The sequence below is a fragment of the Strix uralensis genome, chromosome 10 (genome assembly GCF_047716275.1).
Source record: "Strix uralensis isolate ZFMK-TIS-50842 chromosome 10, bStrUra1, whole genome shotgun sequence".
Classification (NCBI taxonomy): Eukaryota; Metazoa; Chordata; class Aves; order Strigiformes; family Strigidae; genus Strix; species Strix uralensis.
In genome coordinates, this window is record NC_133981.1 from 9612363 (window position 1) to 9734258 (window position 121896).

The 121896-nt window shown below is 45.6% G+C and overlaps 1 protein-coding gene across 1 annotated transcript; it reads right to left on the reverse strand.

The window, feature by feature from the left end:
* Positions 1-59118: 59118 nt before the first annotated feature.
* Positions 59119-105898, reverse strand: RYBP (RING1 and YY1 binding protein). Its single transcript, XM_074879157.1, has 5 exons — positions 105703-105898; positions 104617-104742; positions 67640-67816; positions 67431-67529; positions 59119-63208 (listed from the first exon to the last, which is right to left on the reverse strand). The coding sequence occupies exons 1-5, from the start codon at positions 105732-105734 to the stop codon at positions 62956-62958; spliced, it is 687 nt and encodes a 228-aa protein (XP_074735258.1). The 5' UTR covers positions 105735-105898; the 3' UTR covers positions 59119-62955.
* Between the last annotated feature and the right edge of the window lie 15998 nt (positions 105899-121896).

Genomic DNA, 121896 nt, shown 5'->3' on the forward strand with positions numbered 1-121896 from the left:
TCTAAGAAAACAGTATTTACCCACATGTCTTGATATTAGCAGTTGCCCAAAACTGTTGGGACACTCTGATATTTATGGTTAGCATAGGAAATAAATGCCCTGAATTGTAAACCATATCATCCACGTAAAGCACTGAGCTGGCAAAAGTATAACTGAGAGTACCGGCTGGTTTAACAGAGGTGAATTAAACCAGATGCACCCAGCCAAACCCCACGTTCAGCCATAAGGCAGACAGCCAGATGTGAACATGTGAAGGTGCAGGTGGTGGTCTCTCCATCCTGCATTTTCTGTTCAATGTAGCCAGATTGCCCAGTCACCCCCTCCCCAGTCAGTGCCCTCACAGCCTCCAGACAGGAGGCTCAGCAGCAGACCTGCTCTGTCTCTTCTTGGCTTTGAATACAGCTTGTTGCAGATGGACAGAACCCCTTTCAGGACAAAAGCCACTGGTGGCCAAGAGTTTCATCTGCAGGTGGTTTCCAGGAGAGACACACCACATTCAAATGCATCACAGATGTTTGTGCAAGACAAAACCCTAACCCTGACGTGGAGGCTCCACCATAATAGTCCCTTACAGTCCTGACACATCTTTTTTGCATCCAATTCTCCCCCTGAATTTGATGTATAGCAACAAGATAGTGGGAAGAGGTGTTTCTGTATAAAGCCTACTTCCTTTGCTTGCTTCATAAAAGAATCTAATCTAATCATTGCTGAGACAGCAGAGCCATTGGTACAGAGAGCTGAGCAGCATAGCGGGGAGAGAGCATACCACTCTCCTTATGGGTCTGCACAGGGCAGCGCAAAAAACCAATATATTGATTAAAAACTCAAGGCTTTTCCCTTGACTTACAGCAACTACAAGAATAAATAAAAGCCAACTCATTTTGTAAAAAGCAGCTCTCAACATCTCTCATTTGCTTCTGACCCTGGAGGGCCTGAACTCCTATCTGCATCTTTTGAAAAGCTATTCTCATGCTATTATGTTGGGTACTGTGTTGCTTCCCACCTTCCTTGAAGACTGTTCCTTGTCACTGGGTGCAGTTTTGCATATGCCTCAGAGCTGCACTGGCAAGGAAGGACCATTTCAGAAGCTGAACTTCAAGGAAGAGGTATAAAGCTAAGGACCACACAAGAAACTCTACGCTTCTTTGGGCTGGGGGGGCGTGAGAGACAGGCCAGCCAATGTGCTGTAGATCAACTCTTTTTAGATGAGAGTTAGTAAGGCAGCCAGCAAATGTTACTGCAGACATGGCTGACAAAACCCTGTCATAATACATTTCTTAGACAGGAAGGAGTCACTCAGGTTTACACTGGCATTTAGACAAAGAAATGTGGGGAGATGGATCTGTATGGCCTCCACACACACGCGAGGCTCCAGAGCACAGGAAGAAATCTCATGAGGTGGAGAACAAAGACAGAGGTTGGACTTTGGAGGTGGAAGACCTCAGCGTGTTACCACCAGCTACAGGTGGTCACCACATGAGCAAGCGAAAATGTGCCTGCAACTGGAGTGATGACAGGTCTACAGTCATGAGCAATTTTCCCTAAGATGCACTTAGGCATCTGCTCTAGATTAACATTGTTTTATTTAAAATGAGCATTTTGGAGATATTTAAGCAGGTAAGCGACTGCACCAAAGTATAGGGAAGATACACTGGTGAGACATGGGGACACTTGACAAGTTGGATGAAGTCAGTCCCATCACTGAGATAGACACCAGAGCACATCGCGGACAATGCCAGAGGACATAGAGAGCATCAGTGGCTCAGATCAGCAGTACAGGATACAATCACTAGTGAGGACTTGCAAGAGTTTTGAATAACTGGGATAAAGAGGATGAAAATTGTTGGTCTGCTTCAGCTGAAATCTGTGACACCCAGGCTTTATAGCTTGGAGGCAAGAGACCAGTGCAGATGACTTGTTCTCTGTAATTAAAATACTTTCACCCACTCAGCCTGCCTGGGAAGGGGTCGTGAGCTGGCATACTCAGCCCTTGCTTACCTCAGTGTTCTGCAATATTAGAGTTTATTTTTAAAGCCCTATAAAAAGAGCCCAAAACCTAAATCAATAACTACACCATTCAGACTCACATAATACTCAAATACAACCAATAACCATGCAGATGAATGAACTAGACTCAGGTACAGAAGAGAACAGCTTCAAAGGCTGAGTGGTAAGATATACGCAAACACCTAATAAATATGACAAAAACCCCATTAGACCAAGAAGAGCCGACCTGACCTTGAGGCCGAGGAAGCAGGAGGAAGCCACTCACATGGCTGAGGCAAAGGGGATGTAAAAGCAGACAAGGAGTTTCCCGAGGGCCAGAGCTGAACAACAGTGGAGGCAGTCAGGGCAGGGCAGTGGCACAGCTCATACTCAAAGACCAGAGCAGGTTTGCTCCTCTGCAAGTGCCCAGAAGCAACTACTTTTGTCGGTCAGCAGTACTCCATACCAGTGAGCAAGACAGGTTAAGCCTAAGCCTTTTGTCCAGGAGAGAACTTCAGCCTTGTGAAATCCAACACAAGGGGATGGGTCTGGGCCCACAGAAAGTCCCTTCAGTTTTCAGCACCAATTCAACCCACAGCACCAACATGCCCTCCGAAATCCAGCTTATCCATCTGCAGCATCTGCGTGTCCCAGCACCTGGATGTGCCTGGTCATATCGCACACTGCTGTACCCTTAGCAAGGGAGGAGGAGGACTCCAGGGACCAGTCACCCACATTGTCTCTAGGGTGTGGAGACAATGGGCAGTGCACAGGGGAGGTGGCCAGACGTGGTGCATAGTGCTCGTGGAGTGACAGATCTTTGCGGCCTCTCCACTTGCCCACCCTGAGGCCATCTGAGCATGAGCAAGAGGCAAGGTACCACTTGCTAACAAATCACTGCTGCATAGCAGTGGGGGCCCATGCCAGGCTCTCCAGCCAACCACCATGGTGTGGGTACCATCAGGTGTATCAGGTTGTGCAGCTTGTGCTGTGCAGGAGTTCAGATTTTAAATTCTTAATTACACTCTTCAAAACCCAACTCTACAAGCACATGTAGAACCAGTAACTGCCAGCATTCAGGAGGCAGTTCTTCCATAGTTCTCTACTGTCAGTCTTTTAATTTCTTCAGCCTGAACCACATGGATGACAGTCCCAGCCTGCTCTTTTTCAGAGACCAGAGCACAGGGATTTCTCATACATGTTCTAGTTCAGGTTTTCATCTCATTTCTTTAAGAGACTTGATTTCTTCAGTGCTTGGATTCCAGGATTTTAATGGCTTTAGCTCTGTTTTGCCCTTTCCTGCTCTGCATCTAATACTTCAGACCATAAATCTCTGCAAGCACACAGCACAAAAACAGGTAAGGAAAGCTGTATAGTCATAAAGCGTGCTGGAAAGAACCAACATAAAACCCATCCAATACAAGGATTATAACCAATGGAAGAAGAGGCAGAGAAAGTCAGATTAAGTGTTGCTGTCAAAGTTTAAGTAAGTGTCAGAAAAGGTGTTGTACAGTAGCTTAAGCAAGCTGCAGTAGATCATAATCAGCCCAACATTGGACACTTTTAAGATTCATCTGGACAGGGTGCTGGGCCATCTTGTCTAGACCCTGCTTTTGCCAAGAAAGGCTGGACCAGACAATCCTTGAGGTCCCCTTCAACCCGGTATTCTATGATTCTGTGTATCATTCTGCTGATGAAAAAACTTCAGAAGAGCAGATGAATACAGGACAAGCTAAGTTTGGGATGGTTTTTTGCATATGGTGCTGTACTAATGGCTGACAGTTCCCCACCTCCTCATCTCCCACATACCTGCACACCTCCCCTCTACCAGGGATGCACATTTGGAAGGGGTCTGATGGAACCATCTGCTTTAAGAAGGAGGTAAATGCCCATCCCATCAGCCATCCTCTGGTGCAGTATGCATGCAAAACTTCACATGACATCACTTTCCACGTGTATGCAATGATGGCCACAATTAACATTAATAACTATTTCACTCCATAGATTCAGTCCTTTTCCTCTGGGTAATTATGATCTTTCTTCCTCTCCTCAACACTCATTTCAAATCCTCATGGGTAATGTGCAGCCAGCTGATTTTACATTTATCTCAGTTCTATTTGTTTGACACATTTCAAGCAAGCTCTGCTGAAAAACACTACAAAGCCAAAAACTCCTGCTCGTTAATAACATTCACATCACCTCCTTCTTAGCTTCTTTAACATGCTGCTTTTATTTGGTCTAATTGCAACTCTCAGCGTGATTAATCACAACATTTTTGTGGGGAGCTGGGGAATTTGATATCCCTGTCCTCATATGGATCTGATCACATTCATGCTGAGAGTCCAGGCACGCTTCCTGCAATCTTAATGTAAAAGCTTAGTGTCAAATGATCCTCCTTGTCTAGTACACACTAATTATTAGTGCTGCTATATTCACCTAGGTCCTGAACATGGACTGAAGATTGAAGGTAGATAATGTGGTTCCGCCCTGGGAGATAAAGCTTTCCTCTTACAAAGGTCTATCTTCTTGTATGAAGGCTCTCCTTTTCTCAGTTTCACCTCTGGACCTAGACCATTTACCACATAAAAGGTTGGTAAGGATGTTGGAAGTTTAAAGAATTAAAATTATACCAAGGAAGACTCTTAACCCAAGGGGCTGAGTCTCTTTGGAGAGAGACTACAGAAATGGTAACAGGCACTATAGAAAGCAAGCTCAGAATTAATCAGCATTAAGCTTTTCAAATGCAGAAAGATAAGTGTCACCAAAGAAGCCTCCTCAAAACAAAGTTCAATTCCTGCAACAGTTACAGCTTTAAACAATTTTATTTTTTTACTGCTGAAAAGTTCTTAATCAGCAATCTTGGAATATCATCTTTTTCTTATAGAAGGTAGTGGCAAAACTCCCGTGGATTTTAAAGAAACATGAAGAGCATCAGTGTACATTTCTGAAGCATCATCTAGAGGTCACACATTAATATTTGAAGATGATATAACCTTGCTTCCCACTGTACTGGTAGTAGCAGCACAACCACCGTTAGCTTCTCCAGTACAGGCTGAATCTTTCCCAGTTAAGTGATGATGTAGTCTCTTAGCCACTTTTAACCTTCCAAAGCCCACCTTCCCCCTCCCCAAACCAGCTGGAGAGGGCCTAGGGTGTTTCCCAGGAATGGACTTTCCTCCCTCATTTACTCCCACCGAGGCAGACCGTCAACCCAGATTAGAACCACATGGACACCAACAAGCATCTCCTTCCCACTGCTCTCCCAGGCTGCATATTCTCCACATCATTTGCTTTACAAAGCCCTTTAATTAAATGGTAAAGGCCCACTGATTATCACCTACTCAGAAAATACCATTTGAAATAAGGGAATTAACTGCAGTCTCCTACTCGGTAGACCCAGAGTTTCATCCTTTTCCTGATGATCTCCTACAAGTGCTATTCCCCTTTTGGTGCTTCACCAGATGTTACCACTTCTACACTGAAAGGCTGAGAAAGCAAAGAGCTAATTGCAGGATTCAGCATGGTGTGTGAAGGGGGAAGGGACCCTTTGGCAGGAGGAAGAAGATCAAATCAGGTCGGGTACCCCGTATTGCCAAGCCCGCCAGCGGCTGCACACATGGAGGGGTGGCTGGAGCATGGGCAGGGAGCCATGACGCCAGCCAGTGCCTCTCCTCACCAGAGCCCTCAGGACACCATTGTGGCACATGAGGGGCTGCAACCGGGCACGAAATCTGCATTTGATGCTGATCCCAGCGCTGCAGAGATGGGTGCTGTGCAGAAAGACAGTCCCACCCTGATGCAGGCATGCCTGAAGCTGGCTGGCAGCTGGCTGGTCACCTGCGTGCCATAAATCACGCCTGCCCCAGCCAGCAATAGCTGACAGGGCGATACCTGCACAACAGCACCAGCAGAAGGTGACAATAATGAGATGTGACACTCCTAAAACCCTCCGCCTAAAATCTCTGGTTGTTTACCGAGAATTCCTCACACAAGCACATCTGCAACTCTTTGTAGCCCTGACAACAGGCTGCACGTGAAAAGGTATTTCTGGGTTTAAGGTATTCACCCAGTGACAGGCCCCCCAAAATAAAATAGAAACACAAGCTCTGAAAAGCCCTGCAGAGCACAGGATAGGCCTGCCAAAACCAACACCTCACAATTTCTCACTTATCTCAGCTGGTCTCCACTCCAATGCCTTTTCCAGGTGCCCAGCTCCCAGACTCCCCCCACCAATGCTTGAGTAAAATTTGACTGTAACAAACAGCCCTGAGAAAAAAAAAAAAAAATCACTGGTCTGAAATCACATCATTTTGATTATGTGCTTGAGTTATTTAAGAAAAAAAGACTTTCCTCCACTGTATATTTCTAAAAAAACCCACCATCTAAGTCACTGATATTCTAAACTGATGTTAAATTGCATTTACACAGGTGCATGTTGTCACGCTCTTGCATAGAGAAAGGCAGAATCTGTACAAAGAGCTTGTGTCACTTCTACAAAAATAAGTTCAAAATAACTACAAATAAGATAATCAACATCTATCTAGCTACAAGGAATAAAAGGATCTGTAACAACTTCTCTAGTCCATAATTTATTATCTATCATTCCCTTTCTTCAGGTTGCCCATTTAGATTTGCCAGGTATAAGGGGTGGCATAAGCCTCGCATCTTCCGTTGGTACCAGGCAATCAGGAGGGGTTAATTCACATAGAGCAGTTGCAGGTCGGTGTCTGCACGGCACCATCCCTATCACTCACCGCACAAAACATGCTCAGAGAGAAGGCTGGGACTTTTTTCTCTGCTGTATGTTATGCTACACACAGTCAGAAAATCTATCAAAGTACATGCCTGAGCAGCCTGCTTCAGCTTTTAATGTTGCTTAATATAGACTTCTGAGGAGTATCTTCAGTGCAGACACGGCTAACTTGAGAGCACAGCATGAACGTTAAACACAGACAGCTTTGAAACACAGCGGTACGCACAGAGAAGTGGCAGAGCCCAGACCAGCGTAGGTCCCCATCAAGCTGGAGAGCTCTGCCAAGCAAGTCCCTTGTCAGCCGCCTTACCTTCTCTGTCCCCAAAGGGCTCCTTCCCCCTGCAAGGGGCAGGAAAACACCTGTAGGTACACATGTCCTTGGCTCTTGCTACATGCCTTACACACCTTTGTGCTGATTTTTTCCCCCTCTAATCACTCAGCCAAGTGCATTGTCAGGTGGGTTGTGTCCAGAAAGGAGCACAGAGGCAGCAGCAGGAGGTACAGCCCTTAGAGCACACCGATGGCAAATTCACTAACAGGTGAAGGCACTAGACGTGCATTGCATGCTGCTCTTCATACAACTGAAACACATCCTCCTAAAGAGACACTAGGAACCATCCTTCTCTGGATAAACACTAGGGCCAGAATAGATATACATTACTGAGAGGATATCCTTATGGATGACAGCACAGACCATACACCAAATTTAGCCTTCTTTCCCTCAGCTCAGCATAAAAAGGACCCAAACAACACAAAACACACCATACATCCTTCCTCCCCACCAGCATCCAGCCCATGGGGCTTCTGACAGATTTTGGATTAAAAAGCACATGAGCAGCACCTGTGTTTCTCACTGATAGAGCTGTGCACCTTGTCCAGACTGATGCCAGCATTGGACATGGCCGTCTATGAGCAGAGAGGATGCTGAGCAAGGGGGGAACTGTGAAGGGAGCAGAGTACACCTGACCTTCTCAGCCCAATCCGGGTGGAAACAGGCTGTTATCGTCTGTCCCGGCACACTACAAGGATTCTTGGGTTTTTGTGAAATACAGGAATGCAGGTTGCATTGGTTACAAGTAGAAAGATGAGAAGAAACTCCCAAGATAAAAAGGATGCTCAGACAAAACCTTTCCAATTTTTCTGCACAGATCAGAACCTTACCAAGCAGAAAAAACACAGGCAGTTGACACCAGTTTGGCCCAGCATTTTAATTGGAGCCCCATGGGAGCTCATATTGTTTGCTCCATCCTGGCATGCATTCAGACCATCCATTCACCACACGCGCTGCCGGGCCATGACTCACCTCCCTGGTTCTTCTTTTCCTGGTGAGTTCAAAGGAAGTTACATCTTCTCAGGCGAATAGCACATCAAGCAGTCATTTCTGTCCAAGGCTTCTACTCTTATCAGTAGCCCGTTTCCTAAAAAACGAGAAAGAAAAAAAAAAAAGGAAGAAAAACATCAGCAAACTCCGATCTGGTTGTTCTCTGTTCTCCTTAAAATATTAACTAGACATTGACATACTGTAGTACTTGCTGCATGAAACCTGCTGCGATTGGGGATAACCGGGACATTACAAAGGGCTATGAATCAACTCAACTGCAGAGGCTTCAAGTCCTTTTGCTAGGCAAAAGTGAAATATGTTCCCTTACAACCAAGTGACCATTTCAGTATTTTTTCCAGTTATCTCCAGAACATTTATTAGATTAGGAGGTTTTATTTATGGACTCTGAAACTTCGCTGTTTCCCAGCAAAAAGGGTATTATCTGTTTAATGTTCCTTTTGTTCTTCTGGACATTTGCATTTATTTATTTTGATTCATTGCTGCACAGGTACCACGCTCCAAGTATCTACAGTTTTAAATACACAACACACACATCTTCAACATTTAAAATATCTTCCTCTAACAGCCTCCCTAGAGCCAGAATATATCCATCTCCAGGTGAAACCCAAGCATCCTAGGATCAAAACTGCTTACACGCGACAGCTAACACTAAACTTTCTAAAGCACTCATGCAACCCTGTGCAAGTGTGCTTCGTATTTTGACACATTTATGCAAAGGCCAGAGCTTGTTACAACTGATTTATAAGCCTTCATAGACAGGGCCTGTTTCTCCAGTGCCTTATACTAGGATGTTACTTACCCCCCAGATAAGCTCAGCCCGTTCAAAGCTGGTCTTGCTAGGAGGAAAAATTCACCTGCTTGTCTGCCTCTGCCCATTGGAAAGGTTAAAATGTTGCCTGTGTGCCTCCAAGTGATTTGAATTTAGGACCGAAAGCAGAAAATTTTTGCCTATACCCAAGCCCTCAAGTTTTCCTGCAAGTTTTAGATTAAATGATCTGTTTAACACTGATGCAAACCAAAACCCAAGCTGCTGGCTAGGGATCAGAACCATACCGCAGGACCGGGGCCTGAGCAAACAGAGAGCCCACTGTGCTTCTGCCAGAAACAAAATGAGCGCGAAGCAAGTTTCCAGTGGAAGCCAGGCAGGAAGAGTGTCTCCACCCCAAAATACTGGATTTCAGCTTTTGCTGGACCCTGATGAACGTGTAACATAACTCTGAGTATCAGTCACCAATCCTACAGCACCCAGTTGCAGCTTTCCTTTGAGCAGGTGTGATGGGTGCACATGCATGTCTGTGTCTTATGTTCAGATTTTTCTCATTGCCATGTGTACTATCTGTTTTGTAATGTATATGTAAAATTGTATGGGTATTTTTGGTGCCTCTCACAACTGGAAAAAATCTGGAACCAAATAATACATGAGAAAGGCAACAGATATGATGTGGGATTTGCAAGTTTTGGTGGAATTTAGGTGTAAACTCTGGGGACCCTTGAAATCAAAGTTGTTTTAATTGATTAAGGCAACCAAAGGATTTGGAGCAGCCCTGTAAAACAGTTGGAAACTCAATGTCTTGGTCTGGTTTTGAGGGGTTTTTTTACCCCCAGCATGACTACCTGTGGTTGAACAGATGGTCATTTGGAGAAACAAGCAGGAAAAGAAAGACACAAAAAGAGCATTTCCTCCTTCCACCAGATCCTGACAGCAGGGGAAAGACAACACAAGGACAAGGATTTCCAGGGAAGTGGGATGTGCTGGAGGTTGCCGGTCACCACCCACACGCAGGAAGGGCATCTCGAGAAGACACTGGGGTGTGCCAGGAAAGGGGCACACTTGGAAAGCACACCTAGGGATAGCAACATCAGCTATACTCTGCCTTACGCTAACAGCTTGAAATCATATTATCTACCAAGAATGCCACCTGAAAAACCACTAATAAAGTAAGTCATGCTATTCCCCAGTGGGAGAATTGGAGCTAATCCCTGAAAGGATGCCTTCCCTGCCCGTTTCAGATTGTGAGCACAGACAGAAGCTGCTCACTGGAAGTTTGAAGTTTACCACCATGTTGGTCTCTGAACAGAAACTGCAGTTGCTCTAATTGCTGTGTTAAGGGCACTGAGCATCACCCCACTGCATGAGGAGCTGCTGCCCTGCCATCAGCCAGCAATGCCACCAGGACTGCAGTTGCAAGGATCTAACCATGAGCAATTGGGACACTAAAGGAGCAGAGTATTACAGCAGAGGCATACTAAACCTTAGCACTTGGTAACTGTCATACCACTACACAGACAAAACGCATCTCCTGCCTTTCAGGCTTTCTCTAAGAGCTCTTCCTATCTCTGCCAGCACACCGGGCACGCAGCAGGGCATCCGCTATGAACAAAATCATCCTTAGCTGTGACGATACCAGCTCTGCCTTTGTTGACTCCAAAGTCTGCTTTTGAAACCAGCAAGGAAAGAAAACATGAAAATACAATCCTGGCTGCTACTCTACAACCATTCTTTTTTCCCCAGCTTATCTCATTTCACATATGTAAAGAACTACAGCCAAGACATCTCTGAAAGCGAACAACATGAGAACATGCTGTATCCCCTCAAAATCAGTGGCCAGCGCAGGCAGTTTTTGTTCAGTCAGCCACAAGTTTTTAATGTGTGCAAAACCAAAGGCAGGGTGGGGCTTGGGACCACTTCTAGCACTAAGGATCAGGGAGATCTGCTGAGAAGCTTTAGCTCTGCCACAATCGGTGATGGCTTTGGGATGGGTGCACAGCTCAATTCCAGTGCAGGAAAGCACTGCTGGTCATTAAGCATCTCCTGAGCAGGAACTTCACCACCATCTTTCTGACAAAACCACAGAAAAGTCAAAAAATCCTTCACTTGAAAAAGAAGGGAAAAAAATCCCCCCAATACAAACAAAAAGGATCTGCTTTTGAACCCATTTAAAAGAGGAGTAGCTTTTACAATGTAAATAACACGGCTTTAGACGGAGAGCTGTGTATGGAAGGATGGGACTGAGGTTGTCAGAGATGCAGGTGGTGAAGGAGAGTGCCTGGAAATGAGCTGTTCTCCATGTTCAACGTTTCTCCAATCATTTTCATATTAGCATATCTCTAAGTGCATATAATTTTCACATCAAAGAGTAATTTTTTAGGTATTAAAAAAAACAACAAAAAACCCCTAGGATTGAAGTAGAGAATAATTTCTTTGCTGAAGTCTTTCAAGCAGCTCCTCTCTATGGCATGACAGAAAAATTACAGAGGAGACAAGCGTTTAAAAAACTCTTCCCTGGAATTCAGATTATTCTTCAAGCATACAGTAAAAAAAGGTGGGGCCAAACTGTGACAGAAAATGTAAAGAAAGCCCTGGGAGCATCAACCTCCCCACATCCTAACACAGGAGCAACGTGCATCCTCTGCCCCTTGCTCAGGGGCTGAAGTAATCAGCATTTAGGAGCCTGTGGTGGGGAGGGAAAACTGGAGACAAGTCTGAGCCCTTCTTGCCTCCCACCAGTCCTTCCTGGCCAGGGTGGTCCCCATATAATAGCCAGGAGCATCTCTCATCCTTTTCCTCTACGCTGTCCATCCTCTGCTCTGCTTTCTACGAAGCCCTTCTACTCCTCTAGGTCTGCACACGAGCAGCATGGACAAGTGCCAGGCACTTCTCTCCAGCCTAACCAGGTCCTTGCAGGGGCCCATTTGCTCCCCCTGCACCTCTTGAAGCAGCTCGCAAGGCTGGCCTTTGGTGCTCCGTTCCAGCAATCTCAGGAATCAGGCTCGGGCAGGAGCTCTCCTTTAATGAGATTTTATTAAAAGACTCTATTACAAATAGCCACTTAAGCAAGTGAACCTTTGGAGCCTTTAGTCCATGATGTCAGTACTGTGGCTGGATGTTTCCCGGGAGTATTAAACCTGATGCTAATATAGGGCTGTTCTATATGACAGCTATAAAACTGCTTAAGCATACCAGGCAGGAGGCCAGCAGGGCTTTTTGTTGCCTACCAGGGCTTGGCTAAAGGTCTCCTGCAACAAGGCAGTGGGGTGCTAAGCAGGGATTCAGCTCTCCCTCACCTCCCTCGAAAGGCTGGAAAATCCCCTGAGGCTGGAAAAATTCACATAGCAGACTGTGCAGCAAAGCCTTTGTATCTGTACCCATATCTCCTTTGCTTGGTGAAATTATCCATCTCCATGCCCAGCATGTGGGGCTCTGGCTGGAGCAAGGAAGCCCCCAAAGCAGCACCACATCACCACCCAGAAGTTATACACCACACCACCTCCCCCTCCACATCCCGACCGCAGCAGTGGCAGCGGCTATAGGAATACCCAACATTTATCCCAAGCTGAGTGAGTTTATTGACGCATCCAGTAGCATCATTTACATAAGCCTGGCTTTTAGGTCTGCCCTCCCCTGCTCTCGGGGAGGAGGTCTGCCTACCTGCCCTCTCTGCACACACATCCCCAGGGCTACACGTGTGTGCCGGCAGCTGCCTGCCCTCGCCAAACCCGCTTGTTTGCAAATCACGCCCAAGATACACAAGGAATGCAAACCATGTTTGCCAATGGTAACTGATACTAAAACTAACAGTAAAACTGGTTCGACCCACCCGTCAGCTGGGGAATGATAAGCAGAGGGCATAATAATACACATTAATCACGTTATAATCTGCAGGTTTCCACCAATAGGTGGCACCAGCAATTTTTGGATACACTACAACATGGTACTTCTGTTCCCTTGCCACAAGGCATCCAGCCCATCAGCTCCGCACGGAAGATGGATGGACCATCTATTGCAATGGCAGCACCCAGCCCCTCTCTTTTTTGAGCTAAGGAAAGGTTAAAACTCCTGCAAGCCAGTTTATCCTTCCCCAGACAAACTTATTTTCAGGAGTAAATCTAACTTAAGGGAGTCTTTCAGGGAAAATGAATCTGGAAGCTATATGCAAATAGATCAGAAAAAAAAAAATGTTTAAAATGGAAGCACAGACTGAACTTCATAGAAGGCAAACAGCAAGCACACAGTTTAACACAGCAAAAGCAAACTGTCTCTGGCCACTCATGTGAAAACATCTAAGTTACAGTCTAATACAGTTTAAATACATATGGTATAAATATGTTACCTTGACTAGAGCATCCTACAGAAGAAAACCTAAATAACACATGTGCCTGAGATGCACACACTTGATCCTCATGCACACAAAAAAGGAGAAGCAACCCCAGCCAGGTCAAACCAAGCCTGCAGCCAACAGCTCCTCAGTGAAAACCCCCTGGAGGCGAGGCAAGGCTGGAAACAGGCTGATAAGCAAACTCTGATCAGCTGTCCCACACCCACTACAGGTGCATGGCATCTAATGGCTTCAGCTTACAACTCCATGCAGCTGAATTCAGCCTGTATAAATTATTAAAGAGTCTGCAGAACATTACACAGTTCATGTAGTTAATGATTATAGTTCAGTGTCTAGGTCAGATATAATTAGATGTTACATTAAAATAGCTTCACAGAGCCATTTATTCTGATTTAATTACTTAAAATGATAGTGTAATGAGCAGTGCTTTCAAAGAAAAAAGAAATCTTTTAATGAGCTCATTTTAAGTTAATATAAGGCAAATTAATCATTTAACAAAATGCTGTAAAAAGACAAGTTCATATTTTAAATTATGTTGTGCCTATGTCAAGGAGGTTGGTTTACTGCCACATTGGGAGAGATACACAAACGAGTGGCTCTTGAAACAACACCACATCCCAAATACTGTACATCTGGAACATCTTTAAACCATGTTTTCTTCCTTCCCCAGATATACCTGCTACGTCAAAGCCCTTTGAAATACAACCTGAGCATCAGATTTATGACCATCAAACTGTGTCTTTATTCCAATGTGAAACAGAGCAACAGCCATGCAAAGCAGTCACCCAGGGTAGGTGAGCTTGTGATGAAGGGTTAATTGTGGGTTGGTTCATTAATCATTCATTTGCTGGCTCAGAAAATTAGCTTTCACTTGTTTGTTTGCTCAAGAAGTGATAAGCCCATTCCCTCGCTAGCTCATCTATTTTCTTCCCTTTGCATTGTTTTAGAGATTTTAATCCTTTCCAATTTTTGTAATCAGTCATTTTGGTCTTTTAGCAGGAGCATTTCCAAGCAAGCAGCAATTATTGGAATGAAAGCAAGGAACTCTCTGCAGGGAAGGCAGCAGGCTCTGGTTCATAGCCCTGCCAGGAACTGCATCTTTCCTCTCGCTGCCCCACACAGCAGCTTACGCAGTGGCTGAGCAGAGGTGTCCTCCTCTTCAGAGCCAGAGCCACCCCATTTCTGCTGCAAACAGGGCTCCCTGCACTTGCACAGGCATTTGAATAAACATCTATATCTGGTTAAAAAGCAAGTCAAGACATACCAAGTGGTTTGCGGGTCATCTCCCAGCCATCACCACTCATCCTCTTCTATCCTCACCTGAAACCGCAGCCTCACTAAACTAGAAATTAAAGGCCTAGAGATATTTATGGAGGAGGTAAAAGGGGTCCTATTCCCAACGCTGATTTTTTTCTGCTTAAAGGATAAAACAGCAACACAAAGCTCTCTCAATAAAATGTTTGCAAACATTTCTACAGCATTGCCTGCAAAATGCGTGGTCTTCCAGCTCAGGCATCACTTGGATACCTTGGTGAGGGAGTAGAGGCTGGCTGTCAAGCAGCAACTGCACTACTCCCACTAACAACATAAATAATTTGGGGCTACACATTTCTTTCTTAACGTATCGTCTCTGTTCCCAATTAGGTAAAGCCAATGGCTTTCAGCTGCCGCGCTTCCTCAGGAGCAGATACAGGAGCAGGGGTTTGGTGCTATGACAACACTGCGGTGCCATCCATCTCACAGGTGGTACAGGCCACCTCCGGGTGCACCCACCCGTGACCTCCCCATCCCCTCCCTCCCAATTACTTGGGCTTAGGTAGACCAGGACTGGCATATCACTCTCCCTTGTCTTTTCTTTCTTTTTTTTTTTTTCTTTTTTTTCACAGCCCTACCCACCAAGCTTTACAAAAGCAAAGCCACCCTGGCCATTTGCCCACATATGTTCAGCGGCAGCTGACCAAAGCAGGATGCATGCAGCTGAATATGGCCTCAAACACCATGCATTGCTGCTTCCCCTTTTCTAGTCCGAAACCTGGATTTTGAAGAAAAACGCAACATCTCTGAGCCGCAAGGCCCCAGCGCGAGGCTCATGTCATGCAGTCATTAATAAGGCTTTCCAGACAAATCTGACTGGAGAGATAATAGGCTTAAACAATTAGAAAAAAAAAAAACCTCCAAACATTTTCTGTGATGGAGTATTTTTCTCGTCCTATTCACTGTAATTATTTTCTAAATGTAGATCATTTTATACGATGCAGGCAGCAGTGTTCCAGAGCTAATCAGGCCATATGTTTTCACATTTCGAAAAGAAAACTAATTAAAAAGAAATGAAAAATGAAAAAGAAAGAAAAAAGGAAGGTTTGTAAGGAGGACTGGTAGGTTTGGGTCGGAGAGGAGCGGTGAAGGAATCCTTCAGGAATGTATACATTCGCTCCGCTCAGCTCTGCGTTTTGTTTTCAGAATTGTTTCTGGCAGAAACCTAAAGAAAAATATGAACCAGATGTACAAGGAAATAGTTTCTTCATCAGAAAGAGAAGAATAGCTCTCTGTCTGCCAAGAGATTTTTAGCCTTTACGTTTTACCAAGGTGATGTTAAAAATACCCTTCAATGATGGCTTCTCCTTCAGCGGTGCCAGGGGCAGCCAGGCAGCGGGGAGAGCGTCTCTGGGCACGGGGATGCCCAAGGAGAGCGATTGCTCATGGGGGAGCTCTGCAACACCCAGGTGCCTTCAGGTCTGGAGCGAGCGATGGCAGGGCCCTGCCGTGCCGGCACAGCCCGTCTGCCAGCAGAGACCCCACGGTCCCGGCGCTGCCGAGCCTGTGCTGCCGGGCGGACAGCCAGGGCGTCGGGCAGGGTACCTGGCAGGCAGCTGCAGCGGTTGCGTTAGGGTTTTTCCAACCTCTCCCCATGATTTAACATGCCGGGGACTCAATCCTGAGCCATGGCCTCCCAGTGCTGGGTGCTGCACAGAGCCAAGCTTTCCTAAAGGGTTTAGGGACCAACCCGCCAGGGACACCCCGTGGGTCTGGTGGGTGGAGGGACCCCCAGCCCAGTGCTGCCTACCTGCTGCAGCAATGGGTCTGTTGGGGAGTGAGCAAAGGACTATGGCAAGCTCTCCTCTGCCTAGGGCAGCTGGGAGGGAAGCGGGGAAGAGCGGGTTGGAAAGTCTCATCTGAGAGCAGCCCTTGGCAGAAGGGAGGTGGGAAGAGCCCAGGAGCACCTTGTCCGCTCCTCTGTAGGAAGGATGGATGTTTGATTTCTCTTTTATTGCGCCCTATCTTTCATTTGCCACATGAAGGAAATTCCCTCCAACAAGAGAACACTGCTCCTTTCTCTGCTCCAGGGCTGCTGGCACTGCCCATGCTGGCATCATTTGGGGTGATGGCTGCTCCTCAGCCCTGGGGTGAGGGAAACATGAGTGGAGTGGGGTGGAAACATGAACAGTGTCTCTGCTAACAGAGATCTTCCCCTTGCTATGCTGGAAGACATGGCAAAGGTCCCAGAAATGGATCAGCAGCTTCACCACAGCATCTTAATGGAGGAAAGGGGGTGGGAAGGAACTGGAGACCAAGTCGTGGGGAGAAAAAATAAAACTAAATTATTCCCTCTCCTTCAAAATACTGACTTGTGATGAAACTAGTCACAGGCAAGAGGGCAGGTACTTCAGTGCTGAAGTGCCTCCATGCCTCATCCCTGGGCTGTGGCCATGCCCAGAGCCCTGCTCCCCTCCCAGGCTGGGTGCTCTGTGTCCCTGGGGCACCGCAGGGTCCCTCTGGGAGAAAGGGGCCCCACCGCACCAGGTGACCTGCCTGCAGACATCCCACGGTCCCACACTGTCACCCATGGGTGCTGCAGGGGCATAGTCACCTCTCCAGCCTGGCAGGGCTCCCACAGACATCCCCAGCATCTCCAGCGAGGTCAGCAGATTGGGAGGGGAGTTCAAATGAAAGTTAATTAGAACAAGAAGAGAGCAAGAAAGAGCAACCGAGGAACTTTAATCTCATTAAATACACCGCGAGGCTTAAATAGCTGTACCTGCTTATTACTAATTTTGCCAAGAGGAGCCCTTTTCTCGCCTTTAGCCTCGCTCCAGCTTCCCTGCACCAGGAGCAGGCTTCAGGGGGGCTTGTCCTCTGCTTCAGGCAGATCAGAAACCTCTCTGATCTCTCCTACATGCTGGATTTGAAAGGGAAAAAGAAAAAAAAAGATGTCATGAGCACTGATCTATTGAAACCAGCTTACTTTTGGTGAATCGCATCAGCTCCGATGAACAGCCTTTCTGATGAGGATTTCCAGCAGCAGCAGCAGGCGGTGGGTCTTCCATAGACATTTCTTGTCCAGTGTGGATGAATTTATGTCTCTCAACAGTTTTTAATTCCACAAAAAATGTTTCCCAAGGTTTTGCAATTAAAGGTAAGGAAACCCAAGGCCTCACTACAGTAGTATTACAGGATCTTTGTTTTCTGGCCAGCTCTACTTAAAAACAAACAAATGCTGCAAGCTCTGAAGTTGGCTCAGCAAATTGGCTTAGTCCTCATAGGCACTAGCTAATACAAAAAGCAAGAAGTTCAATTTTATGCACTGAAAAAAGACAGTTTCATCTGTTTGAAAGCCAGCAGCATCAGCTTCCCAGGTCTATCACAACTCCCCATAAATTTAAAAAGCTCAGTTGTATTTCACTAAGCGTCTAAAGCAGCTGAGATTTCACATGGGACACCCAGAAGAGAAGTTTAACAGCGCATGTTTCATGGTGATTGGCAAATTATCAGGTCATTGCTCCAACTTCCACAAACATCATCAGCCAACAGCAATAAAAATACAGGTTTTGGTCTCAGGAGCCTTCAAACTATTTTCCAGAGTTCGACTTCATGACAAGATGCTCACTATGACACTACAGAAGCACTGAGCTGCTTAATTAGAATAACACAGATGCAGTTTAGTTTTTAAGTCAATCAGAACAATAAATATAGAACCACCAGATTTTTGCAAGAATTACTCAAACTTTTTGCTTACTTTGTGTTTTAAATGCAATTTTTCTATTTTGTCAGTAAGCAACCCTGAAGAATCACATTTCTTCTTAGGCAGAGTGGCATTGCTATAGATGGCGGCTCTTCAACTTACCTGGGATTTGTCTTATTCGATACTCTCAGCACTAGGAAGAAACTCCAACATACACATTTCTTTCAGCTCCCCCACCTGACAGGGGAGCCAGCATATGTACCGGGTGAGTATCTCCAACCTCAACATTTCCCTGACAACGATATCAAGAAAAAAACTCCAGGGGTTTTGTTAATAGAGAGGAACTTCAAACATCCTTTATTCCCGGATTTAAGCAGGCTGTAATCCTATAGGGTTGATTTTTCTCTCGCTGGCGAAACAGATACCAATGAGTAGTTTCCTGAAACACTCACAACTGCTACTGATGCTTCTTTTTTTTCCCCTTGCTTGAAAAATTTCAAGTTCCTCAGAATAACCACACACCAGGCACTCCCACTCATTTCTCCACCAGCTTTAGGGAGGCCACAGCCCACGCTGGAGGCAATGGGGCACAAGCCTGCCCCATGCCCCCTGATCCTGGGGGGGCCAGGGCTCACCCTGCCCTGCCCATCTGCACCCACCCACCCAGCAATGGGTGGTGTTTTGCCCTAAAAGGCACATCTCAGTGCAGCACATCTGCTAGAGGAGCCTTCAGATGCAGAGCAGCCTCCTTTCCCCTGTCTCTCTGGCTCAGGCAGTCCTGGCCTTAAGCAGGGCTCTGCCCTGCCTGCTCCTCCCATGCTGCCTTGCCCTCCTGGGGCTGTGGCACCACCAAGGGAAAAAGGGGTTGCGATTAGGCACTGCAATTCCCTGCTCGTGTGGGCTGGCAGAAAATTACCGCTCAGCCAGAGAGGAAAATAACATCTTATTTACTGTCTCTCCTGGGACTTGTCTGAGGTCTGAGCAAGTGCTGGCTCACAGGCTGTGGAAAGGTGCTGAAATGCAAAACCCATCTGCGAGCATCGTCACACGCTCCTCATCCCGGCTTTGCCAGAGCTCCACACCAGCACCTGTACTGGCACCGGAACCCACACCAGCATTGGTACCTGCTGTCCCTCCTGGCTGTCCCTAAGGGCAGGCTGGCAGAGGCTGGCGACCTCCTGCCTTTGGTCACTGCAGGCAGATGAAGGCAGTTTGCTGCGAGCAGCAGGTGACTGTCCCTCTGCAGGCAGCGGGTGCAGGGCTTAGCAAACACACTCAGGGAGCTGGGGTGCGCTAGCCAGGGGTGGCAGGGGCAGGCCAGGCACCTCTGCACGCTTCTGCCCCACAGCACTGCCAAGAGAGACAGGAGTTTTAAAAAAGGACCCTGCCTCCCCATTTTACTTTCCTGACGAAAACATCTGGTCTGCTTGGCACCTATGCTGCAGCAAATATAGCAGAGCATCTTGCTCACGGGCACAGTGCCACCACGACAGATGGGTACGAGCACATGCAGCCAAGAGACCTTGTATCAGCATCAAGTGTGTTTGCTAAGGGCAGGATTCGCAGCCAGAAATGTCAAAATGGCTGAGTTTCCATGCCTATAGAAACCAGGGAGGCGAGACTGTGCTGAACCAGCTCTGGGCAGGATTAACTCTGAAATGGGGCGGGCGGGGGGGGAAGCTAATTTCTGCGGCTACAGAGCATAAGTTTCTGGTCGCGTGGAGCCGGATTAGCTTCTGGCTCGGGGATGTTCCTGCTGCCTTGTCCCGTTTCCAGGCGAGAGAGCCCACAGATCGTCCTGGAGCTGGCAGGACACCAGCAAGGCAAGAAACCCATAATCCCACAGCTGGGAGGGACACAGGCAACAAATTTATCTTTGCAAAATGGGTTAAGAGACCTGCTCTTGATTGCCCTCAGGTCAGCTCAACAGGCATGGGGAGATGCTAGCACGTCTCCGCTGTGCACACCCTGGCAGCCCCCGGCAGAGCTACGCCTGGCTTCAGCAGGATGACCATTGCCTTTGTTTTCCATCAGGGAAAGAGCAAAGGACTAATTGCACTAATTAGCATTGCCCTCATTTCACAGCAATTTCAGGGGCTAGGCAGAGCACTGAGCCTCGTGGCGGGTCAGGAAGTAAGAAGGGAGCAGGGAGGAGAAGATGTGCAGCAGATGAGGTGTGGGATCAGATGGGCTCCCCAGCCGGGCCCACCGGTCACCCCAAGTGGCCCGTGTCCACTGGGACCCAGCCACTGCAGCGACGGGTGCGCAGCCAAGCATCCTCATCCCCACAGCCGCCGCCGCCCAGAGCTCCCCCTGCACCACAGGAGCTTGGCCGGGGGCACCCCGCCAGCACCATGACCCATCCTCCATCAGCATTAGGCGGGAGAATGGAGCAGCGCGGGGGCGAAGAAAAAGCGAGCTGCCCGTGCCACACACCCTGCTGTGTACAGTCTGCCCTCCGCCGCCCAGCTCCTTGTCTCCGCCGGCTGTAATGAGCCCTCTCTGACAAGTGATTGACTCAGCCATTATATTCCTGGGTGATCAGAGAAACAAACACACTCCATATAAAAATCTCGGCTTTCTAATCCCGAAGGTGCTTCCTGTGGGAAAACTTGGCTGGTTGCTTGGAGCAGGACAGAACGGCATGGGACGAGCTATTCAGAGAGGTTGGGGAGAAATTAGGAGCAGGGCAGTGATGTTTTTTCTCCCTCCATTGTTATAGCCTGCCTCGCTCTTTCTTCAGCTGGTACTTTAAGAAAGAAGTAATACAACACACACCCTGAATGGGAAAGGAAGGAGAGTTGGCAGGAACCAGCAAGTCTGCACTTGTTTTAAATTTTTATATTTATTAAAATACTCTGGAAGTCTCTTGCATTCCAGCAGCCTTTGGAACAGCACTGAAATAAGTTACATACTGGGAAACGCTCGATTTCCAGCAGCTCTGGACAAACGCATCTTCTGAAGGGACAAGCAAGGATGGGCACAGCAGCAAATTATCTGTGCTTAACCCCATCTGTGAAATGTCCATATTCTCTAGTCTGAGCCCTTCTTACAGAGGCAGGAGTCAGCCTCAAACTGGTCTCAAGTCTAATCATGAGAGTTCTGGGACCGGGGTGTTTAAAGATAATCGGTTTGGTTTTTTTTTTTAAGATTTAACTTTGAGTATGTATGAAATGCTCCACACACACAGATGCCCTTTCCTCCTCTTTGACAGGCTGGGCAAGTTACATCTTCCCCGGTGTGACCATCTTCTCCAGACACAAACCCCAGTGCCTCTCCAAGGGCAGGACAGCTTGGGGAGGCGCTTGGAAGAGGAAGGTTCTGCTGGGCCACATCCAGACCCTGTTGGAATCAGTCAGAGCCTTTCCATGTCAGGCCAAAGCCAAAAGCCCACTGAAGACGATGGGATTCATTCTTTTGGGTTTTATGGGGTTTTTTGGTTCCAGCCAAGCTGTTTCACTAAGCCTAAACCAGGCTTGGTACTGGTGCCTATCGCTGTTATTTGTCAGCCTTCCTAAAACATTTCAGCCTCCACTGCCTCGTCATCCTCTGCCTTTACAACGAGGGGTTGGCAGAATATGAAGAAAAAAAAAAAAAAAGATGTTACTTTAATGCAGGATATTAAACCTCCAGCTTCTGAGCTTGCAGTGGAGGATTTATGGTCTCTTGCAGTCACCTTCCTGACTCCTAAGAGGCAGCTACATCTGCAAGGGAGACAGCCCTATTTTAAATGCTGGGTGCCCAGGACTGCAGGGAGCACCCTGTTACCAGAGCTCATTTCTAGCCAGGGACAAGCAGCCAACTAACAGACATTTGGTTCAAGACCCATGAAGCATCCACTGCCACCAGTAGCTCTGATAATCTCCAGCAAGCATTTGATCTAAGCAAGATCATAAAGAAAGTAGTTAAATGCTAAAAGACCATCAAAAAGAGAAGAGCTGGAGACTGCTGGCAGTAACCCTGACCCTCTCAACTGGTGCCAAGACCACAGCAAACCCTGGTGACGAAGGCAAACACTGCCTAGACAGCCCAGTTTTGGAAAAAAAAAGTGCCACCAGCTTCCAAACCTACATATAAGGCCCTGAGCAGGACACCAAGGAGGCACAGGAGAGATCTTTAATAGATGAGGAGCAAATGCGCTGCCCAGCACCAGTCCCTAGCTACAGTCAGTCTCCAATGCTTTAGGGAAAAGCAGAACAAAACCTTTCTAAACTAAAAGCCAAGGGAGGAAAAAATACATCTATCCTTTCTTCAGGTAAGCAGCAAAGGATGCAAATCCCAAAATGCATATGCAGTGCAAACCAGCAGCCCCCATATCACCTTTCAAGTCCCTCCCAAGATGTTTCAGAGCACCTGCTGCCCAAGGACTCCTCCTGCCATCACCGGGGACAGCAGCAGGCACCACGCATCCTCAGCCTTCCCCCATGCAGGAGGTGGCCTTTGCTCACCGGTCGCAGCAACCCATGTGAGCAAACATGGGGTATTCCTTGAGGGGGAGGTCCTCATTTCATCTCCTGTCCTCCAAAAGGTCTCTGTATGCTCACACACTGTCATTGCCTTTGCACTGAACCCATTTCCAGGTAAGAGAAAGGTTTGGGCATGGTTTTAAAGCTTGGCTAACAGCATCTCCAGCCACCGGTGCTGGGGAAGCAGCAGCAGAGGCAAAAATTGTACCTCCTTCTGCCCCTCTGTGTTGGAAGTGTCTCTTGTATGTCCATTGTGTACACCAAAGGAAAGCCATGGAAGGGGCACAGCTTCCTTAGTCCTTTCCAGAAAATGCATGGACTTCTGTCAGCATCACTCTTTGGAGGCTGAACTCTGCATTGGAAAGGGGTAGGAAGAGGAAATCTCCTTGTGTTTTAGAAAAGGAGATCTAGAGTGGGGCTTTTGGATGAAAATGGACATTCAAAGAAGAAAAAGTTTCATTAAGGCCTAAATGCTTTTCTCTCTCCCCTTCCCCATCAGAAAAGGGCTTGGCTAAAAGTCACCAGCCAGCTCGTGGACAAGGACAGCTCTGGTGGCTCCCTCCCTGCAGTGATGTTCCAGGACCCCATCCTCACTGCCAGGGAAGAGGCTGCTCCCTTTGCCCCCTGAGCACTAGAGCCTCAGACTTCTAAAATATGGTGATTTTTTTGCCTCCAGCAGCTTGGAAGCCGCCTGGTGCTGCAGCTGGCAGCACAGATCGCTGTCGGCTGGAGCAGGCAGAGCCAAGGTTGGCATCAGCGCCAGAGGAGCTGGCTTTGGCCCCTGCTTACAGCAGCGCAAGGGGCAAGCGAGGCTGGCTGGGACATAGAGACGTTTCTTTTCACTTACAGTGAATGGGACTGGTGGGTGGCCAAGCACATGTGAGGAAATCAGCTTGAGATCAAAGCAATGCAATGATGTGAAATCCACTGTGAAAATAACACACACCCCCCACCCCCCAAAAAAAAATTATTTAGGAAGAAATCCAAAGTGGACCCGAGGGAAGGAGTGAAGGTACAAGTGAGAAAAAGGAAATAAAAGAGCAGGAACTCACTTAGGCAGCTGAGAAGGAGAGAAGAGGGGGAAGTCTGTGTATATACTGAATGAGGAAGGAATATTTTGCACAGGAATGGGGTAAAATTGTCCATACCTGAGTGATATGGTTGCTCAAGATCCTCTGATTTGCCATAGTCACATTTTAATAAAAAAGTCTGCTATCTGGAATACAAATCCAATGTTGATTTTAAAAGTACCTGGCAGCTTTGGAGACACAAGAGCAAACAAAAGAGCCCGGCTGCAGGTACAAGGGGAAATCCACCTTTCGCCTTTCATATCAAGGAAAAAATGCAGGCCTGTGGGTCCAGATAACCGAATTCCCTAAATACACACAGCTGGTACAGCTGGTATATATACACCCTGCAGCTCCGGATGACTACCAAAACACACTGTGAATATCATGAAGAGTCATAAAATATAGAAAGCATGTACCCAATAACCATGTCCTAGAATGAGGACACAGACATCTTTTATCCCCCTGCAATTACCTTCACACGGCTCTGTCTTATTCAGCAGCTCTGTAGTCTCCAGACTTTGGAGATTTACCTCTTACATTTACTTTTTTCTTTTTTCAGTTGTGAATATTACAGCTTCTGAGATGAAAAGAGGCTGGGAAGAAAGAGAACTCTTTACCTGGGAGGAATGAACAAGAGGAATAAGAGGGCACAAAAAATAACCAGTTTCTCCACATACGTTCTTTGCATCCTTTATTTTCCCCAAGATGCAATGAAAGTGGTAAACCAAAAAACCCTGGTCCAGGACATACTTCCACAAAGCATCCAAAAAAGTCTGTGGTGCTCAGGGAACCAGCAAATTAGGAGCATCCAGCAAAGACCTAGAATTTATTGTTGATTACCAGAATAGACCCAAACATGCTACTGTTAAAAAAATAGAGACCTGGAAGTGGCTATAATCCCTCTGGCTTGGTGGACAAGGAATCTAACTCAGCTTCCTTCTGGTGCTAATAATTAGAAGGACTTTTGAGGCCTGAGGGGGAGATTAGGTTGTTTACAGTTTTGCCTTTATCAAATAAATTAAGGTCTATCTGAAGTCAGCAGATTTCCCAGGAGGTGCTTCTCTCCCGCTGTGCAGGTTCTCTGTCCTGTCCACCACAGCAAGAGTGCCCCTTAGACTGATACAGAAAATGGTTTTAAAAGGATAAAAAATGGGAAACAGACTGAATTAGCCCAAGAAAAAAGATCAATATCTATATAACAGCACCCAAAGCCTAAATCAAAGCCGTGCCTGCAAAAAAGGAGACTGGAACATCGTTCCTGTGTTTGCAATGGGACCTCACCACAGATGGAATAATAATGGTGCCTCCGGTCTGCTAATGGCCTTCCAAGCTGGAAGGAGGGAGAGGTGGAAACTGCATTGCCTATTTTAATTCTTCCCTCACGGTTCTGGAGCTTTGTACTGTTTTTTCCTAAATGATGCAATAAGGGACTTTGATAAGACAGGCCCTAGGTGAGCTTTTCCCCACAGATGACAGTTAATGCCATTTGAAGGGCTGCCCAAAAAGGGTGCTTCTGGAAAAGCTCTTTCTCCAGCTAACCTCTCCTCCAATTTAGTACTTTACATCTGAAATTTTGAAGCCAATTTTCTTTTTACTGGAGCTTTAATGAAAGGAGAAAATTATTTATAATGGCAGTTGTTACTCTGGGAAGAGGCAAGCAAAGCTCTTAAGACTTTTGCCCTGGACTTCATGTCACTGTTTTGCACTGTAACAGACACACACACATTTTTCACTCCAGTGGTCCATTTATTTCACCCAAATTAACACAAAACCATATTACAGCAAGGCTCTTCCCGCCCACAGCATGGAGACTGGTGGGTCACCTTGGTGAGCAGAAGGCACATGGGAGGGTCTTGCACAGCTCGGGATGGTTTACAAACATCCAGCCTGTAACCGAGCCAAGGGTGGCCCTTGAGAGGTGTATGGTGAGCGTACAAGCATTTCAGCTACTGTGAAAAGTTGGACTATTTTTTTCAAGTAGCTCTGTCTGAGCACTGTCTGGGTCCTGACAGGGGTGGCCAGGACCTAAGCATCCATCTTCTCTCTCAGTTGTCACATGCAGCAGCCCAAGAGTCGCAGCAAAAAATAGACAGTAAAGGAACCTGAAACTGTAACATTTTTAACTTCTGACTTTCATAACAATCTGTTTATTTTATAAGCTGAGAACTGACAGTAGGGTGAATATTATTTGGGTCAACTTAAATATATAGGTGAAAAAAAACTCCAACGGAGTTTAGGAGAGAGGTCTGAGAACAGAGAGGCACAGAGGTGGGAAACGACTTCTTGCTTTGCAATAAAGCTTTTAAAGAAAAGAGAAAGGGGTGGGGGGAGAAGGAAAGAAAAGAGCAGCAGGAGGCCGTCTAACAAAGCAGATTCTGCCCAAATTGCCAGCGAGAGGCCCACAAGTCAGCAGGGGGCTCACGATGGGGGGGGAAAAGCTCCAGCAGCGCTGAGGATGTTGTGAGAGCTGGAAAAAGACGTTTGCAAAGTGGGAACGGCCTGCCCTACTGCTGGGGTCCTTTCTTCTTTTCCTCAGCTCTGCAAATCACTATCTAGATGGTATTTTGCACGGGCAGCCCTTGCCTGGTGGGTTGGGCTGCTGCTGTCCTCGGCAGCCAGTGTCGTATGGGGTCTGCATCCCTTTCTGCTCCAAAATAACTCTAGGGCAGCTGCACTCTCTTGCTCTCTGTGGTTTTCCCTTTGGACCAGGTGATACCGAACAAATCCTCAGGGCAGAGACAGCGTCTTGTCTGAACACCGCATCCATTTTATGAATAAGCATATGACTAAGCCAACAAGCAAACGCTTCTTGAAAAATCCCACAAGTTGCTCCTCGCTCAGTGCAAACCCACAGCTTGCTTCAGAGCTCACTCCATAACCTGCTGCATCCTCTGCACTTGCAGACAGCACGCAGCTATTGCTCTAACAGATCTATTACTTTACTCTACAAACGTGTTAAATAACTTGTCACTTTGCTGAGCAGTGCCTCAATTTACCAGCCAGTCAAAACGGACAGTAGAAGCTGACCTATAAATTCCCCGTTTCTTGCTGGCGGCTGAAAATCACTGTGACTCGATGCTGAGCACTTCGGCACTATCAGAAGCTGCATCGCCCACAAAAGAGAGCTCCCGGCCAGGACCAGCCTCCATGGGGCAATGCCGCAAGGGGAGACTTTGAAGTCGTGTCTATTCTTCTCTTTCAAGGAGCAATTTATAGCGGAGCTCTCCTCCACGAGATTGATGGACAAAAGGGCTGGATCAGCTACTGTATAGTCAGGGGGTGAAAGTCTGGATCCATCAAGGTCAGTGGCAAAACTCTCATTGACTTCAATGGGGGCAGGAATTCAGCCTTGCTCTGTGCTTCACTGGATGCGCTTTCACATGAAAACATTGTGTCACAGCATGACAGATGTTAACTTCGGCTTCTTCTTCAACACAAGTACCACAGTGACCCACTAAAGAAGGAGCTTCAAATAATCTGGGCTCGGTGTCCACACATACACATGCACATGTAAACAGACACACTGTTTTCCAAAGGATTTTAAATCTTGCAGAGTTGCAGGAAAACACAGTACATGAAAAGAAAGGAGCATAAATTATCCCAGCCTTGGGGCAGTGGTGACTTGCCTTCCTGCCAACGAGCTGTGTAGGTTTTATGTGTTAGTTTACTCTGGTGATTAATAAAACATGTGGTACTTAATGGGACTTGTCAACCTCTGCATCCAGGAGAGTGCACATCTCCTGGAAATCAGCGACAATATTCTCAATTACACACTTGGTGCCTGAGCGGGCACTTGGGACTTTGTGCAAGGTGCTGTACGCACATTGGTGAAGGTGGATCGCTCCCATGTCTTACGTCATTGATACAAGACATGGAGAGCACCAGGCGCTGATGTGAAGGTAAGCCAGGCGAGGTTTAAACGAGGTGCTGCGGTACTAGAAGCAACCTGGTTACAGAACAGAGATGGCTCAGGCCAGGCTGGCATGGCTGAATAGTGCCCATCCCCAGCCCAGGGAGCCGTCTCCATGCCAAGGGCTGAGCAGCGAGACCCCAGGTTAACAGGGACTTTGCTGGAGAAGTACCTGCTTGCAATGCTATCCGCCTGCGGTTTTTTATTGACCATATGGTTTCCAGCTATGCTTCCCCCGTGCAAGCATTCATCAGCCCCACGCTTATCTGCATCCTGGCCTGTGCTGACTTTGCATTTTTAAGATGTCAGTGGGAGAAACATCACACACACGTGCTTTAGCGTCATCATATGTCAGAAGCTCAAGGTCCACAAATACACTTCCTCTTTCCCCTGCACTTTTTTATGCATTTTACCAAGTAAGCAGTTTTGCACTTAAATTTTCCTTCACAAACACTTCTTTTTGAGCTAATCTTAATACTCAGGAGAGATGCAAGTCATACAGCATGGGAGAGTGAAATTTTCTACTTCCAAGAGAGGATAGCGCATTCCACATCATCAGGCATGCTCGCTAGATGCCCCTGTGATAATTGCCACAGAAAAGCCTCCTGGAGATAACCTGCAGAGCAACGAGCACTTTTTTCTCTCACTGTCCCACTAAGCCCATGCTGAGGGAGGAGGTAACTCTCCTTCATCATTCCCACTCTCTCTGAGCCATCCCTGCGTGGGCAGAAACCCTGAGTTCAGGTTTTACAAGACACCCAGGGCAGCAGCAAGAGCAGCTCCAGTGCATGGAAGTGGGTCCAGATCCCAGCTGGTGGGGAGGTGGGCGGGGGGAGGCAAGAAGGAAAAAACACACCAGATTTTAAAGACACACAGGGCTCCCTGGACCTCTCAAGCTGAACACCGCAGTGGTGCTTTCTGGCCATGCCGAATGAACGGTCTGATCCCTCTCTCCAACAGGGCACCTGCACCCCCTTGGCACCCCAGAAACTGACCAAGCTGTCACTGGCAGCAAAGCCCCATTTCAGATGACTTCAGAGGCTGGAGAGGCTTTGAAAATTGATTTATAGGAACTGAAGTTTCTTAGCACTTATTGTGGGGCTAAATCAAATGAGGGGGCTGGATAGCATTCACAGGCTACGGTTTTTCAGACAGGGCTTCATCAAATGCGTAGCCTGTAAAAGGGAAAGATCTGGGCAGATAGTCTTGCTAGCTCTGGAATAGAGCACATTCCATCCAGGTTTGAGTTCAAATTACATTTTCTAATGTACCACCAGAGATTTTTGCTCTGTTGTTATTGTGCAAAAGGATTTGTAATGGAATGGAGATTTAATCTATTATTGATTATTGCATTATTAAAAAAATAAAATTAAGTCAGTCTCTTTGAAGGACGAGGTAATATATTTTAAGAAAGTCTTAAGTTTCATAGTAACTCTTAAAAAAAAGTCTTTATTGCTGTTCCCTTTCCCCAATACAAATCTTATTGCCAGAGACAAAGTTTTATTCTTGTGCTGGTTTATCTCTCATTGTTTTATCGTGTAACTGTCTGCTACAGTCGCTGCAAAGTCTCCCCAATATCACCTACTTTTTCTCCCTTTGTCACCTGCTGGCGCTCCCTTCCTCTTGCATCTGTCTGGGCCCACATCTTCCTGCTCCTCAAGTATAGTCTAACTTCAGTTATCACCTGGGGTTCTCTTTATCCTACTTGCCATTCAGAAAAACCCCAAACATACACATACAGAAAAATAACTCTGTACTTTGATTATAAACTATTGGATTAAACACTCTAGTTTGGAGACGTTTAAAATTCTTTGGGGCAAGGGCTTTATGTCCCATACCGTGGTGTTATGTAACATGGTTTTAGTGCTTTAGAACTGCAAATTGGTGAAGATAAGAGGTTGGAATACTAAACCAAGCCAACTCTGATGCATTTTTGCAGGCAGGTGGAGGGATTGAAAGAAGGCAAAGGAGCAAGATAGCATCTGCCCACAGATACGTGCAGAAGCGAATCTGTGTGCTGGAAGGAGGGAGCATCTCAGTTCAGTGGGTGCCAGGGGCTTCCTAAAATGAGCTGCCGGAGCCCTGTCTCACACAGGGTGTGGAAAGGGTCAGGTCCACTGTGCATGGCTGCACAGGGCCAGGGATGCTCAGCTCAGCGCCGCAGCTGCCGGCCTGGCGCTCCCCCGCCAGCCAGGTTGAGCATTGCTCACATTTTATGGAATGCATTTTTACAAGCAACCCAATATTAAACCCAGGGTTTTTTTGGTAAAATGCATGTATTAGGGTTCACATCATAAAAAATACACAGGATATGCAACACAATCAAGCTAACAGTGTTGGAACGCAACACAATCAAACTAACAGTGTTGGAACCTTACCTTTTGGTATCCTTTATATTTTATTATTTTAACTGCAAATCTAAGTCTACTTAAAAATCTAAGTGCTACTTTAACAGAGGTTTTATTTTGCATCTTGTACAATTAGGCTTCTCAATAGTGGTTTGGGATAAGGGTGCATTGGAGATCAAAGCCTTGCAGCTACATTTTCCCTCATCACCTGGAGGACCACAAACAAAACTATGCAGATGTAGATTAGTTTACTGAAACCTCATTTAAGGTGAAAAATCCTGTTAGCTATAATCACTAGATTCTTAACAGATGTTGTGCTGGAGCCAGCAGCTCCATGCTATGGCATCTAACTGTGGAGGAACAGTATTTGGTCACCAGACATTTCTTTCATAGCACACTAAGATGCTTGAATCCCAAGGGGAAAAAAAAAAAAAAAAAAAGAAGAAAAAGAATTTAATTTATAATACATTTAAAAGCAACCTTGAACCTGGAGCTGTTAAGAACAGGCTTGTCACAAAAACATCTAACTATCAGGCTGTCAAACACCTCCCTGTCTCCCCACAGGCTGAGAAAGTCTGTCCCGGCTGGAAAAGCTGGAGTGGAAACGCTGTGAGTCAGGGCAATAAGGTCCCATCCCCTCCCTCTGACCACACAGCCAGAGGACTGTCCGGAAGAGTGAGCCGCAGAGCCGAGACAAGCAGAAATACAGGCACAGCTCTCAGCAAGCTGCGACTTGTGTCTCCCAGTATGCTGGTTGTGACCAAGCACTGGTTGCAGCTTCTGCAAATGCTGGAAGAGACCAATTGAGATGCCTGTGATTTCAGAGAAATAATTGGTCTGAAGATGCTGAGGAAAAAAACCAGCTTAATCAAACCAGTTTCCAAACAGATTTTAATCTCAACAGCCAGGTTTGAGAGGAACGTGTTTCATCCATTCTGTCAGCTGGAGAAAAATGAAAACAAACCAGAATTATGATTTTGTGTTGGAGCCATGCTTTCTGAGTCACTCCAGACAACACAGAAACTTTAGAAATGAAGAAACTCCCAAATGCTGCAGATGGAAAATACTCCTGAGGAACAAGCCCTTAGATCCACAACACAGCATGCCAGAGCTGGGGACCTCTGCAAATCCTCTGCTGATGGATGCGGGGGCAGCAGTAGCACCATGTGCCACCCACCAGCAGCTGCACCCTTGCTCGCTCCCTCTTGCTCTGTGTGGCCCAGCCCTCAGGTGCCTGGACCATCCCCACTGTCGAATTCCCGAGCCACCCTCTCTGCAGAGCCACATTCTGTCCTGCGGGCATGGCACCGGGACACGGGGCCCTTCCTACACTCGGCGGCCGATAAGCTGCACTCACTTTGTGATTTATGAGATCTTAAGTGTCAGGCAGCTTTTACAGTCTAATTGAGCCCGGAGTCCTTCAATAATAAGCCCTTGAGAAGTGGGGGCAAGAAAGCATTCATAAACCCAAGCTCAGCAGGGTTTTTACCCTTGCCAAATTCCGCTACCCCCAAGGTACTTTTTGTTGAGCACACCCAGCAAAACAGCAACCACCGGCCAGCAGTGATTAAGTGTCAGGTAACTGCATGCAAAGAAAACAATGCTCACTCATAGTGAGAAAATAAGTCACCCAAAGGCCAGAGAGATAAGGCAAATCCTGCCCTGGATGTCTTTTCAACTCTCATGTCTCCTGTTTGTGGAAACGAAACATTATAGCCTGTTAACTCCCCAGAGCCTGGAACAAGTCAGGATCTTATCCCTCAGCAGAAAAGGGACTTTACAAGAGAAAAATTACAAGACTAGAGCTACATAATCCAAGTTTGAAGTTCTGTCTTGAGGGTGGTTGGACTAAATGACCTCCAGATCTCCTTCACACTCCATTCTGGTATGATTCCATGGGAGAAAAATCACATCTTCACCTGACCATGCTTACCTACAGCCACATATCTGTTCCCAACCAGACTTGAAGCAATGAGCTCGACAGACAGACTACCCACCATGTCCCTGGGTGAATCATCCACAGGAATGATTGCTAACACCCAGGGTGAAATGACCACCTTGCCTTCTCTTTCAGCCAGGCCCAACTTCACCCCTCATCCATCAGAAGTCATCACATGTATCCAAGAGATTATCAAGCCAACAGATATGCTCATTAAGCTCTTTACTTAGATAGATAAGGAAGATTGAACTCCTTCAGTTTTCACAGACTTCAGATCAGTTCTGGTAGTTCTGCACACTTTTAAGCATAAGTAATTTCCTTTTTAAAATCACAGACACTGAAGCTCAACAGTTGATAACTGATTGACAGTTATGATAATCAACTCAGCAGCAATAACCTCTCAGCATCTTCCAAAGAGATCTCAATAGATGCTCACCTTGGCAAAGGCAGATCCTGGCACAGAGACCACAGTCCTGGATGATCCTGAATTGCTTGCACAGATCAGGATGACCAACACTGTAATTTTAAGGACCATCTCTAAGGACCTTCAAGAACTCACAGTTAGAGCAAAAAGGGTGGGAGAAGAAGACAAACTGAATGAACAGAGCAATTGTTTGCAAGTATGCAAGTGTTAAAGTAAGTAAGCAATTAAAGGTGCTAGTTTTAAAATGAACCACACCTTGAAATACTCAATCAGTTAATTGTTAACATTTGCTTCAAGCAATCTGTTAATTAGTCCATGAATGGGTTCTTTCATCATCTGTTTTAAAGGTTTTCTCAATTCCAGCATCTTAATTATTTGCCTTCCTATTGAATCATCTCAGTGTAGACAGACTGAAAGCTTTAAGTAGCAATAGTTTTTCTCCTTTTCTTCTGCAGCACGTAGGTTTTTTGTCTTTCCTTGTTCCTTGTCTAAGAGTAAATACTTACTGGAACAGTGCTGGGAGTTTTAGATACGAATTTAGGAGTAGACCCTCTCAGATTTGCTTGGGACACCAGTGTACAAGCATGGATACATGAAATAGGAAACAATTTCGTCTATCTCATGTATACATGTTTGAAGGTAAATGGCTTTAATATTTAACCATTTGCCTTTGCAAATCAGCAGCATTCCTGCAGATAGAGGAGACTGCTGCAAAGATGTACTGAAACTGGACAGTCAAGGAAGCAAGGTCAGGGGAATATCTTGGATGAATTGGAAAGTGTCACTCATACCCTGATCATTCTTTCCTTCACATCAGCTCAGCACCAGAAGGCAACACAACGAGTCAGGCTCTGCAATTAAATCACTCTCCCTCCTCTTGATGAAATGGCTCACCAGCTGTAACAGGTATGTCAGATTGCCGAGGGCTGAGCTAGCCTCCTGCCAGCACCCTAGGATGCTTTACACGGGCTTGTGCTAGACTCCCAAAACCGTGATCCTTCCACTGACTTCAGTGAAGTCGATGTGTGAGTGAGAGAAGCCTCCAGCCGAACCTCTCCAAACCCACCAAGTGTTGGCTGGGAAGGAAAGCTCAAGTCAGCAGATCTGCTCCCATTCCAAGGAGATCAACCTTATAAGTTCATGCACATCAAGGAGCGATAACATCGATGCCTCTTCTGAGACAGATTTAAGGTTGGCGTTCAGCCCAGGGATTTTGCAATTCACTTCTATTCTGTGCAAAGTACTGCCTTGAAATATGTTCCCTCAATAGATATTTACATTTTCTTTTTATTCCAATGTTAGGTACAAACACTTTGCAAGGAATACATCCCTCTCTCTGCTTCCTACCATTCCTCCTCTTTCCTGCCTTCTCCATCCCCACATTGCTCAGAGCCCTGGGTAAAGCTCTTTTCCATGCTAAATATGCATCCCACCACTGTTAATGAGCTTTGGCCAGCTCGCAAGGAGTTTTGACAGGCCTGTTGAACCAGTGCCAAGCAGAGATGAATGTTTGGCTTGGACCAGCACAATGCTCTGTTTGTCTCATTGTTGCATTGGAAGTGTTAGCAAACTAATGTGACAGGATGGAGACGCATACAACTGAAAAATGACTGAAAATATAATTCCATGTCAGCAGTGACTCCTGAAGGATTATTTGTCTCCAGTGACTTTCAGGGAACTTTTCTTTACAGGCTCAATATAAAGACAGGTCTGTGTGCTCGGGGAAAGCGATCAATTAGTTTTAAACCTAGATGTAAGGAGCTGCACTCTGCTCTTGCTTCCTAAGATTTACTTTTAAATCAACCAGGCACTCTACCACAATTATTTTTTATTTTTTTTTCCTTTAAAAAAAAAAACATGTATTTGGCTGCTTGCACAGCCCTGTAAGAGCCTGAACTCTGCTCTGCTCCCTGGTATGTGGATGGGCTCCAGCAAAGCCTGTAATGGGGACCCTCTGAGCCTGCAGGTACAGGAACTGCCAGACGAGAGCAAATTATGTTCAACCCTGACCAGTACCAGCACTTCAGGAGCAGAGTGATGGACAATTCACCATAGACCATTACAGGATTAGGCAGAGTATAAGGAGTGAAGAATGATCCTTACCACGTACCTTTTCACTTTCTGGCACTCTACTGAGTAGAGAGAACCTGTGGAGCTGGAGACTATCTAAACCATCATGTTTAATAGCCCTTTTGGAATCTAGCTCCTTATTCTTTCTTCTGGGGTCTTTTTGCTTGTTTGTTAGTTTTGGATCTGATCTTCATTCTTGTCTCTGCAGCATCATTTCTCCCTTTACATCAGATGAAGATTTTTATCTTTAAAAAAGCAGAGTTATAGTCAGCCTCATCTTGTTGTTTCCCATCAGGAAGGCAGGGACACCCTGCAATCCGCTTAAACTTACCTCCTGATGTTTGTCCTCTCCAAACAGGGAGGAACTGGCTTCCCAAACAGCTTTGGTGATGGACTTGTATGTTTATCTGCAGGCTAGTCTTTTGGTTAGAAAATAAATGTAGGAGTCTGTTGACCAAGATTCAAATACCTGCTCAGCTGCAGCTGTCCTGCTTTTGGTATACAATAAAGTGGATTTTCTTATATGTTTACATTAAAAATATTTGCAGAATTGTGACCTTAATGGCAGGGACCCAATTCCCCACTTAGAAAACATCTCTCCCATCCTTCAGGCTATCAAGTTTTGGTTTATATGATAATAAGGCAGGGAGGGTTTGTTAGATTTTCAAAAGATGTTCAGACTTCTAGAGGTGCAGGTATAAATTTACTGAGACTTACAATAGGTACCTAACTCCTATTGAAAGTCAAGAGGAGCTAAGAATCTTACTTAGGCTTTTCCATAAATCCTAAGAAATGTTTATCTATTGCTTTCAATTCTTATAAACATTTGTAAATCTGGACCATGACTGTAGATGACATTGTTTATGTGCAATAAAGGTGGATAACACCCCCAGAATTACGAACTGTATATGTACCCACTTACCTAAAGGAATACTCAGCTTCACTGTACATTTTATAGTTTGTTTCTTTCATTTTTATAGCTAGCATTGCACTGATAAATATAGCTTTTTAGCCAAAGTCAATGTACTGGAGGCAGAAAGGAGATAGACCATGAACATTTATTTGGATTCCTGGTGTGACAGCATAAATACTAAAGTTCATTATAAAAATAATGTAAAATAGTCTCTGTAGCATAAGTCTGGCTTTGCAAATCCTTTTAATTATATCTATATTTTCAACTGCTTGCATGTCAGAAAGAGATGAGCTGGTGCTAAACACGTCCAGTTTGTTGGGGTTTCATTCAGCTCTTCATATCACTGAAAGATTTTTCAAAAATTTGAGTCTTCTTATCTTGTCAGGGGCTATTATTTTTTTATTCACATGACAGTTTACTAGCAACAGAAAGTATAAATATATATTTCACTCTCGGGAAAATTACTAGGATCCTTGTCTAAAGCTCTCAAAGGGACTGACAGGGTCGGCAGGTTGTCATTTGGAGAATTCCGTGTGCAGATCTTTGGGGATGATGACTTTGTTGCTGCATGTTCTGCTCATGAAGGGACCAGCACAAAGGGAATCCACTATAACCCCACCAGAAAGGACTACAGACTTGGAAAAAGATTTCATAAATAGTCTTGTTTTCGTTTTGTAAACCTCTGGTCCACTTCTGTGCAACTTTTCCATGCTCTCTAATGTAACCTGGTTCCCAGGAGCCACGTATCACTGCCGAAAGCTGGGGCTTTGGTAAGCACAGGAAAAAATTAATATTGCATAAAGAAGATAGTGATGGAAAATTTTAACAATGCTGATTGTTTAGGCTTTCTTCCCCTTTTCAAAATGAAACACTTCTTAATTCGGACTTTTTTTTCACCGAGAGCTTTGTGAGCACGTTTTTTCACCTGGTTCCAATATAGACACTGCTGCAATGCAAACAAAGAGTGAGAGCTTCCAGCGATGGAGCAGGCAAGGGTGCACTTCCAGCACAGCAAGGCTTGCTTTTCCCAAATTCCTCACCAAATCCTGTGGCTTATCGCAAAGGAGCACAGAATAAATATGACTCGGTACATGACAAACCCTTCTTAGGCATGAAGCAGCTTGGAGGGGTGGTAGCAAAGGGCCTTTCCTCCAGACTGGTGGCTTGGTGACTGGAAGGCACTGAAACCTCTTTCTCCCCACTGATGGCTTAAAGAAATTTATGCCAAACAAGATGGCAGTTGGGGTCCAGTCCTGCTGAAAAAATTACTCCTTCAGAAGAAGCCCAGCAATATATCATTGAAGCATAGGGCTGGGAGGGCTCAGGAGAGGTGAAGAGCATCACCAGTGCCTCTGAACCCTGAAGCATCAGGGGATTTGTTGAAATGTGCAGGTGAGCCAGCCAGAAGGACTGTAGGGCAAGTTGTGGAGAAGAGCAAACCAACAAACCATCCATGGAGCAATGCCACCCACGGGGACAGGGCTGTCCCTGCCCATCCCTCTGCACCTGCGGGCTCTGTGCCCTGGCTGCTGACACCTGCCCTCACTTGCATCCCTTCTGCAGCTCCTCAAAGGGAGGGGACATGAAAACCAACCCCAAAAGTCAAATATCCACCACGGTACAAACCCCAGACCCCTCCTGGCACAGTTCATGACCAGGGGAAGCCTGAATCCATGGAGAGAAGGAGCAAAGTTTAGATAAACCAGGTCCCTCCTAGCCACTCTGAATTGCAGCACTTGGAACCCGAGACACCGTTCCTGCACAGCTCTGCAGTCCTCTCCACCAGCTTATCAAACTCCATCTTGAAATAATTTCGGCCTTGAACAGATTTTTTAAACAGTGTAATATGAAGATCAAGGAATAAATATGAGGAAAGGCAAAATTAGATTAACGGTGTAGATAGCATTTGAGTATAACTAATGCCAAATAGCCAGAGGGCAACATGTCAACAATTTAATAGGGCACAACGTAAAATAATGTTTTCAAAACAAGCACTTCATTGGATGCTTCCCCTTTGAATCAGATAAAGTGTATCACTACAGAGAGATTTGCTTTGATCTGTTCTGCAGCAGAAGGTCAAGGGTGTCTAAAGCAGCTATTCAGAGCTTGTGAGTAATAGAATTAAATGGCTCAGATCACTTGATACATCTCTGAGCTCTCAGTATCCCCCAGATGTGGGGCCAGCCTCCGGGGTGGGGAGTCGAGCCCCGTGCCCCCAGCTGGCAGCTGAATTGGGTGCTGGCTCTGAGCCCAGGATGCGTGTTCTACCCCCAGAGCTCCCGCAGGAGCAGCCTTTGCTGCCCACTGAGACTGGCAGAGGTTGGCATCCCAGTCATGTGTGAGGGGCAGCTCAGGGACAGTGCTGTCTGGCAGAGAGACCAACCCCGGCTCACCTATATATACCCATCAGTTTAAACTAGATAGCAGGAAGGTGTACAAACTTGTCATGAGGTCACTTGGGGCTGGGGAGGGATCTGAAATCAGGATTTCTGCACCCATGTTTGTGCAGAAAGCATCTCTAGTTCTAGGAAGTCAAGGCAGCACCTACCTCCATAAAGGATTTATCCTGCACAAATTAATTCACATTAATCCTAGGCATAACTAGATATTTATGAAACCTGATCATTGTGGGGATGATTTAACACCAAAGCAGTTTTCCACCCATGCTGATGGTAACAAGCCCTAACTCTGCCATGCCTTTTGCCATTTCTTGGAGATGAGGCAGTCAGGGGGATGTGCACAGGATTTTGTATTCAGTGACCCATCTTTTGGTGGCCAGCAATGAGGAAAACACTGCAGTCAGTGCCGGACAGTACAAAGGAGAGCTTGCTGCAGCCGGGAGCTCGACCCTCGTGCACAGCACAGACTGTCAGGCCTCCGGCAGGCAGCACTCCTGTGGGCTCACCTGAGAAGACCCAGGCCACAGATCTGTTCATGCACCCCTTGCAGAGAGCACAGTGCCAGGAGCCAATTTTACCTGTTCTCTTATTCCAGTGGGCGAGAAAGATGCTGGTGGGGCACAGCTCTCCCCTGCCCTGCAGAAGGAAAGATGAGGTGGGCAGTGGAGGCAAATAATAGGGGAAAGATTAAAACAGAGCATCAGATGTTTCTCATGGCCTCAGACCGCAGCACTGTAGCATGCCATGCTATTTTGCTGCCTATCTTTGCTCTCTCAGCTGTAAAATTTAAGGAGAGGATTCACCCATCCAATGCACAACTGGCAAAGGAGGTGCCACACAAAACACCTCTAGAAGGTCCAGCCACAGAAGATATCATCTCCCAACCCAGGAGACAATGGCATCAGGCTTGCTTTTGGTAGGGACACTCTGCAGTCATCTCAGCACTGTCCCAAAGCATGGGTACAGATTTTAAGAGCAAGATCAGGTTAAAAGCCCTTGCAGGCTCCACTGCATGAACAGGCAGAGCCACACAGCAGTGCTGTGAGAAGCCCTGTGCACCTCGGTCACTGCGCTGCCGGGGCTGCAGCAGCTGCCGGAGCTGCGCGGGGCCTCGGGGGACTGCCCGGGAATGAAGGCAATAATAGGACTCGTTTATCTTCGGGATGTCACCCTGATAGCACGCTGCTGGCATGGCACCGGCACGCGCTGGTAGCTGCTGTGCTCACTGACTGCTGGTACCAAATGGGAAAAGGGCAGCTGGCACAGGGTCCCTCTGCACAGTTCCCTGTGGATTGGATGGCTTCTGAAGAATTATAATCTTACCTCATTTCAAACTGTTGGGAGCTTTTTGTTAGCTTAATTTTTTATGCTTCTGAAGGGAGAAACAGGCTCTATGCAGCCCTGTTAAGGGGTACACACTTCCTCCAGCTCAGCCAGGCATATTTCTCATTCAGTTTTAATTTACCTCAGACATGAGGAGTTCTCGTGGCATTCAGGATTTCTCTCCTATCACCCACTCATCTTTCCCTCCCAAATTGCCTGACAGTTGTCCCAAATCGTCTGCCCACTTCAACCAATGCCTCTGCAGCCCTTTGGTGCCCAACAGAGGCTTCTCACAGGAACTAGTCATCCCACACCTCCCCAGCACTCAGCCACCAAGAAGTCCAGGGCTTTGTCAGGCATTTGTCCAAATTCCCTCTTCGCACACAGGAGCGCCCAGCCCAGTGAAGCCACAGCTGGGATGAACCTTCGCTTGCTCGTGATGCTCCTCCAGGAGCTTCTCAAAGCGACAGGTTTTTCATCTGCTAATCAGTTTTGCTTTCTCCAACAGCTGCTGAGGAACAGTTTGCTTTCACATGCTGTCATGTCTCAATTAGCTCTGTACCTTTGGCAGGGGAGAGTGTGACAAGGGGCCACAGGGTCTCCACAGCTTTGCAGCTTTAGCATGGAAAGGCAAATACATCTGCAGCACCCAGCAGAGCTTAGAGCTGCCCCTTTCCTGCAAGGGACTAGCCCTAGACCAGGGACACAGAGCAGTGGGTGCCACAAGGACCCCTAAGATGAAGGCAAAGGCCTCTCCTTATCCTGACTAGCTGAGCAAAAAGGCAATTCGACAGAAACAACACTCATCAGAGACCTGCCTAGGCCACGTCTAACAACAGCCCTTAACTGCAGCCTGTTAATGAGATGCTGAAGACAGGCGGGTCTAAACCTTGTTCCACCACAGATTTTAATGTTTTCTGCAGAGCTGCCTGACAAAAGAGCCTCTGCTCTGGAGACCAGCATTTAAAAGAAAAGCAAATATGAAGAAGACCTATAAATTCTCCACATCCCGCTGCTGGAGCAGCCCCAATTGCTCATCCAGCAGCAGCTTGTTCCAGCTCTCAGCTCATCCCTCCTGCAGCCCAGCACCCCCAACCTACCTGTCTCTCCTAACGGTGAACCCCTCCGTGCCTTCCTCTCCATCACCGGGAACGAGCTCCTACCATTACCCCAAGAGTTCAGATGGCCCCACATCTCTGATCCTAAAGCCAGGGGCAGGCAGAGCTAGAAGAAAGACATGGGCTCCACGTTGCAAGGCAAGCTCAGGAAAAGAGAACAAATTTATCCCTAACTCATCTAGGATAAATTTGCCATCTTCAGAGTGGGGCTTGCTAGGGTGTGTCAGCTGTGTGTAGTTCTGGGTTAAATGGGAGGGTTCAATTGCTGTGCCAATCTGCGTCCAGTGACCCATCATCTCCAGGAGGGAACACCTGAGCTGGGGCTTCACCCATCGCCTGCTTCCAACATGGTACCCACGGGGCTTGTCAGCTGTGGCTGTGAGGGTGAGATGAGGCTGATCACTAATTACGGTAGCTTGTAATCAGTGAGAGGCATCGCTGAGGTTTCTGTACCCAGAAAGCTCTAACTGATAGAAAGCTGTCCTGACATTTTGATGCTAGTTACTGAAATGCCCACGCTAGAAATAGCTATAATTGATAAGGCAGGTCAGCAAGTGTTAATGAAGTTAGACAAAAATGGAAATGAAAGTTTGAAATGCAAACAATTTTTCCTCTCACTCTGATAGTTGGATACAACTATGTGTTATTTATGGCTGTGTTTTCAAATGCAGATGCTGAGGAAGAAATGAATTTCCACTCAGAAATATGTGTTCTGCAGAGAGAGGAACAAACAGGAGCACTCCAGCTTGGTTTTCCCCTCTGCCACGGCAGCAGGGCTGCAGAGAAACACGCTGCTGGGTCTCCTCACCAGGGCCTCAATGGTTGTCCTTCTGTGTGCTCCTTACATGCTTGCTCCTTGCTATGGTAATGCCTCAAAATACTGGAAGGAGGTAAAAAGAGACATTTAGAGAAATTTCATCTGAGCTGTATAGCAAAATTCCTGAAGTACAAACATAACCTTTTACTGTTTTACCTCTCTGCCTCGATTTCCCCTCTTATGCAAGAAGAGGACAGTTTTTATCTAGCCCCAAATTGGATGCCACCTTCAACCATTGGATACCACCAAACCATTGGATACCACCACTCCACCATTAATTTCAGGAGATTTTAGTTCTCTGGGTGACAGCCTGTTGCTTTTACAGAAGGACAAACCAACAGGCACACAGGCATGAAATACTTGTGCTTTGTGATAGCTGTTAATGAGTAAAAGCTATTTTCTGCCTTCATGGCCTTTCCCTCCTGGCAGTTTTGGCTCAGCCATCCCTTGGCAGCACGGCTGGCAGAGGGAGAAGGATGCTCGCTCCGCACACACCCTGAGTCCTCAGACATTGAGGTGGGAAGCACCCTGGGTTAGGATCAAGCTCTGTTGGCACCATTGCAGATCTGCTACTTGTCTTATTTAAATTATTTAATACAAGAGAATTGTCAGAAGGTGCCTGAGCTTGAAACACTGAAAATAAATAAAGACCCAAACAGAGGCGTACTCACCTGGCCCCACTGGCCCCCGATTAGGGGGACCCTGCACAAACTTTGCCAGACCTGCAACCCCAGTGCAGGACTCCCATGGGGTGAGCCCCAGTGGGGCACGTCCCTGCCCACCACCACCTCCTGCGGGGCTTTTGGCAGCAGTGTCTCCCCGTTCCCCCAGCAAGGGCCGGCTCTGGAGCTGCCAGCACAGCCATGGGGCACATTCCAGAGCTGAGCCTTGTCTCATCCACCTCTGATCAGCTTCGCTCAACACGGCAGTGCAGTCAGTCCTGAGAGGGCAGGTCTGGCTTTTCCCAGCTGCACTGGGGCTCTCGCAGCTTCCCAGGCTCCCAGCTGACTTTGTACCTTTTATCTCACATCTGAGTGTTCCCTCCCCATCTCCCCTTGCCTGCTGTGGGCAGCATTTGATTTGTGATGGTTTAATACGAGATCTCTGAGCATGGCCATTCCCCCCCCAGCAGCACTTTCCTCTAATGATTCACAACGGGAGCCACACAAACCCTACAAGTTACTCCAGCATTGGTAAGCTGTTGGGTCAGTCCCATCTCACGGCCATTGTGGTTCACCCTAAAAGCAAAATGCAGAGGACGAGTGAAGGCAAAGAGAGGGCAATGTGCTGTCCTTCCCCGCCTCTCATCCTGCCTCCCTGCCCAGCGAAAAGGGGATGCATCCTACCCACTCCGCAGCATTGATCGTGGAAGTGCACATGTGGCGTAGGCATTGCTTTTAGGGTTTTCGGAAGTTGTCTAACAGTTAAGCTTTTGGTGCACACTGTTTGGCACAGGTGGTTTGGAAAGGTGGAAGTTGGGCAGCTTGACATGCCAAGAGGGCCCACCAGCGTCCACAGGCTTGGCTTGGCAGCACTGGGGACAAACTGTCTCCATTTTGGCAGGAGCCCATGGCTAGGCAGGTTGTGGGGAGTGTGAAACACTGGGCTGAGCCCACTTTCTGTGAGGCATCTGGCAGAGGTGCCACGTTTTGCACCCCGTGTGCTGGTATGGACCAGGCAGGGCAGGACCAAACCAGTGCCCACAGTCACTCTGAGCCTGGGACAGGTCCCATCCACACCCATCTCACCCCAAAGTTCACAGTGCAAGGGAAAACAGCCAGGGTGGCTTTTTTCCTCCCACAAACCAGCCAAGAAGCAGATGGAGGGGAAAATCCCTCCTCTCAATTCCTGCTAGACTAACATTTTACCTGCAAAATTGAGGTAGGAGGCTTTTAAATGACTTGTAGGTGGATCTGGTTCTAGAAACAGTTCTGTTTTACAACAAGTCTTTGCTGTTTGAAGGAGGCGGGTGTAACAGCAAACAAAGAAACAGTTAAATGCAGCCTTGGGTTTGTGCTTGCTTTCCCCAGGCTGCTGAATTGTAGGAATTTGGGGGTCACAGTCACAAATTTACCATTAAAGCAAATGCCCATTTCATCCTTTTCAAGGGTGGGTTTTCTTTAAAGCTTTCATCCTGGCAGAGATGTTTGAGGAGCTAAAAATAGGCAGCAAAGTCACGTGAAAACCTCCGGATGTGAGAAATCACATAAAAGATACGAGCATGAGTCCCTGTTTCCTTGGAAATAATAGTAGTAGTAATTCTTGAATGTGAGGTTGTAATGGCGAGATCTGAAACCGGCCCGTTGTTCTCTGAAACCCTCTGTGAGCAGCCAGGGTAGGGTAAAACCCCAGTACCAAGAGAATAAACTGCCCCAGTGCATGGCACTGTGTGAGAAAAATCCTCCCTTGTAGAACTCCAGAGAACAAGCCAGTGCCAGAGGTTTCCATGTGTGCAGGATCGGACCTGGAGCCGCTGCACGGAGGGGATGGGGGAGCTCAGCAGAGGGGATGGCACAAAGCTCTCCAGACCTCTGGTGCTGGCTGGTGAAATTTTGGTTGAAGGTTTCAGCCTGGGATGAGCCCAAAGGAGGGGGTTACTCAGTCACTGCACCCCAAAACTTTGGGTCTGGATTCAAATTCAGATCCTCAGCTGGTGCTGGATGGCTGGCTCCAAGACTGAGACTTGGACACCTCTGGGGAGATTTCAGATTGGAAGCAAACTCTGTGGCACGAGCCATCCGTGGTGGGAGTCAGTGAGCTCAAGGACTGCAGTAAAAAGCTCTCACCCATCCACACAGAAATTGCTTATATTTAAATTTTAACATCCCCCAGACTGAGCACTTGAAGTCACTGAACACACTTAACTCCAGCCAATCCCTGGGGACCTGGGCAATACTGAGCATCATTAAGAGAAACACAGCAACCTGCAGGACTGCAGGATGGGACAACAGTTTCCTGCAGCCACCCCCAGCCACCCTCCAGCCGCAGGAGCCATCACATGCAGGGCATGGCAGTGGTACTACAGCAGACTATGGCCCTGGGTCCTGCACCCAGCTATGCCTCATGCTCCGTTCTCCGTTCCTGCATTGCCAGCTTCAGCTACACCCTACCTCCTATAAATCCTTCCTAAATGAGCACCAGCATTTAATTTCAGAAAGACTTACTGCTCTGTCCATATAGATTCTGCATGGGAAGCACGGGTGAAGACCATTATTCAGATCCCAAAGCCAAATGCTCACCAGTTAGTAAATGCCAGAATTAAGGTTTCATAACCTATCCTGCCCAGTCAAAGCTAAGGCAGCGGTACTCAAACTTTCCACTAAATCAGTTCCCAATGCCAAGCATGTTATTGGGCATCACTGTCAGTTACCTACAGATGTAGGAGTAGATATGGCTAAAATCCTTTCACTGCTGCAATTGCAGAAGAGTCTACCGGCAGTAAAAAAACTGCCAAATTTTTCAAGTTTTTGAGTTGGAAATTTTGCTCCCCTGGGCTAGTGAAATGTCCCTGTTTTCCTTGCCCCTCATTTCTTTTCCTACTGCTGTTACCACAGCCATCATCACATTCTCCCATTCCTTCTACCAGAAAACAAGGATGAAAGCAAGAGGAGCAGAGGGGGGGGCCGGCCGTGCGCATGCTATGGGCTGCATGCAAGGCCACATACCCACATGACTGTGAATCCATCGTTTCTGAGTTTCAGCTGGCCAGACACCCACCCTCACTGACACCCGGGGTTACTCCTTTGAGGCAGACAGGATGCTGCAGATCCCTCTCCCCTGAATTTTATACTTAGGCTCATCATAAAGACCTCAAAAATCAGCCACAAGCATGGATTTTGCTGAAATAATCATCATGCCTGATGCTCCAGCAGTCCATCACGGCCTGTCCGTCGCTGTTTGCCAGATGCCTACCTGAGGTTTTGTTCTGGATGACCAGAAACCGAATTAGGCTGCATCCAAAGAGACAGAGCAACGTTGCTAGGCAATTACGTCTGGCTGAAAGAAGCTGACAGTCATAGCGAGTTACTGATCTGTGCAGGATGCGGCGATAAGGTTATCTAATTCTGCATATGTGACTTGTGCATGTTTGTGCTAAATATGACTCCAGCCTCTCAGGTCAAGAGGACTTCAGCTCAACTTTGAAACTGATGGAGCTTGGGAGCAGGGTGGAATGGGGATGCTGGCAGGGACATTGAGCAGCACCCTCAAGGAGAAACAAAATATGGGACAACAGAGGCTTCAAAATCAGATCCCACTTCCAAGTCAAAAAAAGAGATGAACCTCCACCTTTGATGTAAGGCAAATTGCTTTTCTGGCAGAGTAAAGGTCTTTTCCTCCCCCTCCAAGGCAGTGTTATTTGAACAAAACCTTTGTTCTGCCTAACAACAGATACCACCCACGACTGGAGATGGGCCGTTGTGATGCCTTTCCCCAAACAGCCCGTGGTCCTCACCCAGCTGCACCAGTGCTGCATCTCACAGCAGCGTGGCAGGACAGGACCGTCACCGTCCCTGTCACCCGCACTGGAGGCAGAGCTGGGAGATGCTACAGGTTCATTAGCGCTTACTCATTAGGGCTGGTGCCAGAGGCCTTTACAGGGAACAGGAGGGAAATGAAAGCAGCTGCAGGAGCAGTCACGGCTGGAAGGGGAGAATGCAGGAGGAGAACAAGCCGGGGAGATTTCAGCTGGGATTTGGGGAGCATTCCTTTGAACTCTACCTTTTGCTAATAAAATGATACTATCCAAAAAATTGAACTTTGAGGCTTTGACAAACATGCTTGCTTTAGATCAGGCTGGCCGGGGACTACACAAAATTTCACCCTTGAACCCAGCTGGTACCAGACACAGAAGGAAGAAGGCTGTTAAGGCAGAGAAGTGGGTAAAGGACATTAAAATGAACTGTGACACACCGAAGCCTTGAGCACATGCTTACCTGCAGGCATGCAAGCTGTCCCGGTTTCAGTGGCAGTGCTGGCGTTTTCGATCTCCCCAGGGACTGCAGAGATGTTGATTCAACAGGTTTCTCCTGGGCTAGGCTGGGACAGGCAAGCGGCCAGCGGTGGCCGTGGCACTGCAGCAAGCAGCCTCAGCTCTGAACTCATGCACCCATAGTTGTGGCAAAGGCAAATTAATTCCTAATTCATTGCGTCTCACCGTACAGGGCACATCCAGCTTCCTCAGAGACCCCAGCTGAGAGGGCAGGAGAATATATATGTACACATATATTTTTAAACACTTTTCATGCACTTTTTGGGTGGAGAATTTGACAGCAATGCCTAGGAGGAGGGGATGCAAAGCACTGCCTTAACACCATCTGAAAAGCTAAAATGTGTTCCTTTGCCAAGACAGCGTAAGAGAAGCTCTCAAGCATCCCACCAGCAGAGCAAGCGTGCCCACGCGGCACTCAGGCGTTCGGGGGAGCTGCACAGCACCTCGCTTTCTGCTCCAAACCTCAGGCTGAATGACAGAGGCCTCCAACTGCTGAGGAAGCAGGAATGTGCTGCTCGCTGCCTTGCAGGATCTTGGCTTATAATAGCAATTGGCGCAGAGTCATCCTTATCAGCTAGCACATTAATCTTAATTAACAGATCGACAGCAACAGTTCCTCCCTGGAGCTCCCCTGAGCATTCGCAGCCTTTGCTGTGCCGCTGCTCCAACATCAGCGCCGTTCCCGCCACGGGGAAGGAGGCCAAATTCTGCACAGGACTGGAGCAGCTCCGCTGGCTCCAGCCCTCCAGCCGCTCTCCCAGGAGGCCCCACCATACCCAGGCAAGAGCCCAGAAGCGTGTCCCCCCGTAGCTGGGACCAGTACCATCCTCTCCATCCCAGAGTCCCAGGTCCTGAGTTTATGATGTAGCACTCACAATCCCCGAGCTGCCCCACCTCCTCTGGGGACAGGCCCCGGAGAGGAAGGGTTTCCTTCCTGCGTGTTTGCATATTTCTCAAAAGGGGGATTATTTATTTATTTGTAATTAAAAAAAAAAAAAAAAAAAAGCAAAACCAAACTAGATTATCCATGCAAACATGGTAAGATCACTTTAAATCAAACCCGAACAGCAGGGCCCCTCTCGCCTTCTGCTCCCTGCTGCTGTCAGGACTGGAAAATCGGTGCTGACTGTCCCAGAATCGATTCACACCCCTGTGCCTAGAGCTGATCTGCTCATCAGGCACAAACAGTGCTAACAGCTGTGAGCTCCAATGAGCAGGGACCCAGGCTTGCATGGGACCATGGACCCCACGTCCCTGCCACCGGCTGGGGTCATGTGTGGACCCCTGGACAAGGGCCACTGGGCAGCACAGCTCCAAGCAAGCCAAAGTCCAAATGGGCAAAGGCTCTAACTGGGTGCATACAAGTAAAGAGAAGCGATGAAATGGCTGAGGCTCTATTACAGGCGAGAAAAGTAACAACGCCTTGCTGCTGTGGTGTGAATTCAGGTCACAGTCGTTCCTGCCAGGTAATTAAAGGGCATGGGGGGAGCATCCGTCGCACCTTGTCTGAGGACTGCCCAGGTCAGATGCAAAGCCAGGACAGCTCAAACCTGGCAGAACTCAAGAGAAAAATGTCATTTGCCTAGGGGGGAAAAAAAAAAACACAACAACAAAAAATTTCCTTTGTCCGTGTCAGCAAATCCATTGGCTCTGCCTGAACTGGACCCACACACACCACAGCTGAAGGAAGTGGTAAAGCAGCACGTTTCCCAGAGCAGAAGGAAAAATTACCCCCGTTTTGCAAAGGCTGGGCCCCAGCTGCCTGGGTTCAGGCAGCAGCAGACACTGGCATGCATGGCCACAGCAGCGACCTTAGAGGACCAGAATAATGACTGTAGCCATCAGCGTCCTGAATAAACACTGTTAATTCACCACAAAAGGTGTCCCCAGGATGGCGTGTGGTCCCTCTGCACCCCTACCCCCCCTCCCTTCGGCTGTCACTGCATTAAACCCTAGCATTTGGCAGCGGCTAGGATTAGGGATGCATTGCTTACCGAGCGTGCCCAGGGGGCTGGTTTTGCCTCCTTGCTTTTTGCAGAGGGGCTGGTGCCAAGCCTGGGGTGTCAGAAGGATGCCCCACATAACTGGCCGGGTTTGCTGGCAGGGTTAGGTAGGGCTATGAGGACGGGCAGAGGAGGCAGTTTCATTGGAGGGTAACTCAGACCTTGCCATATTGCTTTCAACTCCTCATTATTCCCCTTTTCCTCTTGGCAACCCAAGGCAGGGCTGAGAAACTGGAGCCAGAAGCGTGCTGGAAGAGTCACTTTATGGCACGTTACTTCGGCTCAACACTCAAAATGCAGCCAGAATGTCCAACCCAGAGGCAGAGGCTCCAGACTTGCAATGGGGTCCCTGCAGGTTAGGCAAGGATGAGCCAGGGGGTTAGACCCAAAATTAACTTACAGCACCTTAATGAGTTGACACAAATGAGTGAATGTGCGAAGCCCCCTCTGCCCAGTGCAAAACAGCGGTGACGGGCGGTGATGTGCTCCTGCATCCCAGCACCAGGCTGGGAGCACAGCCCTAACTCCATTCTGCACCCAAGCCCTTGAAAAAAGAAGGTTTTTTAGTTCACCTTATACTGACTGTTTTACTAAATAAACATGCATTAACCCCTAAGACAATCTTGCAGCTGAACAAGAATTTAATTTTCTTAATGCCATAATGTCACAGCACAGCTTAAAGTCCAAATATTTTAAAAATATGAACCTGAAGTTCAACTTCTCCATTTGCACAGATGCTGCCAGAAAAGCAGCCTGGTTTTCTGAAGTTCCTTTCAAGGGGTGCTCAGTATTTGCAGAAGTTAGACCACCGTGTCAGGGCAAAGAGGTTAACTCCAGGCATTGACTTCTGAAATCACTGACCTAAGTGTTTTTCCAACATGGAGGGGAGGGGGGAAAAACCCATCTCAGCTGAAATACCAAGGCTTTAAAAATTAGTTGCTGTTCATGTGCAGTAGCTCTTGTTATTAAAAACACCATAAAAGTTTTACTGTGCTGACTTAGGGTGCACGTAAAGAACCTAGCTTGTCTTGACAGACCATAAAGGAACTTTTATGACCTATTGGGTCAATGATTTGTGAAGAAGGATTTACGTCGCCATCCAGGTCTGGGATGCACTGCTGGAGGAGGAACATGCCAAAATGGTGTGCAGGCCTGAGAGGTGGACCTGCTATGGTCTGGCTGGGTAAACAATGTGTATATCCAGCATATCAGTGTAACTGTTTGTTATATAGATTGTGTTAACTCAGAAGGGCATGGGATTATGTGCTGAGTGGATTTAACTGATCAACCTTTATTATTTTGGGGTCACAAGCAGAGCTTTAGGAGAAAAAAAAACTTACCAGTGCATCAGTTCAGTTCTCCCCCAGGGCTAAAGCTCTGGAAACCCAGGCTGAATCCCCAGTGTTGCAATTGGTTTATCTTCTATTGCAAGATGTTGGGAAAACATCAGCTTCACTCATCCAAGGTTCAGTCTCAACACACTCCTGGAGTAACTCAAGGAAGAGGAGGACCTGACTCAATGAAATATCATCATCTTGGAATGATGCTGCCAGATCTGTTCAGGACAGATGAAATGGTGCAAAGGAAAGCCCTGCCATGCCAGAAGCCTCATATCAGCATCAGGGCTCCTTTAACTTTATAAAGCACCAGCATCCAGGGACAAGCACAAGGGCAGAGCATTGCAGCTGCAAACAAAGTGCTAGTGAAATCCAAATATGCGGCACACCTCCAGCCTTAGAGGCTGGTGAGAGGGGCCCAGGCCCATCTGCGAGTGATGGAAGCTGCCCTGGAAAAGGGACTAAACCCCCAATGCCACCCTCTTGGGGCAGCACAGCTGGCCACACAGCCGCTGCTCTCCACAGCTAGCACAGCTCGTGTCACCCCGGTCCCCTCCGGAAGGCTGACACCCAGCCCAGGCTCAGCTGCCCAAATTCATTGCCGGTGTTGGAGCCATCCCCAGGGCTGGGCAGCAACTGGGACAGCAATACAGAGCACCAGACCCCCTCCCTGCCCTGGGGGTGTGTTCAGCCAGTGCCAACGACCCCCGGCCCAGCCAGGGAGGAAGCAGGAAGATGCCCCACAGATGCAGACCCTTAGGAGCTGCGCTCCAGAACCCGGCACCTGCAAGTGGGAGATGGCAGCCCAGAAAGATCAAACACTTCAAACGTTTCTCTCCTGAGCACCAGTGTGAGCTGAAAGGAAAACTAGTAAAGTCTTTTAAGTGTCAGAGGCTAGAGGGCTCTTCCAGCCAGGCTCTCACAGCCGGCCGTGCTGTTCCCCAGGGTGATGTCTGGAGGGTCTCTGAGGGATGATGAGCTCCTTCAGCCTCAACTCACCCACCATGCTTCTGTGGGGAAGCTCTTTCAGGTCAAACATGTGAAGCTGACAGGGACCCTTCAAGCCTCCCCAAGGGACAGCACCACTCTTCCTCCTCCAACTCTCGGCCCCATCCACAGGGTCAGCATCACAGGCACCGAGGCGGCTGCACTCTGCAGACTTCCTTCCCCAAAGCCTTTTTGCTTTGGCCCTCAACATTCAGATGGATTGAACCAGATGCGCTGCACACGTGGCAACCAAATGAAATGGTTTCTTTGGCAACAATAATGAAAGCTTGGAAAAAATTTTGCTTTCTGTCTCATGTGACTTCAGCATCCCAGGTAATGCAGACTAGGAAGCAGAGAAACTGCAAGCATCTGACTTGAATTACTGCCTCTGATAGGAATCAGACATGCACTCCAGCATGTCTGCTGCACGTTTATTTATTTATTTGGGAGCTGATTGATTTAAAGACTCCCTATTGCCCGAGCAGCAGCATGGCACAATAATTCACTTGATCTCTGATTTATATTTCATGTTCAAGTGAAGCAGAATGCTTCTGCCCAACACAAGACTAAGCTCTATATGCCAATACCATGCTCAGCAGTTTCGGAGAACCTGGGCTTGTATAGAAGTAAAAGCCGAGGCTGCAGAAGGGAGTAAGTGTAAGACAATAGTCCTGTTAAGCACCCAAACCTGCATGGCCAGGTTCACAAACCAAAACAGGGACTCACAGATCCCGGTCTCTCTCTCTTTGCCCACCTCACACGATGCTCAGTCCCCGGCTGCATTTTCCAGCCAGGGTCTGTCCCCTCTCACCCTCTGCCCAAACCATTCCCCCCACCCTATGGCTCCAACAGCGATCCAGGGGTCAGTGATGTTCAGCCCTGAGCTCTCCAGCCTTTTTGGTGCATTATGCTGGAAGGTTTCAAGACTTTTGAAGCTCAGCAGGAGAGAGCACAAGGGCTAAGGCATCCCCCACACCACCTACACTTTTGGCCCTGGTGGGCCATAGGTTTCCTATTTGACCTTATGCCAACTACCCCAGCAGCTCTGGCTGCGGCGGGTGAGGTAATTGCTCCTAATTAAGTCCCTCTGCGCTTCTGTCTCCCATATGGGGAAAGGATCAAAGCACTCCCCACCGTACTGTAAAGGCGAGCGGGGCCCCACAAAGGGTGAGGCAAGAGGGATCTGCTGGTCTGGGAGGGGGGGCTGTCAACCAGAGACCGCCCACTTTCCCCCTGCCAGCATCGCCCTTCCCCTGCAGCCCCTCAGAGATGTCCCCAGGTACTTGTGGCTTCAAGCACAGAGGCAAGAACCTGTGAACCCGATGGGAGAAAGGGCCAGCAGTGACTCCCCCCATGTCCCATCACCCACAGGGTGCCAGGGACTGCAGGCACCTCCAGGGGCTTTGCTACCACACTGGTGGTATCAAAAATAGATACAAGTTATTTCAAACGTTTCTCCCTCCTTTTTACAGAAATTGTTACACGGAGGAGAGTTAAGATCTGCTATTCTCTGCTCTGCTTCCCACTTGGAAATACCCTCTAGAATTTAAGGAGGATAAAAATAGTAGCATTCAATGGGAATAGGAGTGAGCTCTTCGGAAGGTACCGTAATCACACAGAGCTGGAGCCCAAGCCCTTAGCTGCTGTGAATAGCGCTGCCAGTTGATCTCCTTCAAAGTATTGTTGAATGAGGTCTTGGCCTCATAATTTAAGGGGATGAAGTCCTTCCTAAGGTTGTGAAGATCTGGGCTTTCCAGATCTATTATTTCATATTAACTTCTCCTGGGCAGCCTAATTAGATGAGGGGGCAAGGGCTGTTCCCTCCTTCCCCCATTATCCGGGGCCCTTTCTCCTCCCATAAGAGATTTTATTTGTGCTGCACGAAAGATTTATCAACTGCCTTGATAGCCCTCCCTGCACTAAATCACATTCCTAATGGATAGCCTGAGGTAAGAGCACCACTGTTTATTATTTTTTTTTAATCCATTGAATAGCATGGTTACATGCACACAGAGCTGGCAGGCTGAGCTCTGCCTCCCCCTCCTCCCTGGACAGCAGTTTTAAGACTCACAAGGGGCATTACCTGCACTGGCCAAAATCACAAGACACAGGCTTGTGAAAGCCTCTGCAGGAGCATCTCAAGGTCCAAACACTCATGACAACCCCGGGATGGCTGGAGCGGAGAGGCAGCCTCCCTTGCTCGCCCTCCACTTTGGGGGGGGATTCACAGCGGTGTCACCAGCTCCAGGCTCCCAAATCTCTGTTCCCACAGGAACATATGACATCCATCTTTGCCAGTGACTTGGAAATCATCCAAATGCAGAGGTTAAGTTAAAAAATCCTCACCATTTACCCTAGTCCACATGTTAAGAGTATTGTTGTTAATGTTGGATAAAGGGGAAGAAAAAAACCCCAAACCTCACTTAAATCCAGCAATATTTGAGATCTGCTCCACTGTCCCAGCTTTCAGGAATGACAACGCCCTTTTGGCAAACCCAACTTGCAGGAGAACCCCTTAAGCACCAAAAGAGTCATTAATTCACTACAAATAAGATGTTAATCTGCTGCTGGGAAAACATCTGCCATGGTCTAGCAGGGCAAGGCACAGACCCCCTTCTTACACAGGGACGTAACTCCTAACAATGTGTAAAATATAACAGCCAACACATCAGCAAGAGCAACCCAAGTGGCTCATTACAGGCTCCTCCCCAAGACCAGGGGTGATGGTGGTCTAGCAGCTTCTCATTTCAGCCAGGAGACCAGGGTCTAAGGGCTGCATGCGCTGCTCCTTCCAGCTCCTGCTCCTCAACCAGTGTACAGATTTGGGGTAGAAAGGGGCCACTCACCTGCAGTCCTTCAGATAAAAAGCTTTTCTCCACTGGTTACAGCTGTCTGGCTGACAGGCAGAGCACGGTGAGCCTACTACACGCAGCTCAGGGGAATCACTATCTCTACAAGAGTGTGTACCCGCTCATCACTGCTCTCCCTTGCATCCGTGCACACTGCCCAGCCAGTCCTGACCCCTCTGCTTTGCGCAGGGCACATCAGGTACCGCAGCCTGCTCATTCCCCAGCTGCTCCATGGGCAGGAGAAGTGCAGAGTTGCCTCCCAATTGTTCTAATTCATCGCCTTTAACTCAGTCTTCTGATTGATGCAGCTTTTTGGCATATAAATCTGTGGGATTTATAACTTTGCACAGAAGGAAAATGATAATTGGCATCTCTAACAGGACTTGCAAGAGGATAGATGGGCCCAGAAGGGCCCAAAAGCATAGCTGGTCCAGCTGTATGACAAACTGATGCGGAAAACAAGTGTAAAAGTTGGCAAATCTGTTGGTGAGAGATGGCTGGCGGGTCATGTCTGCGGTTGCTGGAGCAGCACTGCAGCACAGAGCCACTGAATTCAGGCTCCTCTCCTGCTGCTTCAGAAGGCGCTCTGCTCGCTGCAGAGGCCAAGGGGATGGCAAGCCCTCCGGGAGCGGGCAAAGGTGGAGGCAGCCAACACAGGCAGCAGCGGGGGCTGAGTCAGAGCCACCAGCCTGCACACAATTCCCAAAACCCAGCAACCTAGCTGCGCATCCGCCTCTCCCGTCTGTGCCCCCGCTCCAGGATTTCTCCCCCTATGAGTGTCATCACAATTTGGGAGCGTTTGCAATCCGGGAAGTTTCCCATCACTCATTTTTCCCCGCGCCATTGTACTGCAGTGACTCCCAATTAGATCACTGTCAGAGGCTGTCACACACCCATCACACCCTGTGCTGCCGCAACAATTCAACCCCTCAGGAGTCACCATATTCCTTTTCCAGGGAGGGTTTCCGCAACTCCAGTCCACATTTTCCTTTCTTAACTTCACACCAACAAAACTTGAATAAGGAGAACAATAGGCGCAGCTAAATACATTTCCATCCCCTCTGTCTCCTGGTAGCAAGCACAAATCCTGGGCTTGCAGGGATGTTGCCAGGCTTTTCACAGGCTCTCTGCTATCAGGTTTGTTAATATCTGGATGCAGTCCTGGTCCTTGGCCAAAGCCTCAACCTCTCACAAAGGACGTGCAGAGAGATTTGGAGATTGCAGAGGATTCTCCTTCCTGGGAATTAAGAACAGAAATACATGCATGTGAGAAATGTTGAAAGATGCAAGTCATTTGCTGCTGAGCAGAGGCACGCCCTGGGCTGCCCCTGGCTGCGGGGCAACTTCTCCATCTGTTGTGAGGTTCAAGGCTGATGGACATCTCTTCAAGCCTGAGAAAAAAAAAAATCTAAAGGTATAAATAAATTGGCTGTCCCAGAGAGTAGCATCAGCCTCGAGCCCTAATCAGGTTTCTCTTGCCACTCCATAATTTTGTCTTTCTTGGATCAGGGAGAAATTAGTTTAATGGAAAGCTACGTTTTTCTTGCCCTTTCTTCATCTTATTTTTATAAATCCCATTGGGAAGTAAAGTATATGAAGAGAGAGAGACAGCCTACTTGCTGCTGAAATCAATTTGCAGAGTAAGACAGTAATAACCACCTAAAAGGGGTGGGAGGGATTGTTGGCCCTATTTATATTTGGCTTATGCTGGCAATTCCTCGACAGAGTCAACAAGAGAGTAAACCCCTATTAGAGACAACTTTTGACAAGTCATGCTTTTGAACTTCACCACATCTTTAGCCTGTCACATAGAATATCTGTACAAACTATGTAAACTCTATCATATTTATATATTTAAGATTACATATTATAGATAGGTATTAATTTCTGGGTGAAGGCAGAATTAAAACCTCAACAGCCCTCCTGCTTCTCTACACTAGTCTGAGCTTTAATCCCTCCTAAAATACATATACAAACATGGAAAACTCCTGCCAACTCCACACCAAACCTCCCGGGCAACATGAATCATATAGCCCCGACAGCACAGCTTGAGAAGGAACAAAAATCAGCTTTATTCAATCCCATTCTTCCTACCTGGGCAACCATGTGCTGTTTCTGCAGCATGCCAGCCTCCTCCTGCTCACAGGGATATTTCATACCCAAATTCAGCTCCCAAACTTGTTTTTTTTCCAACACTTGAGAGCAACTTAGAGCATCAACACTTCAGACCTCCTTCCAACTTCGGCCAGCTCCAGTAGCTGTGGCCAATTAATACTTCCTAAAAGCTTTTGATGTGCTGTTATCAAGTGTGTATTACACTGGGAATTTCACGGTATTTAAGTGAATGCTATCAGCGTTACAGGCTTTGAAGCCTCTGCCTCACCTGCTGGCAGCAGGAAGGGAGGATTGCCAAAGCAGGGGAGGCAGAGCAACAGGGATTCTCACGCTGTAACCCCCTAGTCGTTACTGTGCAGTTTTAAGTCCTTCTCAGAATGGTTTTGGAGAAGAGGTGATGTGGGTGCTGGAATGGTCTCTCAAGTATGTCAGAATAGTTTTGACAATTCCTAATGCTGAAAAAAAAAAAAAAAAAGCTGGAGAAAATTAGAAATGTTAGAAAGTCATGCAATCTTCAGGATCCTGGAAATAATAAGCAGTCATGGTGGAGAGTAATTTCTTTTTTTTTGGTTGGTATGGATACATAGAGAAGAACAAAGAAGTATTTGTTTCTTGATTCCTCATCTAGGAAGCGTAACTGGCTCGTGCCTTCCATGTTTCCTGTGCAGCCAGGGCTGCCAGATCATTTACTGCTCTGCAAAGAGTGATCCCCATTTGAGGAGCAACAGGGGACTTGAGGCAAATACTGTGAGATTTGCAGTACAGTAAGACCTGGCTGCAGGAAGACACTATTTTCTAGCTTAATATTAGGTGAAGACCAGAGCTAGGTATAGAGCGTTCTTCATGGTTACAGGCTTCCATGCTGTGCCATAGGAAGGTTTTGCAAGTGGGATAATTGTGCTGGTGTGCTTGAAACACTGAAAGCCTTTTGATGTTATTGGTGATTTCTGTATACAGCTTTTTCTTTGCAGAGACAAAACAAACAATGAGAAAACACTGCAGAGGTTTTAAATGTCTTCCTATTAAATGGGTTCAGCTGGGATCAGCATTAGCCTCAACCCTGTCTGGAAAAGGGCTCCATACAAATATCAATCAGCCATCATAAGGTGGGAAACAGCAAACAAGCCTCGCTGCACCTACTGACAGCAAGAGCAAAATGGCAAGCAAGACTTACGCATGTAAATATTCCAGAAAGAAACAGCTGAGAAAAGGAAAGGCAGAAAGACCTGACACTTCCCTGTCCTTAGTATGACTACAAAAGTCACAAAGGAATCCAGGTGTGGCAAACTGCAGCAGTTCTCCCTCTTCCTTTCAGATCCTGCTGGTTTTCCACAAGCAATGAGGACACGTTGGCTCCGTTGTGGCTCCCAGGCCAACCTTTGAAAGGCTCCAAACCGCACTTGGGCTCGTGCTCAGCCATGGTGTCTGCCCCATGAAACCCAGACTGCCGAGGAGCGCTGGGTGGGGATTTAAGAAAACAGCAAAGAGCAAATGCATGAAATGCAATCTCTACCATGCTTGCATACTTAATTTCTTTTTTGGGAGGCGAAGGGAAAGGAGGACACAGAAAAAGAAATAAAAGAGGTATACAAAACAAGAATTCATGTGGGGAGACATATACTACATTTTTTTAGGGGTTTTGGTGGGGTTTTGTTTGTTTGTTTGTTTTCTCAGCTTTTCAGTTTGTGAATCACAAGTGAAGTTTCACAGCTTTGCTCCCTTTGAAGCACTGTAGCCTCAGGTTTACATTTAAACAACTGCCTAAACAGGGCTGCAGCAGTCCATCCAACCTGATGCAAGGCAAGACGCTTGCCTGCAGTTGAACATTTACACCCTAGAGGAATCCACACTCCAAACCACAAGCGCAGCAGTGCATCATCTTCAATCCCCTCTCCTGCAGTATGTGACACCCAGTTTTCCAACCAGGTTTTTGGGGCTTGATTTTTTTGATCATGCAAAGAAGGAAAGACGGGCAGTAGCTCTGCAATCGCAAATGCAGTTTTTTCTTGAAGTAGCTGCCTCCATGAGATAGAGTTGGGATCCAAACACAAGCCTGTCTCCGGGCACTTTGCTGACTCAGCACAGTAGTCCCATTCCTGTGGGATATGGCTGGACCAGCATGGCCGTTAGTCACATCTGTCGTGTCTTTTGCAGACAACTTTTTGCTTCGGACCCTGGAAACTCCCACTGTGACTTAATCGCTGTAAAATGTTGCCGGACACATACAGCTAATATCCGTGAGGGCGGCGGATCCGGTGGGTCAGGAACAGGCACAGCCCTGCCGTGGGTTCCTAAAGCTCCTTCCAGACTGCAGGGTGTTAGCATCTTCTCGCTTTAATTGCCCCAAAACTGCTGTGTGAAGGAGGTATGCTCAGATTTAAATAAAAATAGTTTAAAAAATTAGGCTGACACATGACCCTTACAGAGGGGAGGACTTTTTCTTCTCTCTCCCAGTTACGTGACGGGGTGCTGATTTTTATAACACCTCCCAGTCTTAAAACAATTGACTGTTTGGCCCAGAAATAAGTTTACAAAACCCCAAAGAGCCAAGAAGTAGATTTCCCCATCCCCATCTGTACTCCTTATAGGTAACACACACAAACCTAAGTCCAGTACATACCTTGAGGCAGCCTTGGGTGCCGTTATCCCTGTAGCCTTCAGCCTCCTTCCCCACAGCGGGATTGACTCCACAGCTCCAGCACCAAATGTGGCTCTCAGCTCATGCGGCTCCAAGGCAGGGGATTTCCAGGAGACCAGTCAACTGAAACCCCAGTGAAGCGGTGAGTGGGCAGGCTCGGCAGGTACCAGTGCTGCCATGGAAATGGTTTGCTGGCTCCATCCAAGCCTCCACCTGGTGATGGAGGAGGTGGATGCTGATGAAGATGAAGCCCATCTCCTTCGCTCCCCGCAGCTCTTGCTGCTTTGCCCAGGCAGCTGCTGCTCTGGCACCCGCAGCTGGTCGTAGGTCGAGGATGGGGACCGTACACCCTTCAAGGCAAGGACCGTTTCTCCACTCACTGGTGCAGCATGCCAAGCAAGTGCTTTTCAGTTCGGCAGAACAACCACTACCTTTCCTGTTTCTTCTTATTCTTGGCACACAGGATTTTGAATCACTTCCAACTGAGGTTAAAAGCATTTAAGAGTCTGTTTGCACAGTGTTTTTTTTAAAGCAACCTCTAGTTGTAACACACACTTCCCCCAGTATACACAAAAATATCCAAACATCTTTTAGTTTAGGAACTGTCCTCATATTCCTGAGAAAAAGCTCCGGAGTCAGATTTTTTCCCTTTGCATTTTACCTATTGCTTGGTTTTCAAATTTCAACTTCATATGTGAACAGTTACGTCACACGTCTCCCATCTCAAGTGGGGGAAAAATATGAGCTAGAAAGGGCAGAGTAGTTCACATCACCTTGTTTCCCAGGCAATGGACCAAAACACTGCTTGCAAAATACCGGTATTTTTACACTACAGAATTACAATTAGGCTCTCAATTAAGTTTTATTAATTTAACTCATGGGAGTTTGTTAGCACAAGACAGCCAAAAGAACTCCCAATGGCTCTCACCAAAATCCTCTGCACTAAACCTCGCTGTTTCTGCAGCTACAGAAAGGGGAAAAAAGATTATTTCTAAGTACCAGAACCCAAATTCTGCAGACACGTCTGCCACAAACTTTCCGTATGTTGTTAGTCCCAGGGAACAAACTGGATTTACTCACTTGACTGAAGCTTTCTACGTGCACAACCCTGTGTTTGCAGAAGTGGGGTGCTTGAGCGGTGGCTCACAGACAAAACGTACGGACTGACAAACTGCTTCAACAACAGGACTCTCCACTTTTTCTGAATACTGGCATCTCCCAAAAAAGAGAGCTTTCAGATTTAATTAAATTTTACTATTTTATTTGTGAAAAAACTACAAGCAGAATTCATAAATAGACATTTCTATTTAAAGCAGGAAAATGATAAAGTGGCTTCTAATAACAGTCGTGCACATGCCAGTAACAGGAATATATTAACATCTTTTATTTGCTAGACAAAGAGCAGTGTCCAATATAAATTTCCCAAAAACATTTAAGACCTGTGAATTTCTGACCAGTTCACAAAACCACCATTGACACTTTAGCATGAAGATTAAAACAAACCTAACAGGACTGTCAGCTCTAAAGACTTTACAGAGCGGAAAAACTTTCAAAAGCGTTATACAAGCTGTCTTTCTGGGCAAATGAAAAATATAGCTCGTATAATACATTAACATAAAAATCCACAAGATAAGATTATGTTTTGACATACTTAAACAAGCATTCTATATTTGTCTCCAACAAACAAAGCTAAGGAAATAATGTAACCATCTTTACACAGTAAATTAAGGTTACAAGTCATACACAAGAACAGAACTGCTTGCGCATTAAAAACTGTTCAGCTCCATTGTCATACTCTAAATGTTGGCTCTTAAAACCATTCGGTTACATACAAGCAAAGGTTATTATATAGTCAGCAATTAATAAATTTTCAATAATTTAAGTTTATGGTAGAGCTTAAAAAAGTAGACTGAGAATGATCTTGGTAAGGCAGGTGAAAACATCTCAGTGGAAATAAACTCACGGAAGCTGCTGCCAAATTTTCGATCTGTCCAATTTGAAACAAGCAAAGTGTTCCAATTAAAATAAATAGCCTGGTGGTGTAAAACGCTGTCATTTTTCCTTTGCAGAACTACGTCAAACTGAGCAAGTCAGGCAAGCTGTGTTGGGGGGTGTGTGTGTGTGTCTGTGTAAGAGTTGAAACTTTGCAAACGTAACACTGTGCTTTACTTACCTGCTTTCTGTGCCACTGAACATCACAAATCTGGTCCTTCCCCTACACTAGTGTTTTGGTTGGTTTGGTTCTTAAACATGCTCCCCACCAACAGCGGGATAACCCATGGACACAGCACGGAGGGAATCCCACCCGTGGACGCGTGCCGTGGGGACGTCAACTTCAGAAATTAAGTGTAAAAGCAAATGCTATCCTTCAAATGCACAACACAACAGCTACGGATGAGGCCGGGGAGGTTCAAAGCTTAGCTAGCAATTTCTACTGAATGCAGAATTACAGGTCGATTGTTCCAAAGAAATTTTCCCACTTATTTATAGCAAGCTACTTTATCGAGGAGGCACGCCCAAAAAGACAGATGTTACCAACTTTACCAGTAGCCATGAGTAGCTGGTTACGGCGTTAAAGCTTTTTCAACTGACCTACAGGTCCATTTTCACTTGAAAAAGAAGCAATTTCCTGGTACACACAATGCTTTTTTTTTTTTTTTTTTTGCACAAATTCCCAGATTCAACAAAGAAGGCGAGCGTGCGGTTTGACTTGAAGCACCAGAATTAGCCCCGCTGAAGCCAGAGGGACTCACCACTCGCTCACACTCTTCGCTGGATCACGGCCAAGATGCACGCAAGCCTAATTGATAATGAATCATTTATAAAGCAGTGCAAAATATACAAGTTCAGGGGCATCTTCAAAAAATCTCTCTTAAAAAATTATTCCAATACATTTCAGTAAAATAAATAAATATGGCTGACCAGTTTACCCTCCCTGAGACCCTTAAAGGAATAGTAAAAACTGGAAAAGGAATGTCTTTGCAATATCCCACTAATGTTAAAATGTGGATTGAGAAATTCATAGTATTTAAAACTATGTATAATAAATTGTCTTGATGCTTATAGAAAGCATCTGGTTTCCTTTGGTTCTTTAATAAATACTTTAAAAATGCTTAAAAAGGTAAAGACAGCCTATACTGTGAATATAAGCAGAATTAAGTCAGGGTGCCCATGTTAACATATTCAGAATAAAACCACTGCTGCAAAGGCACAGCCACTGCACGTACCTTTGAGCAGGGGTTGTAACGGATCCCTTACTCACACATTTCTGTCGCCAGTGTGAAAGGAACCTATGTCTGCTACTCAAAACCACACAGATTTTAAAAGAAATCTTAAATCAGTTGCCTCCACAAAGAGAAATCACTCTTGCTAAGCAAATAATTCACAATATAACAAGCTGGCACAAAGTTGTCAAAATGTGGCCCCTCTTTCATCATGCCCAAAAGTTATGCATTTGATGTCAAATGAAGCCACAGCCTCTGCATCTGAAATTACTGCAAAGCACCCTGGGGCCACTAAATAAAGACGAAAAGCCAAAGAGGTTCGGGGTTTTTTCTGGTTTGTTTTTTTTTTTTTTTTTTAAAAAAAAGCTTGTTTCACCTCTTCAGCCTAGTGTTTTAGCAGGATAATGCATGGAAGGTAAACTGTAAAGCAACACTAACAGGCCAGGAAAAGAAATTACAGTCTGAATAGCTTTAGAGCAAGAACGAAGGAGATGCTGGTTATGAGTATGAGCCACACGTGTCGCTCACTTGCCAGCATGAAAGCTTTTCCCTACTTTTGCTCCCACAGCAGAGACCCAGAAGCGTCCAAATGCTGACAAGCCCAACGTCATCACTGGACGAGATGCTGTTCAGAAACCACTCTCAGAATACGGATGGACTTCAAGGAGAAGAGCCACCCCAACAGCACGGACGGGACAGACGGAAGGGGGCTGATGACGACCGACCCACATGCCGCTGGCTGGAACGAACACCAGCTTTGCCCCTCAGCCCACGATCACTCCCAGCCCTGTGGCTCCCTGCTGCCTTCCAACCCAAAGCAAACCACTCCAGTTCTAACGTTACCTCGGTCACTGATGCAGGTGGACAAAAGTCATTAAATCTAAGGACACCAAACGTCCGTGGGATTGGCTATGCACAACACAGCAATGCTCACGTTACCAAAATACATGAATCCGTGGCATGCCAGCACTAGTCTGGTTGTGAACGCTTACGCTCCAGCCAGGCACAAACTCGCACCCAGTCAGAGTTACCATAGTGGAAATACAAGCTATCTGGAGCAAGCTTTTCTCATCTCAGATCCCAAGCTATAAAAATCAAAACCGTGTGTCCAGTACATTTTAGCCATTGCTTAGGGAAGAAACGGGGAAGGAACAATAGAGAGAACAGGTCCCATCCAGGTTCAAACTTTCAGGAACACTTTTCACCTAAGACCAGTTCCATTTCAGTTTCAGTACTTTCACAGAAGGGGACTGTCCCAGATCTTGAACTGTTCAATTGTTTTGTTTTTTTTTTCACTTCACAGTGTTTCAAGCACCAGCGTTTCCATGTATTGGTTTCAAATAACCCTTTATATATATTTATTTATATATATATTTATATATAATTTATATCAAAACTGATAGTACACAGTATAACTGGAAGAAGAACTGAACTTAAAAAGGATATGTTGAAAGAGGATGGAGTTTGTGAATGCAATAAATAAAGCCCCCTTCCCTCCCCACCCACTCCCTACCCCAAAACAAAAAGTTGTAATGTTCATGGAAAATTGTGCACAGCAGATATTATAAAAAAGTAGATTCAGGAGCACATCCAATTATAAATGATTGTTAGGAAAATCATATAAAACAATGGAATACATAAAAGTGTCAAGAGTAATCGTTAGGGTGAGAAATTCCTTGGTGGCCAGATGCCCACGGCAAGCAGAAATTATCCTGGTTGCATCAGTAAGAGGTCGATGTCCGAGAAAGTGTGTGTTCAAGCACAGAAGAGGCTCTCCAGGATTTGAACAACATGGGCAGGTGGAGTGTTTGAATTTCATACCCTGATTCATAGTTTCCACAACTCCATGTGCAATTTTCAGAAAGATTCGTCGTTGACTGCCGACATGTCCCCCTTTGGCGTGGAGGAACGGGACGAGCCCTTGTCTGTGCTCTCAGAGCCCGAGCTGCTCTGATTCTGTTGTTCTGATCCTGCACTGGAGGTCACTGTAGAAGACGACGTGGAAGAGGAGCGAGTCTTTTCTTTAAAGTCTGTGATAATTACTGTGACGTTTCCCACTGTGACTGCCAGCTGCTGTGCGGTACTTCTGTCCACATTTTTCAGTCTGGGTCTAAAATAAATGAGAAAACATTAATAAAAAGGATAAAAATAAACAAGAAAGGAAAAATTTATTAGAAAAAGCATTTGACAACAAACTCAGTGTGACTTGTCCTCTGCTTGCCCATGCAGATGGCAATAACTGGGAGGAAAACCTAGGCAGCAGTAAGTACTGCACAGCGGAGGACAAAGGTTTGACCTCCTGCTCCCTGCCACAGCCCGGGCTGCGAGGGCTGCTCAGCCCCAGAGTAAAAACCTGTCTTGCAGAGCTGTGCAAAGGGTACTCTGCTGTAGACTTATCCCTAATCCAGCTCTGCCAGAAAGGAGGACACTACAGCAGAGCCAAGCGGACAGGAGCCAGGCAGACCGAAGGATCTCCTCCCCAAGGGGCAGATGAAAGAGTTCTCTTATCTAAATTCACCATCTCATCATGTGCCCTGATGTTATGAGACAAGGCTGTGACTCTGCAATACAAAACCACATGAAAGCATTTGACCACGGCTCTTTCATTCCCATATTGGAACTCTGCAGCTGCAAACACAGGCACTGGGACAACTTGGCTTCTCTTTCAACTGCTTTGAGCTTATACAAATCAGATGCCCAATCAGCCTATGTATAAAATCGCTCAAAATGTTCCCTCTGGAACTGAGGCTATTGTAAATAAAATCCAGAATGTACAACAGTATTTCTTGCAGCTAGCACTTTTGGTTAGGGTAAGGAAAAAAAAAAAGAAGAAAAGAAAAAGAAAAAAAATCAAAACCACCAGAAAAGAACACACTGGTATTTATAGCTCAGGATTATCTCAGTAATTTGCATGCTGTGCTATCATTCAATTAGTAATGTAGCTAATAAGGGTCTAGTCTCTAGGAAGCTGACATTCATGCACATTTGAGGGGCTGATCCAAAGCTCTGATACAACAAACCTTGGACACTCCTCCAGCTACCAGCAAATTCCAAGTCAGCTGCACCGACTGCTGCAATTTACAGCTTTTGCTCCTAATTAAGGGTCAGGCTTAAGCAGCGGAATATTCCCAATAGGGAAATTAAAAAGGAGAGTCTTTATACATCAGTGAAAAGTAGCTTGCTGAGAACTGCCTTCTTCTAAGTGATGGAAGGAAGGTTAGTTTACTTTGGGATCAAGCTCCAGATTCTAAACCAATCTGCCTTTCCTCCTCCCCCTTGTCTGCAGCACACTAGGCTAGTACGGTCAAAACAAAACAAAAAAAAAAAAAGGAAATTAAGCCGACTTTGTGTTTGCCATGCATACTCAATGGCTTGCGGTGGTGAGTTAACAAGGGAAAAGTCCTTAAGTAGTAGTTATCCAAGTGGTATTCTAGAACTAGACCGAATCGAAAAGAGTATTAAGGATGGATGTACAGCTTCAAAAATAGAACAATTGTATTTCGGCAAGCTTCCTTACCAAAAGTGAAGTTACTGCAACAAAAATAGTATTTTCATATCTAACCTAGGAGGCTGTTTCAATTTTGAACAAGTACCAGAGGAAAAGCATTTCTAATAGACAGAAAATACAATTAAAATTGGGATAACCATCAGTAAAACCTCCTACTTGAAGCAGCCCCTTGGTTCAGTGACCAGCCTTTTCAAACCCACAGCTGTGCTTCGTGAATTCCCGCAGCAGTGAGACACACACACACCCACGCGTATGCGTCGTACATACGCGCTTACAGGAGTTGGCAAATTCAACACGTAACCACAGGCTAGATTAAATGATGTCACCTTGTTTGTGGGTAACAAGAAAGGCCAGCTAGCTCAGCAAGTTTTGGGGTTTCCGTCAGCTTTCAGATAGCGTCTCAGCAGATGCAGGCTGCCCTCAAAGCATCGGCAGCAAACACAGCAGCAAGTGCTCCCGGAAGCATAGTACGTGTACGTATTTTCCTCCCTAAGCCCCCAGTTCCTCTAGGAAACCCAGTTCTTCCTGTAATTTGCCTGGGTCATTTGTTTTCTCTTGTACTCAGAAACAGCCAAAAAATGCTGGCCCAGATACCAGAACAGACCTCATTGCCTCCACCTTTCTACAGGGTTGACCGTGCACTCCTGCTATTGCTCGTCAAAAGTCAGCATCAATAGCCACATTTAGGAAAAAGAAAAGTAAGAAAAAGGAGTTCACATGGCCTAAGCTGCGTTAAGTTCTGCCCAAAAAGCTCCCGCTACTGGCAGCCTTTGAGATAAGCCATGCACCAAGCACCCAAATAAAACTGCCCATGTATCTTTAAATGCCATGATGAAGTAAAATGGAAGGACGGGGGGGAAGCAGGGCTGAGGTACAGGATTTCTCAACAGTCCCGCTCACAAACTCAATGTCAGTTTTAGAACTGAGCCCTCCAACCATTTCGGCAGGAGGTTTTAGGGGTCTCCCCTGTGCAAACAGCTGATGAAGTACAGATGGAAACCTCCAGAAAATATCTTTAGCACACACACATAATTTTTGTTTCCTATAGAAGGCAAAGAGATTGGCCCATCCACATTATTTTGCAGAATTAAATACCTTGATGCTTCATGTTTATAGCTAAAAAGGTTTATGGCCAAATAAGAAATGTGTTTCAAAACAAATAAATCTGGTAATACACAGGAAGGCATGGAATAAACCAAGATACTTTGTCAGAAACAGGCACATTATCCAAGAAGTTTAAACAGAATTTCTTAAAAATCCAGAGATCCTTAGAAGACAATTTACAAAAAAACAGTTAAGAAATCTGGACACAGAAAAAAAAATCCGAGATAATTTGTGACTGTAAAAATAAGATCCTTTAAAAAGACTCTTGACAGTACTCCTGAGGGCAGTGAATTGCAAGATAAGTTCCACTAAACTAAATACTTAAAAAAAGACAGATTAAGAACTGAAGATGATGTATCCCTTAAAAATATCCAGCTAGACCTGATGCTATTAAGGATTAATTAGGAATGACAAAAGCTTGCCACAAAATGTGGACTAAAAGACTCCACAGTAGACAGAGTGACTCCTTCAAGAAGTAAAAACAATTATTTGATGTAATCTATCAATTTAATATTATGTCATTAGTCAAATGCATCAAGTCTCCTGCATTCCAAGTCTCAAAAGAAGTACCATTTCAAAATGAACAGGACAAAAACAAACCCCAAAAACTTATTGCAATAAAGCTGTATTTCTCTAATTAAATCAGGAATGGACACTTTGATCTTTGGGGGCCAAGGAAGAGTTAATAGCAGTCCCTGCAACAGCTCAGTCTTCAAGCACAGCAAATCTCACATTGCCTTCACTACCTTCAAGCCAGTTACTGTGTAAAGGATATTCACTCCTATTAAACATTTTCATGCTATTATTTAAAAACCTCCAAGAGAACAGTTTTCTGCAGAGTCATGTCTTGCCAACCTTAATGCTAACAGCAGTGTGAACCATATCTCCCATGTGCTTTACAACTGTTTGCAGCTAACTAACATTGCTTCAGTTCATGTGGCTTCACTATAAAATACTTATTACAGCACATTTTATAAAGAGATGCAATTCTTATATAGCCCACATCGGCAAAGTGCCCAGTTGAATTCTGCCTCCTATAGCTAGCTCTAAGTTCAATAATATAAAAACTGTTCTTTGATGCTGAATTTTTGATTTAAGAAATAAAGTACAAGACACTGCTTAAAGAAAACAAGCATGGAGTATCAGTACAGGCAAGACTAGGAATAAGCCTCTCTCCACAGACAGCTCCTCATTTGAAACTCAGACAAACATAAAACCAACTATTCATGCTTTTTGTTGATAGCAAGATTCTAGCAAATCTGTTCACGCAGTCTTTTAATTCCTGGATACTTGGAAAATTATCTTGAAAATTACAATGGCTGAATTATGGATAAGTAAAAAAGTAACCTTTGTTACTGCTACCAAGTGAGGATAAGAATTTGATAAAGACTGCTAAGATTGCTGGTTAATGTTTTTCCCCCCACTGTGTTTTACAGCCAAAAGCATTACTGCCCAATTGACAATACAATTATTTTAGCAGAGAAATTAAAACTGAGTGGAGAATAGAACAAATATTTCCAGTGCCTGAATCTGTCCTCACCAGCAGAGTGTTTGAGTGCTTGTACATGGAGAAGGCTTGTGCCCACCGATGGTCTTGCCATACTAACACTGACAGACCCCGTGGGTTCTGTCTCCGTCCATCAAAAAAAAAAAAAAAAAAAAAGAGCCTGCTATTTAACAATTCTCAGATACTGAGGGCTTAACTTTAGCATAAAGTTACCTTGAAGTGTGATTTGAGTCGCTGGTCTTTGTTGTAGTATTCCCAGACTGTATACTGTTCGCTTCGCTAGGAGGATCTTTCACAATATCTGACTTTGGTCTGTAAGAATTGGAGGGAAGGAGGAGAGTATGATGTTAGTTTAACCGCACAATTAATGCGCAGTGCTAATGAAATCACTCAGCATTTAATAGTGCGTCCTTCAAACTTACTTGGTCTTCTTGTTAGTGTTCTTCTTTGTAACACTTGGACTAATTTCCTTCTCTTTGTCAGGTTTTTCTTTGTCTTGTTTTTCCACTTTCTCCTTCTTCTCCTTCTTAGGCGGTGGTGGGGTTGCATATTGCTGGGCAACTTGTTGTGCCACCAACTGAGAATTTATTCTAGGTTTTCTATAATGACAATAAAAAGAGAGATCTATAGTCAGTTTTACACAGTAAAAATTACTTCACCAAAAGCAGTATGAAGATTTATTTCAGCAACCAAGGAAGAATACTCCACTTATAAAGAACCAAAAGGATGTCCTTATTTAATGTGAAGTACTACTGCTGCTACCACCAAACAAGAAATTCTAAAATTAAGAGATATTCCAAACTGCCGTTTCATCAGTTTTTAACCTAATCTAACATTAAGTATAATGAACCCTTTCTTCCATCTGTGTCATGAAATCACAGCCAATGTTGCAGGGACAACAGTGAAAAAGCAGCTTTCAGGAAGTTGCCAGCCATGCACTGTGGCTACACTTTAAGAGAAGGAACAGAGAGAGTAATAAAAATAAGTTTCTGATAAACATCAGTCTCCTTCATATCTTTCAATTTATTTTTTCAAATGAGCTTCTGGTTTCCTGAAGCAGCAAACCTCGCACAAATAACAATGAACAAGAGAAGGTAACTGAGATGACTTTGTCCGGAGGGCTGAGACCGAAGCTCACTGGCAGGAGCACAGAAGACAAGCGGGCATTCACACTTCCACGGGGAACGGCCGTGCCAGCCTCCGACACACCGTCTTCACACAATTGTCTGCAGTCCCCAATGGTGCTCGGACAAAATACACAAGCAAACTGCCTTTCAAAGTCTATTTCCATTTCAAATTATGATTTACACAAACAAGTAGCTTTGCATGTAACCAATACCTTAGTTATTGGTCCTCACATATCTTGCAGAAATTTGTACCTTTGTCTCGCCTACATTCCTTATCCAAACTCTAATGTCTTCTCAACAACTCAAAACCTCTCCCTCCTGGCCTGGCATATCACAAAGCGGTTCATACTCTGAATACTCTTGACTATTCATGATCAATTCGACTCCTTCAACATGCCAAAAAGATCTATACTCCCTGTGTCCACTCAGCTTGGGGCGGGGGAAGAGAACCAGGTTATCAACATCATTAGTCATCCATTATGAACTGAATACTAATTGCAACAGTTGCTCAAGCTTGTCCATAGCATCATTATCATTAAGTCAACAACTGGAACACAGAAACCCAAGGGTTTCTGCTGCAGAGCTCTGTACCTGCACCCAGTTTTTACTACAAATATCTAGAGAGACTTTAAGAAGCTACTTAGTGGTTTCATGTGTTTAAAAAAAAAAAAACAAAAACAAACCAACAAAACAAAAAAAAATAAACCACAAAACAAACAATGTACAAAACACTAACTGCTCACATGTAGCATATGCATTAGACCTGATACAGACAATGGAACACCCAGAAAAGTTCTACACCGTCACAGGAAAATCCAAGTATCTAATAAGCTGCTCTTGGCACTGGCTTGCTGTATAACTGTACCAAGATGAGTATATCTGGCTTCAGTAAGAGCAAATAGTTCATTTCACTACCACAGCTTATTATGAAGTCTATGCAACAGGTTGTAATCAGGCCTCTGACCTGGCTCAACACCACTGGCATTTAGATTTTTCACCCAACATGGAAACTGTAACTCATTTTATGCTACAATCTGCAAACATTTCTGAGTGAACAAAGATGATCTGGGCTTCAGCCTTAAATAACAATGATCCTGCAAAGTTACCTGTTCCATGGAACAGTGAAGATAGTTATACAGACAGAAATTGCTATATACGGGACGTTAAATGCAAGGATGCTAAATGAGAATAAACACCTAAGAAAAAGTGCTTTGGTTACATGGAAAAGATTTTCAGATTGATGCAACCACACTAAAAGCTGACAAAACCAGCCTGTGTCAAACAATCTGCTGACTGTGTACTCAAAAAAGGGGGAAAGGGATAAAGTGACAAGAAATCTTCAAAGAGAGGGCAGATACCATCTCCCTACATGACTATACATGATTAACCTCACTGCTTGAAGCTGCCACTTCTGCCCAGACTCAGTTATTTGCTGTTTACACAACCAGCTAAGTCAGAAACCCGAGCCATTCATGGGAAATCCCAACTGAGGAGCCTGAGAGCACCTTCAAAATTCTTACACTTTGTACGAGTCTAATGAGTCTGCTCGTGATGTTATTTCCAAGCCTTACGTCCAACCTATGCAGCTACTACTGAGCTGCTGTTCCTGTTGCAGAACTGCTGCACTGCTTGAACGAAGATACAAATTTTAAAATGGAAACTTCAATTTTAAATTAAAATTTTAAAAACACATAAATAAGTCACACTGCATTTCCCTAGAGAAGGCTGGAATCCAAAAAAAGACCAGCCTTAAAGCGCTCCCATGGAGACACTTCACCCCGTGCTCTTCCACTCCTTATCTCTGCCTGTGATGGCACACTACATTTATTAAGTCTTATCATTTTCTGGCCAGCCACTGACATAACTATCACAACTTCTCCAAACCCCATATTTGCATATTCCTTCTTACACGCCATGATGACTCGCTGGAAGGGGCAAACCCAAAACTGAAAGCGAAGAGAGCAGGCAGCAGTGTGCACAGGCAGGGGAGCAGCCCTGCTGATGGGGTTTCTCCTGCCACACCGAGGAAGGAAGCAGAAAGCTGCTGAGACTTTGGTCAACACCGAGCATGTTTCAAGATCTGCTGTACTACTACAACAGATTATTATTTTTTTTTTAAATAACGCAAATAATGTAATTCCAATTCCTAATTTGACCATTTCACTCACACAAGCAGCAAGCTTAGGAAGGTTAAAAACCAGGTAAATTAAGCAACTGGCATACTAATAGCAATAATAATAGGAGTTATGAAATCCTTCAAATAAGGCCCACACTGTCACTCCAGCCAGGATACACTGGTTACAAGTCCTTTACAAAAAAGCCAAGCAAAGCAAGTAGAGCGGCGCATTTTTAACCACAGCACACTACAACCATAGTAACCACAATCAAGTAAAGTAGCTGCAATATCCAAAACTTGCTCCAAGTTTCCCTGCCTACCAAAAACACACTTCAAGGGCTAACGCTGATCTAATCTAGCATCCCTAGCACAGATCACCCCTCCAGACACTGGTCCTGCCTCTACAGCCATCCATGCCACATCCTAGCCATGCTGTTTGTCAAAGCAGCCACCCTCCTCATGAATGTTGTGAAGTTTTCTCCAGCTGCGGCAGCAGGTAGCTTGCATTGCCTTCTAGAAATAAGGAAAACGGTAAATTCAACAATACTCTGCAGTGGATACTAGTCATCTTCCCTTTCAGAATTTGAACAAGGAAAAAAAAATATCAGTGGAGAGAACCAAGCCTCATTCCCACTTGCGCTACAATGATTTAACATGCTCTGGCTTCTACCACAGAATTTGGAGTCATAAGAACAGAAAGATCCCTTTTTTTTCTTTTTCTGTTTTTGAACACTGCAATGTGTTTGAGACTCCCTGCCCCTAATTTAGTTCCAGCTGGCCTTTAATGAGTTGGGGCTTTTTTGCAACCTCTAAAGAGAATGTTTCAACCCAAATACACCACTATTATATTAAAATAAGTTATCACTTGAGAAGAATAACCTGAAGAGAGAGTTGAAACCACTTCTAAAGTTTTTGTAAGAATACAAGCAGCCACACAAACAAGTATTAACCATTTTTTATTCCCAAATCCACTCATCAGCTTACCTTCTGTAACATTAAACTGTTCATACAAACAAAGAATACATCTAAGGGACAAAAACCAAATGCCAATGCAGACTCTTCCAAGCTTTCTAATCAGCACTCGCACTCAAGGAACAACTATACCGTCATTCACTAGAAGGTTTAAAGTAACAACATCACACAGCTAACAAGTCTCAACTTCCAAAAAATTATTTGAAGAGATACAATACTTAGTATTACACTTGGTTCTTGAATTCCTAAGCAGACACCAAATGCTGAGCCATGGTGCTCTGCTGCTTCTTACAGGCCACCAGGTCTTCCCGAGGAGAAGATGAAGATGGGCGTTTTCTATATCTGTTCCCTGGTCCATGTTGGGTCCTCTCTGACACCAGCAGCACCCAACGTCTGCTACAAGAGACTCTGCTTGATTCCCCCCAACCTATGTCTTTACAACTCGAAGTGTGCTATTACACCTTGGTGGCCACCATTACTTATGCTACTCTGCACCTAGTACCAGGTGAGGGCTTTCAAAAACGGAGAAGCCAGTATCGTGCAGTAGTAACACATGCCAGCAGACAATGCCAACAGATGAACATTATAAGACAATTTTCAATGCAAGTATCTGAAATAGGTAGGTTTCCTTCTACCTGAACATTTGCTTGGACAATTTTCCCCTAATTTAAGCGACAGCCTAGGTAAAGGCTCAACCATCAAGATCCAAATAAATGAACATCACCCTTTTTCTTTTTTCAGCATAAAGAGGATTGTCTTCTCCCCCTCTAAAACTAAGCAATTAAACTAAATTAAAGCGTGCTTTCAAAGTTATGTTCAGCCAAATATATTGTTTCATATTAGTTAAACTCTAGTTTACATCACAGGAGCAGATACTTGCGCAACAATTTGTGATCTTTGCAGCAAGGACATACTGATGCATGAAAAAGCTGAAATATATTTGTCTATTCAGGGCATGGTTTTGGCACCTAGGTCTTTATCGTAAATGATGTGCACAAATACTCTTTGCTACCTTTTAGTAACAGACCTCTCCTCTACAGAAGTGTTACGCCTGCAAATACTATACCCTCAGATTGTCATATGAAGTGATACTGGGATGTTTGGCTCATGGGAAGCAGAATAAATGCAAGACCTTTCCTGAAGGTCTCACTGCCTGTGTAGTGTGCTCTTGAAATAATAAAAGTAAAATGAAAAGAAAAAGAAACAAAAAACAACTGTATTTTTAGGGTTCTGGCAAGCACGTCACAGCGTTTCACTACTTGCATTTTCTTCTGTATCTCAAAGCTTCCCTTTAAAGCCTGTCTCAGGACCAAATCCAGAGCACTGACACCCAGGAATTCTGCTGCTCCACTCCTAACCCCTGCAACTGGGCTTAGGAGTGGAGCAGCACAAATCACTGCACATCCAACACACGGTAGTTACTCGGACCTGGATTTCAACAGGGCTATAGGATGAATTGCACCGTATTTTTCATGTGGCCCTAATTTCTATAGCTGTTTGGGATTTCTTTAGTCCTGCTGCCCTGAGAAAAGCCAAGCCACCCGCCTCCTGCAGACACTGCGGAGCAGAGACAGCAGCTGGCTTCATACCCACAGCAACACACAGAGACCTTGAGGGACTCTGGCAATCCCCAGAAATGTGGATCTAATTACAATTGCTCTTACTTTCCTATAACTATGTTAGCAGAAGAATGAAAGTGGCATCGAGTGGGATTTCAGAGTCAGAAGTCTCATGTAATGTGAAGTACCAAGGATTTGGATAATTTCATGCTGTTCTGGCTTTGATGCAAGCAGCGATACCAGCAGACCTCTGCACAGCTCGCCATTTCTTTGAGAAACTGTGTTTCATATGCTGTGCAGTGTGAAGTACATGATTATTTTAATAATCCTAGTCACACGTGAATATATCTTTGCTCAAAGAAAAACAAGAGAACAAGACTAAAAGTATTTACATGAGCATTTATAAAAGTTATTGCCAGAACAATAATACAATAAGCATACTTCTGAGCAATACTGTAAATCAAGGTTAGAAACCAACCCATGAACACATTAAAAAAATTAACATCTCCTTAAAAGAATTTTACATCCAGAAGCACCAAAGCTTTGGAGAAATTAAGCCATAAACATGATGGGGTGAGCTCTCATTCTTACATGCATATTTTCCAGCTCATTTGTGATGACCACACAGTCCTTTTTAGCAACAAGAAAAAGGATGAATGGACAAATTGTCCTTAGTGCACAACTGCAGAGCATATGGAAGCTGTATACATTTATCTGATAAGTTCTCCGTGTAATACAAGACCACAAGGCAACGATAAAAACAGTAAAAGACAACTAGAAGGACAAACAGCAAGAAGTATCTGACTGAGCAATATTTTGTTGAATGAACAGAATTTTCCTTTAACACTGATGTGCTAATGTTGCATTTTTGTTTAGAAGACAGATGTTTAAAAATACAGAAGCTAATCTAAGGACATCTACTTCTGGGCTGCAGGTGCTGGGCACAGCAATATGTTTGAAAGACTCTGAGTGTTAAGTCTGAACATTTAGAGAAAAAGAGTGAAAGAAAACAGCTTCACACAAACAAAACAATTGTTGGCCACAAAATAAGTACATTTAAAAGTGTGGCCACCTCCAGAAATCCTCCAACAAACTGTTCAACATCCTCCTTGACCATCCAGCCCACTGTCTCCTATCTTCTTGGAAAAGCCAAGAATAAGCAACACTGATAAAGGAGCCTCAGCTTTGCAATAACTATTCCTGGCCACGACAACAAACCTTGAGCTGTTCAGATTTCAGAAGAACTGTATTTTAAAACTTTTTGTTTGTTCACCAGAAGTTTTTAGACTTCAGGTCATTTCTCACAGTTTGAACACCACCCCCCCACTACTTAGGTTTTTAAACTTTTAAAAGTTCAGTATTATTCGCAGTACTTAATATTTACTGGTCTCACAAAGCTGCCAGCTCCCTGCCTTTTAGGGTGGAAACCCGCTTTCCTTTTTTTAAATCAGATTAAGAATGGGAAAGTTATTATATGAAATGCAAGCTGTCACCTCCATTTACACAACATGACGCGCATTACTGTTTGCTGTAAAGTCACTGCCTCTGTGATGCTATAGGGTAGCTGAGGCTCTTTGAATGATGCCTGTAAAAAGAATACTTAGTTCTTACTTGTTACAGGAGCCTTAGCATTACTTATTTTTAATTATTTTGGTGTATTTGCAAATCAAAGCGTATAAATCCAAAAGTTTTATTCCCAGAGTTGTCACTGCACAGATTCTGCAGCTCATGTTTCTGATTTCTTTTTTAGTGAAAAAATGCTAAAAATTGCAAAACCAGTATTAAAGACAGTCCCAGAACTGATCTATGAAACTATTTCAGTATGACTGCTCAATAGCATAGTATAATAGGTTTTTCAATACTTTTACAGTTCTTTTTTAATATACATTGTTTCATATAATCCCATTACAAAAGTCTGAAGTCAGGGCCACAAGATGTTTTTGGAAGCAGTTTCACCAAAATTTTGCCATCCTGAAGTTGAGTAGTCACATAATTCCTCAAAACACCTGTTCTAATAAAGTAGAGAACTGGAAATTGCCAACACCATTTGCAGGCACTACCACAAATCAGGGCCATTCACCTCCTACCAAATTAAGTAAGAAACATCTTATACAGTGCTCCTTGCACAGCCAGACTTAGGATCTGGTGGGCCACCAGCAAGAAAGGAGCCCCAAGCCAGAGAACAGGGCGACTTGGGAATTTGTTAGAACATTTTCAGTGGAGAAGCACCAGTGTTTGCATCTTTGCAAGTATATGGAACTTGCATGAAATTTGGTTTGTTTTTTTTTCCCCCAAGGGAGATTGAAAAAAATCACAGACTGGGCTTTCTGGTTAAAAAGTACTAAGCCTGACATTGATCATAAACCTGAGTGTTTTTTCCATGCAGTCTCATGGGCTCCGCTTACCTTACTGCCCTGGGTCTTTGTCCTTCTCTACCACACAACCCTATAAAAATAATGCAAAAAGATACGTCTAACACTGTAAGGTGCACATTTTGGATTACAAGTTTATTCTGATACACCTCTGTGGAGGGTTCACGATACCAAGTAGCGTGAGACAGCAGCAAACAAAAGCTCCTGTACACTCTGGAGAATGAAGAGTCATCCCTACAAGCTCTCCCGCAAAACAGCTCTTCTCAAGAGCCACAGATCTCCCCTTTTGCAGCTATTCAATTTGAAATCACATGATGGCAAAAGAAAGAGTTAAACACAAGTTGTTCTTCAGGCTTCTCTGATACCAGAGAATGGAGGGAAAATAGTGGTGATGGTGAATAACAGTGCTGAGTATCAGTTACTTGAAGCGAGCTGGAGGTTTACTTAACTGCTAATACCATAAAATTTAACTTACTATGTCTGCAGGAGGCAAAACAAAAGTCATGCTGAAATTTTGGAAGAAATACTGCTCTGTTTCTCCTTTTAGAGTAAGAGCCTGCCTGGAAGCTTGCACCGTGTTGGCGGTCTTGCCCATCTTCTCATCTGTAGCACCTATCTAAGCTGCAACAGGAGATAATTTCATATCTCATCTGCAGCAGCTAACGAGTGCCAGCAAAAACCTCGAGGCTGTCCAGCAGATGCTCACCCGGCAGTTGCTTTCTCTGCCTAATCTGAATCCCTGGAAGAGGCCAGCTCCGACCACAGCAACTCCTCCTGGCTGGTCTTAGCTCTGTCCCGGGAGCTACAGGTGGAGGCTGCAGCCCCCAATGCCTGTCCTTACCAGCTGTGTGGTGCCAACTTGCAGAGCTCCCCGGGCACTGCAGGAGCTTGGCGGGGGGGGGTATGTGTGCGGGGGGGGGTGTCTATTTTTATATATGTGTATATATACACATATATGTGTATATATATACATACATATATATGTGTGTGTATACACATATACACACACATACACACATCTGCCTCCCCAGCAAGGCAGCAATGAATAGCTGAGTACTCAGTAAGGATTGTGCCTGTGTTCATCTGCTGGAATTACTTCCAATAGGAGCATCTTTTAAGGACTAGAATGGGAAAAGGTCTGAATTAGCTTTTTCTGCTTTCATTAAAAAATAAAGCACGTTTCCTTAAATAAGGAGTTCAACACACTTCTAAATAAATTTATAAGCAGTAAGGAATTGGCAAAACACCAAATTTACCACATTTTAAGCACATTTTGTCTTGTTTGATGGGGAAGCAGAACTGTCCAAATGATCACAACTTCATTATGCTTACAAATATTATAAAGCTACTTCTGATTCATGACTATATATAAAATCCAAGACAAAAGTACATACCCAAAATTAGTTTTTCAGATGCTTTCTTGCTCCACTATTTTAGTAGAAAATTATTTTTTGTGTAAGATTTTTTAATGGGCCATTAAAAAAAATCAGAAATTAAGAAAAAAGAGCACAATACATCTCTCCTGCTTAAAACAAAACTTGCAATATGTCATAGATTAAAATAGCATCAATTCCCAATTGCAACATCACTCTAAATTCCAGCTGAATAAGAACAACTTTACAACTTCCCTTCTTGCTCCCTTCTTGCCTAAGCATTTGCTTACCACCAGTAGTAGTCAGGTCCACGGCTAAGTATTCAGAAAAAAGCACTGCCTCCTATTCATTTATTGCATTTATAGGGAAGAAGTTCTACAGCAGTAGAAAAATTGTGCTAACATATACAAAATCCACAACCGAGTGTTTATGAAATGAGGTACAACTGTAAATGTAAAAATCACACCAAGCCCAAACTTGAAAAGATGGCCTTGAGATTACTAAATTTTTCTTAGGTATGTGAATTTCATTGGTCACCAATAATTTTAGTCATATGTTGCAAGCGCTGCACAAGCTTCATTTCTAGAAACTTACTGCAATCACCCTCATCATGCTATTGACCCATTCACTGATCCACTCAGAGATTCAGTTTAATCCATCACTGAAAATTCAAATCAGTACTTTAGCAGGTTGTACACCAAAACAGTAAAATGTGTTTTGCAGCTGGTTGTGGTGTTTTCATCTACAGACACACCTTACTGCAAAATACCAAATGTTCCATGATTTACAAGGACTTACAAAATTGTTATGGAAAATTCACTGATCTCAGCACAAAATTTACTTGCCTACTACCACCAGAATGATGATAAAACTAAGGCCATTTTACTTGCTTGTCAAAAATAAGCTGCTCTCACTAGCAAAAATTTGAAAACAGTTCGTAAAGCTGGCAGCAACCAAGATGCGTATAATAAAATACTCAGATTTACAACAAAACCAATTACTTAAATACTTCTTCCGATTTGACTGTTTATTAAGCTATGTATAATCCTGAGGAAAGCGAACAGGCTCAAAACTTCTTGTTGAGTAACTGGGTACAGTTGGCAGCATGAGGGTATAAATGAGTCCAATGAAAATTTAACATGTATGTTCCGCAAAGCAACTGCTCATGGTTATTGTATTATGAATTAAAATAATGAAAATCTGAGGAAAATAATAGTTTTAGCAACTCTAACTAAAGCTAAAACTAGGAATACCAGACTTCGTGTCATAAAAGGGCTTTATTACTGCTGCTAACATATGTATTTCCATTTCAGACACCAAAATCTTGAGTAGTAAGGGAAATTGTCACGTATAACACCATCTTTTAATCCAGCTTGACATGTCCCATCCAGGAGCATCTGCCTCCAGGTTTTGGGATACTTAAGTTTGATGCTTCAAAATCACAGCAGGAGACAGACCAAACTTGGAAAACAAACAAGAAAAAGGAGAGATGCTGAGAAAATGAGCTCCCTACCGAAAGAGAGACATCAGTTAAGTTCTGTTGATCCCCTCCCCAAAGGTGTGTACTAAAACTAGAAAGTAAAATACATTTCTGAAAGCATCATTCTTAAAAGTGTGCTACTGGGTAAGTACAAAGACAAACTTACACTTTTCTCTTATAGGAAGATGAGTTTTAAGTTCTCTCTTTTAACATGCCCAAGCATCTCCAAATTTGAGTACGTATTGACATAAAATGCCTAATGTGGCATCACATATATGGCACCATTCCCGAAGCAGCCTGTCAATTTTTTATTTTTTTTTAAGAGAAAATTTAATATGGTCTAATCTATGTCTGAAAAAATATCAACATTTAAATAATTTGTCTAAAACACCACCTGTTGTACAGCTAGAGTTGAATGAGATTTTAAGGTTTTGAAGACGCACACCAGTATCATCAGTCCAGAATTTGTGTTTTGACAACACATTTTCGACATCCATAACTTTTATTAGCAAATGGAATGTAAATTTTAACTTTGAAATAAGATGAATTTCTATAAACTTGGAGACTGAAATTTTAAAACTTAGAGCCTAAGTTTTAAAATCAGCTCCGATGCAGAGATCAAGAGTAATTTTCTTTTGCAATCACTGTCACCCTTTCAAAATACTGTCCTAAAATCAGCCTAACAGGACTGAAACAGTCTACAAACCTGTGAGCAATGGTCACTAGCAAGAACTACATAAAGGGGTTTCTACTCACTTAAGCATAATGCTTAAATTTACGTAATACTTACTCTTTAAGAAATGCAGATAACCTGAGTACCTAACCTGTGATAGAGAGGCACGATAGCTTTGCTTAAAAACAACTAAGGAATTTCTACTGAGTAACTCTTTTGCAGAGTCCCCTGGCAATGCAGAGGTGGGCTGGTTTATCAGAGTAAAATTTCACTGTGCTTGCATGACACTGGAACACTGTACACAGAAAAAAGAACTTCTCTATTATATACCAGCCAGACTAAGTTCACACAGAAGCAAAATCAGAAACTACCATTTCTACAACAGATGCCGAATAGTCTCAATAGGCCCTAAATCTCCAGGGATGCCATTTAAAAAAAAAAAAAAAAAAAAAAAAAAAAAAAGGCAAGCCAATTGAGCAAGGCAGTAATTTTAATTCAGCTACATCAAACACTGAAGGCTTTACCTAAATGAGAGAAACTGAGTTTTTCCAGCACGCAAAACCTCCTATTAAAAAAAAAAAAAAAAAAATCAATTATAGGATTTCCTTTCATATGAAAGCAACATTTCAAGAGTCCTCTAACAACCAGGACGTAGCTTTGCCAACAAAGGTCCAGCCTGCAGCAGCTATGCAATTTAAAAGACATGTCAGGGCTGCTGCAATGTGGAGCAGACGCTGCTCCGCTGCTCCCCAGCACTGCTCGGGAAGCCAACACAGCACCAGGAGCCAGTACCCACTGGTACCAGTAAATGGTACCCCACCTACTCCTTCATACCTCTGTCCCAGCATGGTCTGCAGTGAAAGAGTCACTGTCAACGGTTTAATAAATCAGTTTGCTTTTCTAAACGCAAGACGAAATAAAAGACACTCTGAAGGACAATGAGGCAGGCAGACATGCATTTTCAAAAGGCCACCATGTGCTCAGAGGAGCTTTTTTCCCCCCCTTTGTGTCCTCTGAACACAAACGGAGAACTGAACGCAGACGTACAAGTGACTTTCTGGGGTGTCCGGCTCCATCCAGGCAGCACAACACACGGCAACCCTGCGCACAACACGCTGCTACCCGGGAAAGCCGGAGGAGAGGTCAGGTGCTGGGCTGCCATCGATAGCTGGTCTTCGAGCACCATGGGAACAAGGCAGCCTGAGAGCACAGAAACTTTTGCTTTCAAATTATTACTCCTGGGCGTGAGGAACTGACCCAGATGGTTTCAAAGTTTGCCAGGAAACAATACTGCAATACTCAATTCTGAAGCTCTTCCTCCCGCTAAGAGAAAGCCTTAGAAGAAGCCTATTTAGTAAACTGCTGGTTCCCTACCTGGGGTACCAGTGTGAGTTACCTACATGTACCTAGCACGTTGTAGGATAGGGAAACCAAACTACCTTTATAAACAAAACTAGCAGAAAGCACTATCCTACATAACAAAAAGCCAGAAACAATTAATTAAAACAACAGAAACATTTCCAAATCCTCTGCAAGCCAACTTCTGATCTGCAGATAGTAATAATAACTACTTGTTCAGGCAAAACTATCACTTTTCAAGAAAAGTTCTCAGATAAGGTAATCTTGAGCCTAAAATGCTCATTTTATTGTCTTCTTGAGTGTCATACCACTGTTATCAACCTGAAAACTACTATTTTGCAGCTTTGCATATGCTCACATGGCTTGCATTTATTTGTACACACACAGACACACACGAAAACACACAACCAAAATCCTGAATTGCCATCACTCTGATGCAAGCCACAAGGAGGGAAAGCAAGCAAATTCAGTTCAAAGTTCTTTTCTTTTTTTTGTTTTTCCTTAATTCTTCAAATTAAGGTGAATTGAATTCTGGTGCTCCATCCTAAAGGAGTGGTTAGTCTCGCTGAAAACTACCAGTTACACTGTGAACCTGTGCCAGCTGCAAATCACTCCAACTGCCCTGGCACCATCATTTAAAGTCATTTTCCATTTAAAGAGTCTCACATCAGCGCCAGCACAGCCTTTCATTACCCATCCCACTTAATACCCACAATCTCTCCACAGCTCACTCACTCGGTCTCCACTGACCAAGCAGCACAGAGACTGATGTGCGGATTACTGGGATTCCTAATGCCTTTTCTCCCTGCTGGCTGAGCGCTGAGTGCTTGGCAGCCTGCCTGACCCGCAACACGTGTGGGTTTGTCAGCCTAATGCACTATGTCATCTGGAGAGTCTCGGGACGAAGCGGGACCCAACAGCGTCCGCATAGCAACGGCTGACGGCTCCCAAGACTTCCAGCTACTACACTTTCCAGCACTGGTGAAAAAAGAGGTACAGAAGTGAGCGTCTGGGTGATTGCCACAGCTTGCTTTCTGAGAGGCAAATACGCAAGGTAAGAGCAACAGCATTCAGCACGATCCTTTAACCAAAGGCTGGAAAGTCAACACAGGGCTTTCCCGTACAAAACATCCGTTCTTACGTGATTGTTGTCTTGCAATGACTCAGAATCTTGCACATCAGGATTCTGGATTTGAGTAAGTTTTTTTTCATGTAACCTACCTCCTGTTCACTAAATAATGACACTGAAAATTCAGAGATACGGGCTCAAAAATCAGTTGTGACCAAGTCAGTTGTCACTCATCAGCTGAAGATGTTGCTATTAAACTGCACCTATGCCCGGCATTTAGGCAGGGCAGAAAGAAATTAGGCTTGGGCATTTTTCGATATAAAAGATATATACTGAGACATTTTCAAATGAGACAATACATCAGCCCTGTAAATCCCACTGTAAGTTCTTACAGGATGAGTGTACAAAAGGAAATACCACACAATGTGCAAACAGCAAATAAATGCCAATTTAAAGATCATGCCTAACTAAAAAGCGTGATGAAAGTGAAACTGGTTTGTAGATGAATGAAATAGAGAAGCCAGCAGAGATCTTACTTGGAAATGGAAGAAAAGAAAACGTAAAATAGAGCTGAAGTTTCACTTCCCTCTATACAACAAAATACAACAGAAAGCTCAAGCACAGCACATGGCACATCCTCTACAACCTCCTCAGACAACACATGCTGTCCACACAAACCAGTATTTTCTACTTTATATCTGATGTCAGATTACAGATTTTTTTTTGTGAATTCTCTGAGTAAAGACAAATATTACCAACTATATAACTAAATACAGAGATTTTTAGACAGCGTATTATAAACCTAGTTTTCTGCTAATAAATACATACTATTTTATAATAGGAAACACAAACAGAACAACTAAAGGGAAGTCTCGAAAAGCACTACTAAGCAGTCCAACTGCGTCGGGTTTGGTTCTGGTTTAAGCCTATCATCCAGCTCTCAGCATCACATATATGCAGGCACCTCTGTCTCGGGTGTATTTATCAAGACACCCCTTGGTTAGGTTTAGTTCCACCTAACTACAGGGAAACTCTAACAAACAGCAACTTGCTTGCTTGAGGATGATTACAGCAGAAGAAATGAATTTTTTCTGAGCCCTGGGACTACACCACACTGGCGATATACATCTACCAGATTAGACAAATTACTTGCTTCTAGAGGTTTTTAAAAAAAAAAAAAAGTGAGATTCTACTACGTTATGTTGCTTCCTCCTCTAATTTCTTCCTGGATTTGTGCTTTTCACAAATTGCTTATCACCAGAATTTCCAAGTTAAAGCAAGCTAAAAACAGAACCTTGTTTTTACTCAAATGCATTGTGGAAAACAACGTGGACTGAGTTGAGCAATCACTTCCTACGGAGCTTGTACCCTCACTCTGCACCAAAACTGGGGAGAGAAAAGAGCAAAAGCTTTCAGGGCTAGCATACCTTTGTGAGCAATTGCACACATACAAACCATCTAGAGGAAAAAACAGAAAATATTTGCTCATCATCATCTCTTTTCATAATCTCTGGGGTCACTTGCATCGGTAGCAAGTGCCAGGATTCAAACCATTTAAAGACTTCCCCGTCCACCTGCACTGCCCACATGAGACAGCCCTGCCTGCTCCCACCACCGGCTCTTCAAATCCACCTATTCCTCCTTGCCAGTTCTCAACACAGCCACAAAACAAGCTGGGTCGACACCAGCGCACTGGCAGTTTGAGCACTCATGGTGAACAGCAGCAAGGAAGGTCATGAAGCCCCCACACAAGTATTTGTAGCCTGGCCTGGAACCCCAAAAGCCTATTTAACGACTTTAAAGACTGAGTGGCAACTTCGAAAAACATGTAGGCTTAAATTCACTACCTGACAATGGTCACTTCTGCTAGAAAACTTGTGGGTACGCAAGGCAGGAAAGGTTGGTGCAACCACCTCAATGCTGCAATAACACAACTGCTCACTTTTCAAATAAGTTTCCTCAGAAGAAACTGAAAGCAATCAAACAACACAGAAAAACGCATGGAAATTATCATTATGGCACAAAAACAAAAGCAGAAAAGCTTTTATGAGCCTCCTTTTAACAAAAGAAAGTCTAATTTTGAAACAGCTACTTCACTGACTCAAGCCCACGCCCCGAGGCAGGGGCTAGGTTTGGTTTTGTTTCTGTTTATTTCACAGTTTCCCTGTTTATTCAGCTTCTTTCCTCTCCCAGTGGCAGCCAGGGCAGCGCAGGGCAAGCGGCTTCATCCAAAACCAACAAGGAGTCCTTGCCCCCAACAGCAGCTCCATGCTGTTCTTTGAAATGCAGGTAGCTATGGCCTTCTGAACTTGCAAGAAGCTTCAAGTCTCTTCTAAAGGAAAATGTGGCAAAGCACCTCAGAGTTTGCTTGAAAAAAAAAAATCCTTTTTTTTTTTTTTTTTCCCCCCTCCAAGTGTCATATTAAGCTGAAAGAAGGTGGTGAAGGTGAAGGGGGAAAAGCCCATGAGTTACGCAGTCTAAGCTCTATGTAGCTTAAATGTTACTTATACAACTGTTAAAAAAAGAGTTTGTTCCTTCCCTGGAGGCTGACCACCTTTCCTAGACATGCTGGTATGGTCACCAAATGGTTGGGAAGCATCAGGCTGCTCTGCTGACAGACAAATATGCTTCGGTGGCATTTCAGATGATCCATCATACACTGAAGTTTAACCTCAGTGATACCAATTCCACCATCTTGAAGTGAACAACTTTTGCCTTAGGCACACAGAGGACTGAGTTACTGCAGGATTGGAGGCTGAAGGAAGAGTAACGATGTGAACCTTTTAAACATACATTTGTAGCAGGAAACCTGGATACTGAACATCCTTTGTAAACAAGTATGCTCATTTTGACATCAATGGTAGAGCTCTTCTACAGGGACTTCCACGGAAAGCCAGCATTTTGACAGAGCACAGTTCTTGGTCTACTTCCTTTGTGAACGGTGCACTTGCATTAAGGTGTAGATCCAGGTCTACAGTTCTCCTAATCTCAGGTACAACTAGCCAGGAAAAAAACGAATGTGATTGCAATGTATATAAAACACGGAGCTACATATGATACTGTAACGTGGCTAACAGTAGCAGTGCTGGGATCTAACCCACCTGACACCAGGACAGGACTCCAAAGCCCCACACTGACCACAGCAGGGCCTGTGTGAGTGTGTGCTCCCACTGGGGCTAGTGGTGGCCACAGTCAGACCACAGGCGAGCAGTCACACTGGCTGGCTGAGCGCATCCGACGCTCTCGGCAGGCTGTAGTCCGCATTCACGGTTGTGTTTTACACAACAAAATAAAGCAGCAATTGTCACATGGGGCAAAATGAGCAGCAAGCACTTGATGGTCGGGGACACAGCATGGACTGAAACAGGAATCATGCTGGCAGGAGGGCATATAGATCCTGCGCCACTCCATCTTCAGCATCACCAGGGACTGTTCTACAGTCGCACGCACACATTCACTGTGTGGGTACACCTTGAGCCTGAACAGTGCTTTTTCATCACCACACTCAACCAACAGTCTCCCTGTTCCTCTCAAGTAAAGGTCTTTACAGTAGGAGCTAAAACAAGAGTTTCAGCAAAACAGACTCCCACCAAAGTATTTGATAAAAGAAGTCACCAAGAGAAGGTGTGTCTCAGAAAAGTGGATTTGTAATTTAAACAGATGTTGTCTCTTAAAGGCTACCATTTCAATGACTGACACTTAGTGACATAAAATACCTGATAAGCTTATAAAAAGAACCTTGAATCATCAACTCTAATGAATCCAGCCCATTAACAAGCAGCAGACATAGCACACCCATGCACAGTGCCCACTGCAAAACTAGGATCCAGGCCTTCCACAAGTTATTTCTTCACTACTTCAAAAACAAGTAAAACCACCACAGCAGCTTCACAGGCACACTCATTCACTGCTTTTATAAGACAGGTTCCAGCCACAAAATCCTCTTTTGTATGCTTTTTTTTTTTGTATCAGCAAGAACTTCAGGTCATTTATTCCCCTCTGGTCCATTCACGGGAGAAAAATCATTCTCATAACACAGAGTCTAAGGTTTTTTTCAGAATTTTACAGACCAGCAAAGCAAAGTTCTCCATGCAGTCAAGCTATTTTAGTCCTATATGCACACACCCTCCATTCTGTACACAGGGACATAAACAACTTGCCTGGGTGCTCAGGTTATGAGTAAACCTTTTGGATGCTGCAATACCTCTAACTGCATTTTACAGAAAGCAACAGTAGTACTGGGGTCATGATGGTCTGCTGCTTTAAGTTCAACAATTTCTACAGGAAGAAAGAAGCTTAGTCTAAACCAACTCCACGTAGTTAAAAAAATAGACCCTCAGACTTGCAAGCCTGCCTTCAGGGCAACCATGCAAACTGGACAAGTTATTCTAAATACTTCATACATCGCTGCAATCACAGCATCTCTCAAATTCTTTCAACCTGTAAAAATATCTTATAACCACCAGCTGGACTGATTTTCATACTTATCTAAACTTCCCCCCTTTGCACAACTGTTAGGAGCAGCCCGCCCATTACAGGCAGGTCTCAGCAGATAAGGATCACCCCCAATGCCTCAGGACAGAGGGGATGCAGAAGACTGGGAGGCAGTCACTCCTGGTGAAGAGACAGTGAAAGAGCCTGTAACTAACACCTGCGTACCCACTGAAGTACACTAATTATAGAGTAACTGAATGACTGCTTTCTTTACTCGGGGAGGTGCAGATAAGAGGTATGGGTCTTCTCATACCTTGGACGCAAGTTTAAAACACTCTCAGTTGGCAGCAATGCACAGAAAAAAAGTCACCGGCTGTGACAATTAACAGCTTCATTTTAAGTCTCTTTTGTTCAAGTCAGTAACTCTTCCACTAAGACATACTACATGAAACAACCCTTTCTCAACTAAGCAAATATATTCAAGGCACACAGCTAAAACCTGAATGTAAAACCTGTAAGGCCCCTGTCGCTGGGAAGCAGCCACACTGCATTTTAACACAGTGGAGTCCAAGCCTCACCAGTCCTGCCTGCACACACAGGAGATAGGTGAGAAGGGAATGAGGGCTTGTGTCCTCCTACAAACCCCAGCAATACTTGTCTGTATCAACTCCCACTTTTTTAGAACCAGATTCTTAGGGAAACTCAAAACCAAGACCATGCACCAGCCTGCAAAGGAAGAGAGATGTCTTCAAGACAAGTTATTTCAGGACACGCACAGGCACGTGAAAAAGGACCTAGAAATAAGGACCTTAGTGTAAGCAGTAAATCCTTAAATGAGATGTTGTAAAGTAAGGTATGGATAGATTTCACATTAAGATGTTGTTTACTAGAAATATTCCAGGAAAAATGTATTTCAATCTAACAGACCTATGTTGATTTTATCCACAACACAGGCTGTCCACTCAATCACCATTTCTCAGAATTGGATGCATGGTGGGAATTAAATTTCTTTGTGGAAACAGGTGTGAACAGTTGTGGGAGCTGCATTCAGTTCTGCCTTATAAACAGACTACAACCTTCATTAAAACCTCTCTTCATTAAAACATCTCAGTTGAGGGATTCATTTTGTGCCATTTGCTACCTGAATTAAAAAAAATTTACACTTTTTTCTATAATACACCTTACACAGTGGCTGAAAAGAGCCTGCTTGCATAACAAGTATTATGCAATTTCCCAAATAAATAATACCCTTGTAGGGGGGAAGATTACAAAGTCCCGAAGATTTTCAAGGCTGTAGATTTGGCTTCAAAAGCAAAGAGTCCATAAAAACCACATGCCATCCCAAATGTCCCTGATAATTACGGACATCACATCAGCACCCAAAGATCCCATGAGGCACAGCGCCCCACTGTATTAACAAAAGGCAACCTGGCAAAATACACAATTTACCCCCACAATACCATCTCTAAAGAAGGTAAAGAGGATGACACCAGCTAAAAAAAACCCCACAAAACCAAAAACACCCCCCCCAAAAAAACAACAAACAAACAAAATGACACAAAACAGCTTAGATGCAGTTACTCTTATAAAGCTGTGTTTCGGTTTGGATAACTTCTAGTCCTAAGATGCTTTTATTAAATCAGTAAAAAACAAACACAAAACCCCCAACAAAATTCAACTACAACTTTATTAGCCATATTCATCCTGGAGTACTTTGCCAGTGCATATATTGTAGTAGAGCACCTCACGGAAAACCTAACCTAAGAAAAAAGCCCACCAAATATCATGCAACTGAGTGATCATCATGGAGATGTTTAAAAAACAAACAGCCCTCGCACTGTAAACAAGCACGTGCTTTAAGTCACAAATGGGCCAAGTAACTCAGAGAGCAAACATAGAAGTGAAAAATGAAGCCCAAGTGGCAGCACAGAGAAAAGTAAGAGAGCAAGGGATGTGGCAAACAGATCCCAGTGCCCACCAGCCGCCCTCCACCTTCAAATTTTGACAAACAGCTTTCACAGGCCTGAAAAAATTTTGCTTCTCCTTAGTTTTTTTTGTTGCTTTTATGATTTGGCCTTTCCTCTCCACTGGTGTTTCTCTAATCTCCACAAGGCCCTAGCACACAGTGCCAGCAGACCCAGCGTGCTCCAGCCCTCAACAGCCAACACTGACATCGACCCTGTTCTGGAAGAGGAAAGTCCACGTGCACACACCTCTGCTCCAGCCACCGCACTGGCCTGGGACCTCAAACCCCCTCCTGGTGCACAACTGCAGCCTTGCATTTGCACTGGAAACAGGCTGAAAGTGAAAAAGTGATGCAGTAAGTAAAAGAAGCCCATATTAGTTTAAATTAATTTTCAGTGAAAATTGAAGAGGTCCATTGTAAGTTTCAGATCTTGGGAGTCCTGGGAGGTTTTTACCAACAACTTCAGCTGGGTATCAGGGAGCAGAAAAGAGGCACATCAAGTTCTGCAAAGCCAGCATCCATCCTGCCAGAAACTACAGACATAAAATTACACTTTCACAACTGAGCTAATCAGCCACATTCCAAACATAAGCTGCATTTATCTCCTCAGAACAGCAGACTTCTTTCTTAATTATGCAAGGTCAATGGCAGTGAATATTGAGCAAACTGACACTTGGGGAAGCAATGTAGATACAAAACTGGAGGGCAGGCAGCCTTACATTTGCTTAGCAGAAGTATCACATTTTAATATAAAGTTGCTCTTTTTAGACATGAGAATGACTTTCTAATTAATCACCAATAAATACGTTTGATAAGGTACTTTTTTAGAAACAGAAATACCAAGTTTCATACCAGCGTAATTCTCCCTTTTTCACAGAATCATTTAGGTTGGAAAAAACCTTTAAGATCAAGTCCAACCATAAACCTAACATTGTCAAATCCACCACTAAACCATGTCCATAAGTGCTACATCTACACATCAACTGGGAGAAAAAAAATATTTTTAAATGTTGGAGTGTAAGAGTTTAAGATAACTGAAGCATCCAGTCAGCCAAGGGAAAAATAATTACATTAATTTTTTATCAAACTCACCCAGAATTATAGCAATGCCTCAGAATTCTGATCACCATCTCTGTGTGCTTAAGATATTCACAGAAGTTAATATAAACAACTTGAAAGCATTATACCTCCAGCTCAACACCTACAAGACGGGAGGTCTCAGGAGCACAGTCTCATCTGCTGCCTTACTTAAACACACAGCTCTTCCAAACAGGTTTGAGCTTGTCACAAAACAGAAACTACTTTGGAAATCTCAATAACCATTTCAGCTTCCCTAAAAACACAAGTGGTAAAGGGCCGACAGTTTTACTAGTACTGTATAACAAAGGTATTGCATAATTTCCCTGAAATTTCTATTCAAAAACGCAACAACAAAAATGTGTATTATTCTCATGAGCTGAAGAGTTATTTCATGCAGCATCCATAATTACACAGTAGTTGAAGATTTCTGCAATCACAGAAGAAAAGAATAGCCCCAACAAGCCTAAGGTGAGCAGCATTCTTGGTTTGACCCTGTCCTGATGCTAAAGATATCAGAGAAAAGGGGGAGAGAAGGGGAAAGGTGCTTCCATATATCTCACGATGGAACCAAGACAACAGCAACAAACCTGCCCCTGACTCTAACAGCCCCAGGGAAAAAAACACATCATCCTTGAAATGCACAGTGGTCCTTAGGCGACACAGGGATTGCATGGGGCTGTATTCCTTTCCAAGTTACATTCTAGCTTCCTAAGCTTGTTGATGACATTATATAACTATTAATTACACCACTGTTCAGCATGCTTTTAACAGCAATAATTCAAACTGCTTCCAGTAGCTCACTAATCCCAAATACAATCCTCTTGACAGCAACTGACAGATTCAGAGTATTCAGTTCTAGCTGAAAGGAAGGAAAATCAAAACTCTCATCTGTCTGCTGAAAAAACAGCCAATATTCCTGCTGACCAGACTCACAGCTCGGTCAGGGGCTGAGGCACGCTGCCGATGGGACTCCAAGCCTTGCGCTAATGCGCTAAGCAGCTCTCAGCCCAAGGAGCAGCAGACAAGGAGCAGCCCAGACCTACAGAGTGGTAACACACAGTATGTGGGTGAAATACAGAGGTTAGGAGTGGTGGGCCAGGTGAGGCAGCAAGCCACTGGGATCAGCACCCTGAGGGAGTGCCGTCTTGGGGGTTTTCCACCCTTCAGGAGCTCCCCCAGGAAGGCGGCCACACAGCTGGACCCCGCCGGGTGCCCACTCCACTACTCCAAAAGAGAAACCCCCAAAGGATGGCTGTGCTCGCACCCCAGAGCTGAGCATCCATCCACCCAAGACCAGCTGGGCAGCTCCAAGCAGCAGCCAGAGTCAAGCTGTGCTAACACAGCAAAGGAAGATTTCTTCCCAAAGACCATCTTGAAATTGTAAGAACAACAGAAAATCGGGTCTCTTTTGCATCTTTGTTACCACAAGCACTGAAAGCTTTCAATCATCAGCTACCGGACCCAGCAGAGCCCCTCCTTGGACATGTGCTCCGCCTTCGTCCTTCCCATCCACTGTGCCAGCATGAAGCTTCCTTGCAAGCTCCAACACAATTCTACATGCATTATTTATCCTCTTGCTAAGTCATGCAGTGGGATAATTACTTAACTATTGTAATGATATTTTGCAATGGCTGTACTCTATTATTCTAATTGATTTTCATGGGATTGCTTTTGCTACATGTTCTGAGAAAAAGAGAATATTTTCTTGGAGTATAAAAAGCTACAATTGACATTCATTTTAAGGCTAAGAACTGGATGTCAAAAGTGAATTTTTAGGAGAATATCAACGTATTCTTCAATAAAACAATGTTAATATATCACTCAGATTTTTGCTATCTCTGCTAACTACCACTGAAGACATGTTTTTTCTTAAATCTAATGAAATATAAAAATAGTTAACTATTTGTGTTAATCACAAAGTTTCTTCCTTCCAATAGGATGTTGTTTTCCTTGTAAGACTCTTCCTTGTAAGACTTCAGTTAGCATAATTACCAAACATTTGAAAGGTGAGAGATCTGCAACATTTTTATTTACAAACTAAAAGCTTAAGTCAAAACACATTTGCATGTCTTGCTTAACAACACATTAAATTTTACTAAGATAAATGCTCAGCTTAGGACTCGGAGAATTGTTACAGTAAAACACTAAATAAAATCACTCCTTTCCATATACTCGATGTAAGCTACACAGCAGAGCAGCCCAATTAAACAATTATTTATGCCTCCCTACCCCCAGGATATTCTTCAGGCTATGCATGATTCAAGATATACTTGTAACAGTTTTGTGAAGCGATGAATAGGATTTTGAAAAACACAATAGTCCCAGTAGTTCAAAACTGGTAAGAAAACTTTTTCTGCCTCAAGCCAGAAATTCTTCCAGAAGGAACCTTACTTTAAAAGCTGCTAACAATAATAGTCTGAACTAGAGCAGGGAGGAAAAGCAGCAAGCCACTGATAGTCGACACGTCTTACCTACTAATAAACTGCCAGCTATATAAAAAAAGACATGGATACAACTCCATGAAGAAGGAATATAATCTTTTTGATCCAAGTGAGCACACAGATATATATGAGGACTAGCATTTATTTGTACAGTAACATCAAACCCAATAATTTTTTTTATACAGTTGGCAGTAGAAAGCCTAAACTTTAGACAGATGAGACCCATTGAGAACTATTGCCCCAAATATGTTGGACTTTCAGGGTATTTTGTTTCCGTCTGCTTAAAAACAAGAAAATGTTTGGTCACCATCCACAATGCTTACTTTAAAAACAAACAAACAAAAAAAATCCAATATTTCATCAGTCTCAGCCCCTGTTCAAACTTTAGAGGCTACAGGACAACAGAGCAACAAGCAGTCTAAGGAGCCCTCTGCTTACACGGACACAGACCAAGTTCTCCCCTGAGTCTCATTTAGGGCTTTATACAATACAACTCATTTCTCAATTCTTTTTTATCTATTAAAAACATCTCCCTGGAAAAAAAGTAGTCTTAGAACAAAGCAAGATGACAAAAGATAACCGTGTTAAGTTTCATGTCAACTTACTCCCTTTCTTCTCAATGCATGGGTTGCAGAAGCCTGATCCAGCCCTTGCAGCTGACAACAAAGTGCTGTACTGACTTCTGCAGCCTCTGGACACGATTCAGAAAAATCAATGCAAAGGGCAAAAGGTCACATTCTCCCCAAGCGTCAACTACCTATCAAACCAAAATGGAATTGCAAATGCTAGTACACCAGAAATAAAGCAGCCAACTGCTATTAAACTAATTTCTTAGAGTGGGGTCCATATTCCTACACCCGTGACTGAATAAACCTGTTCCCTACACTATATGTCTTCATGTAAAAAAAACAAAAAAGAAAGAAAAGCCACTCATGTTTCTAACAAGCTTTTAAAAACAAGTGTAGTACATAGCTGTACAATTTCATCGCTTTGAATTCAGAGTGCCAGTGGGAAAGTCAGTCTGGTTTACAAGGAGGAAAAAAAAAAGGAAAAAAGGCAAGAGGGGAAAACCTAGAGATGGAAATAAAAACAAACTACGGGTAGGTGATATCCCTCACTCTCCCTGCACATTAGGAAAAACCCTGAAAACTGGCAAAGAATTATAACAGGTACCTTATTATGGACCGTTTTCCATGACTTGCCTGACATGCCTGGCCGTTGGCAGAAGTAATGCCTCTTCCAAGCACAAGCGGTGAGACTGTCCTCACGTTTTACATCTTTATAAATGCATACGCTGAATACGAAGGTGTGATCTCCCATGCATTTACAGTATAGGCGTGTGGCATATGGGCATAATGTTCTACCGCCCAGTTCCTCGTTGGTTTTTGTATCAATTAATTTGTAATTGGAAAAAAATGTCATCTTTTTCATACAAACAGGGAAGCTTTTGTTTATTATAAAGTTTCACTATCACTTCTCTGAGTGCTGGTTGAATAATGGTGACTCTCAGCACAGCAGCGTAAATTCCCAGCACACACTCGTACATTCCCACCTGATACAACCTAGGAGTCTAAACCAACCCTTCACACGTCTAAAATTTCTGAATGCAAATGCGTGGTCCCAGCTTGCAGAGGTGCTGCGAAACTGTCGCTGTCAGTAAGTCATTTAAGGAACCTCAAAATTTCACAATTTGAGCTCTGGTATTACAGACTGTCCCTGCGGATAGCCCCGTAGCCCCATGGACACTAATAACGCACATCTCAGATGCATTAGATCTTCTTGACCTCAGAAGTTAAGCAACTTACAACTAACTTGAGTCACATCCGGTAATAAGTACTTCTAATTAATGACTCTTAATTGCTGCCAGAGTACTGTATTCCCACACCCATGATTAAGTATGTTCCTTACTCTGCAAACCCACATGTAAAATTGTGCAACTCTTAACAATCCCATGCCTTTAGTACCCAAAAAGCACACAATTGTGCCACTCCTCTGGTGCTTCAGGAGCCAAGACATCGCTGTACATGACGGTGCAACGAAGTGTACAAAGTCTACCCACCACACTGTTCCAGCCGTTGTATCATCATTTGACTTCTTGCTGCCCTCGCTCTTCTTTTTAAATGATTATCTATAGAGTTCAGAGAAAGGAAGATAAACATTGTTTTCTAAGTCTGACTTCATGTATAGTTTTTGATAAGACATTTCAGGATCTCAAAACATCTTCCAAAAATTAACTTTAACTCTATAAGCCATATGTGGTAGGGACTTCTTACTACATTTGCTTTACAGACAGGTAAACCCGTGCACATGAGTTACCTCATCGCCCAGAGTCACAGCGAGATAAAAGGGGGGGGAAACGAGTCCCCGCAGCAAGTGGTGCCCTGGGTGCCACGTCCCCACTCACAGCTCTGGCAAGTACAGAGAAACACCCACCAGCCATCCAGAATAACACTTTTCTGCCAACATTTATAGTGCCATTGTGTCCATGGGAACTAACCATCTCTGGACACCGAGATACTGCTTACACAAGGTTTGCAGCCCTGCATCCTGTAACAGGAGCGCTCCTGCCCACCCTGGGGAAAGCCCATGCTCGTTCCGATGGGACCAGCGCCACACCACCTCCACTGAGAGGCAAGAGCCTGGAAAGGAGCAAAGCAGCTATTAAGCAACAGTCACTTGCAGGTTAACTCATCCTCCCTGGACAAAGCTGGATGATGCCCACCACCTGGAGCATACCAAGTTACCTTTAGGATAACTCATTATTGCCACCGCAGAAGTGCACACCACCCAGCTGTCCCTCGGACAAGCCACCCACTGTCACTGCCACATGCTCTGCCTTTTGCTTTGACAGAAACTCAGCGCCGTCAGGCTTCGCTTTCAACATTTCTCCTCCAATTAAGACACACCGTCCTTCGAATCCCACGCTGGCATTGAGCAGCTGCCAGTCTTTCCTACACAAGTCAAGATACTTGTGTGTAAAACCAATAAAACACACACAATTCCCCCAAAATAATTCACAATTTTTATGACAAGCAGTTTTAGGCGATGTAGGTTTACAAACTGCTAATGCCACACTGTATTGGAAACATTTCCTAGAGCTTATTAAATTTTTGTTAAATTGATCCACACCCATGACTGTTACAGATAACGAATGAAAACAGTTTTGTTTCTCCATAAAGCACCTGTAGTAAGTGAGCAATAGCAGCAAACAGGCACCAACCGGAGCCTCCTCGCCCTATTAGCATTACAGAGGAAAGCCTCCCCTTCTGCTGCTAATGATGTGCTCTACCCTGTATCCCCAGGAGACAAATGACTGCACTGCCTGATTGACTCCATCACAGGGCCATCGTCCATCACTGTATTGCCTCTCTTATTGAAATCTCATCTCGGGAAGAGAAAGTGCTCAGTACCACTTCCGAAAAAACAGTGAAAGCACTTTCAGAATAAGAGCTCCAAGATATATAATTAGAGCCAAACGTTTCACCAAAAACACACATTTCCAACAACCTGAACATATATGCATGCTTTGTCCAACTAAGACAAGTAAGATTTATGTCCTTCTGCTAATCTAGATGATTTTTTTTAAAAACAAAGGAATGAAACACCTACCATAAACAAACTTTTTGATCAAATTAAAAACACAGACAGTGAATACAATCACACAGATTAAAAAATGGCAACTCGAGGGTATTTAGCTGGCTGATTTGCTAAAGGGTGAATTCCATCCTCTTTTACACAGGCTCAAATCACACTAACATCATACAGTCCCCATTGACACCTGCAAATAGCAGTGAAAGAAAATACAAATTCTTCCATGTATTTATTTAGTATATAGATAATAACAAATTTTAAAGGGAGCAATCCTATTCAATTAAGAACTACCCCTGTAATTTAAAAAATGCTGCACATTTGGGACCAGGGCACAGAGGGTAACCTACACTCAACGCTCATCAAGCAGCATTCTGATCAACTTCACGACATCACTGAAGCCACCAAATCCTTAGTACTTCTACATCCTCTGTCCACCTCCCCAATTCAAACAAGTTAAGTTGCACATGAATTACACAGACATACGTCCACACGCACAAAAATAATTTAGTTCAGAAAAAATATTTCAGATTGTGATCAGACTCACGTCTGTCTACGCAACAATATAAATCTGAAGAAGGCAGCTTTATCTCAGGCATGATATTTTGTCTCACTTAGCACCTCTGCGTGTTACAAGCAATCCATCATAATTCTGAAATCCCGAAGAACAATCTGCTTGAGCAAACACGTCTAAACATTTATTCCTTGTTTAGCCCTAAACAGAATCCAAAACTGACTTGTTTTGCTTATATTTTATTTAAAAGATCTCAAACTGAAGTTTCTAGAACTCCTGAACATAGAATCACAGAATGGTGTGGGTTGGAAGGGACCTTAAAGATCCTCTAGTTCCCAACTTCCCTGCCACGGGCAGAGACACCTTCCACTAGCCCAGGTTGCCCAAAGCCCCGTCCAACCTGGCCTTGAACCCTTCCAGGGAGGGGGCAGCCACAGCTTCTCTGGGCAACCTGTGCCAGTGCCTCATCACCCTCACAAGGAAGAATTTCCTCCTTATATCTAATCCAAATCTGCCCTCTTTCAGTTTAAAACAGTTACCCCTCATCCTATCCCTACACCCCTGATAAAGAGACCCTCTCCAGCTTTCCTGTAGCCCCCTTTAAGTACTGGGAGGCCACTCTAAGGTCTCCCTGGAGCCTTCTCTTCTCCAGGCTGAACACCCCCAACTCTCTCAGCCTGTCCTCACAGAGGAGGTGCTCCAGCCCCCCCATCATCTTCGTGGCCTCCTCTGGACCCACTCGAGCTGGTCTGTATCCTTCTGATGCTGGAGGCCCCAAAGCTGGACACAGCACTGAAGGGGAGGGGGGTCTCATGAGAGTGGAGTAGAGGGGGACAATCCCCTCCCTCGACCTGCTGGCCACACTTCTCTTGATGCAGCCCAGGACACGGTTGGCTTTCTGGGCTGTGAGCGCACATTGCTGGCTCATAGTCAATTTTCCATCCACCCCCCAAGTCCTTCTCTGCAGGGCTGCTCCCAGTCCACTCATCACCCAGCCTGGATTTGTGCTTGGGATTGCACCCATCCATGTGCATGACCTTGCCCTTGGCCTTGTTGACCTTCATGAGGTTTGCACAGGCCCACCTCTCCAGGTCCCTCTGGATGGCACATCCCTCCCCTCCAGCGTGTCAACCGCACCACACAGCTCAGTGTCATCAGCGAACTTGCTGAGGGTGCACTCAATCCCACTGTCTATGTCACCATGTCCATATTCCTATGTAAGTGGTAAATATAGTTTCTGGAAGTTTGCACCTCCATATAGCAACTGACATAAAGCATACACTGTGCTTACTTAAATATGGAACATTTCAGCTCTCAGCAAATTGCCATAAAATGCATACTTCAAAATGTTTATCAGTTAGAAGGTTAAAATCAACTTGACTATTACAAGACTTCTGCAGTAAAGAACATAATTACAAATTTTTAGTACTTTGATCCTTGTAGCATAGGGGGTTACTCCGTAATGCCAGGCCAGCATCTCAAATAAGACCACATACAGTCCAAACTCAGGTCTCCTGGTTTCACGATCCATACTTTAGACCCCTACAACCCCTTTCTCTCATGCATTCCCAGTATTACTTAACAGAAGATTGGCTATGGGTGTACTTTTGACTTTCAGAAATACAGGCAGCACTTCAATAATACAGTACTATCAAAACAGTGCCCAGTTTTAGCCAGATTGTTTTGTTTTTCCTAGGAAGGAGTTGAGATTCACCTGACTCTGAAGATACTGAGTTACTGAACAAAACCCACCAGGCCAGCAAGGAGAAGTGATGCTTTTCCCTCTCATTTATATTTGAGCCAGTCAGAATTACAATCTTTCCCATGTTTAACGGGCAGTGAATTTGTTGATGAACCAATTAGCACTCTGCTACAAAGAACACGCTCCTAATTAATAGCTGGTTTATGGGAAGAGCAATGTTAAGGATTTGGTCATACCTCCAGATATACCCAAAAAAGTGTGAAAGGAGCTCTGGTTGATGTAAAGAAAATCTGCCTGCACAAAGAGACAATCAATGTATTTAGCATGTGTCAGCTGTAAAAGGAACTTACATAAGTGTAATGGAGGCATTTCCACGTTATTTCTGTAGTATCATGTAATCCTGGACATCTGCTTAGGGTAGCATGTACGGGTTACTCAGTATTTGTGGTCTGCTTTTTTTGCCGTGTCCTTAATAAACACGAAGCGGCAATAATGATAATTTACCTTTACCTGTCTGAAACATGCACACTTTAAATGAATACAAACCCTCCTGTAAGACCCCTTCCCTCTAGAAATACCCAGATTTCTCCTTTTACCTTTGAAGGGCTCCAGGGCAGAGAGAGACAAAGTGCAGCCACAAGACACAGTCACACAGAGAGTTTGCACGAAACTTATTTCGGGTCAGAGCTACACGTTACGAAACTCCAGCGCACCTTGCGAGTGACCTACATTGTGGGACTGAAACCCACTAACCTACAGAACCACTCGAAATCCCACAAAATAGGTCAGTGGGTTTCCTCATAAGAAGAATTACACAGACAAGGTGATGTGCATCACGTTCTGTGTTTCTCACCAAGGGACCCTGGAAGGACCTGTCCACTCATTCAAGGCTGATGGAGCAGGAAGGAAAGGAGCAGCACCGCAGCAAGGAACAGTGAGCCTACCAACAGTAAAGCCGTTTAATTCACATTGCTAATGCAAAGCAGGTCTCGCAGCAGCCAGAGTACAAGTGACACCTGATTCATGATCAGCAGTGAACTAGCCTGGAGTTACGGCAGGGGTGTCCAAGCTATAGCACAAAAGCTGGATGTAGTCAGCCAAAACAATCCACCTAGCCCACAGCACACTTCTTGACTACTTTCATCCCTCACGGGTCTTGGGTCCCATGGACTTTTTTCAGGGACCTAGAAGTTCAGCCAAAACAGAGCCCCGCCACGCTCCGAGCTGCTGGGGAACACTAACATGCAGCACAGGACACTCAGCCAAGATCCCACAGAGGACCACACTTTGCATCCACCACTTCCCTCCTCTCAACTGTTACTCCAAGCAACACTGCACACTTTCTTATTTCCAGTTCATGGAAGGTTCCACTTACTAGATGAACCCTCATCAGGGTGCAAAACCACACGCCAATCGTGCAAATGCAGCAGCCCTTCTGGAGCCAGCTGACGGGAACATGAAACAATCAGGGCAATTAAGAAAGGCACGCGGAGAAAGTTGCTCCACATTCCTCTGCCTACTAGTTCCCCACGAGGACCTGCCGAGAGCAATGGATCAGTATCCCAGTGGACGCAATGTCTGTTTACAGCAGTAAAAGAAAGTTGCATGCCCTCTCCTCCTACACACACATAGATTCCCATCTCCCAAAAAAACAATCTATGGAGGAAGGGAAAAATGACTAACATCCACACAGCATATTATCAGTGATAGATTAGTGTCACAGTTTGTCTATTAGATCTTTATACAGTCTCCAACAGAAATGGATATTAAACCCTACCACCCACAATTATTTAACCCGAATGGGTAATCTACACAGAAATCATAACTCCACGCTAAACATACTACTATTTATTTTAACAAAAATATCTTTTTTTTCTACCCCCCCAAATAAAAAAACACTATAGCTATTATTCCTTAACAGGACCTTCAGGAACAAAATGTGGCAGAAGCAAAGCGAATCACAGCAGCCACCACACTACCTACTGTGTTTGTCACCTACAGCATTTCAGGTACCCAAATTTGACAGCCATAGCAAACAGGTATTGCCTTGGTGCTGCAGTCAGTACTGAGGATCCTCCCTGCTGAGAATGATTTCCCAGAGGTGCTGAGACCCAAGAGAAATCCTGTGGTGATGGTAATGAGATCATTAATGCCAGAGCCAAACACCAGCAAAGAGCAAATCAGGACACAACTCTTACTCTTTCAAACAGCCCAAGTAAGAGACGCAGATCTTATGCCAGTGTTATGCATGCACCAGGATGACAGATAATAGCTGATCTGAAGCTGAACAGCTTTATCTGTTCAGATGAAATCTCACAGACTAACCCTGTGCTAGTTAAAAAAAAATAAGTGTAGCATAACTCTGTACCAGTAGTCAGTTTATAACGGATCAAGACCCCAGGCCACATGGCTGAGGCACCTGGGGTCCAACAATATGAGTCATGAAATCAAACACAGTGTATCGTCAAACCACAGCCCCAGAATTCAGGGCTTGCTGCGAACCATCAGCATTGTCTGCTCATAAAATGCTAGGTTTGCAAAAGGCTCCTCCTGTCCTTAGCTCCCACACCATGGTGGGTTTGTCAGACCCAGCAAAAGTATTCCTCATCTACAATTTCAAAAAGTAACAGCTAATTAGTTTTAGGCAGCACTGGTAAACAAGGTATGTGACAAGAGAGGTCCCAAGAACTCCGTACATTTTGCAAATAGGTATCATGCATTCCGGCACTCGAAACCACCTAGGCAGAATGATGCTGTTTCCATCCATTACCAACAAAGCAGTCCCCGAGGGGACACGTCCTCAGGGGCTGGACAGCCCCATGGAGCACTGGCACAACTCCAGGCTGGTACAGACCATGCTCCACTCCACCTGATCCAACTGCCATTTAGCTTCAGCGATCAATGGGAAAAATAGGGATGATTTAACCATGGATCTAAGTGGCCAATTAATAAAACAAATATTCCAGAGCAAAGGCACCAATGTCCCTTCCACAACAGCTTTTTCCAGATGAGTCGCATCCTCCATTTTTATAGAAAATAACCCACTTAAAGGCCAGCTATGACACTAAATAAAACCCACCTTAACGCAGGTGAAAGCTATTAACTTGAAAGAACTGAATGAAACCACTTTGCTTCCAACCTACACCAAGCTACACACAAAAGCAAGCATTTTTAGAAGAGCAGTCCTGCAAATACATGGCAAATAAGAAGGGCATATATTAGTTGTATAGAGCGCAGGATCATGAGCCTGATTCCTCATTCCAGGAATAGCAGGACTATCTGGTGTCTATTCTGGTCAGGCCAGCTTGGATACAGAACAAGAGAATACTTGTCAAGGGTGACATGGACAGTAGTTTACATCCTTCAAGGTGCTAGCTTAGATCCTGCAAACATGAAAAGGAATTTTCTGGAGAACTGAAGGGGAGTAAAGGCCAATATCTGAGACACCTGTTCCACACAAGAGAAAATTTCTTTTAAATTTATGATGAGTAGTTTCAGCTCGGCCTCCCCTCAGAAACAAGGATTGCAGAAGAGTGACATACACTCCTTGAGCACTCCGCAATGAAATATATGTTCGAATCACTTGATGCAACTCCAGACCATGCACTCTAGGCATACAGGTATTAGCAACAAATACAACAGAAATGCTTACTAAGTGCATGCCTTGCAGAGGACATACACACTACAACTCGTTAATTTTGTACTAAAAGTCCCATTGTTTTAATTTGCATGTCAGGCATCCAGTTGTTGCTCTTGCATCTTCCACTGACTTTTTTAGTGCATTTCTCTGTAATCAAGACACATTCATGATAGAGGATGTAAAGTTCGGACAAGGAAAGCACTTATCCTAAAGTTAGAGAAAAATTAACATCCAAGAAGCTCCATCACATCACACCACTTGCCTATTTATCCAAAAGGAAAGATTCAGGAAATAGTACTACCTCTGAAATAAGAGAATGGGGGAATATTCTCCTTCACAATGATGTGTGAAAGCAATCTCACGCAGAAACACTCTGCACAGCCATGCCTGGGAGGAGAGAGAAAACTACAAGAAGAGGTGTATAAGAACACAACATACAGAAATCATGAGAGAACTAAAGGGGAAGAGGAGCAAGAATACCATTAAGAAAAAGAAATGGAAACAGGGAGCCATTTTCTACCCTCAAACAGGAACACACAGCTCCTCATAACGGGAAATACAATGCCAAATTCTGCCCTCACGCTCCTAGGAAATCCAAAGTAAACTTTCCTCCAACATTTGAAGTAGTAATGGATATTGGAAGGGAACACATGTCTATGGAGCAAATTTCCCAGCAGAACTTTTAATTCAAGCCTTCTCCTGTGTGCAGGAGCTTGGTGGGGCTAGACCAGAGCAAACCACCAGAAGAGCCGCAGGACGCAAGTGGAAGCGGTGGCCAGCACCAGTTCCCCGCACCATTATACCAATATAAAAGCCTCCGGGAAAGAAAAAAAGTATCATACAGCCCAGCAAACACATAATGCAACCATTGCACACTCCCAAGCTAGCCAGTTAAATCATCATCTCACCTAACTGAATGTTGTGTTGAACATAGCTTTTATCTTTGCTATGATCCTCACAGAAGAAAAACCAAAGAAAAACTCAACATACTTGCCTAAATAGAGTGCAATAAAGTTTAACCATAAAATAGCAAGAATAAAGTTGAGGAAAGGGAGTTAGTGACACATGGTAACAAATCCAGTATTCAAGTACTACAGGTTTAATGTAATCTTTGCAAGACAACTCCCAAATCTCTTGAGATGAATTTGACCTCATTTTTATTTAAAAGTGCAACTGAAATATTTATAAATAGCCCCTTGAAAAAGTATTCAGGTGCAATTTAACTGTTTAGCATCTACAGTGATTTTGACTTGGCAGGTCAACTCTAAAAACTCACTGTGTTTGAAGCACCTTCTTTGAGATCCTAGGGAAAGGGGATAGTTGGACCTGAGAAAGTAAAATTTCTAACTGCTGCCAGCCACCCCTCCCACACACCAACAGATTATATCAAGTCTGAAAAAATATACTCACAGTGAGAATTAGCTAACGTCCTAACTAGTTCTCAAATCAGAGAATATTTATTAGCTAAAGTAAATTCTACAGCAGATAACTGGCTTCATGGGGTGGGGGGGGTGAAGTAGGTCATACCAGATCTTAATAAAAAAAATGGGCATACTGTAATTGCACACAATATTTTGATGAAAATGAGTTGCATCACACAACTGTCTTGTCTATCTTTCACTACTTTGTTGAGTTCTTTTAAAAAGTGAGTTTGATAAATTTCCGATAAGTGTTACTGAAGTAAGCCTTAATGAAGCAATGTAGTTTTAAATGTGGAAAAGTGTCATCAACTTGTCAAATTGCAACTTAAAAGTCAAGCTCATCAGACACCTTATATTTCAAGTAATAAATTATCAATCATAACTCGTTAAGTATCTTTACATCAGTCATTTATTTAAAAAATTCTGAAGAATTTCCCTGGCATCAACTCGTACGTCACATACTGTAACACTCAAAGCAGTACCACAACAAAGGACTCTGACCTCCCAGGTCTTCTCAACATACGATGCTCATTCACAACATTCAATCACTCCTGCTTTCAGTTATATTTATTCATAAATTATACAAATATGCAAGCAGACATGATGGTCCATTGAATATTTTAAATACTTTCTCAAATTCTACAAACAAAAGCAATTTAAAAAGCAGCAAAAATGAATAGAAAGCTGATGAATTAAATGAATTAAAATTAGAAGCCATTCATAAGGGTCCATTAAAAGCTAAACAGAAGTACAATGTTCTAGACCCGAGGATCACATCTGCAAGTAAGGCTACAGCTCTTAACCTGAAATAATCAACAGCTATCCCTCTTAATGGCCCTTTAAAAGACAAAACATGCTACTCCCTCAACAAACAGTTTGAAAATTATCATTTAAAAAAAAAAAAAAGGGCATGCGAGTGAAAGCTGCTGCTTTCAAAATGAACATCAGCATGGTGGCCAAACGAAAACGATCGAGTCTGATACAAGATACAACCCATATGGGCTCCTACATCTCATTAAGGCTCTCCTCCTACAAACATCCATGCACATGCTTGACGTGACGCTGCGAGAACTTGTGGTGACTGTGAGGCTACGTGCTGTAGTAGCACAGTTAAAGACCAGGCGACTGCAGGATCAACGTGTTTCACCTGAGCCAACGGGGAAGCCAAGGCAACAGAAACCCACAGAAATCAAGCATGCAGTGAAGGTTTAGTTGCGTGACAAAACGAGACTGAACAAAACGAGTGAAGAATCCGCTCTAGGTGCCTACGGAACACTGCTGTCCCAAAAGCTCGACCTTATTCAAGGCTGTAACTAGTTCTATTTAAAATTGGTTGAAGTTCAACACCTCTGTATCTTTTGTAAAAAGCGTAGAGATACTTGTAACCGACACGTATCATAAAACACACTGTGAAGCAGTACAGCACTCTGTTGCTGTAACTCAGAGTTTCAATGGCCCAAAAGCATGCTCCCCATTAAAAATGTAGGCACTTCACATTGTCTAAAGCACAGTGCGAACAATAACCAACCGAACATGCTTTCACCTCCTTTGTCAATCAAGTCAAGACAGCCAAGTCATGCAAACAGCCTGCTCATGAGAGCATCTCAATACACTGCTTCACTCAAAGGAGGAAAACGATGCCTTTCACAATGGAAATCTTACAGACTACCTCCATGGCAGAGCAGAGCAATAGGAACTCAAATTTGGAAGGTACCACATGAACAAAATCAGAAGACAACATGGTAAAACAAATCAGAAAAAGAAAGAAAAAGCAGAGCACCACATGCCTGTTTTAGCACCAATTGATATTTCCAAGACAACTTTCTGAACCCATTAACTGGGAGAGTGCAAGTTTTGGGGTTTTTTTTTGAGATTAACTTAAGTACTGTATGTCAGCTTCACCATCTCGTAAAGACTTCCACAGTTACTCAGCACAAGGCAATCAGAGAGACCTGACAGCTAAAGCTTTCAGAAATCCGCACCATTCCCACACTGAGCACAAAGCCGATTCCTTTCGGATGACAACAGACACCGAGAGATCAACATCTCAGGAAGGGAGTTGTTGTTCTCCTGGCATCTTTAGTTTCAGCCGTTTCCTTTCTCACTCCCTAATCCTCAATCATTTCTACTCCTCTAGAAGATACAGGTAAATCTCCACCCAAACCACAGAAAACTGTCTGCCCCAAACCACAGACTGAACGTTCCTGGCTGGCTGCAGATCTCCAAGAGGTCCTCTGTACATCAGTGACAAAAAAGCACAGAACAACAAAAAGATTCAGGTCGCTGCCACATCCACGAAACACGTCTTCCAGCTCCAATTAAATGCTTGAAAGAGAATTTTTAAAATCCACAGGCTTTTGAACGGGGACAGAAGGGACTGCACCGGGGGAAGGGGGGATGCAACCAGCCGATATCCAGGCAACAGCAAAAAAAAAAAAAAAAAAAAAAAAAAAATCAACAAGTCGGCGCAGCCCAGCGTCGAGCGAAAGCCGCGTCGAAAGGTGCGGACGTACCTTGTGGAGGTGCCTTTCCTGACATCGCAGATGCTGCATTTGAAGGCTTCGGCGCTGTTCCTGAAGGTGCACACGCTACAATCCCAAAAGCCTTCGTCGGCTGCAGGTTTGGCTTGCCTCTTCGGCCTTGAGGAGGGGGAGGGAGAGGGGAAGCGTGTGTGTGTACGTGTGTGTTTGGGGAGGAGGAGAGAGGCGGCGGGAGGAGGAGGGAGAGGAGGAGGAGAGAAAGAAAACACACACATGAGAAACCATGTTACAGAGCCCCGAAACCCAGCGCCTGCTCTCACCGCCGCTCTCCCCCCCGCCCCCCCGCGCCCGGGAACGGCCGACAAACACCTACCGGGGCCGGTGCCCGGAGAGGTGCGGCCGCTCCGCCCCCGGCCCCGCACCGCGGGAGGGCCCAGCCGGGCCGGGCCGGGCCGAACCCAGCCGGGCCGGGCCAGCCGCGTCCCCCGGCGCCCCCCGCACCGCGGCGGGAGCCGCCCCCCCCCCCCCCCTCCCCGTCCCTCGGAGGGAGGGTCGGAGGGAGGGTGGGAGAGTTTGAAGGCTGGGAGGCGCGTTCCCTCCTCCACCTTGTTAAACCTCCCTTTGTCTGGGAGCAGCGAGTGCGCGGAGCGGGAGGGCGAGCGAGCGGAGCCGCCATGGCTGCTCTCACACCAGACCAGCCCTGGCACCGGCGGCAGGCAGGGAGACACCGGCACTCCTCCTCCTCCTCCTCCCGCTGCTGCTGCCCTTCCACGCTCCCTCCATCTTAGGAGCCTCCCTCCCTCCCTCCCCGCCCGCAGCCCCCCCGCCCCGGCCCCCCGCGTACCTGGCGGGGCGGCGCGGGCACGCCGCCCCCCTCCCCGCACTCTCCCTCCATCTTAGGAGCCCCTCGCCGCCGCCGCCGCCCCCCCTTCCCCCGCGGCGGAGCACACGCACGCAACTACCAGCCAGGGGCCTACCCACCGCCATCCCCTCCCGCCGCGCCAGCAGCCGAGCCGGGCCCGCCGCCGGGGCAGGCAGGGGCGGCCCCCGCCGGGCTCCCTCCATCTTAGGTGCCTCTTCCCCCCCACCCCCCCCCACCCCCCTGCGCCCCCCGCTCACCTGGTCGGGCTCTTCTTGTCGCCCATGACCATGGATCGGGGCCGCCCCTGCCCTGCGCACAAAGAAAGAGGCGAGGGGGAGGGGAGGGGGACGGGGCTGCCTCCGTCCAGCAGGCTCCGGCTGCTCCTCACCCCCGCTCCTGCCGCTGCCAGGCTCCGCTCCAGACTAGCAGCGCAGCGCAGCCCGGCGCCCTCCCTCCTTCTCCTCCCTCCCCGCGCCGCTCCGGCGGGCGGAGCTCGCCGCCGCGCCGCGGCCAATGGAGGCGGCCCCGCCGCCAGCCCTGGCGAGGAGGAGAAGCGGGGAGCGCCCCCCGCGCCGCGCCGCCTCCCCGGCGGGTCCCACCTCCCCCCCCACCCGCGGCCGGGAGCCCCTTCGGGCCGCCTCCCGCCCTCCTTCCCTCCCCTCAGCGCCGCGGGCGCTGCCCCCCCCCCCCCCCCCCCCCCCGCACCGGGATCCAGCCGCGGCGGGCGGGCTGGCTCCTCTCCGCCGGCGGCGGCGGGTGGCCCCTTCCTTTCCCGTCCCTTCCCCCTCAGAGGGCTCGTCGCCTGCCCGTCGCCGGGGCAGCGGGGCTGAGGCCGGCCTGCTGCGGGCGGCAGCCCCTGGGGGGAGAGCGCGGCCGCGCGGCCCCGTCCTGCCCGCGGGGCGGGAGCGGGCGGCGGGAGGGGCAGCAGGTACCGGCGGGCCCGGGGGATGCGGTGCCCTCCGTGAGGGGAAGGGCGGCCGAGCCCTGCCTCGCCCCGCCGGCGGCTGCGCTGGAAGTTACCGGGTAGGGCTAGGCAGCCGGGGGCAAACTCCCGCTCCGTGCCCTGTCCTCGGGCACGGGCCCCGGCGCCTTCACGAGCACCTCAACCGCCACCTTTATGAATTTCCTCTCGGCTTTGGGTCAGGTCACAAGCTCGTACAGAGCCGAAGGCATTTCGACAGCGCTGCCGTAGTCTTCCAGAAACGTGCCCGTCAATCCCTCAACAATCTGTCGACTCCACGGAAAGCACCAGCTGTGGTTCTGCAAAACTCCCGAGGTGGCGAAAAGTGGCATTTCCCAAAAAGTGGCAGTCTGGCCCCGAGTTTTGCCCCTGCCCGCTGAGGCCTGGCGTGTCGGGCTGGACAGCGATGTGCCGAGCACAAGCCCTTGCCCTCTTTGCTGAGCTGCTTTTCACGCGGGGCCGGTTCCTCAGCAGCGGCTGCAGGAGGAGATGGGGGCAATGGACAGCTGAGGGAGGACGGGGCATCGAGCCGTGAGCAAGGACGAAAGTTGGTTCAGCCGCTCCTAGCTGCACGAGCCTTGCAGGACAGACATCTTTTCACCGTGCTTGCCCACTTTCTCAGTGGCGACTAAGCCAAGCTAATAGCTCCCGCCAGCAAAGAGCAAACTTCATCCCAGGGCAAGAAACAGTGCAGACAGGAGGGACGTCTGTGGGCTGTGCCCAAGAGCGGGGGTGCAGGGCGAGGGTGAAGAGAGTCTGAACACAGTTAACCTATGGGTGAATACAAGGAAAAAATAAAGAAAATTGTTACCTAAAAAGCAAACAAACGTAAGTGGCTTATGGCAGGATACACTCCTACCATGGCAGGAGGCAAGCATAACCATGTCCTGCACTTTAAAGTGATCTGGACTCACAAGCCACAGAGGTTTTTTCCCCTCCACCGATACCCATTTTAACAGTTAAATCATGCTGACAGAGTCACCTCCCCATATTTAATAGCTGCATGTAATCCACTTACCCTACCAGCCCCCCCATCCCCACACAGGTAATTTAACCCTTGCTGGCACCTCCACCAACCGCTTTAACCATTATTTGCACAAATGAAGACTTCCAATGACTTTTTTCTACGCCACGCAAGTTCCCAAACAATACAGCAAGAAGCAGACATACTCCAAGGGCAGAGTTAAGGTTGCGCAATTATCACATGTAGGAAGTGTCATTTTCCCATTGCATCTGCTGTTTTCCAAACATTTTTGCTCTTTTAGATTACAGCAGTATCATTTGCTTCGGGAATCTGTGTGGGAACAGTAACTCAGCAGTGCTCATGGGGTCTGGTAAGTGCAGAGTCCTGGTGTGCAGTTGCTACCAGAACTTCATGGCAATGATGCTTATGGGGACAAGAAGAACACCTTGTTTGGGGACAAGGTCAGCAGAGAATCTGAGAAGAAGCACAGAAAGACAGTAAGCGCTGACATTTTGACTCGGGAGGAGATCTACGCATGGTCTGACTCCTGTTTTCTGCCACAGCTGCTCCCCTTAGCTCCCCATTGCTGCGTTAAGCAGAGTGACAGCCACCACAGGCAGAGTAAGTTATTGTGGAAACACCAAGGAGCTATGGCCCATTTTTAGAAAGTAATTTATCTCCTTAAAAAAGTTCCAGGGTTGCTGTTTTCATAGCAAAAGTTGTTTTCTTTCCAAAAACCTACTACATCCTTTATTATCAATTTCCCTGGAAACCTTCCTTCCTCAGCAAATAACGCTTTCAAAGTCACATGTTCAAAGCTTGGCAACCCAAGCATAGTGTGACTTCATTCAGTCAGGTACATGCAACAGGAGGTGGTCGTTCCCTGTTTGTTAAACACCCCTCAAGCCCTGGTTGGGTGTCTTTACCTTCAAAGACGGTTCCTGAAGGAGCACCGTGGATGGTGATGGGCTCACGTGTTGATCCAGCCAGAGCTTTTGGGATGGGCAGCACTACTTTGTTGACCCCTCCAGAGACCAATGCACCAAGACAGGAACCGCTGACAGAAATCAGGGCTGAAAATACAGCCAAAGTAAATGACGACTGCCTTAGTGGCGTATTTCTTTCACACCCTGGTGTTAGCACGGTGAGTTATCCTGCCGGCCTCAAAATTCACCAAGGTGGCATGGGCAGTGCACCCCACTGAGCATTTGGGGATTTTTAATGGAGTTTGGGCTCTCATGTGCTCACAAGACAGCCTTGGGTAAGTCATTGAGCACTTCTCATCAACCCCAGCAGTCTGGATCTGGAAAGCGAGCAGAGCAAATTTCTAGGCTCACACATGAATCGATGGCACAAGTTTTCAAACCAAACTCATTCCAGCTAAATGTTTTGGACTCCACACTGCTGCCCAGCTGGTGGTAAATCCACCTGAAGAAATTCCCACCATTGCCTCCAGAAGATGCCACTTTCTCATCAATGCCAACTGTGTGCAACTGCTTGCTTGAGAGCACTCTCAACTTCAAGAGCATCCTGTTAACCCACTTCTTTCCGCCTCTCCCCTTCCCCCACCATATGTATTTTTAACAACAAAAACCTTGTGAAGAGACACTGTCTGCAGATGCTTCCAGGGCATGACAAGAGACACAGCACCAGGGCAGGCATGCTCACAGCAGCTGGGAGAGCAGGACACAAACCTCCCAGGCCAACCTGGCTGCCGCAGCTATGCTGGGAGCTCACACACAAATGGCTTTGCCCAGCAAAGATTTGACTTTGCGTCAGTACATCCTTCATGTCAGGTACAGAGATGCTGTGATGAGACAGATGGAGCATCGTTACCCCTCTGCACCAGCTCGGCCTCCCCATCCCCCGAACCGTCCCTCACCCCAGCAGCATCGCAGCTGCTCCTCCTTCCTTGATTCAGCCCTGAAAACAGGCGACAGTCCAAACCCACGGTCCGCTCCGTACCCTCCACAGAGCAGCTGGCCAGGGATGCTCAGTGATACACCCCCAAGATAAGCACTCTGTTAGTAGCCTCTTCAGCACAGTGAGACCTCCAAAACCTGGGGTGCTGAGGGTGCAGGGATAATTCCCTGCACCTGGACCATTGGTATAAACAGATTTAAAAACAAACCGGAACGCTCTGCACGCAGCCAAAGTCAGTATTTGTGCATAGGGTTCAATGCCAAATATAAATATTAACTTGAGCTTCTCAGCCCCGTTGGTCACTGTGGTAAATACACATTTTTGTAATTTTGCATCAGATGTGCATAACTTCTCAGAAGTGACTGCTGTCCTGAACAGCCTGAAGTCTAACCACTAGTAAATGACTTTTCTGTGGATTTAATAAGGAATTTGTTACACAGAAACTGAAATCAATCTCAGGATACAGGTGTCTCAGTCTAGCCAGAGCTAAGAGGATCAGAAGTGATGCTGCTGCTCTTTGGGGCAGGGAAGCTGCATATCACCACATGATTAGCACCTTTTAGTAGAAGGGGGTGAAGGGGAAATTAGCAATTGAGGGTAGAAATGGTGAATCAGCTACACTAAAGCACCTTAACAGCCAGCATTCATTTCTCTGTGTCCTGCTGAAGGGAATTAAATGTGTTTGGCCTCCCCAGGCTTCCAGGATGAGGAGAAGGTATCAAGGGGCGGAAGAAAAAGAGGCTGTGTGAAAGCTGGCGGGCTTCACACAAAGTATCGTAATGTTTGCCATACCGTCAGAGCACCCTTGGCAAGGGAAGCAGGAGCCTATGCTCAGAAGCCTGGAAGTCTTCACCACAAAACAAAATACCAAACCAGAAAGCATGCGTTGGCCGGAGACAGCAGTGGTCAACTAACCGCACCCTCTCTTGCTTTCAAAGCACAGCATTAACTGTCATTGGCTTCAGGTACCAATGCCAGGGAGAAGTCAGGAGGAAACTACTCTTGGAAGTCTCACTAAGCACTTGACAGTGTCTTTGAAAAGGTAGCCCAGGCTGAGTTTGTAAGCTTTTGGGGAGAAACGTTGTGCTAGTGATTGTGTAAACACAGGACTGGCTGATGGATGGCCCTGGTGCACCACAGACATTTATGCATGCTCCAGCAAAACACACTGAATTAACAAGCATCTTGGATTAATACAGGGACACTCAGAGACTTTACTGATAATTATGGGAGAGAAACAAATGATAAGGAAGAATTACCACACAGTATTCCATTTTCCAGATTTTGGTAAAAACTCAGATACATGGTCAGATGGGATGTTTTTAGCTGCACTGGGAGCACAGGTGTGGCAAAGTAGGTAAGGGATGAAGCAAGCAGAACCATGGGGATGGAGGAAGATTGTTGGTAGAGCTCCTCAAAAAACTGCCTTGTGATGAACATTACTTGATATTTTCCTTAGTGACCCCATTAGGAAAAGGGGAGATTGTGCTAATAAGCTGAAGATGAGAAGCAGAACATCACACTGGGAGAGGAGAATAACTGAGAGCAAAGTGTCAATGCGATGAAATACTGTTACTGACAGGCAGCTGGGTGCTCGCAATAAAACTTTCTGACTTAAAGCTTGTTGGTTTGGTGCATGGGAGGGAGAAGACCTGTCTTAGGTGTTTGTGTGCCGCTGGTGTGACTTAGCTCCTGGAAAGGCCAGTGACAAGCAGAGGGTATCAGAAGAAGTACCACTGAATAGAGACAGGGAAACATATTAATAGCACTGTACAGTGCACAGGCAAGATCCTGTGGGAGTTACCATTCTTCAGACAATTCTCCAGTTGAAGAAAAAAACGACATTCAAGCTGGGACAAGCATGGAAAAGAGTTTCTAGTATGGTCAGACGAATGGGAAGCTTATCAGAGAAGTCTCTACAAACTCAACTTGCTCAGCCTGGGGAAACAAAGGCTGGGAGGAGATATGACCACTCTTTAAAAAATACACTGGGGAAGGAGGCAGCACATTGCAGCAATAAAAGAGCTAGCAGACAAAAAAAGAAGAGCACAACTGATCTATGCTGGACATGTAGGCTGGAAACTAGACATCTGTTTCTAACCTTCAGAGGAGCAAGGAACAGAAACAGCCTTGCAACAGGAGGAGCAAAGGCACTCAATGTAAAGATGGACCTTGATCACTTACAGAAGGAATCTCGCAGCAAAGCAGCTCACACGGTCCCTCCTGCCTCTGTGATCCTGCTGAAGTCAGACCCTACTGTTGTCATCAGAGTCCTGTCTCTCCCTCCTCACCCACCCACACCAAATAATCTCATCTGACTTGTTTCCAGCCAACAGATTTCAGTAGATGCTCTCTCAAGGGAAAGGGAGAGGTACAGGGAGAAGAAAACTCTTCATCCAGCTTTTGTGCCTAGAAATGGATTTCTCAAATACCCAGGGATTTCCGATTCGCTTCTAAATTTGGTATGTGTATTTTTCCTTCCAGAAAATTTAAAACTTCCTCTATTCAGCAAAATAAGGGTCTTTTTTAAGTTTTCTTTCTTTTTTTTTTTTTTAATATAATCTATTTATAGATAGTCTTTCATGGGTTCTTTGGAAAATAGTTTTAGAACTGAATTAGCAAGTGATCAAATGCCGACTATCAGGAACTTCAAACAGCAAGCCAAAAACTTTCTATCAGAAACAGCCTGCTGAAGAGAGATGTAGTAGAAAAAGGATCTGAAAGATGAGGAGCAATATGCAAGCAACAGCCAGTGCCAAGAATCTGCAGGGTCTGCAAACCCTTAAAATGCCAGACAGACAGGAGTAGAAAACAGCCTGAAAAGGTAGAGGCATAAAAAACTCTATGTGCAACAGCATTAAATATAAAACTTGGCTGAGTAGAAAAGAAAGCCAACAAAAACTAGAGGCTCTAGCACAGCATCCCGCATGCTGTATTCTACAGATAGCAAAGGCTGTGCAATTTAAATCTGTAATCCCTTCCCAAGCAAAGAGGCTTTTGCAATAGCACAATCTGGATGTCACCAGCATATGAATAGGCATCTTGGGACTGCTCTGGAGAGCAGAGGTCAAAGTTTAGTGATGTATGTAGTTGTCTCCCTAATGGGTCTTATTGATTATCATCCATAGAAACAAGCAGCATCTCCAAATCTGCCTCCTCCTTTGTGCTAGATGCTGGCAACCAAGAAAAAACACCTTGATCTTCTAGCTCCATGCAGTCTGTAGAACTAAGTCTGTGACGAGGAAAGACACAAAGTTGCTGAATAGACTAACGAACTACGGCAAGCGGAAAATGGTGAATAGATCTGTGTAACATCTGCATAGCAATGATACATGGGAGCACACTGTCAAAAATTAATATCTAATAAAATACCAACAAAAATTTAGGATGAGGGGAGGAAAGAGGAAGTCAACATTGCAATTCAATCACCTAAGTAACTCATGCTTTGTGGAAGGGGCTGATAAGCCCCAGTACGGATAAAGCCAAATTCACAATTATCCAAATGCAGGTATTCCAGCAGTGTATATCTTAAATATTGCAGTGAAAATATCATATCTGTGATACAAAATGGTGGTAATAGGTTGGTATCTTCACAGCATAAGCACAATTCTGTTGTGGCAAACTTCAACAGGGGAACAAAAATAGAAAAAGCACCAGAAGAACTGGACCAGAAGTACCAATGCTATTTTTTCATATTCTAGTGAGCACTGCTGTGGCAGCCAGCCAGCACGGTTTTGTGAGCAGAACCATCTCAGGTAGGGCACTGCGAACCCCCTCAGGTGGAGACTAAGCTGATAAATAAGCAAAGGTAAGGGTGATTATCAGACCTCTTCAAACATCCTGAGTCTGCGAGACAGAGCCAGAGAAAGCAGGCTCAACTCTCGAGATTTTGGTACTTCCACTTCTGGCTGCTGCTAGATACTGGAAGTGGAAAAAAAAGATGCAGGGCAGGGATGAAGCAAGGTTTGCTGCCCAGCAGAGGACCACGTAGGTGACTCCTGCTCCTGGTTCCATGGGACATGCCGCTTGCCAGCACAGGTTATATAAACCTAGTTATTTACTCACACATCCTCACACTGAAAAAGATGGGTCTGCACACCTGAAAAAGAAGAAAAGTATGTGAGTATAAAACAAGTACAGACTGTGTCATCGATATTGAGGCCATAGCACAAACCAGATCAGCAGTAACTGCATTTACTCCAGTGGAACTGTAACAACATGATCCCAGCCCCTGCCAGGGATGTTGTTCAATACACATCTAAGTCATAGAACAGCAACAAGCCTGCTGCACACTCAATTTTCTTAGAGGTACACCAAATCTGGCTTGCTCTGGGGCATGTGAAGGGACCAGCTCCAGGCAATCAGAGATGCTGTGCTCTGTGCAGCTGGCATTAGGATCACCGGCATCTGGTGGGAGTGCAGCTACTCAGGACTCACCAAAAGAACAACAAAAAAGCCTCTTTTCTCATAGAGTACAGCTGAATTCCTTTCCTCCCATTCCCTCAACAGATGTCAGAAAAAAGCATGAATGGCTGCAGCTCTGTGCTTGACTCACAGCTTTCACACTTGCTGCAGAGCTGGCCTGCTGCTTCTGAACCCAGTTCTGGAAGGTGTTGTTTTTCAAAAAGAAAAATAGAGAGAAAGGAAAAAAAAAAATGCTTAAAACACTTAATAGTAAACTCCTTCAAAAGAAAACTTGCTTCAAGCCAAAAAACATTTGCCAAGTTTCAACTCAATGTGAATTTTCACGATGCTGTAATAAACACCTCAATATGGGAGTTTCAAAATGAGAATGCTGAGACAACTTTGCTCCAAGCAGTTCAAAAAAAATATATATAATATATAACTACTTTTTGTTTTTAAAGAAAAATCAAACTACCCCAAGGAGACATTTTATGGTGCTTCAGATTTTTTTATATATATAGATATATATATAAAAGCAAAACAAAACACAGAGAAAGCAAAATGAAAAGCCATGGATTCATCTGTTGCCCATCATCCCAGTCATGCAAGAGGATGTAGGCAGGAGCAGGACTCTCTTCCCAGAACCAGATCACAGGTCTGGATGCTATTGCAGCAGATTAACCTGAGAGCACGATGGGAAGGAGGCATTTCCAGGAGGGAGAAGTGCTCTACCACAGAAATGCTCTTGCAGAACCTACCTGGCCATTTTACCTCATCCAGGCTCCAGCCAGGGTTCCTGTGGACTCTGACACACAGCGCTGATTTCTGACCCCAATGCCTCCTTCCCTGAGCACCACACCAAGTGGTGCCTGCCACGGTTGTAGACATTGGTAGGGCTCCAGTGAGGTTCACCAGCAACGGAAAGCAATGGCGTGAGCCATTGAACACGCCTAGGACTGGAAGAGTCTAAATTCTGGACTGCTCAGATGTTGAATGGCTTTTCTTGTGCTTAGGCTGGTGGGTAAGGTGGGATCCCGAGAAAACAGAGCTCTGGGTGCAAAGCATGAGCACATTGATCTTTTCTCAGGGCCAAGTCTGGCTGCCTGTTTTGCAGACAGCTGCCAATTTGTTTTGGAATGTACAAAAATGTCCTTAAATCCAATTTAGGCATTAAGGGGAAAAAAAACCAACAACAACCTGTGAGTGCCGTATGGTAATTTTGCAGCCCCAAAGGCATCTACAGCTCCTGAGGGGACAGTGGTGCTGCCGTCACTAGTCCAAAAGTAGTGTCGTGGTGCTGCCAGCTACAGCTTGTCTGCAGAGATGAGCACTGGGACCCTGCTGATGGGGGATCAACGGCCTTAGGCTGGTTTTAATTCTGGCCAGCTCCCTCGTGCAGTCGCACGTAGGTCAGATCAGGAAAGCTGAAGCAAGAGAACAATCCACATTTCTGCAGGGGAAGAGACTGTGGGACGGCAGCCATGAGTTAGCTAAACTTGTCCAAATAAAGGGGGGGAAAAAAGCTACTTACGTTGTTTCCCCAGCCTCAGAGCAATATGTTTCCCTAGGATCAATTCATAACAGGTTTCTGTGTTCAGAGCTAAAATTAATCTTACACCAGGAGAATGAATTTTAAAAATGAAGAGCTTCCTGCATTCATTGCTGAAAATTTCATCTTCTGCTGAAACCTTCCTTTTCCACTTTCCAACAGGCCACCTTGCTTTCATTCAAGGAAAGCCTGAGTAAAAATGTAAAACCACTTCCAGGTGGTTTTGGTTAAAGCAAACAAAGAGCCATGAATTGTGTCAGAGCCTGGTTTCAGGCATGGCAGAAGGTGGAGGGTTAGCCAGAAAGAGAGAACCGCTGCTGCTGAGATACAGCCACTGGCCTAATTAGGTGGAATAGCTATTAGCAATTCCACCTAATTAGATAATTAGATTAATCATCTAATTAACTGAGATTGTTGTTAGACAAAGGCAGGTAGAGCCTCAGAGGTGATAAGGAAGATATCAGGGCAAGGTTACTCTGTGATTTATATTGATTTCTTTAACAGTTCAAGAACTCCCCTGGTTCCCACATTTATTTACCCTAGTCTCGCTCCTCCAGGGCAGTTTTAAAGTGATTAAAGCAGGGAAGAGGGGGGGCTGTTTTTTTAAAAATAAAAGAGAAAAAAAACCCATTAAATTTTACTGCAAGTTCCCCCCATGCTACTGAAAATTCTGAACTTGGTGGAGGCGTGAAACCAGACAGGGCAGGGGGATGCCTTGTGGGTGAGGACCGCCTGTGTCCCCCACTTCTTGTGCTTGAATTTTGCTGTGCATCCTCCCTGCAGACCTTTTCGCTACCCAGCTTGTTTGTCTCTGGAGAGAGAGACAACATGTGAACTAATGATGCACCAACCGAACGGTAGCTGTGGTGCGGGCAGATTTTTCTCCATCGCTTATTCTTTGCTTGCAGTGCTGGTGGGAACCACAAGCCAATTAAGGAGGCCTCGTTGCGGTAGACGTGGCGTAAAAGTAGCATTAGAGCATCCTGCCCCAGAGACCCAGCAGTCCTAAATACCCAAGGGCTAGTGCAAGGCAGGTTTGCAAGTTTAATAAGCTAAGTCCTCCTCACTCAGGCGTGAAGCTAATATTATGCCAGGCAGACCCGGGTGGAGGAGGCACAGCCGGAGCCTCTGGTTGCCATAATTTCAGCCACCTGCTTTGAATTTCACCATGATGGAGTCAGGCCCGCAGTGCAGCCCAGATTTCAGGAGGTGCAGGAGAGCATGCAACCAGACCAACCCTGCCCTTCCCATCCTACATCTATTGTTAGATGCATCAAGGAATTTGACCCGCTTTGGGAGTTTCTGGTGGTTTTTCACATTCCATTTGTCCTTTCTGACTAACGTTTCGTGCTCATGTGTCACAGCCCTGGCTCTGCTCCCTGTGGTGGATGCTCAGATTGCTGGAAAAAGATCCAGCTGCTGTATCCCACTGTGTTTAGAGTTTCTAAGCACTGAGTAGATCCAAGATGCTACCCACACTGGGTTTTGAGGCATCATCTCCACGTGCCAGGTCCACCTAACATCCTCCCTTCTCACGGAGCTTCCCTCCTCCAGCCGCCTGGTTGAATTCGGACCTCACAGGCGCTGCACACTCACTTACACCGAGTACACAAGTTTTGCTGACTACAACATCATTTTTGCAGAGGCCCATATAAAGTGCAATCCCAGGTGGGCTCTTCCCTGAGTTTCAGAGCTCGTCTAGTCTCTGTTCACACCACAGAGCACAACAGGATCTAGAGATCTGGTGAGTAGGATGTCCTCAGCACAGGGCTGGCTCTTTTGCTCACCTCCCTGTAGGAATCCTCACAAATCAGCTGTATGGCAGAAGAAAATGGTTTACGCACCTTGTCAAGAGCTCAAAGGTGACTTACGATTTATCTTCTCTAGCTTTGGTTGGTCCCATAGCTAAACCAGTCCCTTCCCACTACAAATGCCTCACCATTGCTTCCCCTAACTTCTCCTGTGCACCTCTGAGGTTTTTCTTTCATACGCCCTCATAACACCCGGCTTCTTCGTTCAGCCTTAATACCTGTGTATAATAATAGCTTAATAACTTTATAATAGCTTCAGCCTGTCTCCTGGGAGGTACAGAAATAAACCTGTCTTTCCTAGTTGCAGAGACTACATTAACAGATCTGTTATCGGTCGAACCAGAATCATTAAAATTCTTAGCACCCTTTGCCCCTTTGCTCCAGTGAGTGTGTCTTGGCATCCTTTTCAGCAAGATGTTCCACCCAGGCCTTAGCAGCATCCCATGGGAGAGCTGCAGAGTATAAATGTCACACTGGTGCCTTGGGTACCATGTAGGGCTGGGCAGGCTGTGCCCTGCCAGGTGTGGGGCACCGGGAGCCCACTCTCCTGCCTGCACTCCCCATGCCCCAGAGGCCACAGCCAAGATCTCAGGCAGAACTTGCTCTTTCCTAACAAAACATTTACGTCTCCACGGGAGCTAAAGGGTTGCAAGCGCAGACCAGCCACATCGCAGCAGCAGCCGTCCATCTGTTAAGAGTATTGGAGCAGGCGACTTTCAAAGCCAACAGACACTTTTTTGCAGAGTTTTTCCACTGCAGAGAATATCACAAAAACTTCTATTTTGTTGTGTCATAATACTGGTAACTAAGAGAGATTTTTATCATTTTCAGCAAACTCTGAAACCCATCCCAGGCCTTGGGGAGGGAGCTCTCTTCAACCAGCCACAGGACGTGCTGCTTGGGGAGGAGAAGACCAGTCCCCAGCAACCCCAGAGAGTTGCCTCGCCTCCGGAAAAACTTCCCTCAGCGGTTTTGGCCTCCTAGGAAATCTGTCACCAGTGCGCCGAGGCTGTCCCCCATTAGCCAGCAGGACGAGGGAGACCACAGGCCAAGAGGAATGAATTTAAATCATGCCCAGCAGCAGACTTTTAATCCCTATCACAAAATCTGGATGTTCTGCTACTGTTTTCATCCGGTTCAACAAGCTTTCAGGAATCGGACTGCAAGAAATCAGGCAACTTAATTTAAAGCTGAAGGCTGATCATCCCCAGAATCTAGCAGCGTTAATGTGCTGATCACACTTGGTGCTTAAGGGCCCGGGTGGGCAGTTATTTCATTTTGGGGGCTTGGAAATCAAGCAGCGTGTCTCACTGCAGCCCCAGAGTTCAAACCCCGGAGGACAGTAAATCAGGAAACGGTGCACAGGCAGCGCATTGACACTCCTCAGCATAAATATCAATTTTCACACTGTGGTCAGGTTCTGTAAGTGTGGGGAATTGGTGTGGCAACGGGATTTTAATGAGGTCTGGTTGCGATTAATCCCTTTCTAGGCTGTTCCTCTAAACAACTCGATTCCTTGCGATCACTCAGTAATTATGAGACTAAAGCAAACTATAAGGAACCAGAGCAAACACATGCATGAAACTATCCAAGGCTAGAAAACAAAGGTACTTGCTGGGAATCATTAAAACAGCACAAAACCATGGAACTTACCTGAAATGGAAGGTATATTGGAATGGGTAAGAAATATCATATTAATGCTGTACAGGACACTACCACAGGACGAAGCCTACCTATGAAGGAACATTGTAACACCAGAGCAAAACCCAGGGCCGAGCCTGGCCGCTGAGGTGCAGCTTGTGCAGGGCTGCTCCCCACCACACTGCCTTTCGGCACGGGACACCCATCCCGGGCCGGGGGAGGTAGGAAGTGGCATCAGCCCCGACAGGGCGAGATAAAGCAGAAGTTTGCAAATAAAATTAAATTGGTCACTCAAGTTCCTGCTCTTACATCATCCATCCTCTTGCTCTTACCCCTGCAGCAGAGAAGATTCCCTGCCCAGAAGGCAGCCCGGCCGCTGCCAGAGTACACTGGGAAAAGAGAGTTTGCTTTGCAGGGGAAGCAAATGCCTTCCTCCAGCCGATCTCCATTGCTCTTTATCTGCCCACAGCTGCTCGCAATCTGGCCCTGCAGATAAGGAAGGCAGCACTTGCCATCCTTCCCGTTCCTCCAGCCGGTGAGGTCTGGCAACGCCGTGTTTTCTGGAGCCGGGGACAGCAGCGCTGTACGGCAGATGAACGCGTGGCCAAGTCCCACGGCATTGGCCGGGAGGTGCCGCGGTGTGGCAGCGGGCCACGGGGATGGCAGACACGGCAGAGCAGGCACACAGGCTCAGCACACATCTGCTCTGACCCCACAGCCCTGCCTGTGCTCCATGAGAGCAGCAAGGGCAGGGGCTGCTCTGGATCCCTCTGCTCTCTTCCAGATCCATCCCTCCTCTCCATCCTTTCTGCCACCTCCTCCCTCGCTGAGGCAGTAACTCGGTACCCTCCTTTCTTCCAGCTTCGCAGTACGACTCTGTCAAGTGTATCCACTGTAAAGGGGCCAAATTCATCCCAGGTGTCCATGCAGAGGCTTAACTGGAGGGACACTTGGGATGGATTTAGCCCATTACACAGCGTGTTAATCATATTACTGCAGAAACCTGACGCAGTTCCCAAAGCACGAGCTGACGAATCCTCCCGGAGCCCGGTGGGCCTCAGAGCCTCGTTCCAGCGTGCCAGAGGTTCTTTTATTCATTAATCATATTTGCTTAATAACCTTGTATCTCTCCAGCGGAGGGAACTTCCAGGCTCACATAAGGTAATTGTGGGATGGCTCTTCTGGAGAGCTGGAAGTACCGGCATTTTCAGCCGGTGCGTGTGGCACAGCTCTGTGGTAATTTCCTTCCTCGTCCTCAGCCACAAGGGCATGGGGAGGGACACAAAGCCCTGCGGATGCTACGTACCCTTCTGACAGCGCTTCTCCCTCAATCTGGCAGCAAAGTTTATGACAGTGAATTTATGATGTTCTGGGTCTGCGCTGCCTCTTGATTGACAAGCCCACGCGCAGCAGCAGCATGTTTAGTGCAGGTAATTACTGATGATGTCAAGGGAAAAATTGGAGAGAAGATCCTGTACGCAGCCTGTTAATTGTACCTGTTCCTCTCGCTAAAAGTTTTGATAGGTGTAATCCATCAAATATGCTTTATGCAACTTTGCAGTGGTTGACTAAAGGCCAATTTTACTGCTTTAAAAATCAATGGGAGCAGCGCTGTTGGAAGCAGAAGATCCCACTGGTGTTTCCCATCTCCTGTATCAGCACCCAGCCTGTGAGAAGAAGGTGCTGATTCCAGAGCCTGCTTCTCTCTGCTGCTTGCTCGCTTCGTGCAGTGTCTACTGTTGCTGTCCCAAGAGCATTTTTTGCTCTTGTAGTCTATTAAAGCCTCTGAGATTAGCACTCGTGTTGTTACAGCATGGGGTCTCACTTTGTATCTGAGGTTCAGTAACTTCCCTTTGATTAGGCTTGTTAAGAATCAAAGTTTTAAGATATCCTGTGATTATATCACTGAAAATCTCTAACTGGCACATTTTCCAAACTCTCTGCTGTTTGCATCATGTTTATCAATCAGCCCAGGATTCTCCACCCCCAGTACACCCATTTCTGTACAACATCGCCTGGGTGTCCGTCCCACAGCAAGACAGAGTGACACCCCACTACAATCCCCAATGTATTATTTTCCCCACTGCTGATCCCCTGATGCCCAGGGATTCTCAGCTGGCAAATTCTGTCACCAGAGCATGGAAGAAATGGTATATTTGATTGCTCTTTCCCATGCAATATTGTCCACCCAACCCACAATTTGGTCCCACCCCAGCAGATGATGCACCATTTCTTGAAGGGCCAAGGGGCTTGGAGGGGCTGGGCAGCACCCGCAGGGATGCGGGGAGCATCTGGCAGCCGCTGTTTCCTCTCTCTTCCTCCTCTCAGGCGAGGAGTGGTTTCACATCAGCAGCCTCACAGACACAGTTAAACTGCAGACCGGGCTGGTTTTAAATCAACCCCAGATGGGCCATCTTCTTCTTCCAGGGGGTGGTAAATCCGCTTCAAGTCCCACCAACCTCAGAGGTGCTGGGTAAGGCCCCTCAGGCTCCAAGATGTAGCTTTTACCCGGTGTTCTGTGTGCTGCAAGCACTGCAAACTACTTGTTAATCCTCACGCGATGGATGATGAACTGCTTCATTTCCAGTTTACAGACAGAAAAATAAGAGAGGACAGGCACCCAGGGACACCCAGGGAGTACACATGAGGGGTGCTGCTCGGGGCCCAGCAAAACACTCCCCCGCTCCTCCTCCTTGGCTCATCCCACCGGAGCAGCACATCCCGCTCCGACACAAAGCAGAAATGACGCTGACGGAGTACGACGGGAACGTCAATGCTCTTCCCATCAACGGCACACGGAGACCAGGGAAAGCATATGTGTCTGGAGCTGTGTCACTCTTCTTTCTGAAATGCACTACCCGAGTCCCCGTTCTGGAAATAGAAAATCAGGGACCTGCTGGCACATATGTACGGTGGGGAAGAACTTAGGAAATTCAATTGAAATGCTTTTAAAAAGCAAAGGGAAAGCAGACACCCGCCCAAGACAAGGAGACTAAAAAGTGCCTTGGCTATTGGGAACAGCTATAAATACAGGCAGGCTCGTTCTGGCAGAGTCATGATATCATTTAATAACATTGCTGGAAGGCCAATTGCATAGTTTAAAAGCAAACTTAATAAGTAGTAACTATGAAAATGTTAGCTCTGAAGTTACAGGATTATGAGAAAGTAGACTAGTCTATGCTGTATGTTAATGGCTAA

What these genes read in the sequence shown, in the direction of transcription:
- RYBP (XM_074879157.1), bottom strand. Translation starts at nt 105,734, where the DNA reads ATGGTCATGGGCGACAAGAAGAGCCCGACCAG. An exon ending in AACACTAACAAGAAGACCAA is followed by an intron (nt 67,530 to 67,639) that starts GTAAGTTTGAAG and finishes CAATTCTTACAG; the next exon opens with ACCAAAGTCAGATATTGTGA. An exon ending in GACTCAAATCACACTTCAAG is followed by an intron (nt 63,209 to 67,430) that starts GTAACTTTATGC and finishes CATTTATTTTAG; the next exon opens with ACCCAGACTGAAAAATGTGG.